This window comes from Bacillus rossius, chromosome 6, assembly GCF_032445375.1.
Source record: "Bacillus rossius redtenbacheri isolate Brsri chromosome 6, Brsri_v3, whole genome shotgun sequence".
Taxonomy (NCBI): domain Eukaryota; kingdom Metazoa; phylum Arthropoda; class Insecta; order Phasmatodea; family Bacillidae; genus Bacillus; species Bacillus rossius.
Genome location: NC_086334.1, coordinates 55,193,301 through 55,316,406, shown reverse-complemented (window position 1 = coordinate 55,316,406; position 123,106 = coordinate 55,193,301). Strand labels below are relative to the sequence as shown.

Sequence of the window (123,106 nt, the reverse complement as noted above, 5' to 3'; positions counted from 1 at the left end):
GACCTACGTCCCACGGAGAGGCAACATCCTTTGTCTACATTGAAAGTAACGTCCGGTAAATATAGTCACTAATTAACAAAACCCCCTTTATTACTTAACCTCTCCGTGAGTACCCGGTCCCTTTTTTCGGTCCAGGACCTAATCCGGCCGCATCAACTTAAGGACACCCCGCACCACACTTGGTCAGCGGGGCTGCTCTTCAGCATACGGCACGGGCCGTCTCCCGTAACGTGCAGAACTTTATTTAAGGTCACGCGCACGGCGCTGACCACAAACCCGCAAGGGAACTTGGACAAACTTAATTGCGGTGCGTGTTTCACCACAGTGGGCACAACACCCGCGCCGAGACATTTGCATACGGGATTGGCCGTCTCCAATCGCCCGCCCCCTTAATTCAGTGTATTTTTGTATCCCGTATTTTGTACTGCTAACTTACGTTACCCGAGTAACGAGTGCCACGTAACTTGTGCGCGCCCCCTTAATCCAGTGTATTTTTGTATCCCGTGTTTAGTATTGCTAACTTGCGTTACCCGAGTAACGAGTGCCACGTAACTTGTGCGCACCCCCTTAATTCAGTGTATTTTTGTATCCCGTATTTTGTATTGCTAACTTACGTTACCCGAGTAACGAGTGCCACGTAACCTGTACGCGCCCCCTTAATTCAGTGTATTTTGTGTCCCGCCTTTGTGTTACGAAATTACGTTACCTGCGTACCCAGTGAGACGTCTGAGACATAACAGCATCCGAGGCCACGTAACGCGGAACACAAACAATACGGCGCCACGGAATAACAAGTAAAAACCCCCCGGGGACCTCTGTAGAGTGTTGTATTGTGTACGACTCACTCCTCTGAATAAAAGGTACGACACCACCACCTCAACTCCACGTCTCTTATTTAAAATCGTCTCACGCAACACCGCCGCCGGCCCTAGTGGGCCACGCAGGGGCACATACATCCACGACCCCAAATTCACGACTAGAAACGAGCTAGTCTGGCGCCCACCCGGACAACACAGATCAAGAACCGCCTTTTCCCACTAGGAGCCACACCGGGACTCGAGCCCGAGACCCCGGACGACGGCATTTGGCGCCCGCTGCGTGGGGCAGAAAATAACGTGAAAAATTTTTTTTTTCCCCCTTCTGGACATTTTCGAGATAAATTCACCAACAGGCGACAGCGGAGACACGAAACAGCCATTTTGGACACAGGAAGGGTCGAAGGCCAGACAGACCGGCGCGACGAGGCAAGCGGACAAAGGACACTCCAACCACCCTCACCCCTGCACGTCATCACGGCGAGGCGAGCAACGGAGCGACGTCACCACCCCCACTCCGCGCGGACCGTTTTCGCCTCCTCTTTGTGCGGCTGTCCGGGCACCTGCCCCCACCTCGCCACCCCTCTTCACGCTCTCCGCTTCGGGCAACCATCCTGATACCCCCACTCCGCGCGGACCGTTTTCGCCTCCGTTTTGTGCGGCTGTCCGGGCACCTGCCCAGCCGGAGAACGCGACCCCGCGCACAGACTTGCACAGCGCGCACAGAGCCGCGAGTGAAAAACACGCATCGACACAGCTGAACACGCACGATAACAGGAGCACCAAGTGCGCAGAGATGGATGCGGACAGATGCATCGGGTGTTACCACCCCTGCCCGAGTGGGTACTTATACGGCAGGACCGCCGCTGGGTACGAGTGCGGCTATTGTGAAGAGTACCGCACATACGGGATGACGATGTGTGGAAGCCGGTCGTGTCCCGGAGGAAGTAGCGGGGGCTACCACTGCGACGAATGTGACAGCCTGTGGCATCGTGACTGCACCAACGAGCGTGACGGGACTTTGAAGCACGAGTCCTTCACGTTCACGTGCACGCGATGTACCGCAGAACGAGCCACCCAGGTGCAGTACAGGGCAGCGACGCTAATAATTCCTCCCCGACGATACGCCGTGACGATCCACGACATTCGGACACCACCCACGCCGACGCACGACGTACCACGAACGCACGTCCCGACGACATCCGCACCGTCACGTACCATGTTCCCACCACCTTCCGTCCCGACGCCGACGCTCGGCTTCCTGACGCCAGCAATCCCGCTCCCACCGCCTCCTGTCCCGGAGCCACCAACCTCGACGTCCCTTGTAGACCTGACGCCTCCCGAACCAAGTCTGGAAACACCGTCACCAGCAGGTCCACGCTTCATCGACCTGACGCCACTCACGCCGACGCACTACGCCTCACCAAGGACGCCTTCCGTCCCGACGCCGACGCTCGTCAACCCCTCGCCGCCAATCCTGCTCCCTCCACCCCCGGGCCCAAAGCCACCAGCCTCAACACCCCTCGCAGACCAGACGCCACTCAACATGACTGTGACGACGCTGGACCCGCCGAAGCCGACCGAACGACGCATGACGCCGACCGTCCCACCGCAGTCTGTCACGACGTCACGAACCCGCCTCGTGTCGGAGACAACTCACGACGCCGGGATGGCCTCGCCACCGCACCTGACCACCGTCACCGTGCCGCGAAGGACCATTCCGACGCAACCCGCATCGTCTCCGACACACGCCTCATCCGGGACGCCACCAGACTCGATAACGACACGTCGCGCCACACCGTCGCCACCGCCTAGCTTCAACGTCATGCAGCCGGCCTCACTGCCACATGAGTACGCGGTCTCAAAACAGCAGCTGGACAAGGCAACGCCCAGGGCCACGACGCCGAGACGCCTGTGCGAGGCCCCGCCGCCTGGATTCGCCCCACGGTGCCCGCCTGGCTTCGAGGCTCAGGCGCCACGACGCCGCCCCTCGGCCGGCCTGCCACAGCAGCCGCCGAGGCGACGCGCACTCTGCGCTCCAGAGGCGCCACGACGCCGCCCCTCGGACAGTCTGCCACAGCAGCCGCCGAGGCGACGTGCGCTCAAGTCGCCAGAGTCGCCACGACGCCACACCTCGGCCGGCCTGCCACAGCAGCCGCCTAGGCGACGCGCGCTCAAGCCGCCAGAGGCGCCACGACGCCGCCCCTCGGTCAGCCTGCCACAGCAGCCGCCGAGGCGACGCGCGCTCAAGTCGCCAGAGGCGCCACGACGCCACCCCTCGGCCGGCCTGCCACAGCAGCCGCCGAGGCGACGCGCACTCTGCGCTCCAGAGGCGCCACGACGCCGCCCCTCGGACAGTCTGCCACAGCAGCCGCCGAGGCGACGCGCGCTCAAGTCGCCAGAGTCACCACGACGCCACCCCTCGGCCAGCCTGCCACAGCAGCCGCCGAGGCGACGCGCACTCAAGCCGCCACAGGCGCCACGACGCCGCCCCTCGGACAGCCTGCCACAGCAGCCGCCGAGGCGACGCGCGCTCAAGTCGCCAGAGGCGCCACGACGCCACCCCTCGGCCGGCCTGCCACAGCAGCCGCCGAAGCGACCCGCACTCAAGCCGCCACAGGCGCCACGACGCCGCCCCTCGGACAGCCTGCCACAGCAGCTGCCGAGGCGACGAGCACTCTGCCCTCAAGAGGCGCCACGACGCCGCCCCTCGGACAGTCTGCCACAGCAGCTGCCGAAGCGACGCGCACTCTGTGCTCCAGAGGCGCCACGACGCCGCCCCTCGGACAGTCTGCCACAGCAGCCGCCGAGGCGACGCGCGCTCAAGCCGCCAGAGGCGCCACGACGCCGCCCCTCGGTCAGCCTGCCACAGCAGCCGCCGAGACGACGCGCGCTCAAGCCGCCAGAGGCGCCACGACGCCGCCCCTCGGTCAGCCTGCCACAGCAGCCGCCGAGGCGACGCGCGCTCAAGCCGCCAGAGGCGCCACGACGCCGCCCCTCGGACAGCCTGCCACAGCAGCTGCCGAGGCGACGAGCACTCTGCCCTCAAGAGGCGCCACGACGCCGCCCCTCGACGTCACCGCGGCTACCGGGTCGCCTGAGCTCCCTGCATCTGCCTGACGCAATGCAGGTTGACGCCACGGCACCTGGACGCCCGACCGCCCCCCCACCGCACGTGACCGCCACTCGGCCGATGACACCTGTCATCTGTCTCGCACGACGGGCCGCGAAACGCCCGCATGTCGGCAAGGCTGAGCCGGGTCGTGCCGAGCGCCGCCCGCGCTTGCTGCCCGCCTACCGAGAGCCACCTGACCTTGGTCGCCGCCGCCCCTGCCGGCCGGCACCCTGGCCACCACCGCACCACTGCACGCTGCGAGACACCGCAGCCACACTCGAAACCACTGTCACCCCCCGAGAACGAGTCCGGGGAGGTGCTTAGGGCACAACCGCACAACGACCACGCCGACACCACCCTCATGATGATGGAACTGGACGACGGGGACGAGGAGACCTCTACTCCAAACCCGCCCGGTACACCGGAACGGGAGAGGAGGCTGTACCCATCCACGCCGTACCAGACGCTGAGGGCCAACGTCAACAGGCCAGCACCCGGATGTTCGGCGTGGGACGACCCGGGACAGGTGCTCGGTCCCTACCAACTGCGGCCACCACGAGCACCACCCGGGTGGAGCTGTTGCCGGAGCTAAGAGGCGCCGCGACGCCGCCCCCGGCACGCCTGCCATGACGGCAACCGGGGCGGCGCGCACGCTGGCCCAGTCGGCCACGATCACCAGGTCCAGTGCGCTGACCCTATCAGCCGCTGACCCCCCACAGGCGCCACGACGCCGCCCCCGGCACGCCTGCTTTGACGGCAACCGGGGCCGCGCGCGCGCTGGCCCTACCAGCCGCTGACCCCGCACCGGCACCAAGAAGCCGTCCCCGGCACGCCTGCGACGACGGCAACCGGGGCGGCGCGCACGTTGGCCCAGTCGGCCACGATCACCAGGTCCAGTGCGCTGACCCTATCAGCCGCTGACCCCGCACCGGCACCACGAAGCCGCCCCCGGCACGCCTGCCACGACGGCAACCGGGGCGGCGCGCACGCTGGCCCAGTCGGCCACGATAACCAGGTCCAGTGCGCTGACCCTATCAGCCGCTGACCCCGCCCAGGCGCCGCGACGCCGCCCCCGGCACGCCTGCCACGACGGCAACCGGGGCGGCGCGCACGCTAGCCCAGTCGGCCACAATCACCAGGTCCAGTGCGCTGACCCTATCAGCCGCTGACCCCGCCCAGGCGCCGCGACGCCGCCCCCGGCACGCCTGCCACGACGGCAACCGGGGCGGCGCGCACGCTAGCCCAGTCGGCCACAATCACCAGGTCCAGTGCACTGACCCTATCAGCCGCTGACCCCGCCCAGGCGCTACGCCGCCGCCCCCGGCACGCCTGCCACGACGGCAATCGGGGCGGCGCGCACGTTGGCCCAGTCGGCCACGTTCACCAGGTCCAGTGCGCTGACCCTATCAGCCGCTGACCCCGCCCAGGCGCCGCGACGCCGCCCCCGGCACACCTGCCACGACGGCAACCGGGGCGGCGCGCGCGCTGGCCCAGTCGGCCACGATCACCAGGTCCAGTGCGCTGACCCTATCAGCCGCTGACCCCGCCCAGGCGCCACGACGCCGCCCCCGGCACGTCTGCCACGACGGCAACCGGGGCGGCACGCACGTTGGCCCAGTCGGCCACCATCACCAGGTCCAGTGCGCTGACCCTATCAGCCGCAGACCCCACACAGGCGCTGCGACGCCGCACCCGGCACGCCTGCCACGACGGCAACCGGGGCGGCGCGCACGCTGACCCAGTCGGCCACGATCACCAGGTCCAGTGCGCTGACCCTATCAGCCGCTGAACCCGCCCAGGCGCCACGACGCCACCCCCAGCACGTCTGCCACGACGGCAACCGGGGCGGCGCGCACGCTGGCCCAGTCGGCCACCATCACCAGGTCCAGTGCGCTGACCCTATCAGCCGCTGACCCCGCACAGGCGCCACGACGGCAACCGGGGCGGCGCGCACGTTGGCCCAGTCGGCCTTGATCACCAGGTCCAGTACGCGGAGCCAACCAGCTGCTGAGCCGCGAACCACGCCGGGATGGAGCGGCCGGAGCTAGGGGTGGCCCCATGTTAGCGGGACCATAAGCGGCGCAAGGTCGGGCTTCACAGGGGGGGGGGGGCGTTTGACGTCGTCTGGCCGACGACCACCCCACAGCCCGACCTGCACCCGCCAGTATACGCTCCCGCTAACGGAACACACCCCTGGCCATGGCCCACCCGAGTCAGGCGAGCCGAACAGCAATTAAAGGCAAAACCGCGGAAACCTGAGTAGACAAGAGAAGAACCGTACCCATTCCTCCTGAAACATTAAATTAGGATTTTAGCGACAATAAAATCTCTTCCAGACACACCCGTTTGGAGTCTAGCGTAATGAGGTCACGCCTGGCGCGAGAGAGGCCGAGCCTCCCTCGGACGCCATGCCAGTTCGGCAGTTCAGCGCAGCTCATGGACCGGGGCGGACCTACGTCCCACGGAGAGGCAACATCCTTTGTCTACATTGAAAGTAACGTCCGGTAAATATAGTCACTAATTAACAAAACCCCCTTTATTACTTAACCTCTCCGTGAGTACCCGGTCCCTTTTTTCGGTCCAGGACCTAATCCGGCCGCATCAACTTAAGGACACCCCGCACCACACTTGGTCAGCGGGGCTGCTCTTCAGCATACGGCACGGGCCGTCTCCCGCAACGTGCAGAACTTTATTTAAGGTCACGCGCACGGCGCTGACCACAAACCCGCAAGGGAACTTGGACAAACTTAATTGCGGTGCGTGTTTCACCACAGTGGGCACAACACCCGCGCCGAGACATTTGCATACGGGATTGGCCGTCTCCAATCGCCCGCCCCCTTAATTCAGTGTATTTTTGTATCCCGTATTTTGTACTGCTAACTTACGTTACCCGAGTAACGAGTGCCACGTAACTTGTGCGCGCCCCCTTAATCCAGTGTATTTTTGTATCCCGTGTTTAGTATTGCTAACTTGCGTTACCCGAGTAACGAGTGCCACGTAACTTGTGCGCACCCCCTTAATTCAGTGTATTTTTGTATCCCGTATTTTGTATTGCTAACTTACGTTACCCGAGTAACGAGTGCCACGTAACCTGTACGCGCCCCCTTAATTCAGTGTATTTTGTGTCCCGCCTTTGTGTTACGAAATTACGTTACCTGCGTACCCAGTGAGACGTCTGAGACATAACAGCATCCGAGGCCACGTAACGCGGAACACAAACAATACGGCGCCACGGAATAACAAGTAAAAACCCCCCGGGGACCTCTGTAGAGTGTTGTATTGTGTACGACTCACTCCTCTGAATAAAAGGTACGACACCACCACCTCAACTCCACGTCTCTTATTTAAAATCGTCTCACGCAACACCGCCGCCGGCCCTAGTGGGCCACGCAGGGGCACATACATCCACGACCCCAAATTCACGACTAGAAACGCGCTAGTCTGGCGCCCACCCGGAGACGACGGCATTTTGCTTCCCCTCATGTAAACCAAAAGCCTTGTCACTGCTATTTCGCTTTTTTTTTAATTCTAGCTATTTGTTGGTTGCAGTGATATATGTATGTATGTATATATATATATGTAATTATAAGGATTTTAAAGGTGATGATGGATTATAAACAAATACATCCCCCCCCCCCCCAACCAAATTAAAAACACAATTCCACAGTTGCGCAAAGCTCTGTTTATTAGTAGTTAGCATTGTATTAAAGGCTCTTTCTCAACATTTTTTGCCAAACTGCATTTATATTCAACCTGCTACATATTTATGACTTTATGTTAGCCAAATAAAAATACTGAGTTCTATTTAGTGCGTAAGCAATTTCATGCTCTTGTTCATTTGAAACCCAATGGAAACTGGCAGATGGATATAGGAAAAAAGATTGATCTGAACGAAATAACTGAACTAATTATAGATAGGGATCAAGTGTTTATCCTACTTTAATTCATGGAAACTAAGACCGTGTCCGAAATTGCCTGAGGTACACACATTCGTATTCCCGGAAGTAACGTCAGAAATGTCACAGCTGGAAGTTTGTTTGTTTCACTCACATTCGTTTTCTGAGAAGCCTAAGAAAAACATCCAAGTTCTGTCCCTGCCCGAACACGCCCGAATATTCACCTTCGGCCAACATCGGGATTTGTGTTATTTTTGCGCAGGAAGAATGAATTCAAATATTAAAGGTGATCGGTTAGGTTAGCTACATTAAAAAACTCTAAAACACTATGGATGGTTAGGTTAGTATAGCTACATTAAAATAAACATAGACATATAAATATATATATAAATAAACCCGAGGTTGGCCGAAGGTGAATGTTCGGGCAGGGTCAGAACTTGATGTACATCTTTGGCTTCCCTTCTTTTTCTCATTTCTTGACCTATTAACTAGAAGCGTACGTACTTGCGTGTTTTACTTGCTGGAAACAGTTTGACGGATGGCCGTTTTACTCGTAGGAGTTCTCAGGTCAGTCAAGTCATGCTCTCGATGCTCCTCTTGAGGAACAGCTGTGAGAACAAGTCATCTGCCTTTGTTTTGGCGAGATCATTTACTTCTGTATTGTTCGTTATGTTCAGTGTATGGTGATTTTCAGGACAATGATGATCGCATATTAATATGATGACATTTTGAATACAATTTTTTTATTTTTAACACGTATTTCTTTAATTACTACAGGTTATGCGGGGAACATCATTATTGAAACATCATTATTGACAATCATGGAAACAACAGTGCAGCCAGCTGGCACATGCACATCGCCTACCCAGTGGGCCTATCACCATCTGGAGTTAGCAGGACTTCCCTACGAGGACCTCTCAGTGGCGAGGCGTGAGGTTTACATGAGGGGAAGCAAGAACTCCGTTTACCCCAAAACATGCCCGGGAAGGGGGGGGGGGGTCCGGGGGCCCTCCTCCAGAAAAATACGGATTTCAAGGTACAAAAGGGTGCTATTTAAGTAGTTTTCTTAACTGGACATTGACTATTCCACAGGTAGAAAAATTGAAATTTTTTTTATAAAATTATAAATTATTTTTGAAAAATAATAATGTTTGACTTACATTATTCTGATAATAAAATACCTACTCTACATTATTTATATACTAAATGGGAGTGTAGTATCATCGATATCTGGTAAGTTACATAATATATAAACAGACAACACATGGCAAAGTAAGTAGGTAGGTACTGACGTCGTACCGACCATGGCCTTTAAGCCCGTGCTCCGCACCGCCAGTACCGTATCCCGTTTTCGGAGCGCGCCCCTTGCCCAGCCGGATTGAGTCAGGCGAGCGTCCCAGGTGTGACCCCAATAGACAACAAACCTTATTAAAAGTCACCGCGGCCACTGGCCTTAATTAAAATGTCCGTGACTAGGATAGTGTCAGATTAGAAGAAATCCAACTATTACAGCTTACAGTGAGACAATATGTTGATAAATACAGTCGCCAACTTGATGTCACATTTTAAATAATTAAATACATTAAAACTATTGTTAAGCCTTAAGCACCCAATTACCAGGTGCTACATTTTAATTGGGCACCTGGAACATGTTTTAACTGGTAATATAGTAAATTAAATTAATATATGTTTTTTGACGCCGACTCACAAAGAAGAGAAAGTTTCTCTTCCTTGCGAGGCGGCCATGTCCGGCAGTCTCGAACCACTCCGCGCCGGGAACAGACGTGTGTCCGTGGGCAGCATCCAAGTTTCTTTCATTTTATTAATTTTTATTCTATACTAAATCTTTACATTTAAACCTCATTAATTCATAGCTGCCCACGTCGACTCGGCGCGTATTTTACGGAACCGGGCCTATCCCGACCGTCTTCATCGTGATACCGTGCGGCAGATCGTATCACTCACGTAAGTGTTTCGCCTAATTTAGGAGCCCGCTCATAGAGCCCCCCCTGCACCCGTTAATGTTCGGCGCTGGCCGTCTCCAGCGAGCATCGACCCGCGTCCCGCGAGACTGCCGCGGTAACCATCAGTGTCGCGTAGTGTTATGTTTTTTCTATGTTAATTGTGTAACGGCTAGACGTCGCCAAGTGTTGGTGAGAGTGTTTTGTAGCGGGACTAGATTAAAGGTAGTTCTCACCAACTCGTGTATACTAATTTTCCGGAGTCTCCCGTCCTCCACACGGCCGAGCGGCCTTCACAGTCAAGGAAGAGCCACTCAGGGTAGATTCAAGCCGTGTACCTGGCGGGGCACGCGGGAGCAGAGTACCCACGACCCAACACCAACGGCCTAGCAGCCCGCTAGCCTGGCGCCCCTCCGGACAACAAGCACACCGCGACGCCCGTAGCGCCCGTCAGGTACCCCCCGGGCCTTTCACATAGGTCGGGTGACGGCAGTACTTAAAGTAAAGAGCAGAACCTCATAAAAATGTACTGTAACAGTAAAAATTAAATCTTGGTATTTTTCGTACCAACACAAAAGAAATTATCTTCATACATGATCAAAAACTCTGTTAACTGGTACGTGTACCAATAAACTGGCATGTCAATCATTCCATTCCTGAAACGCCACCTCACCACCTGCCGTGCCGAACTGTAGCGGACATAGCCGAAGCAGTCGGTGGAAGAATTCCACTGTCTGCTTCGGCCATGTTCGCTTCAGTTCGGCAAGAAAGCGTTACCTTCGTAGCTTCTACCACATATTTTTACAGCCAATCCCCCCCTCGCACCTTTGTACCATGCCACCCCTCTTCCGAAGGGAAACTACTGCGACAGCCTTCCTGCTGAAAGCAGTCCTACCAGCGCTTCTAAACCTAGCAACGCTTCTAAAACAGCATGTTTTGTGTGTCAACGAGTTCTTTTCTTAAAGCGCACAGCGCACAGTATTGGGTCCCAAGAAGATAGTGTAAAAAATACATACACCTAACTGCACGAGCCAAATTAAAATACTATTCTGAATAAAATATTTATTTAACATGTACAATGTCTGGAAACTGCCTGGGCAAGCACTGCTTGCCTTGCTTGCCCTGACGAGACGTCACTGGGACCTATGTTTGTTCCGGCGAGTGTGCGAGGACAGGCTGACGCGACATAGCGTAGCACCCAAGGGATGAGCAGATCGAGTTGGTGTAAAGTTGCTAGGGGGGATGCGTACATGGTGGTCCCCGACAGAAGAGTACGACGCGAACAATGAGAGCTTTGTCCACTAGTTAGAGGTCCAACGACAGGCTTCAACGACGCGTGCGCCTAGATGCGATGTCAGGGAGAACCGTTCAGGTATTCACAAACGATTTGCGAGAGTGTTGAAGCATTGCATGGCAAACTTCAGGTCTACCACCGGCTTACACCCAGTGGCCGCACCGACGACGTACTTCCGTGCATCAATGAGCAGATGTTAAACGAGATGCATAAGAATTAAGTCATCGTGGTTGATGTTGGAAGAGTTTATAAAGATTTAAAAACACCCAAAATATAGTTCTTTAAGTTTTTTTTTTTTTTTAGAAAACAAAACATACAAAATTGTTTATTTCAGCCAACAAAATTAGCATAATATATCAGCCCAACGGTAAGGTGCCTTGTCTCTATAGTGTTCTAAGATTTTGGCAGTGAATGTAGGTTAGAGACAAAAACACATATTCTTAATATTACGTGCACAGTTATGTAATTGTATGCATGCTAACCAAACTAGTATTTCACTTGTTTTAAGTACTAAAAATATTTAAGTTTCATAGTATTGGTTACATTTACATGATAATATGTATATGTGTCTATAAAAATAAGTACCTATATGAAATTCTCTTTAATGAATAACTGGAATGATAATTCAAATACACCAGTAATACTGCATGCATGATTTCCTAAAACTTGAATAACAAAGCTACTTTTATTTTAACGGGTTTACAGTAACTACAGTTAAATTTGATGCTATGAATTTTAAAACATCAGAAAAAAATTACACATAAATGACAAAATGGAAACAAAACACAATAGCTGTTTTTCTTAATTTTACAATGAAACCTTAAAAAATCAGTTTTAGCATGAAAAGAGGCGGAAAAACTTAAATGTTCCTGTAATTTACAAATGATGAGAGCTGACATTATGTTTTTTTTTCTAGTAACGTGTGAGTCGTCCATTTGAATTGAACACATGTTGTCTTGCAACAGCCGTGGCCACAGCGCTCGGAACGACGCAACAGCGCAGGCGACTCTCATCATGAGTAGCACACAGGACCGAGCTCCAGCCAGAACTTCTGGCTCTCATGCCCCACGTCGCGCAGGGCCACGTCCACGATCGGTAGGCGTGAGGTCTTATCCGTGCTGTAGGAGACCACAGTTTTGGCCCATTGGTTGCTCTTGTACTGCAAGGAAATAAATACAGTCTCGTTAAAAACTTGCAATGCCCCTCGTTCCCTAAAATTATATTATTTTAATTTAATAAAAAAAAACCTTGGAAACTGCTGGGCAAAATATTAAGAAAATTAAAATTATTTACCAGAGGGGGCACGAGGCGGTGAACAGGACAAATTTCATACTCCCTGCACACTAGCAACTTGGGAGTTCGTGGATCGTTAAATAGAATAAGGTATGTGATAAATAAATACACTACATAAGTAGTTTGGTCTATAGGTTTCCCTGGTTTATTATGAAGATGTTTTGTTTTCGCATTATTCTGATATCACAATCAAGATCTAAGCAAGTAACAAAAAATATGGGGGCGCCCCGAAATTATTTAAAACAACACATATTCAACTTAAACAAAGGAACGATTACATAAACAAAAATTTGAAGTATCACACCAAAATTTGATTCGTCCAATGATTACATAGATAGTAAGATTCCCTGATTCTACGTGCTCTTGAGGATTAAGTTCTTAAGTTACTGCTCGCTGGTAGGCTATTCATTTGGCTAATGTAGCTCGTAGAGAGAAAGGGGGAGATGTTTATTTTACATTATCATCCGGGTCTTCAAGGTAAGACGTCGGGCCGGGAAGGATCTCTTCTTAAAGGGACTCGGAGGTCGAGGTCCCGAAGAATAAGCGGGTAGCAATTTGTCTCCCCAGCACATGGACCCTGTCAAACAGGGTGTAGATTCAGTGCTCACGAGATGTCTCGCGCCGACATCAGGATGGCGTGCACCGAGAATTCGCGGATGACGCGAAAGAAACCAAATTTTTAGGAAAATAAAAAATTAATAAACTTTACATAAAACCATGACTTGTACTAATTACTACTACTGACTGGCTACTGTACAAATGGGATCACATCCCTTAAGGCAACTGATTACATCTCTTATGCACACGAATTCGCCGTTCCCGCGAAAAGCCTCTTAGCGCAGAGGATGCCGAGAAGACGTGGTCAGTAGCCGAGGTCAGAGTACTGAGTGCCGGCGATGGCGGACAAAGCTTATAATTAAATCGGGTGGTCGGCCCTAGGGAAAAAGAGGGGGAAGGTTCGGCTCAGGGCCGAAAACATGCGGAGGTGCCTGAGTGGTCGTAACCACGACTTCGTTTGCGCCAAAGGGCAACTGCTGCGGTCTCTACCGGCAGGTACAGAAGGCAACAAACAATCGACTTCTACAGGCCGCGAGAAAGAAGCATAGGGCCTTATGGCGCCGCGGCGCTGCTTTCTAGCAGCGTAAAGGGGAACTAACTGAGGCGGTGAACTGAACCGCCGCCAGGTGTCACTGGCGTAGTCTCTGCTCGCTGGCCACCGGGGCCGAAGTTGCTTTTTCTGCCACTAGATGTCGTGGAGGTCTCTGTAGGACCAGGGAGAATGTCCTTGGAGTAGGCCATCATCTTGGCGAAGTTCACGTCAGGTCACTGCTCCTGGCTTGATATCTCAGAACTAAGGAGGGCGGAGAGAGAGGGGAGGGTGGACAGAAAACGCCACTAAGCTAGTAACGGAGGTCCACTGGAGACTGCTTCGTGTCGAGACTCGCTAGTCTCAGCAGGCCTCTAAGAAGTAGCAGCTTGCAGGCCAGAAGCTGCCCTATGCGATTTTGGTCAGGCAGCGAATTAATATTACAAACCCGGGACGTGACTGCAGGCGAGAGAAATTTCAACCGGGCTGCCCACGTCCACATTAGCCTAGCAAAATATCAGATAGGCCCCTGAGAAAAGTGCTTCAGTCCACTGGCACAAAGTTTAACTATGTGGCGTACACCGGCCTAACGAAGAGTAAATCGCTCCTTTAGTAACCAGATTATAAGAAAAATAAAATTTCCCAAAATAATTTAAAATTATAATAAAAATTTAAAAAAAGTGTCGAAATGCCTAATTTTCGGCACAAACTTTACATTTTGAGAAAACATGTTGTTTGGGTGAGGGAGGAGTTGACTCAAGCACAGAACTAAAAAGAAAAAGTATACCAAATTTATTTTTAAAGTTATGCGAAGTTTCCTTAGCTTGTAGTTAGGGATTTTGCCACCAGGGAGCGAAAAATCTCGACTCGCTCTTTGCGCTACGTACTACCCTTACCAACCTACAAGCTCGGTACGCAATCTGCCTGCCCTTTCCTGACTATACTATATTCGAGGCTCCTAGTTCCTCACTCACTCTGCCATGCAGTGCCACTTTCCTAGCTGTGCTCACTTCTAACCTGGTCTTCATGTTCAAATGTCCAACATAAGTAAATTCAACCACTGTAAAGAAACATATTTGGAAGAAAAATTTGTAACATAGCGAAGGAATCAGCTTGCAACTTGACATCTCCGAAACACATAGCAAATACAAGAACTAAGACGAAGTCATCTCATAAGAAGATTACTGAGGCTAGTAACCATGATTAACCAGAAAGGAAAATATTCAATATTAATGATAAAAAAAATCTGGAATAAAAAAAGTTTAAACCAATATGGCGTCTTTCGGTCCCTTAAGTTTTGGTCTCACAGGCCATATTGATTTTTACTTTTTTTTTTTGTCAGAAGTTTTACTTAAGGGCAATTCATATTATTTTAATTCGATAACTCCTTTGCATTTGTTGTTTTGGAAATTTTTTTCAAACATATGTTTACTAAATGTAATATCACATGTGTACGAAGTCGTGCAATTGACAATAAATACGAATATTTGCGCGAAGTTTTACACACATTATATTAATATCACCAATTTAATATATGATGGAAATATTTACGACAGAGCAACAGATGTAAGGAAGGTATCATATTAAAATTTTATAAATAACCCTTAAATAAAAACATAAAAATAATCACACTTCGTTTGAAACCGAGCTATAACGGGATTGGCAAGGTCGCATCGTGCACGAGTGACGATAGTATAAAATCAAGAATGGAATCTGAACGACTTGACAGAATTCGATGGGGTTAGTGTTGTCGACGAGATATTTTCATTACGGGGACCTGGATGTTTAGAAATAGTCAATACAGTTTATAGTTATAAAAAAAAAAAACTAATGGTTTATTTTCATAAAATAAAGGCTTGAAACAAAAAAAGAAAATATATATATATATAAATTGTTTTAAATTATTAAAATCACACAAGAAAAGCCTCTATAGTAACCAAATCTTAGAATATATTTAAATTAGAAGCTAGTTTTAACTTATACAAACATTTTATCATGCAACTGTAAAAGAAAAAAGTTTGTTCTACGATTAGGTTAAATAAAATAAAAATTTCTTACGTGATTTTGATAAATTTAGATCCATTTTTTTTTCATTTTAGTTTTTTTGGTTTCAAATCCTTATTTTATAAAAAAAAAATTTTTTTTTAAACTGAAATGGAAATATTTTGCCGACAAAACCAATCTTTTCTAGTTCTGTCAAGTCGTTCAGATTCTATTATTGGTTATTTTTGCACTCGTAATTCGTGCAGGACGAATATCCTCCGAAAGTGACAGACTATAACCAGTGGCGCCCCTGGATTGAAAGAGAGGGAGGGAGGGAGGGTTCATGCGTCGTGGCGGCGGCGCCCCCCCCCCCCCCCGCTCGCTACGCCACTGACTGAACCAGCCTCACCCTGCAGCCGTCGTCCTTGACCTCGTAGCGCAGCCGGTGGTTGCCGCGCGGGGTGATCTCGGCGTCGTTCCACGTGAGCAGCTTCATGCCGCGCCGGTACGTGTGCTTGGCCTCGTCGTAGTAGGCCACGGAGTTGCGGCAGTGGTAGGTGAGGTTCTGCGCCGCGCCGCTGGACAGCAGCTGCAGGAAGCCCAGCTGGTTGCTGTCGGCCTTGTAGGTCAGCTGCGGGACACGACACGACACACGTCAGGCCATGCGCGGCTCTCCAGTCTTGCTGTTGTGTCAGACTTAACAAGTGACTATTATCCCGTGACATCTGGCCAGCAATTTGTGAGCACAGTTTTCCAACATTTTTAATAAATAACGGTTATATAACATTTCAAGCTAACCACTAACCATTCCAACCACGCCACATTTTTTTTTTTAACTTAAAATTTTTTCGCAGGTTACTCATAAGTAGAGACCTGCAAAATTCGCAGTTTCGATGGTCTTCAGGATAGTTTGCACATACCCCTGTACACTCGGGCAAATAACGCAAGTTCATTGGCTGCCGACTTGTAAGACGTCTCAGCTGGTTTGTCTGTGATTCGATCCTTCTTTGGTTGAGGGTTTATAACTGGTTGAGATTCGTCCAGATGAACAGTAAGCCAATAGCAAAATGATATGTGTTTGAATTCTAGCCTATCACCGAATGAATCCGCTAATTTTGCAGGTCTCTACAAGTAATAGCATTAATTAATTTTTAAAACAGGTATTACGCCTGGGCATTGCTGTATCTCGTTAATTTCTTGCCACAACATGATTGATAAATACTCACAAACAGTTCTCTAGTCTCGCTAAAATGGCTTACTACTACTCTACTCTAATTGGTTGTTTGCACCATGCATACGTAACAAAAATAAAATATTTATTCATTTCCCTCTTTTGCGCACGCACGTCATATGCGCTGTTGTGAATCAGAAAGTTCGAAAAACATGGCGGTGAAATCCTGTGCGCACGACCTACAGCTACTGTTATTGTATATTTTTTTTTTCTAATTTGGCACCCAACTTCAGACCCGCTCCTCAATGACACGTAAACGGAGCCGGATCTCACGGAACAGAGTTTATACAATGGCACCCAGAAGGAGACGGATCCGTACGGATCAGCTCGGCGATGCTGAGCTCTTCCGTTTACGTTGCTCCGTGCGACCAGCAGAAGCCGAGTACTTGAATGCGGCGGTAACAACGTTTGTTTATGTTCTAAATACGTTAAAAAAATTATTTCATGTACAAGACTATCTAGTGTTCTGTTATTACTTTGTAGTTTATTTTTATTATTTACGTTAATTCTGCCCGTGCTATGGTTTTGAAGCATATATATATATATTTTTTTAAATAAATTTATATTTCGTAGCCTTGAAATGCAATCTCATTGGTTGCCATTTGTTACGTCTCCGTGCAGTGTGGAAGCAGCAGACGCGACAGTGGAATGTTCCGGGAGATACGTCTCCGCTTCTGTGCCACTGTAGAACTAGCCTCACTGCTTCCAGGCCGGCTTGCGTGGCCTGACGTCCAAGAGGACGTTTTTAAGTGCAGTAATAAGTTCCCTGGTCTTCAGTCAACACTGTGCGAGCTACCGAAAAGGGCAAATTGTATTATAATGAATTGTTTCCCGACTCAATACTTATACATATTTATTTTTACATCCTAATCCGAAATCTAAAAAAAAAAAAAAAAAACTTTCCCACAAAAAAAAAGAAGAAAAAATTTGAAAGCAAACAGCGGGTAAAGAGGTTCTATCCCACACCAACCTATAATTAATTTCTGCGTGCACTCCACTCATACTCATAATAAAATCATAAATGGAAGAGCGAGAATTATATAAGAATTAAATATTTTTTTTCCACATGTCAAAATCAAAAATTTATAAAAAGAAATGGTGCAGTTATAAAAATAGATTTAGTTAGTAACCTTTATTTAATATCCCATAGAAAAAATAGTAGTTTTGAAATTCCTGTACTCTAGTTTCAATATTTGGCTATGAAAAACATTATAATACACTCTAAAGGAAAGTTACGTTATAATTGAAGAACATTTAAAAGGTGACTTGGTTTCAACGGGGAAAAAATAAAATGCTGGAAAGAAAATGTCCCGTACCTAGAGTTAGGTCTAGACTCGCTTACCTTCATCCCACCGCTTATTTCCCCGACCCACACTTCAGGCTCTTGGCCGATGTAGTTCATCTCAGGCGTCCTCGCAGGGCTCGGGAGAATGCACGTTTTCCTTTCAGCTATCTCACACTGAACCAAGATGGCATCTCTGTCGTCTCCTTCGTTGGGATCGATCCAGTATTCACCTGCAGACAAGTCATTTAATAGAGATTACGATTGTCCACCATGGAATTACATAAAATTGTGGTTAAGATCCCTGGTAATTTCACTTAGACAAAATCAGTTCACAAAAACAGCATTTTATAAAGCCAGAACTTGAAGGTTAGCGATAAACATGCCATCGTAATAAAGTATCACCATAAGGTCATAGCGTATGCAGTGTCTCCACAATACATATCATTGATAGAGTCCTAATACGGTCAAGATGATTCCAAGGTCCTACGAGACATTTGCTGTTTTTGAATACCTGCTTGAACTGCTGTCACCCTAGGTCTCGGGTTCGGGACCCGGATGAGCCCAGTGATTGTTGTCGGGATTATTAGGGTATTACGTCATGAGATGGCGCCAGGCTAGCCATTGTGGTTGCGTGGGTCGTCTGCCCCAGCGTGGATCACTGGACTTGCGGCGATCATTAATTTATCAACTTCGGGCAGCAAAACAATTTTACAGGTTTACCAGAGTTTTAAAATAAAGACCTTTCACGTGCACTATTCATACCCGATAAGCATAATCCTTCTCCCGGAGGATTATCTGTTGTTATTTAGGTAATTATACATTGTACCTACGTATGTGTAAAATTATATTTGCTAGTGTAAAAAAACACCTTTATTATATGTGTAGTATCACACTGCTGTATTAAGTGTTTATCATTGATCAAGCAAAATTATAAATATACTACCAAGGGCGCCCATGCACGGGGGCAAGGGGGGACGCGACCCCCCCGTATTAGCTCTCAGGGAAAGGAAAAATGTATAGTGTAGTCAGGTGTTTTTGATTCAAGAAAATTATTTAAAAGTTGGTAATAACCTATAAGTGGTTCAACACTTATTCCAAGACATTAAAAATACTCCGTACCCCAAGTCTGGACCTCCCCACCCTTATAAACTACTGTACCAGCTATGCAATTTTGCACTTTTTGACGACGTAATGGTATATCATTACGGCGCAGGTGTAAATCCACTCATGACACACAGGTCGTTCAGCTGGTGGCCTCACTGTCACCGACAAATAATAATAATAATAATAATAAACAAGATAACCTGAGCAGAAAAGGACCAGCTGCTCAGCTAAATATTAAATAACCCTCCCCACCTCCCCCAAAACCAAAGGAGGGCTGGAGAACACACGAGTTGAACGTAAAAAAATAAAATTCAAAATTAAATTTAACTCAGGCCATTCGAAGTCACCAAGCTTCGCAGCGAATTTTTTTTTCAAAGCAAGTTATTTCGCAATCCCCGTCAGGACACAAAACCAGGAGGTCAGCGGGCCTCGGGGCAGGGGCGCAACAACAGGAGGGGGGGGGGGCAAGGGTATTTTGCCCCCCCCCCCTTTCAGAAACCTTGAAGTGGGGGCAAACGGGGGCAAAGAAAGTGCTCTGTAAACAATTTTTAGATAGTAAAACTGCTTAAATAGCACCATTTTCCACCTTGAAATACAAATTTTACCCCGGGGGAGGACCCCCGGACCCCCCCGAATCAATAGGTGGGGATCGATGATTCTTTATAGAAAGGTATATCGCCCCCCTGCCTCGGGCGCAGGGACGACGGGCAGCGATGGCCGCCACTGACCGCTCGGCAGCTCCGGGTGCGCCACGGCCAGGTCGCGGCACGTCTTGGCGGGCGACGAGCGCTGGCCGTCGGGCCGCTTGAAGCGCTCGAAGGACGTCTTGAGGTGTTGGTAGGCCTGCGTGACGAGCTGGCGCCGCTCCTCTTCTGTGATCTCCTTGCCGAACACCCGCACCGGCTCGTCTCCGCTCAGCGGGTCCGGGCCCTGCGAACCAGCGCGCCCTTCCCAGTGAGCTTGCGTGCGGTCAACTCAGCTCAAATAAATAAATAAATAAATATATATGCACACACCCGTGCATGTATACCACAGAGATGTGGCAAAAGTACTTGAGAGTATAGTTCACACGAAATAAATAACGCTTTCCAGAAGTTGAATTTCCGTTATTTCAATGTGAGACTTCACTCAACAAAACTGGCTCCACAATTAATTATTACCGTCGCGCACACAAACCCAACAATCAGTAACACAATATAGCTGCCCTCGCTTCTTCAGCGGCAGCCGGCGAGCTTGCGTGCGGTCAACTTAGTTAAGGGGGTGCCTCCCATTTCAGGTCATGGATTTTATATTTATATTAATCACTGATCAACTTGTAAACTTTTTCAATTGTTTTACTTTCACGAATTGAAAAAAATATATATACAGAGCATACTTTTTGCATAATTAGCTGCCAAAGTTACATTTTTAACATTTTTGGGTTGTACAAATAAGGAGAATTTAATTTCTTGTAAAACTGAAACTTTTTAGGGTTAACTGCAATGCCACTGGCTACTTCATTATATGGTTTGCATTTCTATCACAAAAGCCCATTTCATGTTTCTTGGCTGTCAAAATCGTAACAAATTTGATAATTTTGAAATGCCAAATAAAATAAATTAATATTTTCTGAAAGAAATTCAAATCATTTCTTGAAGTAGCCAGTGGCATTGCAGTTAAACTTAAAAAGTTTCAGTTCTGCAATAAATTAAATTCTCCTTTTTTGTACAACCCAAAACTGTTAAAAAATGTAACTTTGGCAGCTAATTATGCAAAACGTATGCGCTGTATATATTTTTCATCTCGTGAAAGTTAAACAATTGAAAAAGTCTACAAGTTTATCTGTAATTACTGTAAATATGAAATCTTGACCTGAAATGGGAGGCACCCCCTTAAAATAAATATATACTTATACAGTAAACTCTCTATTATCCGCGCATGCTACGAAAAAAATACAGCACATAAGTAAATCTGTATTTTATTACAATTGAGCAAAATTTGAACTCTACTGACGAGTGTATTGTGTGCAGTATACAGTAAAACGCCACAGGCCTTCTCGGAACTCACTCAGTGTGTAGGCTGGCATGCGTTGCTATTTTTGTTTCTGTCGCGCTTTGTTTCTAGTCGTGTGGTTGCTTTTTCAGGCCTCTGCCAGACGAGCTACCCGGGTGGCTCCACCCAGCTCGCTCGTCTGACAGAGGCCTTGTCTAATGAAGTCTCTGAGTACGTGCAGTAAGTACTGTATCCTTGTTACGAAGTAAGTACCGAGCACTTTTATGTTTACATTACTGAAGTGTATTGTACGTTAATTATTCAGTAAGATACTCAAATTGTAGCATCATTAATTTTTTTTACTATTCATTGTAATTTTTACTGTACATAAATTTTTAGATTTTTAAAATTAATATTAATGTTTCCTTTTTTGTTTCCCATTTTCGGCTCTTTTGCGGATTATCCGCGATTTTCACTATCCGAGGTGGCCCTGCCACGTAATTTAGCGGATAATCGGTAGTGTACTGTATATATATTTTAATTTATTATAATTATTTGAGTGCCCACCAACAGTCAGAGCCTTTAACAGGTGGGCACTTAACAAATATTACAAAAAATAACAATAACATACACAAAACACGATTATATATATATATATATATATATATATATATATTTACCGTCTACTGCGTTAAAAAAGGCTATGTTTTTTTAAACAAAATTAGCAGCATTTATGTTCTATATTGTTTGCAAGTAATCAAAAAATTATAAAAAAATAACTTTTTCACATAATTTATAAAAAAAATTCAATTCGTCAACTTTCTACTGATACAAATATATGTGGAATTTTAATGAAGCTTGGTCAGGTACGTTATCACGTGCTAACCGCACATTGATGTAGAATACAATCGTTATTTTCATGTAAACATTAAATAGAACGTCTGCGTCTACGTCTAAAATTCTAATCCGGATTATCCGGAGATCCAGATCAACGAGGGCTGGATAGACGAGGTTTGACTGTACTTGAAACAATATTATTAACGTGTTTAGAACATAAACAAACATGGCTACCACCGCAGACCAGTGCTCGGCTTCTATTGGTAGCACGGAGCAATGTAAGCGGAAGAGCTCAGCCTTGCCGAGCTGATCCGTGTGGGGCCGTCTCCGTGCCATTGTAGAAACTCTGTTCCGGGAGACCCGTTTCTGTGTCGTTGTAGAACGGGTCTTAGCGTGCAGTGCGGATCGTTATGAACAGCTCTGCGGGCTTAACAGCTCACGAAGTCACTCTGCAAACTCTTGGCTGCACTCTCCACGTTAGGCTATTAGCTATTACTAGGGGCAGGTATTTTTCGCGAAATAATCTGATGGCTCATTAGACTGCAATAAGTAGAGACCTGTAAAATTCGCGGATTCATTTCGCGATAGAATAGAGTCCAAATACTTTTGACATTATTTTGCTTCAGTGATTGGGCCACAGTTTATCTGAAGGACTCAGATGTAATTTGCACGAGTGCATAGAGGATCATGGAGTCTATCCTTTAGGGATTTGAATTTGCGAAATTAACAGGTCTCTAGCAATAAGATTTGCCAGAGCTTGCGATTTCTTCCTTGTGATTGACGGCCGTCCGCAAGAGAAGCCAATGCCCCGACCATTCAGCACGCGTGTGCTTAGCGCACTGGATGGCTGTGATTGGTGCACTGGCAGTGGACACATACTTGCAATCAACCCAGCCCACTTAGAAACACAGAGTTACAAAGTACTAACACACAGCGTGTCTGGAAATATTATCGTGAAAAGTACATGGTCCTAGTCATGGGCGTAGATCCCCGATCCCCCCGGGGGGGAGGGGGGTGGAGCAGGGAACCACCCCCACCAGCAATTAAGAAACCCCTCACCAAGGGGGCCCACTTGTGCTTGCAAAAGCGTGTCTGCTGAACAGGTTTTATGTATAAATAATTAGAGACCTGCAAAATTCGCGGATTCATTTCGTGATATGCTACAATTCAAATAATTATACCTTAGCGCTGCTTCTGCAATTGGTTCACTGTTAATCTGGAGGACTGAGGGCCAGTTAGAGACCCTCGCTCAAAGAAGTGTCGAATCACAGACACTCGGTCGAGACGACTCACAAGTCAGCAGCCAATGAACAGGTGGCATTTGCCCGAGTGTGTAGAGTGTAGTAGAGTCTATCCTGGAGGTCATTGAATCCGCGAATTTTGCAGGTCTCTATAAATAATGTATAGAGACCTGTAAAATTCGCGATTTCAAATCCCTAAAGGATAGACTCCATGATCCTCTATGCACTCGTGCAAATTACATCTGCTGATTGGTTACAGACTCGTAACACTTGTTGACTAGAATGATCGTGATTTGCTAATTCTTCTGTTAAAGATTTTTCATTGGCCCAGAGTCCTTCAGATAAAATGTGGCCCAATCACTGAAGCAAAATAATGTCAAAAGTATTTGGACTCTATCCTATCGCGAAATGAATCCGCGAATTTTACAGGTATCTAACAATGTATTACGGAAAACCTTCTGCATATTTTAAAGTTTCCGTCTTATTGAATGCATATGGCCCAAATATGAGCAGTATACAACATAACAAGAACCCTATCCAGAGATGACTTGTGTCGGTTAAAACCCACGCGCTAAACTCTCGGGTCACGCGGCCCCTTCCTGGAAATTTTCGCCCCCCCCCCCCCTTCACAGGCGAATAATACAGATTTGCGCCCCTGGACCCAGATATTACTTTTTCACGGCACTGTACTGAGCGAGTCTAAGCTGGACCTAAAAACCCCGAGCGAAGTTTCATCGCGAAAAAAAAAATTAAGTTGATATCATAACACTACTTATAGTCTAAAAGAGCTTTGCAAGACTGGTGTACGTCTTTGAAGTTGGAGCCGAAGAACTAGTTTATTGCAAGTAATAGGGAATGTATTGAAACGGAACACTACATGTCTGAATTATGTTTAATCAAAAAAAGGTTCTGTAAACTAAGGCGAAACTTTTCGCTGTTATAAACTGATCGCATTGAAGTACTTGGTGGGTAGCAAAACATCACAAATGTTTTAGAAAAACAAGGGTGTCACATCTAAATGAAATAATTTTTTTAACAGAAACGAGTTTTGAGGTGGTTGCAGATATATTTTTATCAACTTAACAGTATCCAAATGATTGGATTTAAGTTCTAATTACTGCCTCTTATAACTTGCATACACAAAAGTCGCGCATCTTCAAATTGAAAGACGTATACCACAACCTAGAGAAGCACTTCAGATGATAAGTAGGTATTACGTAAACTTTCATCAGTGAAAATAAATCTAGGCATGATTTGAAAAAGGCCAGTTCTCCGAGCAGGAACGTATGCAGAATTTCATTATCAGGTTGGAGGAGGAGGGGAGGGGGTGATAGAATAACCTTTCCTGCCGTTTGCTTTCAAATTCTTTCCATTTGTTGAGGAGAACGACATAATGGTTTGGGAAAAAGGTGGGGGGGGGGGGGGTGATAGAACAACCTTTCCTGCCGTTTGCTTTCAAATTCTTTCCTGCCTGTTGAGGTGAACGATATAATGGTTTTGGGAAGGGGGGGGGGGGGTGATAGAACGTCCTTTCCTGCCGTTTGCTTCCAAATTCTTTCCATTTGTCGAGGGGGAACGACATGATGGTTGGGTGGGGGGTGATAGAACAGGCGGCACTGACCTTGCTCTGTCCCTGGTTGAGCAGCGCCGACAGCGCGGCGTAGTCGTAGCCGAGCCCCATGGCGTCTCCCGGCGGCCCCGGGGGCCCCGGGGGCCCGGAGCCGCCCGGCGGGCCGGGGCGCCCCTCCTCGCCCTGCGGGCCCCTGGGTCCCGGCGGCCCGTTCAGGCCGGGCTGGCCCGGGCTGCCGTCGCGACCCGACATGCCTGCCGACAACCAGCCTCTCTGCACCTCTCTGCTTCCACCTCTTCTCGCATGTCACCACGCACAGAGAAAAATGTTTGTTTTAAGCAAACAAACATTTGTTTATATATGGCGAAACAAATATTTACTTGGTGGCACAAAAATATTTTGTTAGCTTAACCAAACTCGGTAAGTAATAAAAATGATTTGTTACACCGAACAAAATCACTTTGTTGGGTCAACAGAATCTTTCCGACTACAAAATATTTGTTTTAATTAACAAAATATATTTATTTGGCCATATTATAAACTAATATTTCGTTGAGGCAAACAAACCTTTCTCTCAGTGTACTCTTCCGGTGAACATACTTTATTATTAGAGACCGGAAAAAAATCGCGGGTTCAATGACCTCCAGGATGGACCCCAAAATCCTCTACACACTCGGGCAAATGCTAAACTGTTAATTGGCTGCTGACTTGTGAGTCGTCTCGACTGGGTGGCCTGTGATTCGACACTTCTATGAGTGAGGGTCTCTAATTGGCCCTCAGTCCTCCAGATTAACAGTGGACCAATGACAGAAGCAGCACTAAGGTATAATTATTTGAATTTTAGCATAACACGAAATGAACCCGCGTATTTTTCGGGTCTCTAGTTATTGGTAGGGACTGGAAAAATTCGCGGTTTCAATGACATATAGGATAGACTCCACGTTCCTCCATGTACTTATGCAAATTGCACTTGCTGATTGGCTACTAATCCGTGACACCTGTCAACTGGCATGCTCGTGATTCGCTGTTTTTTTTTCCGTTGAGTATTCTTCATTGGCTTAGGGTCATTAAGGTAAACTGTGGTCCAATCACTGAAGCAGCATGAAGTTGAACTAGTTTGGATTCTAGCCTATCGCGAAATGAATCCGCGAATTTTTCCGGTCTCTAGTTATTGGGTTACTGGATTCGGGAAGTAATTTCTTCAGAGTCCTACAGTGTTTAATTCTCTCAAGTAGTTTGGCTTCTGGGTTGTATAGCCGCGTCCTCGGCGAATAATTCACCCGACGCGGCTACAACCCAGAAGCCAAGCTACTTCAGACGATGACCGTGATTATTCTGCGAACATTATTTAATTCTATCACCGGACAAATTTAGTAAATGTCATTTTAGAGTCACCGATCATGATTACGGACACTCGCATGCCTTCTTACATCTAATACGTAATATTTCGTGTATTACTACTGCAGAAGCCACGCAGTGTTTATGCGCGTTACCGGAGTGGATCATGTGAAGTGGCTGAGCCGCTGAAATCATTGACCTGCAGGCCGACTACGGCTGTCCTAGGGATCGGCCATTAATCACGTGAGGCTCGAAAAGGGGGGGGGGGGGAGGGGGTTGTGAAAAATCACGAAATATCACATGGGTGGTAGAGAGATATCACGTGTATTTATTTTTTCGCCCGATTTATACTAAATCGAAAAGCGACACGTGACCTTGACTCGCCGTAGCCAGGCAACAATATCCCCGCCCGCCGCAACATGAACCACCCGGCTCGGCTTGCCAGTCGCCAGTAAGACTGTGATTTTGGCGCCGAATACACGCGTAAATCACATATAAGCCTTTCCTTTATTATTTTTATGCCGGAGAGAATAAACCTGCAACCTTAATGTGTGTCTGCACATTTTTATCATTGTGCTTATTTTCCAAAAATACAGTTAGATTATACCTATATTTAAAGATAGTATTCTGAAATTTTTAAAAATATTTTGTACCAAAAAAATACAAAGTGATTTAGTCTAAAACCTCACCACAAATCACTAGGAGGAAGGGGGGGGGGGTTAAAAATTTGCTAAAAAAAACATTACGTGATTAATGGACGACCCCCTAACATGCGAAAGCTTGGTGCAAATTACAGCAAGCGATTTTGCCGGAATAACGAACCTCAATATAATTTGAACGGGAAACACCGAATGTGAGAATGTGAATGAAAACCGACAGTAACGATAAACTCTGGGCGAACTAAACACGCGCCTTAGCGCAGTAATGAGACCTGGCGGTCAAGGTCAACAACCTTAATTAATCTAAACGCGAGGAGCTCCATTGGTGCCGGATTACAGAATATGCCTAACCATAGAATGCCGGAATAGAGACATTTCACCATACAAGGCTTACTCTTTCATGTTTCACCCTCACTTTACTTTTTTAAGTATTCACACAAACATTAAAAATAAACACCACTAAAATGACTACAAACCAACAATTAGTTCAGATGTTCACATATATTGGTAAGGATAAACGTTTAGACAAATTTATCAAGTGAAAGAGACAGATTTGTAGTGTTCTATGTGGAACTATTGGAGTAGCTTTTAAGAATCAGTTTATGAAAATAATATGTAGTTATATACTTGAGTGAGTATTTAAAATGGCTAAAACAGGAATTTTCAAATTATGTGTAGATATATATATTTTTTACGTTTAAATTTCGAAATTGTTGCAGATTCACAGAACAAACCTTTGCAAAATTATTGTTGTTTTTTTTTTGTTTAAACTTAAGCTTACATTTAAAGAAACAAAGCACAACCACATTGCTTTTAGTGTACTGTAATTAAAAAAAAAATTAAAATCTTTCTGAGTACTCAACTATAATTTGTAATGTGAAGATTCTACCTTTAAAACTGGCCCGCAAGCGGATCGGCAAGGGAACACGCGGAAGAGAACAGAGCGCTGCACGTACCTTTGGGTCCAGGCTCGCCGTCTTTGCCAGGCGGTCCGGCCGGACCGGGGAAGCCCCTGTCTCCCGGCATGCCCTGCAAGCAAGTCACTCTCCTGCACATGTACAGTACAGATTCCCCTCAGGCTCTCTTGGCCTTTGGGACTTTCCGTTCCGAGGCGCCCACGGGCGGGGATACGGGAATACGCCGTGCACGCAGTCGGGGAAAGCCATCAGAGCTCTGGCCATGAACAGAGGCTCGCCACCATCTCGGTCCCCTGGATCACTCAGCTCACCAGTTCCTCAGCCCTTTGACCTTCCTTGGTCCACCGCAGTCACCCAGCCCGAAGGCGCGACCTGAGAGTTGGCAGGCTTCGTGCCTGGAGACAGTCCCCAGTCTTGGTGTGAGCTGGGACCACACTACACATTGGCGGGCTCTAGGCCATTTATCCAATATTTTGGAGCGGGACCTCACGTGGGGTCTGGTGGGAGGGGTGGTTGAACAACACCCAGAGAAAAAGGGGGTCTCAAGGCCAGACCTGTATTAAGAAGGGGCAGGGGGCCAAACACAAAAAGTGGGCCTCCCACCAATATGGGGGTAAATATCACGAAACAGGAAAAATGCAAGTCACTTTGCTGTGAAATGTTTATAATGATAGGGAACATTTAACAAAAAATCTTCATACATTCTATCTTACTTCTCTAGCTTGATAAGAAATGTAATAATAAAAATTTATAGTTTAAATTAGTTTAAATTATTTAACAATATAAAACATTAGGGCCTATTCTACTGGCCTGTTCATCCAACAACGTAGTAAATGCACATTAAATTTAGTTACAATGGCTGATAATTTATTAATTTACACCAGTTATAATTATTCACAATTAAATGTTTGGTATGTTGTAACTTGAAAAACACAAATTGTATTATGCTAAAAAAATAATAAAAGATTTATTATTTCTGAACCAGGATAATGATCATTGTCCTAGCATATAGGTTTCATTTTCTAACTTGCTCGTAGGTGGCAGTACAATCACAATCAGAACACAACTAGTCTTCTAAAGAGTAGTTATGTTATAAGTTATTATGACAAGTACAATCTCAGCTATGTGTAGTTTACTTGTTTGAAAGTCAATTCTGGTTTTCCAGTTTAATGTTTATCAAGACTCATTTTCCTGGAATTTGTAATATGATATATCTTGGTAAGTGAAAAACTGTTTTATTATTCTAATTGGATTGAATGCATGCTAGCAGTGATGTCTTCTCAGTGTAAACATAACCTCAAAAGATTTGGAGGGAACTCTCAGTATTTATATAATGCAGTTTCATCATTTCCCTACCTATAGTTGGCCAGGACAATTAGATAAACAGTTAAATAAGTTTTTTCTTGTAATTGTATTTTAATAATTTTTTGTAGACGTAAGTTAATATTGATAGTAGTAAATAATATTTCCTCCAGAAACTGGCTTCATGACTGTGGAGCCTGTGGAGCCTACCGCCATATTGAATTGGGATGTCAAAGAAGCCATCATATATGACCTTGACCTTTGAGCTTGACCCTAGCGGCCATATTGGATCCACCATTTTGGATTCTGCCATTGTTTTCCTGCCATCTTGGATTCTAGAGTACTCCGCCATTTTGAATTCTACAACTTTCTACCATATAACACCCCACTCCCCTGTGTTGCACTTTATGTTACGCCTACCATTATGAAAATTTATAATTGCCATCAGAAAAATCGCGAAAAAAATTTAACATTTATAAAATTTAATTAATAAAATTTGGATAAAAACTTACAGCATATTGAATTATTATATAACTGTTGCAATTTTCATTAGGGTCACCATTTTGAAAATCTGTAGTTATTATCCGATTTTAATGGGAAACATTAAAAAATGTCTTAAAACTTTAAATAAATTATATTCTAATTAAAAATCGTTATGAAGTCTTCGGATCTAACCTGGCGAGGGCAACATAAAAACGACGACGAATATTTCTTCCACAGAAGACACCGGCTGAGTGACCTCACCCCACTAATGCAAGGCAGGTATTACATCAGACAGTATGACGTCATGGCGGGCATCTTGATTTTGTCTGCTGGAGGTCGCTGCCGACATTATGTTTTCGTCTGCTAGAATGTGCTGCTGCCATATTAGTTTAATTTTTTCCCACTAGATTGCAATATTAATGTATTGTCATGGTCTCCACCATCTTGAAATTTGGCCACCATATTGAAAATCCATAAATTTTAAGCCAGAAATTCGGAAAACATTCCAAAAATATTAAAACATTTCAGCAATTTATTTACTGGCTGATTAAATCCCCTCGGTTCAATCATTGACTGATGCAAAAAAATAGGAAAATAATAATTATTTAATTAAAATTACTGAAAAATTGACATATTCGAGAAAAAACTAAGTTACAAATAAAAAATGTATTATGAAATTTCTACAAGTACAAAAACAAACCAACCACTAGCCTTTCTCGATTTTCTGCAGTCGGCTTAGAAGGCGAAGCGATTCTTTTACATGCTTTGACATGTATTTCCAGGGCAGTTCTACATGCAAGTCGATTAACCAGGCACATCCCGTTGGTAGCCAGGCGCATTCAGTAGGTTGTCAAACACATCCAGTCAGTAGTCAAGAAGTATTGATCTCCGATACTCAGCGAGCATTTTAAACAGTTCATGTACAAAATCATGCGCCCAAGTTAAGCGTCTCCAACCAAGATTTATTTTTCGACGATACTGTACGAACATTTAAACAGGTCATGTTCAATGTCAGGCGTTTAGACCAGGCATCTAGGTAATTTTATTTTCCCCAAAAGGGAGCAATCATTGTGTTATGTAGAGCAAGAGCATTGTAACAAATTCAACCATTCTAGGAAAAAACAGTTATTCTTTATAAATTATCGTTATACATTTATTACTTATTTTTAAAGCTCTACACCCGTAAATAATTTATGTAAATTAGATAGTAAGTAATTTATTTTCTGGTCGTTCATAGTCCTTCCTACAGGACAATACAATTTATTCCATGGACGATGGACATATAAAACTAAAATTTTGGTATTATCTTCATTTTCTTTTTTGCGTGTTGAAGGTTTTTTTTTTTTTTATAAAATCATCCTTCCAACTACTAGCTACAAAATTTCCTTCATTCAGCATTTTATTCATGGAAAAAGTATTTCAGTTTTATAAGTAAGCGATGAACACATTTCTGAACTGACAACTCACTGACTAGAAACGACATCTTTTAAAATACTGACGGACTCACTTTAAAAAAAAACTGCTTGTTTGTGTGCCACAACGTTGCCATTACCCATTATGACATTTGGCTTGAAACCAGCTTTGTTGGTTACGCCATTGTAGCTTAAAAAATAAAGCTTAGCTCTTAGTCTTAGTCTCTAAGTTTTGTTGTAGAGCGCACTGAATAGGAAGTTTCTGTCTGTTTTGAGATAAGCAAAGCCTTTGTCTGGAATAGGTAACTGGGTTAATTATGTTGGTGAAGGTGCTCATTTAAGAGTAGAGTTTATGCCTGAAGATAATTGGGGACACCTCAAACTAAAAACACCTTCCTTTATTAGAAATCACACGTTTCATTTGCTTGTCCATGAGACATGACTGCGTCCCGCAAACCCCGTGGCACGAAGACATTATCACTGTGGCCTCGGTGGAGGGGGTAGGTGCAGGCACAGTACACAAAACAATTTTTGTTTTGTATCTTTATAAAAAATTCTTTTGGAAACCAGTTTCCAAGAAATAGTTTGTAATACTACAAAAAAAACATTATTGTGAATTTGTACAGCACATTGATAGAATTATTTTTGCATGTATGAAGTACGTTTTTGTAAACAACGTATAATATTTCTTGTCGCACTATAATGAAAATTGGCACATGATTGAAAAAAAAAAAACGGGGAAGATAAAAATATAATAATCGATACTCGGGACTTGATTTGGTTTTATTATGCTTACAAACGTGCGCTGTTAATGCTGCAAAGTTCTTCAGGGAACGGTGGTTTGCAAATAACTTTAACTGATGCAGGAACCGGCACGAACACAAATCATGAATGCCCTGGCAAGATTCCGAAACCAGTGTAACGGCAAACAATTTTTTTTTTTTAGTAGCGGTACAGTTGGTTTTGTGTTGATGTGCGAATCGACATGGTGACGTCAATTCCATGGACAGCGGGATACTCACTATAGCTCCGGGGAGACCTTGCAGGCCCATGAGGCCTCTGTGTCCCTTCGCGCCGCCTGGTCCCGGCTCGCCTCGCTCTCCCTTCAGCCCTTCTGGCCCTGAAGGTCCCGGCTTGCCTCTCGCGCCCTGTGGACGTCACACAGCGCCCTCAGAACACGCGCCAGCACTTGTCTTACGAGAAACCAACTAAGAAGTATTGTGTGCTTGATCAAGCATTTCGTGGGATTATAAAATACAGAATTTATTCTAACTATGCAATTTTAAAAACCTTCTTACATAGGTATACAAGTTATCAAATTGTAAATCAACATAATTTTGGTACTTAAAAACAAAAATCTTTTTTTAACCGATTATTTTTCTTTAATATATAATACTCGAATGAAATATGAATTATGAGTGTGTACTACAGGTAAAAAAATTGCATTTTTGGATAAAATACTTTACAGTTAAACAAAGGTAAATCAAATCTAGGTTTCTTTGATTTGTAAAATTTAGCTGTCCTTTTTTAATTTCTCACGTTCAATACACATGAACAAACACAAGTTCATTCAAATCAAAAACTCGCAAGTACAAGCAATGTGAGCAGACACCAGGACCTGAAAAAGAACAAATATTGGCGAGAATATATTTTCCAGCTGTTTAAAAAAAAATATCGCACTTAAAGATATATAACGAGAGAAAGCTGTAGTCTGGATAGAACAAGAGGTAATAATTACGTTTCAGGTTATATTTTGAAATAAAATATAAAAATAAAGAAAGGAATTGTTTGTGCTTGTGAAACAAAATTTGAAAATATGTGTAAATAATTGAGGAACATTGCTTCAGGGAGCAGTCGCTCCGTGCAACATATCCAATTGTATTTAAATGTAAAAAAATTAAAATAAATTTAGCAGCTAATTGTGTTTGTGATGTGAAACTGTGCCATATCCAAAATACATTTGATTTTTAAAATATGAATAGTGAAACTTGATATGAACTGCATGCTCACTGAGGAACAATGACCGAATGTGCTCAGCTTGTAGCTGCGTGCAGCGACTGTACCTGCAGTCCGTCGACGCCCTGGGGCCCGGACTCGCCCTTCTGCCCCCGCTCCCCTGGGGAGCCCGAGGGTCCGCTGGCACCAGGAGGGCCCTGGAACACCACCACAACCGCTGTCTTCCTCCTCAACCAACCATCAACTCCGTGTATGTACTGCGTGGATACATTATATCTAATCTCCGTGAATGCACTGCATGGATAAATGATATCTCATCTATGAGGATGTACTGTATGGATAAATTATCCCTAATCTACGTGAATGTTCTGCATGGGTACATAATATCTAATCTGTGTGGGTGTATTCCATGGATAGATTATCTCTAATCTACGTGAATGTACTGCATGGATAAATGATCTCTAATTTACATGAATGTACTGCATGGATAAATGATCTCTAATCTCCGTGAATGTACTGCATGGATAAATGATATCTCATCTATGAGGATGTACTGCATGGACAAATTATCCCTATAATAAGTGAATGTACTGCATGGATACATAATATCTAATCTATGTGGATGTATTCCATGGATATATTATCTCTAATCTACTTGAATGTACTGCATGGATAAATGATCTCTAATCTATGAGGATGTACTGCATGGATAAATGATCTCTAATCTCCGTGAATGTACTGCATGAATAAATGATCTCTAATCTCCGTGAATGTACTGCATGGATAAATGATATCTCATCTATGAGGATGTACTGCATGGATAACTTATCCCTAATCTACGTGAATGTACTGCATGGATACATAATATCTAATCTATGTGATGTATTCCATGGATAGATTATCTCTAATCTACGTGAATGTACTGCATGGATAAATGATCTCTAATCTACATGAATGTATAACATGGGTGCATTATCTCTAATCTACGTGAATGTACTGCATGGATGAATTGTATCTAATCTTCATGAATGTACTGCATGGATAAATGATATCTAATCTATGAGGATGTACTGCATGGACAAATTATCCCTATAATAAGTGAATGTACTGCATGGATACATAATATCTAATCTATGTGGATGTATTCCATGGATATATTATCTCTAATCTACTTGAATGTACTGCATGGATAAATGATCTCTAATCTATGAGGATGTACTGCATGGATAAATGATCTCTAATCTCCGTGAATGTACTGCATGAATAAATGATCTCTAATCTCCGTGAATGTACTGCATGGATAAATGATATCTCATCTATGAGGATGTACTGCATGGATAACTTATCCCTAATCTACGTGAATGTATTGCATGGATACATAATATCTAATCTATGTGATGTATTCCATGGATAGATTATCTCTAATCTACGTGAATGTACTGCATGGATAAATGATCTCTAATCTACATGAATGTATAACATGGGTGCATTATCTCTAATCTACGTGAATGTACTGCATGGATAAATGATCTCTAATCTATGAGGATGTACTGCATGGATAAATGATCTCTAATCTCCGTGAATGTACTGCATGAATAAATGATCTCTAATCTCCGTGAATGTACTGCATGGATAAATGATATCTCATCTATGAGGATGTACTGCATGGATAACTTATCCCTAATCTACGTGAATGTACTGCATGGATACATAATATCTAATCTATGTGATGTATTCCATGGATAGATTATCTCTAATCTATGTGAATGTACTGCATGGATAAATGATCTCTAATCTACATGAATGTATAACATGGGTGCATTATCTCTAATCTACGTGAATGTACTGCATGGATGAATTGTATCTAATCTACATGAATGTACTGCATGGATAAATGATCTCTAATCTACATGAATGTACTGCATGGATAAATGATCTCTAATCTACATGAATGTATAACATGGGTAAATTATCTCTAATCTACGTGAATGTACTGAATGGTTAATGATCTCTAATCTACATGAATGTATAACATGGGTAAATGATCTCTAATCTACGTGAATGTACTGAATGGATAAATGATCTCTAATCTCCGTGAATGTACTGCATGGATAAATGCTATCTAGTCTGCACGGATGAAGGACGGGTCTGGAGTCGAGGAACTCACGGGCATGCCGGGCTGTCCCTGCTGGCCCGGCGCGCCGGACGGGCCGATGGGCCCCTTGTCCCCGGGCCGCCCCGCTATCCCCGGGGGACCCGACTTGCCCGACGGTCCCTCGGGGCCCTGCTCGCCCGGCTGGCCCGGCTGACCCGGCGGTCCCGACACTCCAGGCGGGCCCGGGGGGCCCTCGCTGCCGGCCTTCCCCGGCGGCCCAGTCTCTCCCTGGAACACGCGCTCCGCCGTCACACACTCCACACCTCACCTCGTGGCTCTGCCGAGGACACGGCCAGCTGTCTGGTCAGCTGAAGCTCTGTAGGTGGTCTGGGGGTTCACGGCGGAGCTGGGGGCGGGTCGGTGGGGCCGAAGTTGGGATGGGTCTCCTCAACCTCTCGTTATAGACGTGCACTCACCAGTAACATGCCGCGATTGGAAATGGAAAATCTATTTCCCGGTTCTCGGAACCCATGTTGGGCACTGGCAACAGTGTCTGGCATGTAAAAGATCCATCTTTCTCCTAACCAGGACCACACCCTTACGGGATTATATGCCTGGGGGAGTATTGATGAATTCTATGAGGTGTCTGGTTAGCTGAGCGAGGTACGGGGCTGAGGCGGCGACTACGCTGGGTTGGTGGCCCCAGCCGCTGGTCAGTGCCGAAGCTCTGATACCCTCCCGATCTAACGACAGGGAGCGATCCCTACCAGTTCTGTTTAATATATAGCTCTGGAATGTTTAAAAGAGAACTGGAAGATACTCCCACACTACCCTTCAAGGGCGCAAATTGGGAGGGGAATGTCGAGAAATGCCGGCCGCAAAGTCGGAATATATGTCTGGTTAGCTGAGTGATGACAAAGCTGTCTAGTCTGGTCTTGCTGAGGCTGTAACACCTTCCTGATCAAAAGGGGGGAAGTAATCACTTGACAGCTCTGTCTTAATATTACTTGCTCTGGAATGTAAAAATCGATCTGTAAGCCGACTCCCAATATACCCTTAAAGTGGCGTACATATGGGAGGACAAGTGGAGGATGCCTACCACAGGTGCATATTCGAATCTCACAAGAAAATACCACAAAACGGAGCGAATTGAAACTGTCTGCTCTAAAAAACCTCAATAGATACAAAATTCTTTAATCAAAAACACTAAATAAAGTTCTCTAATAACTGACAGTATATAAACATGTACATAAAATTTTTCATACACAATGTTTCTCTCTAAACATTTTTCTGTTCTTAATTCATTTACTTCTAAACCTTGGATGTCAAAGGTCGCAATTATTTTGTTGTCTAGTCTTATGTATAGTATACTCAAGTTTATACTTTTGAAATTAATAATTTATTACAGAACTAATTTGCGAACATTAAAATGCTTAAGACAAAAATATTTAGGAACTTCAAAGTCACTATTATTTTTACACATGGAACATAATTGTATGGCATTGAAAATTATCATTCGGAAATACTTTGAAACATTTTTTCCAGCAAACCTTTTCACATGAAAACAGCTAATCTGTTACTTAAGCAACTTGACGAGGAAAATATGAACATACAATGGATACAACAATTTTATAAAAATTAGTATCATATCAAATTTAAAATAAAAAAAAAATTCATTTTTTTTTAAGCAGTTTTGAACAACCATTATTACATGCGGTACAAATGTGGCATTCCACAATAAAAACTGCAATTAATTTACTGTCAACTTAAACAAAATAATATTTACCCTAGTAAATTATGTTGCTGAGAAGAACTTCAGTAACATTTCACATTCACCTCTGCATCTACACACGTAAAAAAAAAACTGTTTCAAAATACATTCGGGTACGATTCAAATCCTGATGGAGGGTAATTTAAAAAAAAAATCTGCAAATATAACACTGTCAAATTGAAGTGTATATGGGCGTAAGAGAGAGAGAGAGAGAGAGAGAGAGAGAGAGAGGGGGGGGGGAAGACAAGAAACAAACCAGGAATGGAGAAAACAATAAATTGAGGAACGAAGAGAAAGAAAAGACTGATGAAGAAACACAGGCGAGGAAAAGAGAGAGAGAGAGAGGGAAGGCAAGAAACAAACCAGGAATGGAGAAAACAATAAATTGAGGAACGAAGAGAAAGAAAAGACGGATGAAGAAACACAGGGGAGGGAGAGAGTGTTGAGAGAGAGGGAAGGCAAGAAACAAACCAGGAATGGAGAAAACAATTGAGGAACGAAGAGAAAGAAAAGACGGATGAAGAAACACAGGGGAGGGAGAGAGTGTTGAGAGAGAGGGAAGGCAAGAAACAAACCAGGAATGGAGAAAACAATTGAGGAACGAAGAGAAAGAGGGAGGGAGAGAGAGAGAGTACTTGCCGTCGCTCCGCGCACGCCTCGCGACCCGGCCGGACCGGCGGACCCGGGCAGGCCCGGGAGGCCCCTGTCTCCCGCGGGGCCCTGAGGTCCCGGCTGACCCGCCGGGCCCGTGGGTCCCTCGGACCCGGAGTCTCCCTTGGGGCCCTCGGGTCCCGGGGCGCCCGCCTGACCGGGCGGGCCCTGGTTGCCGGGCCGCCCCGCGTCGCCCGCCGAGCCCTTGATGCCGGGACTACCCATGGGTCCAGGGGCGCCGATACTGCCGGGCAGGCCCTGCGCCATCCACACACGCTAGTCAGCGCTTCATTCTACATTATAAACATATCACAATTAAAATACACTCATTTAATTATTCTACTAATTAAAATGTCATAACTAGGGGCAGGCATTGTTTCGCGAAGAAGTCAGACCGCCTGTTAGACTGCAACAAGGTGTACCCGCACAAACGGTTTCTTCCTTGCGATTGGCCGGCCGTCGGCGAGAGAAGTCGTTGCCTCATTTGGCTGAGCCACTCAGGACGCGTTTGATTATTGCTTCCGCACTGAATAGCTTTGATTGGCGGTTTAACAATCGACATGTACCTGAAAGAAACTCTTCCAATCATGACACACAAGCGATGATACATTGTTTTAACTTTCAGCTAGTCTCAGAATCTTTTCGCGAAATATGCATGGCCCTAGTCATAACTAATAAAAACTTTTGATAATGGTATCAACTTTAGTAATATATCTGTGGTGTGTCTCTTACTATTTTGGACTCATATCTGCAATATATATTTTTTGTTTGGAAGACCTGTCAGCAGGTCTGTACCGCTACTGTGCTAAGCTGAAACTCTGTTGGAGCAGACCACAAGAATCATCTCATCTATTGGTGAAAGGTAAAATTTTTTGGTCTTGGTCAATGGTGGAAAGGTAAAAAAATAAACGACGAAGATCTTCTGACATAAACACAATATACCGACTAAAATCGGTGCACAGATTATTTAACAGATATAATTTTTAGGCTTTTATGCCTAAAAGGTTTAAAGGAACCCTGATGTTGTCACTACTTTGTCTTTCTGTCAAGCAGACGCTATAGCTCGTGCTCTGTTAAAATTTTTCATCTCAAATATAAGAAAATTAATGCTTACAAATCATCGAGGGATTTTCATTAAGCTACAGTTATTTACTTACTTTAAACATTAAAACACAGGTATCATCTCGAAGTATTAAAAAATCCCTCAAAAACCATTTTTGAGTCCAAAGCAAAAACACTCTTATTAATTTTATGAGTCTGTTTATTCTGTTTACAAAAGTTGTAATCTGATATAGTTTTTACAAAGATCCAGCCCTCTGGAACTGCGAAAAACTCTTAGTTTATTTAAGGTGCATCCTTAAATGGAAAAAAAAAAAAACAGAACTTTTTACTGTGATTTCTAACAGTGAAGGAAAAATAAGATCGTAAGCTTAAAATTACACACGTCATGGTCTGTTTAAACAATGCAAATATAATGTATTATTTTAAAGGATGAAACACTGATTGAAAGGGTGACAGAAGCTCCCGGAGACGTCCCGTGTGGTTACGGGCGGGGTCGGGCGGGATCGGGCGGGGTCGGGCGGGACACTCACCGCCAGGCCGGGCTCCCCAGGTCTGCCAGGGGCTCCCATGATGCCACTCTCCCCGCGTGCTCCCGGCTCCCCTCTGGCGCCCTTCGCTCCGGTCAGCCCCACGCGGCCCGGCGACCCCTGCTCGCCCGGAGTGCCTGCCACCATCGAGGTATTAGTGTCGTCTCTCAAGTTACAGTCACTCTGGTTCATCGAGGTATTAGTCTATGGAGCGGGTGTCTTCCCTCAAGTTACAGTCACTCTGGTTCATGGAGGTATTAGTCTATAGAGCGGTGTTTTTTTTAGGGACGCCTTCTTTTCACAGACGAGAGAGCCAAAACCCGAAGTTCCCCGAAGTTCATGTTTTTTTCCGAATCTTTTATGTAGCTATCCTAACCAAATCAACCGTCCACAATGTTTTTAAGTATTTTTAATGTAGCTAACCTAACCGACCATTAGTATCCTTTTATCAACACCGCCATATTTATTTACAATGAACAAAAAAAAAAAAACCGAAGATGCACGATCGGAAGTTGGGCTCTCTTGTCTGTGAAAAGAATGCTTCCCCCCTCAAGTTACAGTCACTCTGGTTCATGGAGGTATTAGTCAATGAGTACATGATTTTAAAAATTATATTTATAAGGAACAATTCACCAGGTAATTTTTATTTTTATTGCAATATTATAATTTGTGTTCAATACTCGTTACTAATTTTAAATACTACAGAATTTTTTATTTTATTGTTTTGGATTCTCAACGCACGATTGAGCAACCTATTTAAAGCTTAATTTAGATAAACCTGGTGAGTTGGTCACAAAATAATGTCCATTTGATCAGCTAGTAGCCTACAGAAGTCAATCAAGCACATTTCTTTTATTCGTCAATGTCAACTAAGGCGTGAGTAACAAGGCACCTGAAATATTTTTTCAGCAATAAGAGATTCGATTTACTTCCTTGAGAGAAACATACCAGTTGAACATCAGTTTCATTTATAAAGTGTGTTTATATCAAAGGAACAGCTGAGTCTTCAAAGTTTTGTGTTATTTTTTTAAAATTCGTCCTAACTATAGCCCGTTTCACGCTTAGTTTGCAGTACAAAGTAATTTGTGACTATTGTTGCAATGTTGCATTATATGATACTTTACATTAAAATTTTATTTTGCAAACAATATTTATTTACAATAAGTTTAAAATTTTGTTTATTTTTAAAGACTATAATTTATTCTGACAAAGTAAAATAATTCGTAGCTAAACAAAAATTATTATTTCACATGAAAAACTATTTGTAGCAGTCCGTCACAATAAATAACAATGAATTCCAAAACAAAAATTATGAGTTGTGCTTAAAAGAAAGAATATATTTTTAATTTTAAATGGTAAAAAGAAAAAGTGAAAACAAGACTGCGTAATTCAATTCTTACTCCTCATAAATAATTATTGAATATTATAAACTCATGCTCGTGATGAATTACAATGGAAAATGTTTTTTTGTCCAAAAATCTTCATTCCAAATTTTCCACTGTTTCAGATACATTTGCATGAGAAAGAAGTGTCCAGAGATGAGACGAAGGACAGCGGTAACAGCAGACAGGGAGACTGGTGAAGCAGGGGCGCAACAACTAAATTTCCAAAAGGGGGAGGGGGGCAATATACCTTTTTATAAAGAATCATCGATCTCCCCTATTGAAGCGGGGGGTCCGGGGGTCCTCCCCCGGGAAAATTTGTATTTCAAGGTGGAAAATGGTGCTATTTAAGCAGTTTTATTATCTAAAAATTGATTACACAGCACTTTCTTTGCCCCCGTTTGCCCCCACTTCAAGGTTTCAGAGGGGGTGGGGGAAATACCCTTGCCCCCCCTGTTGTTGCGCCCCTGTGGTGAAGGGTAGTTAGTACCTTGCAGGCCCGGGCTGCCCTGCTCGCCCTTGTTGCCGTTGAAGCCGCGCTCGCCCTTGGGCCCGGCCTGGCCGGCGGGACCCTGCGGCCCGGGGAAGCCCAGCAGGCCCTGCGGCCCGATGGGGCCCCGCTCGCCGGGACCGCCGGGGGCGCCGGCCTCTCCCGGGGGCCCGGGCGGGCCGGGGTCGCCCCGGTCTGCCGGCTCGCCCGGCGGGCCCGCCGGCCCCATCTCGCCCTGCGCGCCGCGGTCGCCCTGCCGCCCTGCGCGGACAACACCCGCCCTTTACCACTCTTGACCAACAACATACACGTACATACACCCTTGTCTACAGCCTCGTAGCCATTCACTTACACAGTGCTGTCTAACAAATGTTCCTGAAAGTGTAATGGTATTCCGTAGGACATTTACCATGTCTTAATGGATCTCTTCTAAATCCATATAAGAAATGTACAATATTTTAATGATGCATTTCCCCATGCATCTGTTTAGGTTAATAACTTCCGTCACATAATTTTGGAAAGTTACCAACAATTCCTTAGAGTAGGCACGTTGCTTGCGTTGTGAAGTACCACAGCACGTCATATATGCCCGAGTTTTTCAAGCACATGCTGATGTGAATAACCCATCATTAGAGACCTGCAAAATTCGCGGTTTCGATGGCCTTCAGGATAGACTGCACATACCCCTGTACACTCGGGCAAATAACGCAAGTTAATTGGCTGCCAACTTGTAAGTCGTCTCAGCTGGTTTGTCTGTGATTCGATCCTTCTTTGGTTGAGGGTTTATAACTGGTTGAGATTCGTCCAAATGAACAGTAAGCCAATAGCAAAATTATTTAAGAGGTATATATGTTTGAATTCTAGCCTATCACCGAATGAATCCGCGAATTTTGCAGGTCTCTACCCATAATCTTAAAAGCTAGCACTTAAACCAACAAGGCAAGTTGGCAGGGTTGTAGAAATTTGGTGTTGATATTGTGAGGACCCGGTCTCGAACCCAGTAGAACGATCGTGAATTGGTTTTCAGTGGGTTTCCGAAATCGCCCAAGGTCAACCACGCTGAGACGAGGTGCGAAGCCCAAATTATAAAAGAATAGGAACTCAATAATAAGGATTGTGCTGACTCTTGAGATAAATGTTATATATATAGCCTAATTTAGCCTATTAAAATTATGAGCGAGTTTTTCAGTGCTCGCCAGTGATGTGTAACATCTAACCTCGGAAACGAGCAGATTCATGTGTTCTCATGTTGCAAATAAACTTATAATGAGAAACTCGGACAAAAAATTTAACGAAAAAATCCTTAAAAATAAAACAGAGTGTGATAAATATATGCAAATTGTGCTTCTCTAACTACATTTTTTCTGAATGCAAATCACACTTAGTTTCAAGCGCAGCTAGAATTAGCTACCGGGGCATATACGACGACTATTGAATAGTTTGATTAGCAGACTAAATTTTAAACTGTATAATGAAACAGTTTCGATAAAAGAGAAAAAAAAGACTTGAAAAACTACTGAACCCTGGTTCTGTATCTATATATTGACAAAGAACAAGCAACAGCTTGTTAAAATTCATTAAACAGGTAATACTATAAAGTTGCCATTTGGATGTGCAATATTGGTTCGCGCTACCCGCCACAGGCAGCACACATTTCATGAATGCGACGGAATAACTTCCGTCACATACACGAAATTACACTCACTAAATGCTGTATACTGAGAGATAAGATGTTACACATACAAAAACATATTGAACTTATAAAGATAGGTAACTATAACTGTTTCGATGATAAAGTTATACAATTCTCAAGACGACTAGTGGATAACTATTTAAAATGTTTGATATTTTATAAGCTTACCTTACAATATGTAATTTCTATCAAGATATATGTTGGCATCAACTTAAAAAATAATTTGTGTATCCAAAATACCTGATTGCGTGTTTATACCGAGATCATGTGCAATGACAAATATACTTTCAGAAATGTTTTAATTTATTTTCGGTCTAGTATTAAAGCAATTAATTTTTGTTATTAAAAATGAAAATAAAATAAATGATTGTAATTGCATTTTTATAGGTTAAACAATGCATGCTTTAAAATGAAGAAATTAATTACGGCATAAATATAGTCAAACGTATCCTCGGAGTACCTACTTTAAAAATAGAGAAATTACGATGAAAGTTTTGAGTACCTTAAGCTTACCCCACAGATCATGTCTTGATATTTATATACATTTTTATTGTTAAAAAACTTCAGTACTCACATAAAAGTTTATAAAAAATGAAGTTCAAAGTAGTTGTAATCAAATACTCCTTCACGTCTTGATGTAAGCTTTTGGACATACGCCATTGCTAATCACATGTATGTCAGACATACATGTGCTTAGCAATGGCGTATGTCCAAAAGCTTACATCAAGTCATGCACTCCCATTGCACAAATCTTTCTAGGATAATATTCTTTCACGTCTCTCGAATATTTGACGCTTGTGTCTCCGGCCGCTTTTTCCGTGACACAACTCAGTAACAGACTGTGTAGAAAGTCAGGAAGTGGTTGGACGTACCAGGTGGGCCTTCGGGACCCGCGGGTCCGGTGGTGCCTCTTTCGCCCTTCTCTCCCGGCAGTCCGGCTTCCCCGCGCAGTCCTTGCAGACCCTGGGGAGCAACAGCGCACACACGTCTCATCTCTGCCTGAATCCTCCACTATCTGCCGGGCGCGGAACTCATTCCTGTCTCTGAGCGACCCGCGCACGCTGTTCAAGCATTCTCAACTTACCAATTATGTGTGCAACCAAAATTAACAAACACTATGTACGGCTAAAATGTCTTTAAGATTATTTTAATAAAAACTACTATTAATGGAGTTAACTATTTTTTAGTGTGTTTATATTTGAGGCATTTAAGTCAATTATTTTTGTTAAAATAATGGATACGAAATTTTAACTCTGAAACAATATAAAACTATTTACAAATATTAAAATTTAACTTATACGGAGTATTTGTGGGAGTATGAAACAAGTAACTGATCAATGTATCCTATTGAAACCAACAAAATCACTAATTACAAAATTATGAAGGGACCAATATTGGAACATAGCCTTAGTAAATTTATAATTGCAAGTGACTGAAATAAAGTTTAGTAACATTCGTGGTAAATTTAAGTGATCACGTTGATGCATATGGGGAAAAAATGTATAAACTTGGCAATGTTTGAAAGTAATGAAATATTAATTATTTTAGCCAATTTAACCAAACATTTACTCATACTTAAGTTATATTAATTGTAATCGAAGCTTTGGAAAGATAAAACTACAACAATAATACGTGACATTTGCACCAGTTAATTATGTGGAGAGAAAAATGCTAACATCATCATAAAGAATTATCAAACACACAAATTATTTCAAACTATATCCTCACCTGGCTTCTGTTGCGTTGATTTTATAACAATGTTAATTTAAAAAAAAAACCGTAACATCGTTTACAAAACACCAGTTATTTAAGAGCTGTGCTTGTAAGTGCACGTCATTTTAAGTAATTTTCTTAGCAACTTAACAGTTTGGTTTTTTACTTGATTTGTATTTTAGTTTTGTAATCCTCTCATGCGAGATGAGCCTTGCTAAACGTCAACTAAGAACTTCACAGGAGATACTCACCACTAAACCCGAAGGTCCTGCATGTCCTTTGTCGCCTTTGAATCCTGGTGGACCCTGAAAAAAAAGGACACGTGTTTTAATAATCTTTTTTAAAATTATACCTTAACAGATGATTAAATATGATAAATAAACTGGCTGTGTAATTATACTCTGTGAAGTGAAATGTAAGTAATAGGCATGTATTTTCCCACATGGCGTTGATTTTATATTTTTATCGATACTACGAGACCGAGATCGACTGTAGTTCTTCAGCCGATCTGATGTTTATGATTAACACACTCTGACCTCATAAAAGTTTCCTATTGGGCTATGCTTTAGTCTCGTAGAGAACACCGGCATTATTCGTAAGGTAAAACAGCCGGAGTCTGACGCCCAGTACTCAACCTTCTTGATTGGAATGAGGTGGTACCTTACGCTGCGTAACTGGAGTAGATGTATTTGCCAGAAGAACTTAGCTCGGAAAACACGGAGTACGGACAAATGTTTATAACTTAGATGTATATTGGCTAAATCATTAATTAAAATTTCATAATTACCTACTGGCTACGGTCTCTAGGAATCGAAGAAGTTGAAGAAAGAAGACATTAATTTAAAACATAAACTTTTAGTTTAAAATATAGTTTTAAAACTAATGACCAAAATAATATTTTTTTTCTAAAATATATTTCTAACTTTATTGTTTAGTGGAAATTGTAGTAGATATCTACACTCACAATGAATACTTTGTCACTGAAGTAACCTTTTACCAACATTATGAATTTTATATTGCATAGCTCTTACAACTTGTTGATCTACATTGAGATCCAAAATATCGTGGTGGATCTAAGTATTCAGAATTTTGGAAAAAATAAAAAATCTAGTTCTTTAGAATGGGATCATAAAAGTAGTATTTTGACAAAAACTACGAACAGACGGTAAAATTATTTTAAACTTTAGTGTGTAAAATATGAATAATTATTTTTAGTTTTTTCAAAACCACTACGGAAACACTTATTTAAATCATAAAACATTTCGTAAACAATAAACTAGTGTCATTTTTAGAAATTAAATTAAAAACACTACAACTAAAAACAGCACAATAATTTAGGAAACCAGCCATTCGCTCGGTGGATATAGCCTCTGGTCGGTGGACACAAGGCCCCGGATTCGATTCCCAGCCAGGAGGGAGATTTTTTTTCACTTGCGGGAAATTCTCTTGCCTGGTTGGGGACTGCGTGTCCCATTGTCGCTTCCAAGCGCGGCTCCAGAAGGGGGGAGGTGAGGGCGATAGCCCCTCCCAAGACCAATTTTATTGATTAGTGTATATTTATGTTTACTTAAATATTTAATTACATATGTTAAACTTTTATCTCATCAAAAGTCGCATGGAGCTACTAAGGTTCTGTATTTGAAACCTGTAATTTGTAAATAATATTCCAAGGCCAATATCTGACCACTTTAATTTTTTGCAACTACGACCTTTCTTTGTGCGATAGCCCCTCCCGAAAAGTCATCCTGAAGCCGCCATTGGTCGCTTCACCTCCATATCTCGTAAAGGCAGCACAGAAACCCCGCAGTCACCACCCTGGGGCTAGGAATCGCCAGGAAATGACATGCTGCGATGGTCAAGTGGACGACCCAGTCAAGGGCGTGTGTGTGTTCCTGACGCTCGCTGGTGCTTCTAGCGCGGTATCGCATCTGAACTGGCGCGCAGTCTTCTCGTCGTGCACGGGACAGTAATGACACATGAGCGGAGGAAATGAAGATGACGTGTAATGCAAGTCCCTTGAGTACTTTCAGGAATCCCTACCGGACGTTTCATGTCTAAAATTTACTCTGAAAACGCCCGTTTTTATCCCTTTTCACTCTTCTAACAATACAGTTTAAAAATAAAATACAGAAACAGAACAAACTACTCACTCACCCTAAGCGTATTCTTAATTTTTTTGTAAACAGACACAACTATATCTTAAGCAATTATTTATAACTAGGAAGGTCGCAAGGTCCCTAAGGTGCCCGTTGAAAAATTATGAATACAACAAACACTTAAATTTAATACACACGATTTTTTTATAAAAAAAAACTCAGTTTCTTTTAATATTGTGCAAATTAAAATTATTCCTGACATATATATGAAAATATATAAAATATATATATACACATATAAAGTGCATCTGCGCTGCAGCAGAAAGAAAAGAAGCGATCACAACAGAAGAATATAATATAAAAATTCAAATAGGGGTAACTACAAAAAAAATCTGACAAAAAACAATCGGGCATACGTTTATATAACAAAAAACAAAAATACAAACCATTTTAAATAAAATTATAATTTTTAAATGATACAAGCACATTAAAAAAAATAAAAAAAATCCAAGTTTTTTTGAAAGTGGCATAGTTACAAAAATTCAAAAAATATCACAAAAAAAATTCCCATTGACAGAAACCATTTTTTTCTAAACATGGAAACATTTTCACTGTTTTTAGTTTAAAGCTAACATTTTTTTAGATATAAGCATATAGATATGGTCATTACAAGCGTAGTTGCTCGTAAGGCAGCCATCGAGAAGTGAATGAACGGAGGCACTCACCGGCGGGCCGTCCTGGCCCTGCGACCCCGGCTCGCCCCTGGGCCCCGTCGCCCCCGGCGACCCCACGGGCCCGCGCTCGCCCGGGAACCCCCGCTCGCCCCTGGGCCCGCTGGAGCCCGGCACGCCGGCCGCTCCCTGCACCCCCGGCTCGCCGTCCTTGCCGGCGCTGCCCGGGTTCCCCGGCGCGCCGGGCAGGCCCTGCGCAGCGCGACCCCCGGCGTACACACGCGTTCCTCGCTCATCAGCACAGCTGCTTCTTGTATCCACAGTAACATGTAGCATTTACTATAGGTAGAGACCTGCAAAACTCGAATAATTATACCTTAGCGCTGCTTCTACCACTGGTTCACTGTTAATCTGGAGTAATGAGGGCCAATTAGAGACCCTCGCTCAAAGAAGTGTCGAATTACAGGCCACCCAGTCAAGACGACTCACATGAACAGGTGATATTTGCCCGAGTGTGTAGAGCGTAGTAGAGTCTATCCTGGAGGTCATTGAACCCCGCGAATTTTGCAGGTCTCTACCTATAGAGTTGTATTTTCACTAGAAGATACAAACAGATTTTATCAATTTTTTTAAAAAACACAAACAGAACAAAACAAAACATACATTTTGAATAATTCAATTATTTATATTCCACCTAATGGCTCACTTGACATATTTGAGAGTTGGGTAGGGACCCGTGCTTCCATTTTCTACCAGCTAATAGGGAAAAAAATTTTGTTATTTGAACAATATGCAGAAAATTAATTGTTAAATAATGTATGTCAAAAATATTAAATTATGTAATGAAAAAACAAACACTCTACCTTTGAGTGAATTTTCACGTAAAGTTGTAAAACATGTTCATTTAATTGTACCGCTTAACAAATATTAACATTTTATTTTAAATAAAGTTTAAACACAAAATAAATATATAACATCTAGGATAAAAATTTCAGTTTATAATTCATGTTTGCAAGGACGATAACAGCCTATTTGATACACATGTCGAATATCCAACAACCAGTTGAACGACTAAATATCTCAAACCAGCACTTAACTTTAAAAAGGTTTAAAAAAACAGGACTGCAAAAACTTCTTTTTGACTGAATTCACAGAGAAAAAAAGACACAAGCACAAGTGAAGGACCAATACAACGCAGTATACATTTGTCTTCAAAGTCATTTTGTTACTGAGAGTAATGTTGAAAGAAATATTTAATCTCCAAACGTTTAAATGCAAAGTTTTCAATGGTATGGTCGTGTCCAGAAGCGTACGCATAAAATTCATGTCCTCGGGTATATGGGGCGGGGGGGGGGGGGGGGGTGGCAGAACCACTTTGCCCGTTGTTGTTTGTTAACTGTTGCCATACCAATTTACTTTGCTCTCCGCTTATCGAATCATTTCCGGGCAGTGAACCTATTCAAGAACTGTTGTCTCCATATATCTCCTCCAACATATTAATTTGGAAACCTGAAAAAAACTATTACGCAGAGCCACTATATTTTCTTCTGTCTCAAAGTCTAAAATGACAAAGCTTAGATTTGCAACTTCAACAGCCAACTCACAACCACCTGGGAAGATATAACAATTATCAAAACAAATAAAAAAGCTACATGACTTTTAAGCTGAATCCTAACCGACGTGGATCCACCATCTTCCCGTGAAAATGTCGTCACATGGTGCGCGCGCAGCTTCAACCTGTTAATTTTGTGTTACAGTGATGCGCGCGCATCTTAAAAATGCACTCTCATCATCTTGTCATAACGCGCCTAAAGAAGTATAACTTCAAAAAAGATTGAGCACAAACGGACACGAGAAAGTAGCTGGAAGAACTACAAATTAAGGACAGACAACACAGCGACAGACAGAGGAACGCGAGGATGGTGCGGAACATGTATTCTGGACGCCACAACGTCCCAAGACGACAGTTGCAACGTGGCGGGGAGCGGTGTTGCCAAATCAACTGTAGACCAACACCGGACAGCTCCGAGATTTATGTGTGGAAACCTGGCGTTGTTGTCACGTCCGTCCGATAGATGGCAGACGGTACGGTTTAACACACATGGTACCGCAACATCACGACAACGAAAAGGGATTTCTTCTTTTCACAGACGAGAAGGTCAAACGCCCAATCGTGCATCTTCGGTTTTTTTTTTGTTAATTGTAAATAAATATCGTGATGTTGATAAAAGGATACTAATGGTCAATTAGGTTATGTTAGCTACATTATAAATAATTTAAAACATTGTGCACGGTTGATTTTGTTAGGATAGCCACATAAAAGATACGGGGAAAAAAAGCATGAACTTCGGGGTACTTCGGATTTTGGCTCTCTCGTCTGTGAAAAGAAGGCTTCCCCAAACGAAAACAACTTATTTAAAAGTGACACAGTCCCGTGCGAGGAATCAGTCTCGCCGCCGGGCAAGCGCGTGCTGCGCTGTGAAGGTCTCGGTGTTACCTGGAAGCCTCGCGGGCCCACGGGACCCGGAGCCCCCCGCTCGCCGTCGGAGCCCGGCGGGCCCGGGCTGCCCTGCGACCCCGGCGAGCCGTCCTTGCCCGAGTCCCCTCTGGGCCCGGCTGGTCCCGTCGGTCCCGGCTCCCCGTCGCGCCCTTGCTCGCCCTGCGCACACGGGCCGACACTCACTCGGGATCACCCGCTTACAACTGCTCTCGGATCATGAATACAGCAACACTCTAAAAAAATTTGTTCTTTTACACGGGAAATTCTTGGAAACCCTGTTGCCAAGTTTATTTCTTGCAAAACTACAAGGTAGAGCCTTGCAAAATCGCACGTGGTACAAAGCTCTGCCTTGTAGTTTTACAAGTAATATCCTTGGCAACAGGGTTTCCAAGGATTTTCCTTGTAAAATATACAAAAATTTCTTTCAGTGAAGGATTGGCAATTTGCTTATTACTAGAGACCGGAAAAAATCTCGGATTCATTTCGCGATAGGCTAATAATGCAAATCGTTATACCTCAGTGCTGCCTCTGATATTGGTTCACAACTCACCTGGATGACTCCGGGCCAATGAGAAACACCCAACCAAAGCTTTGTCGAATCACAGGCTGCTACGCTGGAACGTCTCACAAGACAGCAGCCAATGAGTGGGTGGCATTTGACCGAGTGTACGTAGAACTATGGAGTTCATACTAGAGGTCATTGAACCCCGCGAATTTTTCCGGTCCCTACTTATTACCAAATAGTCACAATCAAAAACAGTTTTTTTTATTACTCGTGAAAAGTATTTGGTTGTGTAACATCTTAGCTCTCGATAAACGGCATTTGGTAGATGTAATTTCATGAATGGAACGGAAGTCGCGTGGAATGGAAATGTGTAACCTCGGTTCTGCCATCTTTTTTTACCGAATGTTAAGAAGATGGGCAGAATTTTAATAAAGATTACTTGTCGAAAATCATTTCCAAAGCTGGTGTTTAGTATTATTTTTTCTAGTATTTTTTTTAGCTTTTATTGGAACAGTTTCGTCATTTAGATTAAATTCGATAGTCGACGTAGCTGCTCCGGCAGAGAATTCTAGCGGCATGCGAGGAAGCTAGGTGTGATTCGCGTCCAAAAATTTTGTTGAAAACCAAATTTGAGTATATTTATCATGTTAGGCATTATTTCAAATAATTCTTAGTTAAATTTCGTGTTCGAGTTTCGTATAATAAGTATATTTGCAACATAAGAACACACGAATTGGCACGTTTCCGAAGTTAGATGTTACACACTTCTGGCGAGTACTGAACGAAATGCTGACTTTTTTCTTTTTAAATAATGGAAATGGTTGTTATATTTTTGAGGTGGTGTATTAGCCTTATATTTTAATATAAATATAAGGAACAAAGCAGAGGGCGAGGGACATACTTTGCCCCTATACGGGGGCAGTCATCATTGTGTTGGGCTCGGCCCTGCTCGTAGGGTTCCCGTCAACAGGGAAGATATGGAAAACAGGGAAAACTCTGATAATGGAAATCCTGTAATGGAAAACCTTCTAAAGGCAGGGAAACTGACAGTATCTTAGACACAAAACAGTACCAGTAATTTTCCATGTCTTACTGTCTTAAACTGGTTTGTATTTTAATGAATCCGTATATGGTTTGTACTAACATTAAGTAAACGTAAGGGAAACCAACAAGTGCGTATTAATTGAACCACAGTCAAATACAAGTTAGTATTTAGCCTGATATCAGTCAAAACTGTATTGTTTCAAAGTTTGATAAAACAAATATACTAGCTTTCTTTTGTAGACTAAAATAGTTGGTAACTTAGTCTTAATGAAGATAACAGTGCAAACTTTTATAGTAAACTCTGCATTTCATTTATGTTTGTTGAAATGTATTCTAATAATAATTTGTATTGTACTCTCTGTGTTATCGTTCCAGATAATCCTCTCAGACGGGGAAAAATACTAGTTGAGACAGGAAAAATCGTGGTAAACTCAGAGTAAGTGGCTGAAGTAAGTGTTGTTACTTATTTACTCATTTTCTAGTTAGCCACGCGTATTTAAATAATTGTATTCTAAAAATTTATATCTTAAAGTAAGTCTGTGGCATGGTAATTATTTTCTCATTCTTTTTTTACATCTCCTTTCACTTAGTCATCTCGTAAACATAGTCCATTACAAGAACTCTTTCTTTTGTCCGTACACTAGCATACAATTCAGCTTAACTGTAACAACCATTTAAAGCAAAGCTGGTGAAAATTCAAACTATATTGATTTTACTTGTGACACTTTAAAAAACCGCAAAATGTAAATTTTGCAGGCGGTAGTTACCGTACGCCATGTAGAATTCTTGTCAAATCCAGAAGTTGTAAAATGTGCCAGAGAAACTTCTTTTGAGCATGCTGTCTGTGTAGCGCTATAATACGTCATAGTAATCCATTAATTGAGTTTGATTGTTTAAATAGACCTAGACATGCACACCGATGTTGAGTTAGTTCTTTTCCCAGAAGGAATCACGTGAAAATAGACATTTATCAGCTGCATCAGATCAGAATTGTCTCAAGAGAGATAGCCACTTATACAGTAAGCATGATCTTGTTACTTTCCTCTGAATGCTTACCGACGTTCGTGAAAAAAATAACCAGATAACGTATACACTATAGTTTTTGTTTTGTAAATGGAACATGAATATTCACGTAAAATACAGATATTGGTAAATTTGTACATTTACTGTATCACTACAAAACAGTGTTCGCGTTAAGACTGGGTTAGGATTCTTAACCATGAATTTATGCTTTCTGCCTGTCCCTGAACCTCCAATAGCTCAAGTTACTTGTAAACCATTTTCTTAATGGATATCCAAAATCAACTACACACATTAATAAGCAAAAATAAAACAAAAATGAATTCCCGTTATTGAATATTCAATAAAATTTTTTTCCATGGTTTAAAATATCATGCTTGAATTAAACATTAAAAAAAAAAATATAAAATCATGCGCCAGTATTTCCCAGAAAAAACTTAGATATTTCATACACGCAAAAAAAAAAAAAAAAAAAAACATACCCATGTGTTGGAATAGTTTTTCTCGTAGTGTTACGAACTATTCATTGGCAACAGGTTTCCAAACGAATGTTTAGTAAACGCGCAGTGTAAGAACAGGCTCCAGCCAACTGCCAACACGCGGGCCCACGCGGCTACTCCGAGAAGGAAAAGCCCCGAAGGAGGCGGAGCCGTGGCCGCAGCAAGCGCGGCTCCAGAGGAAGGGCGCAGGGGGGCTACAGCCCCTTCCGAGCCCAAATTTTACTTCTTATTTCTTTGTAGGTAATATTAATGTTAACTTAAATGCTTTCGTTAATGTGCTAAACTCTTTTTTCAATCAAAAATTTGTACGAAAATACTAAATTTCAGTATTTGAGACCATGCATTTTGTGAACATCCCAATGGGCAATGTCGTGATTATCAACTGCATCCTCCTGTGTGTGAGAGCCCTGCCATCGGGCCGCAGGAGCCGTGGCTGTACTTGCCGGCAGTCCCTTGTCTCCCGACATGCCGATGGGCCCGGGCAGTCCCTGGAGGCCCTGCGGTCCTTGCTCGCCCGGCTTGCCGTCGGCGCCCTGGATGCCCCTCTCCCCCGGCAGCCCTGGCTTGCCCGGCGAGCCCGTGCGGCCCTGCACGCCCCTCAGGCCCTGCGGACAACAACACGACACCACTTGTTGGTGGGCGTCAGGGCCACCCGGAGCTGATGGATGGCGCAAGTCGCCACTGGGAAAGGGAGACTTTAAAAACCAAATTTGGGGGAAATAAGAAAAGAAACACAAAAACCTAAAAAGCTTTGACATGAGTTAATTTCTTCTAAATGTGAAATATTTCCCTTTAGTATTTTAGTGTTAGATTTGCGTTTAAAACAGGAGTTTGATAAACTAATTAAAAAAAAAAACAACCATCTCGTTGGACAATATCAAATTCAAAGTCTTTTGTAAGTAGCGGTTGGGTTCAAGATTATGGGTGGAAAAGGTGGAGGGGAATGCGTCATTCGCTATCATCATTTAAGTGAGAAGAGAATGATAGATATTTTTTTTTTAGGATTCTGGGGGTAGGGGGATATATATCACCCCCATATTCCCCCCTCATTCCTACACCATATTTTGTAATGGCACCACGAGTTTCTGCAGGTAGCCAAAGGAATGTAGGAACAAATTTCAGTTACTCATTTCATCTGAAGACAGTGGTTTTCAAAATAGGTAAATTATCCTAAGTGGGCTTCCCACTACGTTCATTGAAATACTGCTAGGTGAATTTCTGACAATGATAGTATAATTTAAGTATGTCATGATTTTAACCTACTGTATGGTTAACTGTATGACCATTTAAGTAATTTCAGTCATATTTACCATATAAAAAAAATATCTACTTCTCTTTTGCAAGTTGTTTGTTGAAGGATCTGTGGTGATAATGGGTGGATAATACATGGTTATATTAGTAAACTACAAAAAAATCATCCAAGCAATTCTCTAATAGTAAAATTTAATTATCAAGGAAAATATATTTCAGTTTTAGAGTGTGATTGTAAACTCGAGGATGTTTTGTAAACAAAGTGACTGGTGGTCGAGACATGCCGGTGAGCCGGCAGCAGGTACCTGGAGTCCTGGTGATCCTGGTCGTCCTGGTTCTCCTTGCGAGCCCTTGTTGCCCTGGGGTCCCAAAGGACCTCGGTCGCCAGTTTGTCCTGCGGGACACAGCGCAGTGTTCCACCAGCAGGCAAACAACCTTCCTCTCAACTAGGCAGTTCGAGGTCACTCAAATATACACAGGAATTTGGTTCATTCGACTGAAGCCGCCACCGCCGATTCATCATATTGCCATCCGGGGCAGTAAGCGTGGGCGAGGCCAGAAACCGAAGTTTCTATAACTCGCTAAGTGCATAGTAAATCAGGTGCACCCCACACTGGTGAAGAATCATTTGAATCGACCGCGGGGGTGCGTATCTTGTTGGATAGGTTTGGCACACTGGCCTGTGTGTGCGCTGGTAGGTTGTGCAATGCTATAAAAGTTACGTGTACCTCATTCGGCGGGGGAGAGAAGCTCCCCACCAGCTAGATCGGCTAACTGGCGTGATGTAGTGTCGTGTTGGTGTGCATTAGAGGCTTGTCGGTGTGACCTAGTTAAACTCGGGTGTGGCGTGTAGTGTAAAGCTGTGCGAGCCGCTCCTGCGAACCCCTAGGAACACAGAACATACATGGGTAGTTAGCCCATATGTGCATGTAATAGGTAGTCCTGACCGACACTCGCACAGGCATATCATCGTGTGGTCGTGTTTGTGAACGAAAGAAAGCAATGATGTGGGCGGCCCAGCTCGTGGCGGGAGAGAGGGGAGACAGGGTAGCATGTCCGCCATGTCTGTGTCGCCGTGACAGCACTGGCGTCAGATGCGCGACGCGCTATTATTAGTTATCTCATCAACGTAGGTATGAAATAGAGTGAGATTGTGAAGAGACCCCAAGCACAATTCATTGACGCTACTCTGAGCAAAACCCATGTGTTCGATTGGCCCCAGAAGTTTCGAAACGGTGTGATAAAGTGGAATATCAAAGCCATAAACGACATCTGGCAACCTATTGAACACCCACCTACCATAAAGTTCAGACTTGTCCAAATGTGACCATATGATTGATCCACTGATTGAGGCATTAGGGGGTGAACGATTTGAAGACAACAATGCTGTTGAACAGTATGTGCGCAATTGGCTGCTGGTGCAAACATATATATTTTTTCATAAAGGGATAAAAAGCTTCCTATTCGTTAGAGGAAATGTATTTATATTGAAGGAAACTATGTAGAAAAATAAGGCATTTCATTTGTATTTTCGTAAATCACCAATACATCGGAATAAAAATATTCCGGGTTATATTTGAATGACCCTCGTAACTTGAGCAAGCTCTGTCTTCTATCCTTATACTAGATATATAAGAGGCAAAATGGCAGACAATGTTTACAAATCAATAACATATATATAAAATTATTTTTATTTGGCATGAACGGCATCAAAATACCAAGGTAACACAAGTAGGAAAATATCAGACATCTAAAATTCAGATCCAGAATTCAGCACTGTCTGCGCACACCACGTTGAGACCAGCTGAAAAAGACTGATATCACGTATTTATGTTTCACAATAAATTTTAAGCATAAGGCTCTAACTCACACGCCATATTGGTTACATCATGTTCTTGTTATTACAATATTTCAAGGGCTTTTACTGTGACTTTATCACAATAGCTTCCTTGTTTTCTATGTTTGGTCCCAAAATTTCGCCAACAAACATCTACATACTTAAATATGATCTAATAGCGGTAAAATGTCACACAATACATCATAATAATACTAATTGCGTGAACTTTAACACTTGGAAATTATTAAGAATCAGTTCAATATCAGGTGAGAAATATTGCGACCACAAAAAAACAAACAAAAAAAACATGCAACTGTAAAAAGAAGAGAAAAAAATTGTTGTGGTCGTTTAAAATTTAACTGACAGATGGAACGGAAGGATATTTATTAGGTACTCGATTATTTAAATCATGTGTAATGATGCATTATAAATGGAACTTGTAATGTTTCCAGCTAAGGCAGCATGCAGCTTCAGTAAACCCTGGCGTGTGGTCTCGGAGGAGGGCGAGCACCTACCTTTGGCCCCGGGCGGTCCGTCTGGGCCCGGCAGGCCCCTGGCGCCCGACACGCCCCTCTCGCCCGGCGGGCCACTGGGGCCCGTGGAGCCCCTGATGCCCCGCTTGCCCCGCTTCCCCTCGGCCCCCGGCGTGCCGGGGAGGCCCCTGGGACCCGGCGTGCCCGCCTCGCCGCGCGCGCCGGCCTCGCCCTTGTAGCCACGCTCGCCGGGCGTGCCCTGCCGCAGTCACCCTCACCCTTCAGACTGTTGCAATGGTCATCCCAACAGCACGAGATGTGATCAAAACAGCCGTGGCTCTGCAGGGCTTCATACCTTCATGGAGGTGCTCCGCTGGATAGTTACCACAACTGACTCTTTCAAACCACTTTTCAAGCCAACCACCAAAATTTTAATTTCGACTTTGGTCCTGCTAATTTATCTTAAGAAACTTTGAATTTTTTTCCTGATAAAATATCTTCGTGTCAGTTTCATAAATGCTTACGATCGAATTCCTGTGGCATCGCGTAATTATAAGTGGCAGTAAAATATTTGAAAGTTTTTTTCTAATATGATCATCATAAATTGATATTTGGTATTGACCAGTAATTTAATTTGCATGCTGATAAAATTTTAATGTTACTTTTCTCGTGAATGATCATATTTAAAAAAAATACACCAGATAAACAAGTAAAATAATATGAAAAACCTCGGTGCGGGGCTACGGGCGGTTTCCCGGCTTGCTCTGCTCTGAAGCTACCCCTGGATCAAAGACACGGTGAATAATTGTATTACGGACACGGTAATAAGCTTACATCGAATCAGAACGAATCTTCTTCAAAACACTCTCCTTGGCTAGCAATGCGCGCGTATCCCAATGTTGGGTCCATGATTGGAAGCATTTCTGGTTGTGGACAGACTGGAACCTATTGTTCGGGCCAAAATCTCGCGGATCAGAAGCGAGGTATTGCATGGCGCGTTGACGTGATGAAAGAGGAATCCACTAACCCAATTTTTTTCTGGTCTCCGCTTTATCAAATCGTCACGTTGTTCGAAATACGTTATTAGAGATACAGAAATTTCGCGCATTCATTTTCACCGCAAATTATAATGTAAAACGTTCACACTCTCGCACTGTGTTCAGGATTGGACAGCAAGTAATTTGGACACGCCCCTCTACGATCGTGAGCCAACGGTGCTGAACTAGGAGAGAAGTAAACGATTAAAGTAGTTCTGATTAACAAGGATAAAAATCTTCTTTGTATAAAGAAATCAACCAATGGGAAAGCGAACATGGATCGGGCACACTTATGACTTTGAACACTACCAAGAGGCCAGAGTAATCTGCGAACTTTCCGGGTCCGTATCAATGACGCACTACAGACACGGTAAACACGACTTCTATATTCCGGCTCTGGAAGCCGACTGACGAGGCACAACTCTCTCAGACTTGACCCTGATTATCTCAACGGACCAGGCTATCAGGCTTATTACTTTAAATTGATGTAGCTACAGCATTTGCTGCTATAAGAGTTCATTTACCGCATTTCTTTGATCACACCTCCTATATTACTATTCCTAACAAATGCTTGGTCCAAACCAAAAAATTTGAAACAGACGTGGGAAAAAAAATTGGGTTTCTTCTCCCAAACGTTTCTGAAACCTGGGTATCAAGTTAGAACTACCCAAGGGGGGGGGGATGATGTAGCCTCAAGAGGTCCTGGTTCACACATGCAAGTTCGTACAATGAAAGAGGGTGGAGTAGGAACAGCATGTTTAGTAGACACAGTCAGCTCAAAATAAGATATAAACAGGGTTGCTAGGGTAGATTTGGAGGTGAAACTAAAAAAAATACTTTTATATTACTTGCAATAATTTAAAATAGGTACACTAAAATGTTTCTTTTAAATTCGGTGAGAGCTTAACCAGGAAAAAAAATATTCAAACATATCACTGTAAAAATAAAAATTACAGTACAAAAACTTACAAGGACTAAATATTAAAATTAAAAGAATGTCATGTATGAAGGCCGGCCAAGTCCTCTGAGCTATTGGCGCAGGAAGGCCGACAGTGGCGACACGCATGACTCACGGGACTGCCCTTGACGCCGGGCTGGCCCGGGCTGCCGGATACCCCCGGCGGGCCCCTGGACCCGGGGAATCCCGGGCCGCCGCTCAGGCCCTGCGCCCCTGGACTGCCCTTCTCGCCGGGGGAGCCGTCCCTGCCGGGCGGGCCCTGCGCCCCCGAGTCGCCCGGCTGCCCCGGGCGGCCCGACTCGCCTGCATACACACACACACACGCCTCAGCATCCTCAACCACAGCACAAACACTCGACACTTCTGGGCTGTGGCCGTGTCCTTGGCGACACTGCAGTCGCCATCATCAGGGAGCAGTTACCTAGCAGTAGTTAACTGCTACCCTGCAGTGTCGACCGAAATGTCGGCTAAGTTACAACCCAGAAGCCAAGCTACTTCAGAAAAAGGCCGTGAAAGCCTGCGAACATTATTAGTTGACATAAGTGCCCCTAAAGTGCATTATTTCACTTGATATCTTGGTGTTGTAATTGCACCGAAACACGATTTCGATAAACTAATTTTAAAAAAACTTTCCTGGGTCAGGATCTCTGAACCACCTCGTTGGACACTATGAAATTAAAAAATCCTAGGTAATTTTCTGTCTTTTTTTTGAGGAGGGGGTGGGGGAATAGCCATCCATCATCATTTTACAATGGCGACTATGTCGTGGTCTGCTACATGTTGGTCATACGCCCAAAACACTGGCTCAAGTCAGGAGCTAACAATGTCGCTCTCGGAAGCAAGTTCTTATCTATACTCCGTATAGTCGAACCAAACATTTCCTCATATTGACCTTTACTTACACTCCAAGAAAAAATATCGATAACGTTCCCAAACATTTAATGCCAGTTATTTACGTAATTATTGCACGAGAAATTTGCCATGAAACCATGGTATCACTCCTACTTTTGTTTAGGAAAATGTCAAATGCATAGGAAATGCACCATATTTATATAGTAAATTTTTAATTCATTTGTATACATTAATAACTTCCATCACATGTTTAAAAACTTCTGCAAATTATTCCAGTTTAATGAATTATAAAAGCAAGTAAAAACACGTTTATTTCATGCTTTAAGACTTTACATATTTATGTAAAATTTTGTTACCAAAAAAGGGTTCCTTAAAGGACAGAATTTTTTATAATACTGAATTAATCTTACACACTGAATATAACTACGTGTATGGTAAAACTGGCTTCCATAAATAACGGGGAGATTTGATGTACTTGGCACTAGATTTATAGTAAAAATCATATCAAAAATTTATCAAAATTTAAATTACATAAAAAAGATAGAGTTGAAAAATTATTGTAAGACATTACTATTAAATTATTTTTTTATACTTAACGAGCTTGGAAAAAAATGTTCTTTAGGTGTCACAGCATATAAAAGAATTTGAATTCATCTGAAACTCTAAGATCATTAGTACAAGAAATCATTTTCAGTTATTATAAAAACTACCTCATAAATCACTTTGGAGCTGATTTAAAATCAAGCACACGTTAAGTGTGGCGCAATGCATTACAATTTTTCCTTATGAAGCTTGGCGATGAATTGTTTACCTCGTGGTCCTTGCAGACCCTGACTCCCTTTGGGACCGATCGCTCCTTGGTCTCCTTTTATTCCAGGATTTCCAGGAAATCCCGGAGGTCCTGGCTTGCCGATAGAACCCTTCACAAAACACACACGACATTTTCAATGACGTTCGTCCTCCCATAAGTGCATGCCACGTGTAGTATATTATCATGTTTTTACAAAACTAACCAAGAATTTTCTTGGAAAAAAAGATCAAGCATTACAAAGTTTTTAACAACTGCACAAAAACCTTTGTTATAATGTAATAAGTATTTTTACTAACCTTTTAATTTATCTTCCACCTACATGAATAGTCCATGCCATATTTTTTTAAAATTATTCTTTGCATGTTTCACTGGCTTAGACATAACGTTTTAAAAAGTATTATATGCGTGTAGTTGTGGAAATTGGATTTATTTACACAGCATAGTTTTATTTATAAAAATGTCTGAAGACTTAAGCTTCGAAAGTCAATAAAACATCAATAATCAACATTTAAAAAATATCCAGACACGACAAGTAACTTTTTTTGTTACTTTTACCAAGACACGCACTGTGGCACAACCATGCACTTATCTGTGCAAGAAACAGTCGTACACAGTTCATGAATAACCCTTTCGGCCATACTTTGATGTTTCCTGAGATATCATCGAAATTTATTTTATTTTAACTTATCAATTTTTTATATTTTATGTGGAATAATCTTTAGCTCTAATTATAAAACATATTAGTATATAACTGATATATTATAAACTAAAACATTAAATTTTTTATAGCCGTAAGAAAAGAATGATGACTACTACATCATGACCCACAGGTTAAAAGTTGAATTAATCCTTGTGTCGTTAAGACATGAACTGTCCACTTGAGTCGACGAGAAGACCTGAAGGTCCCGAGGGGACTGCAAGAGGGAGACTCACCGGGGCTCCCGGAGGTCCCGAGATGCCGTCGATGCCTCTGAGCCCTGGAGGTCCCGGCGGGCCCTCACGGCCCCTCTCGCCGCGCGGTCCAGCGGAGCCCTGCAAGTCCACGGGCTCTCAGCGCGCACTCTGCGAGTCCACAAGCACTCAGCGCAACACTGTGCGTGTCCACAAGCACTCAGAGCACATTCTGCGAGTCCACCAGCACTCAGCGCGCACTCTGTAAGTCCACAAGCACTCATCCCAACACTCTGCGAGTCCACAATCACTCAGCGCAACACTCTGCGAGTCCACAAGCACTCAGCGCACACTCTGCGAGTCCACAAGCACTCAGCGCGCACTCTGCGAGTCCACAAGCACTCAGCGCAACACTGTGCGTGTCCACAAGCACTCAGAGCACACTCTGCGAGTCCACCAGCACTCAGCGCGCACTCTGTAAGTCCACAAGCACTCATCCCAACACTCTGCGAGTCCACAATCACTCAGCGCACACTCTGCGAGTCCACAAGCACTCAGCGCACACTCTGCGAGTCCACAAGCACTCAGCGCAACACTCTGCGAGTCCACAAGCACTCAGCGCACACTCTGCGAGTCCACAAGCACTCAGCGCACACTCTGCGAGTCCACAAGCACTCAGCGCGCACTCTGCGAGTCCACAAGCTCTCAGCGCACACTCTGCGAGTCCACAAGCACTCAGCGCGCACTCTGCGAGTCCACAAGCACTCAGCGCGCACTCTGCGAGTCCACAAGCACTCAGCGCGCACTCTGCGAGTCCACAAGCACTCAGCGCACACTCTGCGAGTCCACCAGCACTCAGCGCACACTCTGCGAGTCCACCAGCACTCAGCGCGCACTCTGCGAGTCCACAATCACTCAGCGCGCACTCTGCGAGTCCACAAGCACTCAGCGCGCACTCTGCGAGTCCACAATCACTCAGCGCGCACTCTGCGAGTCCACAATCACTCAGCGCGCACTCTGCGAGTCCACAAGAACTCAGCGCGCACTCTGCGAGTCCACAAGAACTCAGCGCACACTCTGCGAGTCCACAATCACTCAGCGCGCACTCTGCGAGTCCACAAGCACTCAGCGCGCACTCTGCGAGTCCACAAGCACTCAGCGTCACTCTGCGAGTCCACAATCACTCAGCGCGCACTCAGCGTGTCCACAAGCACTCAGCGCGCACTCTGCGAGTCCACAAGCACTCAGCGCGCACTCTGCGAGTCCACAAGCACTCAGCGCGCACTCTGCGAGTCCACAAGCACTCAGCGCACACTCTGCGAGTCCACAAGCACTCAGCGCGCACTCTGCGAGTCCACAAGCACTCAGCGCGCACTCTGCGAGTCCACAATCACTCAGCGCGCACTCTGCGAGTCCACAAGCACTCAGCGCTCACTCTGCGAGTCCACAAGCACTCAGCGCGCACTCTGCGAGTCCACAAGCACTCAGCGCGCACTCTGCGAGTCCACAAGCACTCAGCGCGCACTCTGCGAGTCCACAAGCACTCAGCGTGCACTCTGCGAGTCCACAAGCACTCAGCGCGCACTCTGCGAGTCCACAAGCACTCAGCGCGCACTCTGCGAGTCCACATGCACTCAGCGCGCACTCTGCGAGTCCACAAGCACTCAGCGCGCACTCTGCGAGTCCACAAGCACTCAGCGCGCACTCTGCGAGTCCACAAGCACTCAGCGCACACTCTGCGAGTCCACAATCACTCAGCGCGCACTCTGCGAGACCACAATCACTCAGCGCACACTCTGCGAGTCCACAAGCACTCAGCGCGCACTCTGCGAGTCCACAATCACTCAGCGCACACTCTGCGAGTCCACAAGCACTCAGCGCGCACTCTGCGAGTCCACAAGCACTCAGCGCACACTCTGCGAGTCCACAAGCACTCAGCGCGCACTATGCGAGTCCACAAGCACTCAGCGCACACTCTGCGAGTCCACAAGCACTCAGCGCACACTCTGCGAGTCCACAAGCACTCAGCGCGCACTTTGCGAGTCCACAAGCACTCAGCGCAACATTCTGCGAGTCCACAAGCACTCAGCGCGCACTCTGCGAGTCCACAAGCACTCAGCGCAACATTCTGCGAGTCCACAAGCACTCAGCGCGCACTCTGCGAGTCCACAAGCACTCAGCGCAACATTCTGCGAGTCCACAAGCACTCAGCGCAACACTCTGCGAGTCCACGGTAACTCAGGCGCACTCTGCAAGTCCACAAGCACTCAGCGCAACACTCTACAAGTCCACTGGCCACTCGCCCATTCGCTGTGGGGCGGAACTACACTCTCCACTCTCCGCATGACCCCACACCCGCTCACTACAAAGGAACTGAGGTTATTGGGATTTTTCGTTCTTAAAAAAAAACATTTTACCATTCTACCCTCTTGGTCAGATGTTCCCAATTAAAGAATTCGACCGAGATTTCCCTCTCTATTTTTTTTTTCAGTCGGTAAATATTTTTTATCAAATGACGGCAGTTATCAAGTGCATTTGAATGTGACACACATATACATAGTTTACAGTGATGTTGGCTTAGGGGGTTTTGGGGTTATGGAACGAACACCTAGGTACAATTTTACCAGATGTCGCACTATGGTAACGACTGGAAAAAGAGGTCTTTCTTGGAATTTTTCCTAAAAAAAGGGGCAAATTATTGACTCAATAGGAGATTTTACAATAAAACGCTTCCAAGATTTTTTCCCCGGAATTATGATTGTTTGCATATAATTCAAAATAAATATTGCCTAATGTTAAATTGTAGACTTTAATAATATAATTGGAGGCATTATTAACGCGTTCATTAAAACTGGTAAGAGTATCGGATTGATAGGTGTTATAATCACTAAGAAATGTTTGACTTGTAGATATCGTTTATGTAATAACGAGCTGAAGTACCTGGCGTTGCCCACGCTAAACCACCCTTGGGATCTGATTTTTAAAAGTAACATAACAAAGTCAATGTTAATAATAAATATTATCCAATCGACGAATCCAACCTGAACTGCAATCAAAGGGATGGAATGGCCGTGGCCATAGAAACTTAGCATGAAGAGGTAGTTACAGAATTATCATCTAGAACCATCCCACAGGAGACGTGCATTTTTCCGGGATAAATGTCACTCTACGGCCTATAAACTATCTATATGCAAAAAAAAATGGCAAGTGACTGTGTCATGGACACGGCCGTGTGTTGTACGTTAATACGTGTACGTAACAGGTAATATTTTCTATACAAAATATAAAATACGCTATTTTATGTATATACATAATATATTCACTGTAACAACTTCACACTAATGTTTTACACACGCAATCGATAGATTTTGACGAGAGCTGAAGATTGAAACTCAAACGAACGTCGTAGCTTCTCCGAGTCAAACGTTATACTGAATGGAAATCTCGAAACGCAGCAAAATGAACCTCAAAATGGCGGCGCGCGATGCGTCACAGTCCTCACTTAGCGTGATGAATTTTTTTCATCCTTTAGCTATCCAGTGGTGTTGATTAAATTTTGGATGGAGATGATAGATATGTAGCTGCAACATCGAACTGTATCCCCTGAGTTTGTTATCATTCGTTTTTGACGTGACGTCTAATAAATCGATGAACGCCGGCTGCACGCACAAAAAAGTATCCCGTTACGCACATTGTTCCGTTACGCCGTGTCCCGTTACGCTAATTGTACGCTTGCGCTACATCTATCTCTCTTCCGCTCGATTGGAACAACCATCGATTTGACTTTTTCGAGGCACATTAAACTTGAAACACTCCCATTCGTTTCCTACTTTTCCTATCACCGTCCTATCCTTAACAGAATAACACAGATTGGAAGAAGTTAAATAGCAAACATGTATAAAAAGTTATAGTTAAAATAATCTCTTCGTTAAAGTAATAAACATATTTGAATTAATGAGTGCAAATAAAAGTAAATTTAACAATTAAATTGTAGATTTCATTTCGCTCATTCTTTGTATCCATACAAAATAGTGACAATTCAATAAAAATGATTCAATTTTATTCATAAAAGTATGCAATCATTTCATCAATGTTTTGTTATGACGTTGTCACGTTAAACTATCGTCCGTAAACCCACTTTACAGACAACCAATATTTGTTTTGGATTGCCTGCCGCTATGGAAGCGACGCCCGTCCTTAGCTGCGTGGAAGGAGGAAGACGGCGCACTCACCATCGGGCCGACGGGTCCCATGGGGCCGGAGGCGCCGCTGGAGCCCTTCTCGCCCGACGCGCCCTGCTCGCCCTTGGCGCCGTCCAGGCCGGGGAACCCCCGGTGGCCCTTGATGCCCGGGATGCCCGGCATGCCCGGCAGGCCCCTGGGGCCCGGCGGGCCCGCCGCCCCGGGCATGCCCGCCTCGCCGTCCTCGCCCGAGTCGCCCTGCACAACACCACCTCGCAGCTCTCCACACATTCCTCCCTCATCAACACACCAACGAATACAGACCCGATAAAATTTCGCGGATTCATTTCGCGGTAGGCTAGACTCCAAACTCGTACACCTTCATGCTGAGTCAGTGATTGGACCACCGTTTATCTGAAGGACTCTTAAGCCAATGAAAAAACCTTCAACGAAAGAAGTAGGTATCAAATCACAAGCATCCCAAGTAACGCGTGTCACGAGTCAGTATCCAATGAGCAGGTGCAATTTGTCCCACTACATAGAGGATCGTGGAGTCTATCCTTAGAGGTCATTGAAACCGCGAATTTTTTTCCAGTCTCTACCAACGAATATAGCCAACCGGGTACAAAAGCTGCCAACTGGCTACAAATGTCACCTTGGACCTGCGAGAAATTTAATTCAAATGGCTACAAACATAGTCTTTAAAACCTGACAAAAATGTTATTTGTGACCAATCAGTTACAAATGTAGCCTTAAACCAGCTGGAAACATAGCCGTAAAACTGATTCAAACGTAGACTATACCATACATAACGGTTACAATAGTGTAGCCAATCTTTTTGAAAATGTAGTCTTAAACCAGCTGCAAATGTAAAACAATCGGCTACAAACATAGCCCTAAACTTGATTCAAACGTAGACTAGACTATACATAACGGCTTCAATTGTAGCCAATCAGTTAAAAATGTAGTATTAAACCAGCTACAAATGTAAACAAATCGGCTGAAAACATAGTCTTAAACATGATAAAAATGTAGTTTCGGCTACAGATCCGCTACAGATGTAGCCAACGGGCTGCCAATGTAACAATCCGCAGTGGATAACGTGTCTTTCACACACGTGAGCTTAGTTCGACGCGTCACTTACGTGTTCCTGTAGTCTGTGGCGTGGACATGGTGTGGACAGGCCTGTTCATGTCAGGTCTTCCTCCCAGGAATGTTTTTTAAAAAATATGGTGCTTTATAAATGCTTTTTTAGGCTAACTGAACACCCTTAAGACTTTGCTTCACATACTGTATTGACTTTGATTTCAATTTTCTCGTCGTAACCAATTTTTTTTTACTTTTTAACATTTTTTCCCTTGCATTTGTTGTTTAGTCACGAATATTTTAAACAGATATTACTAAGTGTAATAATAGTTTTGTATAAAGTCGCTCATGTGAAAGTACATACAACACATACGCGACTTTTTACATCCATTATTCTTATTACATTTAGTGAATTGCTTTCTGTTGTGAATATTTGTAACAAAAAAACTAATAATGCGAGGAAGGTATCGGGCTATAATTAACAAAATGGCTCTTAACTAATACTTTGGTGTGCAAATGAAATTTAAAAAAAACAATATGACGTGTAAGACTGAGCGTTAAAAGTTTTATTTTAAATCTAAAAATTCTGAGTTAAAATATGCTAGTCATGAAATATAGTTCCATACACTTATGAATTTATGATTAAGTCCAAATACGCGTTTGAAGATGAGGCTACTCTAATTTTGCATGGTCGTTGGTCATAAATTTAGTTGTACCTACTTAAGCAATTTTATGATTGTTAATGAATTTCATTAATGTGAAAAAAATATATCTGTCGCTAGGAATGCGCTATGGCCTACTTTCTGACCACAGTGCTTGTTAACATACTCATGCACATTATTAGATGCTTCGCAAGCGACAGTTGAGAAATGTGCACCAACTGTAGTACTTAAAGCAAGTTACGTATCACAGACTAGGTATAGCTTTATTATAAAAACACAATGACTTAAAACTTCCCTACGTCTGTTAGTCACTGATCTCAAGTAATTTGTGCATGACCATAACTTTCTGAGTGCCGCAGTCCAACTCCAATAGCATTTATAACATAAACAAGGGCGCGCATGTGGTTCCACATATCGTCGACAGCAAGGTAGTTAGAGATCATGGCGCACTGCACAGACCAGAGACGTTGTACGGAACAATCCCAGAGTTTGCCTGGAGTGACTTTTGGGATTCGAGCTTACGCCCTCTGGAATGAGATTACACTGTGTTACTAATGCGTTACCTCGCTCTATTATACAATTATTTAGGTGCAAAATATTTATAATATAGTTTACACGTTTCTCTATAACCCAGAAAGGTAAAAATAAAAAAAGTTAATTAATGGGGAATCAAACAAAATAATTAGAAGAAATTTAAAAGTAAAAACTTTAATTTAAATTGTTTCACAACATTTTCAACAAGTTTGTGTGAGAACAATTAAAAACATTACGCCCGCATCTGTTGAATAGTTGTTCAGGCTATGTCTCACACTTCATTGTGAATTTTTTCTGTTTCTGCGTAATAACTTTTAGTTAAGGGCTGTTTATTAAATTCTAACCCAAAGCTTCCCTTGCATTTGTTGTTCTGCTACAAGTATTTTCAACAGATATTTACTTGGGTTAGTATCACGGATATAAAAAGTCGCACAAGAAATGATAATTACGAAGCATTGCACGCATGACATTACACTTAGTGAATATCAATTGAACATATTTGTGTCGGGAAAAGAAATACAGGGGAGATGTGGAGTAAAAATTAAAGAAATAGCCGTTAAATAATATTAATGAGGAAAAACAAATGTCAGTAATTCTTTCAAGAGTCGCCAGAGATGTGTAACATATAACCTCGTTCACATGTTGCAAATAGACTTTATAAATACGGAACTCGGACGCAAAATTTAACGAAGAATTCTTTAAAAGAAGGTCTAGCGAGATGAATTTAAGCAAATTGTGTTTTAAATCATATTTCTGGACGCGAAACACACGCAGTTACCGCAATCACCGCTAGAATTCGCTGCCGGAGCAGATACGTCAACCATTGGATCATTTGATCAGCAGCCCGACATTTTAAACAATGCAATGAAACGTCTTCGATAAAAGCGAAAAAAAAAAAAAATACTAAACCACACCATTGGGCAAAATTTCAGAAAATAATTTTATTAAAATACTGCCCATAAACAGTTAATACTTGAAAGTTTCACTGTGGCTTTGTGAACATGGCCACAGATGGCAGCACCGCGGCACTGCACGGAAGGACTCCCGGCGAGCCGGGGGGTGGGGGAGGGAGAGGGGAGGGCAGGCGACTCACGTCCTTGCCCGACGGTCCCGGCAGCCCGCGCGGCCCGATGGGGCCCGGGGCTCCTTGCGGGCCCGAGTCCCCGGGCTCGCCCCTGGTCCCCTGGAAGCCCTGCGGTCCCGGCGGGCCCGGCGGACCTGCGACCACACGCCCGCACTCTGCAACCAGCTCGCGCGAACAACACACTCCCGCGCCAAGCGGGGAGCCCATACGAGACGAGGCGACCAGTGGAGAGGGCGGGTGTCAGGAGGGCAGCGATGCAGCACCCCTTCACTCGCCCGCTCACCAGTAGACACACCACTCCACTCGGCATTATCCCGTCACACCAGTCGCCTAGTCGAGTCCACCTAGACCCCACCTGTCGGTTCCAATGTAGCAGTCCACTGATATATGAGGTGTGAGGAACACAGCGATAAAATCAAAAAGAATAAAGTGACACGAAAATGCTATGCCAATCCTTTTTGGCTCCTCTTCTTGCTGCAGAGCAAGCACAATGAGTGATCCTGCTTCTTCGGGTTCTAAAATCGTACTGACCTCCCGTTGGGAAGGAGAAATTGATTCCACAAGTTGTGTCTGGTGTGAAACCAGCTCAGAAAGAGTCTCTACAAGGCAGTGAACTCTTTGAGAGTCAACCAGGCAACTTGGTTGAATCAAACCAAACAATCTCGTCTGAAAGGGACCTAAGGCTCCTTGAACGTGCCGTCAGTGGATTCTGCTGTCAGCCATCCGAAATAACGGGACTTATAGTGGCGTCTGTTGAGTCAATGTCGAAGCAATGAAACAGTGCTTTTTTTGGCTTGGTTCCTACGGCTATGTAAAACCACAATGGGCATGATGGTAATTAGCGGATTGGTTTTGAGGTGTAAAACAAATTACAGTGGATTAATTTCATTGGAGAATAAAAAAAACTCTTAACTGGGGGGGGGAGGAGGGGGGAGAGTTCGTGTTTAAAAAAATGTTGATATTATTATAGACGATGGAAGGTGATGATATGTTAGTGGAGCATTGGCTAAGGGATTAGCTCACCTGCACACGGAAATGTCCGCCACGTTTCCAGCTTTTAAACAATCAAGGTATGACCCCCACCGGGAATCGATCCCGGAACACATTAGTGCGAGGCGAGTGAGCTGACTACTCAAACCCCATGACGCCAGCTTGTTTGTAGGAACAATGCCGCGTTTCTCGCAATTTCTCCTATAAGATGTAATTATATTTAGTTTCTTAGATCTGCCACTGCTTGATTGTATTTAGTATTTCTCACTTACCACCCCCCCCCCTGGCAATAACTTTGGCCGTGTGCATCGTCAGCGAATCCGAAATCCTAAATACTTAGAAACTACCAACAAATGATAGTCGTAACATAGTATTTTAAAAAAATTTAAAAAAATTGAGTATTGCATACATAAGTTAAAACGTATATATCTTAGAAAAACATAATTTTTAACATATAACTTGAAAAATTACATTTTAGAAACATCGTTTACTTAGATATAGTCATATCTTAAAACAACACAGAAACTCGCAAACACATAAGCACTGTCATTACTTTAAAACAAACAATTTATAACAATCAGTTAGGATATCATAATTTAGTATAGACAATTATAACTTAATACTGCCCCCAGTGGCGTAGCCAGGATTTGTGTATGGGGGGTGTTAAGAAGCATGCCGCACCCCCCCCCCCCCCGTATTAAATCGGGGGGTGGGGGGGTCCTCCCCCGGGAAAATTTGCATTTTAAGGTGTAAAATAGTGCTATTTTAGCAGTTTTAGGTACTTAAATTTAAATATTGTAATGGTAAAAATGTTATTAATTTTAATATGAAATTAGTTTGAGTGATGAATAAGAAATTAATTAAAGATTTGGTGCTAAGGGGGGGGGTTGAACCCCTAAACTTCCCCCCCCCCTGGCTACGCCCCTGACTGCGACAAGTTGGACAACGCCAGACCACGTGAATTGCGAATGTAATGAACTCTGTTGAGAGTGTGGTGCAAGCTGTAGCGCGCACCTGGAGGTCCGCGGGGCCCGACGGGGCCCACCTGCGCCTGCAGGTAGCCGTACGACTCGGGCGGGTAGAGTCCCGCCGCCAGCCCAGTGGGGCCCTTGTCGCCCGACGACTGCGACAGCGCCAGCTGCTGGTAGTAGGACGACACCTGCGGCAGACAGGTCACACTCTGTCGTCACGAGCCCGCTCAGGCCGGGTCGTGCCGCACCCGCGTTCCTGCTGCACGACGGGACACCGGCCAGTCGCTCGTTTATTAACGTGACAGCGTCTAACACATCGATGAACGCCGGCTGCACGCACGAAAAAGTGTCCCGTTACGCACATTGTCCCGTTACGCTGTGTCCCGTTACTATCATTGTACGCTTGAGCCGCATCTATATCTCTTCCACTCGATTGCAACAACCATCGATTTGACTTTTATAGGCACATTAAACTTGAAACACTCCCATTCGTTTCCTACTTTTCCTATCATCGTCCTATCCTTAACAGAATAACACAGATTGGAAGAAGTTAAATAGCAAACATATATAAAAGTTATAGTTAAAATAATTTCTTCGTTAAAGTAATAAACACATTTGAATTAATGAGTGCAAATAAAAGTAAATTTATCAATTAAATTGTAGATTTCATTTCACTCCTTATTTGTGTCCATACAAAATAGTGATAATTCAATAAAAGTGATTCAATTTTATTCATAAAAGTATGCAATCATTTCATCAATGTTTTGTTATGACGTTGTCACGTTAAACTATCGTCCGCAAACCGACTTTACAGACAACCAATTTTATTTTAGAATGGATTTTGGTGTCCTATCCGTCGCCGATCTGTTGCCCAAACTTCGCGCACGCGCAGAGCTCACTTCGTCCAGATGGCGCACCCGCGTATCGTGTGTAACTCGCGTACATTCACTCTTGTGATCATCGGGGGACGTACCAAATGAATCTGTATGATAGCAAAACTATCCTGGAATACATTTTTGTACGCTTGAATGGTCATAACAAGAAATAATCACATCTTAAAAAATACTTGAGAAATTAACAACTTTATCGATGGTTGTGGAACGGCCGATAGAATTTATTCTTTGACACCAGTTTCTAGCCTCGCGCAGATCACCTTTCATTAAAACTGCGCGCCGATATGTTTCGTTACTGGGATACGGACCACGAGTTAGGTTACGGTTGTGTCCCAACAACTCGCTACTGCACCCGAATGTCTTGGAATACCGCCCTAGTGTTGTGTCGCGGGCAGGGTTTATAAACTATGCAACAGCGCAAAGCAACTTTCTTGCATTTTGGCTTATGTTTTCGACGGACATATTTCAAGAGAAGTGTTCCAAAAACCTTTAAAGACGAAGACGTTTTGTACATCGACACCCACGATGTTCTTTTATGATGTACACCATTTTACACTGAAATTTTTACACAGTGATAGAAAATAACTTTTTTTAAAAATCAAATGAATTAATTTTGTTTTCGTGATAAATATCAATTATCAAAAGAAGCTCGGGGAAGAAATATGTTTTCTACGGTTTTCAAATTTAAGTTACATGGTTAGTGACGTCTTACGACTTACGTGATTTATGAACCGACTGTGACTTTCTTGCGTTGATTGTGTGTTGTGTTGCTGCGTCATTGTGTTCCTTGCATAGTTTATAAACGCAGCCTAAGAAGGTTTGATGGTTAAGGGGCCCATCTGGTCAAGGGTGTAGCTGTGTTGGTGAGGTGGGACGATAAGTGCGACGCTCGCTGTGCTTCAAGCGCGGAATCGCCCCTAAGGTAAGGTGCGTAGTCTTCTTGTCTAGCTAAGCTAAATATCTCAGCGGTAGCCATGACATAACCTATTTGGCGTAGAAATGAAGATAAATGTGTAATGCAAGTCCCATTTAATGCTTTTGAGAATCTCCAATAATGTTTCACACCTGAAAAAATTGTTTTGAAAACACGCGTATTAGGCATTTACACTCATTTAAAAATACGGAATCTTAACTACTCATTCGCCCTCATTGTATTACTAAACGCTTTTCGTAAACTGACGCCACTCTGATATCTACAGCAGTTTTGAAATCGCATGGCATCCTCTGAATCTCTGCACACTACTTGTGTACCCGGGTAGACGTGGCCCTTAGATAAGGGGAAACATAACCTGTCTTTTTTATTCCGCAATACTCAGTTATAACTTCTTTGAAATGTTTATTCTAATTATTAGTAAAACAAGGAATAAAAATAACATTTGTAATCTTTTTTTGACGTGACAACGTCTAATAAATCGATGAACGCCTGCTGCACGCACGAAAAAGTGTCCCGTAACGCATAGTGTCCCACTACGATGTGTCCCGTTACGCTCATTGTACGCTTGCGCCGCATCTCTCATCCACTAGATTGGAACAACCATCGATTTGACTTTTCAATCATGTTTTCGTCGTTTGAATTATTAATATCTTGTAATTTAACGATCGTCCACCGATTCAACACAATCGGTACGGTTATTTAAAAGTAATGTTGAATTTTCAAATAAGTTTTTGTACGAACAATGGTGTTTTACAGTTACACATAATAATTCAAATTACACCCGGGATCTTTTGCACAATGTATCCATACAAAATAGTGATAATTCGATAAAAGTGATTCAATTTTATTCATAAAAGTATGCAATCAATTCATCAATGTTTCGTTATGAAGTTGTCACGTTAAACTATCGTCCGTAAGCCGACTTTACAGACAACAAATTTTTTTTAAGATGTCATCTTTTGGTTTACACAAGAGGTTCCCTCGTGGGAACCGCTGAGTTGTAATAACTAATTATTTCACGTGAGTGGTTTCAGTTAAAGTAATAGTTAAACGTGGCACGAATGTACATAATATACGAATCACAAATCACTCAATACTATCTTTTCTCATAGTGAATTTGGATTTGTCATTAAATTTGGTTAGCTTGTGATTCAGGTTATAATTAATTTATTAATTTCAATGCCCACACCGTAAGCTACAGTGATGATGCTCTCATGTATCGCAGAAAAAAAGTTAGTAAGAAATAAATTTTGAAAAGTAAAAATAATAAAAGAACAAAACATTATATGATAATAACTTAAAAGTCACCATACAGGTTCAAGAGTTTACTCTTTTTACTAATGTTGCGTTTTCGTTTTAAAATTTAATATACAGCACAAACATATTAAAGTAGTTTCATTTTCCACACAAAACGTCATATAAAATTTATTGGGTGTATTTTTATTAATGATTACCTCAACATCACTTTACAGCTTAGAAGACGGGAATTAAAAATCATTTTTAAAGAGTGCTACGTGAACTGTTAAGCGCTATCGCCTTTAATGTTTGTTTGTAACCCATATAAAATTATGTTTGAAATATGTTTTTTTTTACATATTCACTGATATTAAGTGTATTTAAACAATTGTATAAACAAAAATGTGAAAATTTTGACGAAAACTTAAATATTAGTTCTACCTCAAATACGTATTAAAAAAAATTTTCGATTTGATTTTAAATTTATTCAGATATGTATCTGGCGTGGAGCTGAAAAAATAAATCTTATTTGCAAATAATAATTTAAAAGTAAAGAGGTTATTTGGCTCACTTAAAAACAATTTTGAGTAATAATTATAAAATGTTTTGCACTTCATTTGTGCATGCCAAGTGTTTTTACGTATTTAATTATTTTCAAAAATTAACGAATATCATAAACTAGCAATTTATAAATTGTGTTACGTATATTATTAGCGATTTATTACTTCCAGAAAAATGATCTAGTCTTTTTTTTAATGTTACATCAGAGTTACAAAATTTATTTGTCAATATTTCTGAGTGTTTTAAAGCAGAATGTACTTCACGGAGATATTCCCGTCTTTCAGAAGCTATGTTCAGTCGAGATGCACTCCGGCAATAATATGGTGTTTTTCGGACCAGCAGATGTCTTACGTCGGGAGCTATCCCTGGCGGGCCTGGACTGCCTGGAATTCCAGGCGTGCCCGGTTGTCCTGGAATTCCTGACTCCCCTGGTCGGCCCGGCTCGCCTGGTATTCCTGAGTCACCCTGGAAAACCAATAACCACACTGAGGACTTCATGCGCATCTCATTGTACAGTGCTGAAACAAGAAGGTGTCATCTGAAACATCACAAGGACGATAGTATTACTACGGCACTCATCTTCAATTTTGAATTTTTGAAATTAGTTTACCATTTTTACTTCTGAAACTATGACTTTTTGGCTATCGTTTAACTATTATTTCCCATGTGAATACAAATTTTATGTACACAAATTGAAGGTGTATTAAAAAATAAATTATTAAATAAATATTTTATGTTTGTAAAATAATAACATTTTTATAAATTCAAGAAGATAAGTTTTTACTTTTAAAAAAATCGAATCATAGACCTACCATGATATGCAATAAAATATGTAGTAACGGTAGAAAAGTGGGTGAAAATACCATGTCATCTTCATGGGGAAGGAAAAGAAGGGTTGAGTTAAACTTTATTTCGCTCCTTCTGCTAATTCACTTCAGATTATGATGTCAAAGTAAATATTTCATTACCTATTTTGTGCGGTCTAAACTGGAAGCAAAAAATCTAAGTTTTCTGCGAGAACTCAACATGTGTATTGACAACATATTGTTTTTTTAAAAAAATGACTTGTGCCTAAATGTCTCAATGAATGAATATATTTTCTTATTATAATGGAAGTCATATTATTCACTTTACGTAGGTGTTCGAACGTTCCTAAGAACAATAATAATATAAGGGTTCTGGAAATTTCTTAAACAAAATACTTTGAGAATTTCACTTAAGCTGATACTTAATAGATCTGGAAATGGAATGGGAAGCATGGATATGCGAGAAGTCTCGCTTCCCAGTTTTTAAATGCAAAGAAAGTAGCAAATGCTTCAGACTGTTAAATACATAGGATTGGCGTTCAAAAACGGATTAAGTTTTTAGGAATATCACTGTACGTTTAAACAGCCTGTTTGTAAAGTGTATAAGTTGTTTAAAACGCACTTTGCCTTTTTATAATGACCATAATCCCAATTTCCATGTCATTCCATGATCTGGTTACAGAGGTAGACAATGCCTGTGCTACTAAAGTCAACAAACAAGTATTTGCATGTGGCTGTCAAAATTCTAGCTGCATAGCGATGATCATTAAAATTCATTGGTCGGGAAAATATCGAGTTTAAATAATTTGGCTATTACTTTCGTGGCGTGGAAACTGGACAGAAGTTAATTTTTTCACATTGAAATTATGTACATCGAAGTTGGGGGTCTATGTGAACCTAACTCTGGATGATTAAATTAAAAAATAAAACAGGGCCTCTCCCGCTGTGTCGCCGCAGGAGTTCTAACACTGGAACGTTGACCGGCCAGGAATTAGGATAGTGATCGGTAAAATCATAATTTTCTCCAATCCCAATCTCGATTTTACTGACAAAGTGTGCTTGAATTTACCCCCTGAACTCAAATAAATGTCTCGAGTGTCAAAAAAAAAAATTATGGACAAAAATAAAGAAGTATAAACTATATTAATAACACATTAATCCATGAAATGTTTTTTTTAATGAACTAAGATTCCTTAATAAATATATCGAATTATTTCATTTCAATAATGACATATTTAAAAATAAAATATATTGGGGGATTGGCATTGGGATAGGTATGAAGGGTGAAAAAACACGAAAAGACCTAATAAAGTTCAGATTTTTCAGTTTTGGATTTTTGAATTCATTATACTTCCTTAAATAGTTCCTTTGATATTTCAATTACTAGATCGATTGTATTCGAGAAATCGAGTATTCGACCAGCCCATCCTATATATTATTTGTATATCTGTATTTGTATATTTTCATTTATTGAAAAGTTACGAGTTACGTGCTAGTGATTGAATTTCTGAATTTACCTTCATAAAAAAAACATTTTTAATTTTTTCACCCGTTTATCAAATATTTTGAATCCTATAAAATTTGGTGGTATTTGAGAATTTGAAGATTGGTTTGTCAAACTCATACTGAAGACACCTGCGATGTCTTAACGTAGGCCCGCTAGGAGATTGCGTCAGGCTATTAATGCAACAAGCAAAGCTGGAGTCTCAATGCCAAGAGAGACACGTCACGACAAATCCGATCAGACAACGACGAACTACAGTATTGCTGTCGGCAAATCTTTCTATGCCAAATGTGTCCTTAAAACACAGTATCGAATGTGTATGTCCTGAAGAAAGCTTTTATTTCCTGTTGACAGTTGAAGCGAATAAAAAAACATAACATTTTGTCGTCTCTGGCACGACTTGAAATTAAGTAAGGGACAAAAAAAAATTCTGCTGTTAGGTATACAAATAATTAAATTTAATCTTGGCTAAATGTAGTATAATAACGTTGACCATACACAAGATGATATATTTTTTACACAAACAGTTGAAGGCACACAAAAAATATGTAAGAGTACAAGCTAAAAAGTTAAAGATTTACGAAGTAGGTAAATATTTTTGAAGTTTAGTTTTGAATGGTTTCTTCCCGTCGTGTGTGGCTCGACACGACAAGTGTACTTGTCGTGGGCCGTCGGGGTGCGTGTCTGTCGTGTTGACGTCACGGCGACCTTACCCGAGGTCCTGGCAAGCCGATGGCGTCCACTCCGCTGGCGGCGATAGGTCCTTCTCCTGCGTTGGGGTTGGGGTTCGTCTGTAACAAGTGGCATAGTCACTGCTCGCTGGCTGCGCACACACTTCTGTCCTCCGTGTGGTCGAGAAGGAGGAGCAAGGTGGAAGCTTGAGTTTCCAGCTTTTTTTTTCTGACAGGACGAAAATTACAAGTGAATTGATAAAATAATTCACTGGAAACATCACAAGTCATGCGATACACGTATACCACATCTAGTCATGGCCCGTACCGTTTACTGGATTTTTTAATTTCAATCACGGGGTTCGAAAAGTTGTGATTTAGGTTATGACGAGAGGTCCCGAAAAAAAATATTTTGCCCTTGGAGCCCTTTGATTATCTCAACGTCCATGATCGTCCTGACTACAACTAACACTATAGCAAGCTGTACGAAATGTGTCATAAACTATATGCATTTAGAGAACGTGTTTTGCAGTTGACGACATTCGTAAGAACAAATTTTGCACTGTAAGTAATGTTTGATAACGATTCTAAACACGTAAAGAAAGTTGTAAATCTGTAAGTTTGTGTACGAAATTCACCATAAAATCTTGGTACATTTCTTATGCATCTGACGTTTTCTCAAACAAAGTTACGAAGGATACCTTATTTGTAAGGTATTACTTAGGTAAATTTACTTCCATAGCATGTTTAGAAACTTAACCAAATATGCTTTAAAGAGTAGGATATACAATGTAAATTTCATGCACCTACCCGAGAGTTGATATCCTGCACTTAATGAAAATAGAGTCAACCACGCATAGCTATGTCCCTGGAACTAGAAGAGATGAAGGTAGCTTCCCGTTTCTCGTGTAATAAGCGATGATATGTGAATCTCTGTATGTGTGGTTCTATATAAAAAATAAATATCTCTAAGGTGTACCTTGTAATAGGCAATGCTATGTGAGTCTCTGTATGAGTGATATGATATAAAAATAAATATCTCTAAGGTGTACCTTGTAATATGGTCACTGTTGTTGCAGTTTCCCAGATTGCTCATTATTTGAAATGAGAGCTCTATCAGTTTTAGGCTGAACTGCCAGAGTATTTAACTCGTCATCAGCATACAAACACGTGAGTCATATAGTTGAAAACATGATTTTTAGTTACGTTGCTGTTTCCATTAATGTCCGATAATATGTGCTATTCAGTCCGTACGTTAAAGACAACCCTTGCATAGCTCCCCACTTGAAAAAAAAAAGATTTTCCTACATTAATTTATTTTTACCATGGATATAGAAATAATGTAAGCGTTTTACTTCTCTATATCCTCAATTTCGGTTTACCTAAATTTATTTTGTACTCCATGATAATCATTAATTAAATGTTGAAATAATAATTTTAAAAAAATGTGTTAACCTTTGCTTTAATTATTACGTACACAAGTTATGAAGAAATGATGTGACAATGAAAAGCTCTTTTTATGTCAGGTCTAATGATAACCGTTCCACATGTTTAAGCCCATACAGTGCCACAGAATAACTCAGGTGACGGTCATTTATTAATTTATCGCTGTTGGAAGATACGCCTAATTTTGGCAGTTCCAGAAGCAAACCCATGATAAACAAAATTAAACTTAGAGAGCTACCAAAATTTCCCGTTTATCGAAATTTCGTTTATCACGAAAAATTGCAGATAACCAAATAGGAGTGGAACTGATGAAAGCTTCTTACAGGCAGCACTGTATGCTCAGGAGGAGGCTCTGTCTCTTCTTCGGTCTCTGCAACAGAACAGCACACAACAACATTTACTAGTTACCACTAGTTAACATTGACTTATTTTTCTTCAAAACATTAGTGACAGACAATGTCGAGAAACTTACAACTTGCTTAAAAATTTATACTAAATTACAGAACAGGCTTAATTCACCATTTTAGGAGCAGAGTTTTGTCCAAACCATACAAAAACCTGCTAATTTTTATACATAGTGGAGGCCAGTTTAAAACATTTATTTAAATAGATGAATTTTACGCAGTTTATGATTATAATTGTTTTAATGTTTGGTTTATCTTTAATACTATGTTCCCATGTTATTAATTTAATAGTGACCTGTGGAGCTTCTTTCTAGCATTAAGCATGAGCACAAAAAAAGCTTCGTTGCTCATATAAAAATTATGGAAACAAAACATTTAATATTAATTATTTTTTAATACATAAGTTTTCAGACAGTAAAAACCTTTATTCATTAAGCACTTATTCACTTCCCATCAAGAATACGAAAGAAATTTGATTTAACGTAATAAATACCATGGATAACAATGTTAAATAACTATTGTTATAAATTCAGTAGAAGACAATAATTGTTTTCCCAGTAAACTTCATTGCTTGGAATATAGGAAAATTTATGTAAATATGTCAATGGAAAAATTGATAAATTAATATTTTTCTAGTAAATGATTGGCTCTCCCCCTGATATAAGAAAACTAACTGTTTCTAGAGACCTGATTTAGTATATTCCTTGTGTTAATACTTTTGATAAATTTAAGTCTGGTTTATATGATACAAGCAAATTATAATATAGGATTTAATATAAAGAAATTTAAGTATTTTCAGTTCTACCAATAACAGGGTTTATGATATGTAGGTTTATGATAAAGTTTTATTTAGAAAACACAAGCGTAATTTACCAGTACTTTACACAAAATTAAGTTACCGTGGCGTATTAAAGTAATACAAATTACAGTTATTTGAGTTTTGAGTCTGGAAATTTTTGCTGAGGTGATATATGTTTAAAGAAGGAAAGAATTTTGGTGAAATATTTTTTTAAGATGTCTCCTGATTTAACTTGTTTCAATTTTTTATATTGGAAAATGCACGTTTTGTCAATTTCTTTTTTTGTGGGGCTTATTTTAAAGATAGAACCATGAAACAATAAATAACAGGTGATGAACGATATCGTTGTACAATATTTATTTAATAATATGATCTTAATGGCTATAAAGATAGTTCCCATATAGTTTTAAGCAAAAAAAAGTGACTGAAAAATATTTTTCTGCTTAAAAAAAAAAGTGAGTATTGGTATACATAATATTTTCCAGAACTTGCAAGGAAAGCAATACCTTTTACATGTTATTTCATGTATGGAACGTTATGGGACGCCAAAACAAGTTGACAGCCTTAAACTTAAGGCCATCATACCAACAGCCATAAACAAGCACATTTAAAAGTGAAAAGTTCAGATAAAATTCTGACGTCTTTTCCACCCGGGGAGTTTTCAATGCCAATAGAAGATATGTAAAATGTAATTTAAATACAAATGGTGGTCCTGCGCCAGAAGTACTGGTGTCCGCCATTTTGTAGTTTCTGCATCCGCCGCTAGAATTCGCTGCCGGAGCAGCTACGGCGACTATGTATTGAATAATTTGATTAGCAGGCCGAAAATTTATACTACACAATGAAATGGCTCCGTTAAATCCGTAAAAGACTTGAAAAAAATACTAAACCTCGGATATGGACCTGATTATCTACAAGGGATTTTATTAAAATACTTTCCATATTTTTGAAATTAAGCAAACAATTAATACTTTAAAGTTTCCCTTTGTGTGAACTGTGATGGGCACAATCCGCCACGGATGGCAGAACTGTGGTTACAGATTTCCGTTCCACGCGACTTCCGTTCCATTTACGAAATTACTCCTACCAAATGCCGTATGCAGAGAGTTAAGATGCTACACTTCAATAAATTTTCTAATTGCTCCGAAAACCTCTACACTAAGTAGCTAAAATTTTACGCAGAAAAAATCATACTTCCTTAATTTTAGCAGTCGCAATAGCACGTATATCCACGGAATGTTAAAAAGGCCTCGATCTAACAAAGCGGCTCTGTTTTGCGATCTTGGCTGGCCCTACGCTTATTGCGGTCCTGTAACGCGATTCACCATGTATGGCTGGCAGTTCAGTTCCCCTGAGAGTCACGCCACCCCTCATGCAAACATGCTAGCTCGCTTGCTTACTTACGGGCGCACAAGCTATGCTGTTTGACTTGTTGGCGAAATGATACGCATTCGCTTAAACATTACTTAGTACCTGTCATTCTCCTTGTGATATTTATAAACCGTCAAATTTAGTCTATGCAATCGAGCGTTTAACTATATTGGCCATCGCTTTCTAGAGCTCAGGACTGTAAAATATACAATATTCGTAATCAACTCTTTACAAAATTCTATTAACATTGTATTTCATGATGGGATGTTTCATCAAAAAACAATCACGTTATATTTTTTAACTGATTTTGACAAGAAATTCGTTTCTAAATTACCTAAGTCATGGCTTTTGCGTAAAAAAAATTGTATCTGATGACTATAAAGTGAACTCAGTTTGAAAAAAAATTACATTCAGATTTCAAACAACAATTCTTCTTAACGTATCGAAACGCAAGCATGACATGAACCACCACAAATAAAAATGGAGAAAATTTTTTCAAATGACTGGAGGAATATTTGAGCACTGGAAACGTCGTAATTGAACATCCCGTTATTATTATTTTTTTTTTCACTTTCCACTGTTTTTTCTTGATATATTTTTTTATTTTTGTGTTAGTATGTTTAGATGTCTTTGGCTCCTCACCAATTGCATTGGATTATTATCATTCAATTTTTTTATTACTGCTACTTGTTTGTAGTTCATTATTGTGATGTAGGTTTACACCTTTGTGTATGTTAGTTCTTGTTTTATTGTTAAGTAAGATAGCTTTGAGTTGTACATAGAAAATCTGTATGAATGAATGCTTCTTGTTCAAATTTTGTTTAGTCTCTTTTTTTATCTTTACAACAATACCTTGGTTTACTCCTATAACTATAGCAGTTATTCCGAATTCCATAAACAAAAGGATTTTGTTGTTTTGTTAATATCTTTGAAATGTAAAATTTTCAGCGAGATATATTTTTTGTTCTTTTGCAGTCTACCCACGATATTAATGCAAACATTCTTATTAAACATAATCAGTATTATCACTTTAACCTTCATTAACCTTAATAAAATTAACCTACTTCCACCTTAGTTATGAAAGATTTTAGAATTTTTTTCTAAGCCGGTATCATATCCATTCTACAACATTAGGCGGGGACTGTTAACATCATAGAAAATATATAAACTATTTTGGTCACATAACCAAATGAAAATATCATGTTGGAATAACTGTCTGTGTTTAGTTGCCACTTTTAAAACCAATAACTGCCAATGTTATCTTTAAAAGATTTGTGCAATGGGAGTGCATGACTTGATGTAAGTTTTTGGACATACGCCATTGCTAAGAACTTTTTCTGTTTGAAGAAAAACTAATAAATAAAATAAATAAATAAAAATACTCAAAAAAAGACAAAAAACACACAAAATTAAGCAAACAATTGCTGTTGTCAACAAGGATATGAACACCACAAAATATTCCGAAACAGGAATATGGTCAGCAAACAAACAAAGAAAAACAAAGAAAAATGTACTAAGAGAACGAAAAAATCCCCACAAATGATGACAACACAAAAATATTGAAACCCAAAATAATTCAGCACAACAGTTGAAGCGAGACAAAAAACATGACAAAACGAAAAGACAAACAAATACAATAGTTTTACCTAAACAGAAACAAGCGACGTTTCGGGAACTGCTATCTGCTCCCGTCCTCAGGCAGAGACGCACATGGTACGGAAACACAGGTGCAACTCAGTCGACTCAGTCGCACCTGTGTTTCCGTACCATGTGCGTCTCTGCCTGAGGACGGGAGCAGATAGCAGTTCCCGAAACGTCGCTTGTTTCTGTTTAGGTAAAACTATTGTATTTGTTTGTCTTTTCGTTTTGTCATGTTTTTTGTCTCGCTTCAACTGTTGTGCTGAATTATTTTGGGTTTCAATATTTTTGTGTTGTCATCATTTGTGGGGATTTTTTCGTTCTCTTAGTACATTTTTCTTTGTTTTTCTTTGTTTGTTTGCTGACCATATTCCTGTTTCGGAATATTTTGTGGTGTTCATATCCTTGTTGACAACAGCAATTGTTTGCTTAATTTTGTGTGTTTTTTGTCTTTTTTTGAGTATTTTTATTTATTTATTTTATTTATTAGTTTTTCTTCAAACAGAAAAAGTTCTTAGCAATGGCGTATGTCCAAAAACTTACATCAAGTCAATAACTGCCAAGCCAACCAATTGCTGTAATTACACCATGCACAGGCTAGTTAAAGGTGCATTATTTTTATTAGTTTCTTTTCTTTCAAGATAAAGGCTATAGAAAGATTGGCATTTATATTTTAATAGTGTTTATTATAACATCACCGTCTTTTTTTCTTTTAGGCTAATTTTGGGGCAGCATACAAACTAAGGTTTTCTGACACAGAACCCCAGGTACCGAAGTTGTCTCCCAGACGAACTGCACCATTGAGGTCAGCTACCACCGCTGAGTGATAATGTTCGCGCTGCACGTGGTGTCAGCGTGATACGAGCTAACAAGCCGGCGGCAGTGTGCTCGAACACTAGGCACTGATAACAGACCGCTCCAAGATTGTCGCGAGGGAAACCGATGTTGTTTTCGCCCCAGTCTGACAGACGAGCAAGTGGAAACTAAACCTCCGGTACAACCATGTTTGTGGTTAGAACCGAGTATAACTGTTATTCCTGACTGATGTGTTGTTATCGCGTTTGTTTAACAACTCACTTCAAGGTGAAAAATTTAAGATTATTATTAACGAGTTAGGTACATTCAGGCATTTAAACAAACTTCTTGCATTAGACTTTTTACAGCTACGTTATGAGAGCTAACGAGAGAGACCTCAATTTGTTATGTCATAGACACACTCCATGGACTAGTTGGCAAAGTTTATCACCGGATGAAAACAAAACTTAATATGACCATATATGTGTTTATACAATAAAAGGTCTGTAATTCGCCAGTATGTGGTTTAGTACAATCTGTAATCCGGCATCAATCGAGCAGGTTGCGTTCAGACGTTTTTGGGTAGATTCCAGCTGTTGACCTTGTCGGCGTTTTCAGTTCTCCCTGAGTTTATCATTGCTGTCGGTTTTCATCTCAGTACAGTTTTCCCTGTTTTCTAGCAGGCCACATCCACGGAGCTACGAGCATTAGTGCATGGAGTGGTGGACTGTTTTGTATTTGGAGTCAACTGGCTAGCAAGTGGATAGAAAGACAAATCGTTTTTGTTTAGAGACTAATTTGTTATCAATTTTTTTAACATCTAGAAAAGTACTCGCTAGGATGACTCGTCATAATGCAATAATGTGGTAAGTATTGCTAAACAATCACGATAATAACACATCTACAAGGAATTAACGTCAAACTTCATTATAACCAAAAGTTGTTTTGCTGAGTAGATAAGAATTAGGGGGGGGGGGTGTGAGGAGTCGTTCTCGTATTGACTTGAAGTATTAACACGACTAAGATAGCACACACCAACTCCCTTAACTTCTTACCTCCATTGTTACATCTCACATTTCACGCTTGGCACTACCGTCGAAGCTGCATTGAACTGCGACAGTTGTCGCGGCATCGTGTGCCATTGCCGCGCGGCGCGGCGACTCACCCAAGCACACAGGACAGCACTGGCCCAGCGGCACGATCTGGTTGGAGGCGCAGTCCAGCTCCTGGCACACGATGCCTTCGCAGCCTCCCCCTGCACACACGCACACAGCAGCTGTCAGCTTGCCCCACCACCAGCTGGGCAGCCGATGCCGAACATTGCAGCAGGGAACAATGTGGGGAACTGGCGAGGAATACGCGAGACAAGTGATGCCAGCGAACCAGGTGGCGTGGAGTGTGCCTACGTTTTTAAGTGAGTGGGACTGGTTACAGTAGTGGCATCTGGCGGCGTGGAGTTGGAAAATAGCTGGAAAACAAGGCAGTACAGTGTCTCGGGCTTCACCGATGTTGATTGGCTAGAGTTTCCCATATCGTCCTATTACGATATTTGCTAGTGCCCTAGCACCCAGCGGTCTCGCCGGAGACGGCGGAGAATTGAGTGGAGCAGCGAGCACAGAGAAACGTCCGCCCCGTTTTCCACCAGCAAGAAATACCGGGTTGTGTTCGCTCCTTCAGCCATTGTGTCCCCCCCACCACACACACACACCCAGCCAAATTACCACATACACATGAAACAGTTACTACGTTGAATGCAAGATTCCAAACTAAAGTGAACGCCGACGTAAAGCGACTCTGGACTTCACCACTCGTTTAAAGATTGTTAAAAGACGCCATATTGGCTTCGATAATTTTTTTAGCCTATTACTTGTTTCTATAATTTTGTTTACAAAATATGTCTTCTTTAAATTATAGTATATAATTTTATGTAAAAAAAACTGAAGTTTAAAGTGACTGGCTGTGAAGTTACTGGATTTTATTATTGAATTTTTTTTCGGAATGATTACAAGTGAAACAATAACGTGCAGTCTGTGGCTTAGTAAAATAATGTTTTTCAATATTTAATTAATAATAGTTTTGGTAAAAAAACTGTAGAAGCCAATTTTGAGTCTTATGATTCCTGTGCCTTTCCCTTTAATTGAACTATTCAAGCAACAAAACTGTATTAAATAAAAGAAAATTCTGAATGATGGTTGTAGAGAAATCTATTAGTTTATTAGCGTAAAAAATACAAGACTATTGAGTTTCACAGAAATATGTGGCAGGAAATAAAAGTCAACAAGAATTCTACTTTCTAAACAGACTAAACGTTTCCCGGTCCTTTTTTTTTTTTTTTAATACTTCGTCAATGTTCACCATGAGCTTCTACAATACGAACAACAAACACCATATGTCAATTAATTGCGAACTGTGTTTTCCTTTCGATTCCAACCCATATCGTTAACCTCCAATTGTCACTTAAGTCTACTCTAGTCCAACTTTAGAACTGGACAGGTTTATCTATCTCCAATCATGGTTCATTACAGTCCAAACGATTTTGTGACTAAGTTCCAATCACATTCCTCACTTCACTTAGGGTTGAAATATTAGGTAGCCTACTCTAAACCAAGGGATATGGAACCTAAAACGAAAGTGGGGAATTTTTCAGAATCCAAACTCTTTGATGAGGGAGGATTGTGCCTTACAATAATAAACAATAACAAACAGAATAACATTATTTATTAACATTTTTCTAACACATGTTTGTGGGGATTGGTTACAACATTTCCTAATTATATCTCCTTTCGTTATTAGTTTATTTTAAAACGTTTAAATACAAAAAACCAACCTCTAAATAAAAATTTCAGTGATTTTGTTATTTATATATTTCTCACTTTAAAAAAGAGGATGGGTGCTAGCTACCCATCACACCCTCCCCCCTGGATACGCCCTGGCCCTAAACCCAACATGGTGACGTCACCACAAACTCCCGCAAGGCAGGCAGAAGCGATCTCGTGACAGGAAGTCAGTCACCTTAACCACACATCGCGAGTGTCACATGCTGCTTCCCGCGGTAACATCCCACATGTAATATGTGTTTTTGGACATACAACATTGCTGATTGCTGATTGCTGATTGCATTGCATGACAAGGACCAAAAAAATAATTTTTAATGGCTTTTTGTGTTTGCATATTCATCTTTTTTTATCCGTTATTAAGGTTTTTTTTAATGACATACGTCGTCACCAGCAATGGCGTATGTCCAAAAAAAAAGACATCTTAAATCAATCTTGCCGCTCGCTGGAACCATTCAAAGAACGAAACTTCCCAATGTTCACAAACTGCCATGCTTCCGCTGGCTCAAACCAAACTTTCGAATCCTGACAGTGGCTAGTAAGGAATAGTTCTTTCAGGTTACTAATCAACACAGCTCTTTGCAAAATGAGATTTCGAAGTACCATGTTTTGTGCATGCTATATTTAATTGTATTCCAAACCAATACTTATATGATATTGATACATTTTGTAAAGATCTGAATGCGCATTTATAGAAATTACAGTAAATGTACGGACTTTCTAAGGATTGACCTAAAATAAATGAAGAGTTCTTCGCAGTTAAAGGTAACAAGATTTTCTTAGAAACTATGTTAGATACAGACTTCCGAGTTCTATTCTAAGTTTTAATCATGACTATCGTGCACTTAGAAGTAAGAACAGCGTTTTGCTGTGCATTTAGCATAATTTTAAAGATTTAATTTTCGTCCCAAGATGAGTTTTGTGAAATCGTGTTCAAATTTAAGTACACTGAGCATCGGCAAATATACGAAGATATCAGTAGATTCACGAACATATCTGAATATATTCTAACCAGTTTTCTTCGTAAAATTAAGGTGAGAATTTTAGCAGTGGGACTTTTTCCTAGTGAAACAGAAGGGAACAGTTATGTAGAATGATTTTCTTACATATATGTACTAAGTAAGATATTTTGTGAGCTACAATAAAATGTATTTCATAAAGATGTGTACAAAATTGTAAAACGATTACCTGTGAATTGAAAATGGGATTGTAGAGTTAAGACACGTAATGTGGAAGTTATTATGGGTGGGACGTGACAAGAAGGCCTACATTATCTCGGATGTTACTACATGTACCTGAAATAGAGAAAAACACGTTCGAACATAATTTAATAAAACAAGATCTTAAATGGAATGGAGACAAACATAGCTTTTGACTAATTTATCCAACCTTAGTATGTAAAATAAAGCCTATACTTATTTTTAAACCCCGACGCCAACAGAAGGGTGTTATAAGTTTAATCAGTTAATTAAGTGTTCCTGAAGGTGTCCTGTTTGATTTGGATCCTGTGTATCTTATTTCTGTCTTTTTTTTGACGAAAATTTGTACACAACTTTCTGAAATCTGAAGTGTATTGATTCTTTTAAATGAGTATACACTACATCAAATCTCCTGTGCTAAAATAAATAATGTAATTCAGTCAACGTATTCTAGAACTTTCATACTCTTACATCTTATTGAGACTTTGTGTGTTTGCCGTCAGCAAAATAGTCAGTCACGCAAGCAAACAACACCCAAAGAACCACCGCGGCTATCGGCACGCAACAGAAGCAACAGGAAATGGGAATAGAGATGATCGGGCGGGGATGCGAACCCAGGCTTGTCTCGAAATGCAGGTACTTGATCTCAACACATAGCGGGTTTCTGGAATGTTGTTCCTGATGTTGTTCGCAACTACTCTTTGACCGCGATCGGCGGGGAGGGTTATTTTTAAGAGCACGCGATAACATGGGAAATGGCAACTGTGTTAATCTTATCGCGGCTCGTCGTCGCGAGTAGCAGCCCTCGGGAGGCGAGAGTGCACAATCAGAGAGCGGGCCGCGCGACCTCCGACCCGGCTCGCAGCGGGCAGCGGGCAGTCGGCGCGCGCGGGTATATTTAGCGACTGCGGTGACGCAACAGCGCGCTCTGGAGGCGAGAGTTCAAGTGCGAGTCGCGAGGCGAGCGGACAGCCGCCGTCTTTGATAGCCGGGGGTCGACGACTGCTCGCCGAGGCCTTGGCGCGCCGCGCTGCACGGACCGCTGGCGCCCCGCCTCGGCCGCGCTGCGGACTTGAGGCGCTTTTTTGTTAATATTAATACTCCACTGCGCGATACTTGTGCCTGCGATCCCGTTGGAAAAAAAAGTATCAATTTTAAGTTCATTCCATCGTCACGCACTTTCGATCACGTTACTTCGTTTGCAGACACATAGCTGGTGGTGCTGTCGGTGATTGTATGCGGCTGCAGGAGAAAAACAACGCTGAGTTCCCAGTGTTTGAGGTCGCGAGTGACGATGGCCGACCAGCAGCCCTGACACGAGCGGACGGACAACTGCCACGAGCGCAGACTGACGACGCCCGACAGCAGAAGCAAGACTCGCGTCGCTACCGTCTTCGGTCCCAGCGCAGCCCGCGGGACTGTGACCGTTAGCGGCTTACCGCGGCACGCACGCAGCTGACGAGGTTTCGAAATGGTCACAGCACTTTGTGCTTCTGGGTGAAATCTCACGAAGAGAGGGTTATGATAGGTCGTTCTTCGCCAAAATGCACGAGAGTTAGTCACTACCGACTCGCAGTTCAGCTTCCGTATCACATTTCTGTAGCCCGACCAGGCTCAGATCCCTCATTCAACTCAACGTTCAGGGACTGGAGAAATCATTTTGTTGTTACATACTAGAGAGTCATAGTAAATATAAAGCTGTGATTAAGTACAGAAGCTAGGGAAGATGTTATTATGTTCTGTCATCCCGGAAATTGAAACTAAAGAGAAATATGACACAAGATGGTGGGGCCTGTAGGAGCAGGGGGTTGCCATACGTGCATTAGGCCTACCACATAGACACTGCTGGAAGCCTCTTTTTTGTCCAGCTGGAAGTCTTCAACGTGTTTGTCGGACACCCAAGTGTGGCACTTGCGTTGCAGAAACGCAGTTACAGAGGCCTATATTGACTGGGTTTGACGATGGAAATTCTGAGTACGGCGGTGATCGGCGACGGTGAGGTAGAAAATGATTGGACTGCGTCGCTTCACGCCATCTGCCAACTCCGAGCTGGAAGCGCGACTGTCTGCGCGGCGCGACCACGAGGGTCCCAGAGGCAACTACACTGTCAAAAAATTTCCCATATTCAAGTTACGAAGAAAGCTGTCGACAAATTATCCAGGTATATTCGAAAACATTTTTCGGCTATCTTCGTAAATTCTACGGACACCGATGTTACCTTACTTTGAACGAGAATCTAGCAAAACATTGAAATAAAAAAAATACTGGTTAGGTCCACAGTAAGAACACCCTTCTTGTGTCCAGTTTTGTTTAGAACGAAACGCGCGTCTCGATAGTCAAGATACGTCGTAGCTGCTACGAGGATCCAGTTATTTGATATTATGAAGACGTGTTCGTCTACTCGTGGGAAATTCCAGGGGGGAGGAAGGGGGGAAGAAGGGGGGAAGAAGGGGGGAGGAAGGGGGGAAGAAGGGGGAGGATGGTCGCGGACCTGAGGCGCACGGCTGCCGGTGGGAGCACTCGACGCGGCCTCGCAGGCACTGGCAGCTGGTGCAGTCGTCGGGGCTCCACTCCTCCTGGTCGCCGTAGCGCCGGCCCTCGAAGGTGCACGCGCGCGCCTCTGCAAGACCAACACCACCGCCCCGTCACGCCTGGGCTCCACGTGCCGCCGTGCAAGACACCGCCGCGTCGTTGCCCCCCGTCAGACTCCGGCCTCTGGTGACGTTCCGTCGGTGCGTGCCGACGGAACGTAATCAGAGGTCGCCCCCTCCCCTCCCCCACACCACTGTTGCAAATTACAGTAGATTTACGGACTTTCCCACGAGTAGACGAACACGACTGCGTAATTTAAAATAACTGAATCTTCGTAGCAGCTACGACGTATCTTGACTATCGAGATGCTTGATTCGTTCTAAAAAAAAAAAAACTAGACAAAATAAGAGTGTTGTCACTGTAGACCTATCCAGTTTTTTTTTTTTTTTATGTTTTGTTGATACACCTTCGACTATGATCACACATTTAGGAGGCTGTTTTATCGCACCGGTGGTACCGTTATGTACCACGTGTGTTATCAGTTGGTGGTGTGAAAAGAATGAAATGTTAGCGATGTAATTCAACTGCAACAAGTATTAAATAATGTAAAATTCTTAGTGGCACGATTTTCTTTTTATCATAGCTGGGACTGTTAAGGAGCCAAACCTATTTACAATTAAGTTTAACGTAAACCATTTTTGAGGTTAGGAACTCTTACGTTAGTTTTTTTATATATGGTTTTTATGTTTGCTATGACAATACACAGATATTGCAACATTGACGACACAAGTTTATTGTTCTCGAACTTTAAATTAAATAAATATCAAACAAATCACCGATACTTTAAATGTACCAATTGAAACCAACATCTAAAAAAAATATATTTAATTCATAATTTAAACAATTTTTTCATATTTGATTGACACAATAGTTTATTTAACGCACACGTTAATTATTCAAGGGTTGCTGGCCCTGTATGCCGTGGTTCACGAGTATCGCGGGTCGTAACCAAACCGCATGCTGGTTCGTAATCACCGAATGCGGTACGTGTTACGGCGGAGTGCCGAGTATGCCGCGAGTCCCCGCGACTGTTAGTAATCAGCCCGCAGGCTAACGATCTCATGGTCTCTATCAGCACACCAAGGTCAACTGCCTTCTCCCACGCACCTGGTTCGTATCGTGTGTGGCCGTCTCTGCTAACCTCGCTGCCGACGGAGGCAGAACCCCATCAATCAAATAAACAAACCATCTCCAGCACAGGCTAAGGCTGGGGTTCACAATTAAATAAAAAAATCATAAGCGAGTGCATAGCAGGCCATGCACACGACTGTGCGAAATCGGTTCACAATTTAATCCTTACGGTTGATTTCAGCAATGCCGCGATGTATTTGTGCAATTTGTGAACACAATTTTTTAAATATATAAATTGATTTGGGCATTGCAAAATTTTTATTTAACAATTATTACTATAAAATATTTTTATTAACATAAATACCTAGTGACTTTTCATAAGTAGTAACAGTAATTAATTTTGAAAGCAGAAATTACCCCTGAACATTGCTATATCTTGACAATTTCTTGCCACAGTATGATTGATAAATACAAACAGTTCTCTAGTCCCGCCAAAATGGCTTCCTACTCTACTCTCATTGCTTGTTGGGCCATGGGTCCGAACAAAAATAAAATATATTCATTTCCCTCGTGTGCGTTTTACCTCTCCCTATGCACACGACTGCCCAGTGTGTTGTGAAACAGTAGGTTGGAAAACTTGGCGGTCAAATCTTGTGCACAGGACCTACTGTTATTGTTATTTTGTCAAATGTGGACCTGGCTTAACGACGGTGGCTAAGCAGTCCTACCAACCAGGGCTGTCCGTGTCCGTTACCCAGCGGGGTAAACACCGATCTTCCACGAGTGGGGAATGTGGCGGACGTTTCCTTGAGCCGGAGGTTTTTTTTCTTCGGGGTACACTTTCGTTTCCCTCCACTCATTTATTCCGTTCATGCTCTGATCTTATAACATCGCCTCTCGTCGTCTCTAGTGCGTTCGATGTCGAAGTGACGTTAGGCCCTTGTACGCTCATTTATTCATTCATTCTTTTCTTCTGCGCGTGGGGATGTGCATAAGCGGCGTCAGATTCGCCAAAATAAGCAGATGGAAACAGTGAAAAATTTCGTTCGTTTGCAAATGACGCTCGAACAGATTCATACTTTGGTTTAAAAGTAGCAAATTTCATGTGGTTTTTAACAAAAAGGCGTAGTTTAATGTGCTAGTTACGTATTTATGGTTACTAGCTAGAAAGCTAGCTTGGCCAAAATAATGAAGTCTTCAGCATGTGCTTTCTTGTGCATCACTATCTCTAGCGTTTCTATGATCTGAATACCTGAACTCATAAACGCCATGTATACTTCGGTAGGAAACTACTATTATGACCCATTAATTATTTGGTAAACAGGAAACCTCACTGCGATTTATTGCTTCAGAATACATCATGCGTATCCATCTGCACTGTATTTGTTTAACATTTACCTTGAGTTCGTTGGAGAACCCTGAGCGAATTTCAGGAAGTGCGCTCAGTAGGCAGGAGCGGATGTAAAACATGTGAATAACCCTGCATAAATATACATTAAATCATATGAGGATAGACTAGCGTGATGTTCAAGAAATATTTTGGTTTGTTTAAATTTTTAGATTTTAAAATAGTGCTTTCAGAATTTTTAACATTAAAAACAATTTTCTCCATAATTTTTGCAAAATAAAGACAGCTGGATTCAAGTGAAATGCAAGACAATTTTTTTGTTGAAAGTTTTGAAGATTGTTATTGATTTTTTTATCAATATTCAGGATATTAGCTCATCGTGTCAACCCACAGCCACTGAACGGTAATACCTGCTGCCGTATGTAGAGAAGTGTGAAACATAGGTATAACTACAAGAAAAATCAATAGTATTATGTATGGGAATAGAATCAAAACCATGAAATTTAAAAAAGGTTTAATATTGTAATAAAAAATTGTATTTACACATTTTTAAAACTGACTTAAACATAAAAAAAATATCGTAGTTCTATAAAGATGATTGATGCATGAATAGTTCACCTAAGTCACTAATAGTTTTATTGCACTGCAAATTATATGAGCTGTTGTGCGAGTTTTCTCAACAACTACTACTCCCTACACTCCTTACTATTATCAGTTGCATGCGCCCCACGATTTTCGTTTCAAATCTTACAAGAATGTTCATAGACATTTAAAATTAAAAATCACAATTTTTCAGAATAAAATGTAGTCTATGGGGTTAGGAATCTGTATGGGGTTATAAATCTTTGTGGGGATAGGAGAAATTATTTTATACTTTTATGTCCATTTTTAAAACGTGGAATGGGTAAAAAAATATTTTTTATTTAAATAATTATTTTCTGCTTTTTAGTCTTGCGGTGCATTGTTATCCAGATCTGAGCTATGTATAAAGTATCAAGTCTATATTTCATCGAGAAGTTAGTTTATAATCGATTGCAAAATTTGAACCGAACAGACAAGAAAGCGAGTTAATAAAAATGTGGTAATAAAAAAGAACGCGAGTCCTCCATGTGCATTAGAAGTGAAACTTCACAGTTGAAGGTACAAGAATATATAAGAAAGTTAGCAGGTATGTTTGGGAGCAAGTACGCAACAGTGATAAAATACAAACTTGTCATCGATCATTGTTGTTGTGATCTGTAATTTCGACAAGACATTTTATAGCTAATAAATTACAGAATGAAGATTCACATTGGATGTTCACCATAATTTGAAACAAAGGAGCTGACAATAACCTGCAAAGAACCTTACAGTTGTCTAACTCTACTTTATTCACTCTCAGCGTTACCCTTTATTTTCGTTACACCTTTTAATTTTACTCTGATGACGTCATTTCCTCGATTCCCCCTAATGGCTTTAAATAAGTTTCGTCAAAAAGTATGCCCAAACCGATCACATCAGAGGAGCAGATTAAAATAAGAAGCGAAATAAATAAGTTTTTGTATGTTAACTTCTGACTAGAAAGTTTTAAGTTAAAAAAACTCAGTAGAAGAATAATGATAAAACATAATTAATTCCCAAGATTTTGTCTAGCCAATCGAAGAATAGTTCCCGCCCACTTAGGGGTGTGATGCCGTACTCGTGCTGTTACGTTCACAAACGCCTGAACTCCTGCCACTCGCTCATCTGTTGTGTCGGTCACGTGGCCTACCTTCCAGGCGTCACAGGTTAAATGTGAAATTACTATTGCCAATCGCGATCTTCCTGAAGATCGACGTTGGCAGTGCTGCTGGAAACGTCGCGAGATATACCCAATGTGCAAGTGTTGTCGATCTTATGGCTGGCTCGAACCTCGTAGGTTTCTCTGGGATTTATCGTTTAGTTCAGTGCCCAAAGCTTTCGGCATTCTGTTATTTACCTGTTATAGGTACGTTGTCAGAAATATAGTCGTTTACGGACCATAGTTGAAGGTCTGCACGCATTTATTTAAAAGCTAAGCTGACATTTGTATTTTTTTTTTTTGGAAATGACAAACTCTTAACTCCACGCAACCCCACTTTCCAACAAGCACTAATGGCGAAGATTTTTTATATTATTTTTTTTGACGTGAAAGCGTCTATTTTCTCGTTACAATGCTAGTCGGTCGAACTTTTGGGTGTTAAAAATACCGTCAGAATTGAATCGCTAATAACTACGGGACTGATATGCTCCAACAATGGTTGAGCCCACGACGTATAGAACAAGTCTGTACGTGTTTGTCGCGCAGGATTTAGTTTTACCTGTGACGTGATCGTACCAGTGTAGACGCATGCGCGTGGTTGCTACGCATTGGCTTGGTGTAATAGTTATGAATTGGCGTAGCCTGGAAACGCCGACAGCTAGGAGATTGAGATGGATGGCATTGGGAAGAGTTTGCGAAGCACTACTAGGAGCCAAAGTGAGACAGTAAAAACATTCGCCAGAAGATGAGTGAAACTCGGTATTATATTGAAAGTTACAAAATAATTAAATATTTCGTCTCATATGACAAGTGAATTTGTTCGGAATCATAGAAAACGCGAGTCAGAGGAAAGCTCGCATCGAAAGGAATCCAAAAAGCCTAAAAAGTCCAGTGCCAAACGAATGCAAGAGCTACGGCAGCGTCGGAAAGGAAATGAAGAAAATAAGACCTCATTGTGTTAAACAGATTGATAATTAAATTACAAATTATTACGAAACTCTTGTAATGAATTTTTCCCGAATTTTTAGCGAAAAAATTACGGCACTTACCCGAACTGCGCCTTTCTCTGGTTTTATAACATTTTGCTTTAAGTAGTGATTCATCAAGTAGCGTGTGGGCTAAGCCAAAGTACTGACCGTTTGTTGCGTTGAAACGTCAAGTAAGGGCCACGACGCACGTGTACGAAGTGAGGTGACGCCATGTAAGCCAATGGACTCGACTTAACTAAACCCGGCTCCAGGCAAGTGCTGGTGAGGTTCCTTGCCACGGACCGAGGTCGATTACTTTCCCAGCATTCCCGCTCTGTGTCGCGTGTTGTCATCCGCGCCGTCGCTGTCGTGTTTGCGCGAGCGAACAGCTGAGTGGCAGTGATGAGTCCCACATTGTGAGTTGGAGCGTGGATTGGTAACTTGCAAAAACATTTTCTGATTTAACTCATTTCTGAATTTTAGTGTTTCAGGATCTATAAGATAGACATATAGCTATAAATTATATATTTATATAATAGTTCTTTTTGTGATAAAGATATACAATTTAAAATCAACCACGCATTGTAGCAGAGATTAATGACCTTTGCGATAAAGAAATTTAATAAAAATATATTCAAGTAATTGAAGATACAGCTGTTATGTGTTAAACAAGCAGAATTATTGTAAGAGATGAGGATGAAATTTTCTGTCTCAGCCCCATCAGTACTTATGTTGGCTCCAGCCAGTGTCGGATCTTTCCTCTGGATCTGCGTCGATTTTTTGGAAATGCAGAATCGTTCAGATTCGAGTCGATCTTCCACACTGAGGGCTCCATGTTATTCATAATGATTTGTTTCTAAGTTTTAATTTTTTTTAAGTGCATGATAATTTCATCATTGAAAGTGAACTACGAGGGCTGTTTTTTTTCAATCTCCGATTAACTATTAAAAAAGACAAATTTACAATAACATTATGTATTTTTATCACCAAAAGTACAGCTGGGTCTTACTTATTTTGCGACATAATAGCCAAAACGGTTGAGGCATTGTTCATATCGTGACACAAGCATCTGGATGCCTTCTTCTAAGAAGTTAGCCGCCAGTGAATAGAGATACAGGGCCAGCGCCTGGGTCTCCCTCTCCCTCACGACGCCGCTGTGAGGCGGGTGGACTAATAGTGCAGTGCATTCTGCCACACTACTCGCAATTCTTGCGATAAATCTTGACGCGGGAGCCCGTGTTATGTTAATTGTTATGTAAATTTGTATTTTATATAGCAGATCAGAGGTTTAAAAAAAATTCCTCGTATATATGACTAACTGTAGTCTCTTTTTCTTTTTAAGGCCGTAATATTTATCGTCTAAAATTAAGAACTAGGATGACCCCTCACGTATTTATGAAAAAAATCTTAATATTAAACAATTTATATATTTGTTTCTTTACAAGATCTCAATTACTATGCATCACAAGCCTTGGTATAAAAATAAATTTCATACTAAAATCCATTATTCTTTAAGAAAACCAGAAAATTAAAATTTCACTCTTAGTTATTTTATGGTCGAAGCAAACACATTATGCGCCCGAATTACCCGACAACACTCGTCAGGTAATGCCTTTTCAGAAAATAAAAGAAAAGTATACTTACAAATTTTACCCTGAAAGTGATTGCCAAGGGAGTTACATGCGAAAATAATCATTTTTAGAACATATTTTAAAAATTGATCGTTAAGGGGCCCGCCTACCTGAGCACACATACGGTGTGCAGAGCTTCAGGAAAAACAACGCGATTTCAAAACTACTCAAGATATCCGAGTGGGGCCTATTTACGAATAGCATTTAAGAGTTCGCCGAGGACCGAAAAGTACTTTTAATTTCGGATTAAGTTTTTAAACTGTATTTTTAGAAGCGTTAAAATGCCTAAAACGCGTGTTTTCAGAGTAATTTTTAGGCATAAAACAATCAGTACAGATTCTTGAAAGAACTTAAGGGGCTTGCATAACACCTTTATCTTCATTTCTCCGCCATATAATGTTACGGTCACCGCTCAAATTTCACAGTTATCCTGTGACGACGAGACGAATGCGCGCCAGTTCAGAGCCTTGCGCTTAGAGGCTATACCGCGCTGGAAGCACCAGCGAGCGTCGCGCTTATCACCCCGCCTCACTAACACACACACACCCCTGACGAGGCGGGCCCCTTAACAACTATTGGCAGCTAAGCAACAAATCTGTGAATAACGCTTCTTAAAACAAACATTTTACACCTGGGAAAAACTATTTTGAGCAATCATTCTCATTATTTGAAACCAATTTATGTTAGCCAACCTCTTTTAACGTGTACTTATATAGCACTAAGCAACCTCCATAATTTCAACCATTTTTCAAACATGTAAAATGTATAATGCAATAAATATTTTTCGCGAATATTTGCTTAAGTGACAGCAGTGTTTCATATTAAGTTTGATAATAAGTGTTCTACAATTTAATTTTTATTTTAAAATTTTTGGTTCTTAAAACAATTTTTGAAGGCAAACATCTCCTTACATTCTGCAGACACAGATAATCCTAAACGTATGTAAGCTGTTAACACAGTAAAGTTTGAGTTTTACCACCTCCCGTATAAAATCTAACTAGCTATCAGTTAAGCTAACCTCTGTTAAAAAAGGTGGGTAGGTTAGTACTTATCACTTTTAGGGATGATACCTATTTTTTTTTCTTCTCAGGAGTGACCAGCTTGGCGTTGTCACTTTTGTTTGGAAATATGGTGTATAATCCAAGAGTGTTTGTACTCGGCAGACGGATAAAACTACTGTATATATATATATATATATATATATATATGTGTGTGTGTGTGTGTGTGTATATAATATACACACGAGCGAATTTTTAGTATTCGCTAGCGATGTGTAACATCTAACGTCGGTAACAAGCAAATTCATTTTTTTCTCATGTTGCAAATACACCCATTACACTAAACTCGGACACGAAGTTTAAATGTAGAATTTCATGACATAACGCCGAGTGTGAAAAATATAAGCAAATTTTTTTCCAACTTCATTTCTGGACGCGAATCACACGTAGTTTCAAGCATCCGCCGCTAGAATTCGCTGCCGGAGCAGCTACGTCGACCATCGAATTATTCGATTTGTAGACCGAAATGTTAAACTATATAATGTAACGGGTCTTATATAAGAAAAAAAAACTTGTAAAAAACATACTAAACCCCGGAATTAAAATGCTGCCCATCTCGTTAAAATTCATTGAACAGTCAATACTAAAAAGTTTTCCCTTTGGCTTTGTGAACTTTGGTTCGCGCTATTCGCCACAGATGGCAGAACCGTGGTTCCATGCTCGAACCGACCCCTACCAAGCGCCGTACACCGGGAGCTGAGATGTCTACACGGTAATAAGGTCCACATTGCTGCTCGGCTGGCGTGCGTCCTCACCTTTCCTCTCGGGCGGCACCACGCGGGAGGCGGGCTCCGGGGGCGGCGCCGGCGGCACGGTGGGCGGCGGCACGAAGGGCTGCGGCGGCTTCGGCCTCTGCGGCGCCGGCCTGGGGGCGGGCGGCGGCGCCGCCTCCCCTGCAACACACGTCACGGGCTCACCTCGCCGCTCGGATCCCCTCTTCTTGCTATAATTACAATACTGAACTATTTAACACAACAATTTGGCATGTCAAGGAAAAAAATATCATCTCCCAGACCTTCTATACCTTTTTTCAACCGCATATTAGTGGTCTTTAAGCGACGCGAGTAAATAACTTATTTCACGATGGCGACCTCAACTATCGTGATAATCACAAACACAGTGCACAAATTTTGAATTCAATAAGTAGCCAAATACATTTAAAGCACGGCATGGAAGTAGAAGGAAATAAGGGCTTTTGGTGCAATGTTATTCTTACGGGACTATGATTTTTTTGGTGGCTTCTCAGGTTGGCATGCCATTTTCTCGTGTGTGGGCGAGGAGTTGGTGACATGTTTTCTGAGAGAAAACATGTGAGAGTGGCGAGGTGCAGGTTTTAGAGAACTAAGCATGGAGCTTTGAGGAAGTGTTCGTCTGGCTGCTTTTTACATTGGATTCTGCCGTGGCGTATAGAGTTCATAATGCAGGCGCCGAGGAAATTACGTTGATGTTCATGAACGCCGGTTGCGGGTCTTTCATAGCGGTTTCACCTATGGACGCTAGCTGTGTGCTCATGAAAGTGTAGTATGCTTCGTGTTGCTGCAGTATATGCAGCCGAGTGTGCAGGATTGCTGTCGTAATGTTTTCCTCGCACCTCATGATTTTCACACTGATTCGGGAGGTGTTGGAAAGAGATGACGATTTACTTCAGGCGCAAGTACTGAAAATAAAGATGTCTGCCTTCAGCAGACGTAAACAATATAGCGACTATAATGTCATAATCCAAGATGGTGGACTCCAGTAGACGAAAATAAGATGGCTGCTGTGATTTTATAACTCAAGATGGTGGCCTCCAGCAGACTAAAACAAGATGGCAACAAGGATGTCATAATCTAAGATTGCGGCCTCCAGCAGACGAAAACAATATGACAACTATGATGTCAATCCAAGATGGTGTTCATATCCTCTTCCTAGCTGCGGTAATATCTACATTGTTATTAGTGGTGGGAGGCCAGTCTGTCGGTGGCCTCCATAGAGGAAGGAATACTTTGCCTTTCTTATTTTGTCCTAATGGATTTCGAACATAGAATCTCGAGATCCATTATTTAAGTGCCATTTCATAGTTAAAATTTTATAATACCGTATTAAAATAATTAAATTAAATTAAAATCTTTTTCCGATTTCTTTGATAATAATAACGGATTTTCAAGATGGCGGAAATGACGTCATATTTTAAAATGGCAAATGTTTTATTAGAATTTTATTAATATTGTATCATATATTTTTCATAAATTTTAAAAATTTCTCTGATATATGGATGATTAAGAATTTTCAAAATGGCGGCCATGACATCATAATCCGATATGGTGGCCTCCAGCAGACGAAAATAAGATGCCAGTAGGAGTCAAATGTCCTCCGCAGCGTTTTGGAGGAATGAGGAATTTAAGCTTCTTTGATGAATTTTTGTTCTTTTAAAGGTAAATTTTTTTTTCATGCAGTTTTAGTCCAAAACTTTTGAATTTTTTTAGGGTTTTCCCTCAAAAATAGAAATTTTGAATTTTCATTTTTTTTTGACGGTAAATCTGGAAAATTTAGTGATTCGTGGCGAATTGTTGGCCAATTTTGAGTAATTTATAGAAATTTTCGGTAAAGTTAGTTGGTCAAGTTCAAATGTCAGAATCAAGGTCATCCATGATGGCCACCTGACGTAACCGGAGATGTAGGTTCCAAGGCAACAGACACAGCCACTACCACCACACAGCAGCACCAGTACTCGGAAATAAATTTATAAACTACTATAATCATATCATACAGTTCATTAAATCACAACAATACAAGCAGGACTAATATTTGACAACATGAACAGCACTTATTTTTTTCCGAACATTGATCGATTGTAAACTGTAAAATATGTAACTCGAAGAACCAGGTATTCTAATGTTTCATACACTCCATGCTCTCTTTAGGCACCAAAAACTTTAATGTATTCATGTGACAACGCTATTAAAAATAATTTTTATCCTAAATATTTTATTGAGTTTTTCAAAAAATATACGTCAGATAAAAATCATTGAATTTTTTTTTCTATAAACCCCACTTCTCTAATCATTTCAAATATAGAGGATATCTCATCAGTGACAGAATAGTCTCCTCCACATAGAGCAGCAATCAAATGTCTCTGGCTGTCAACTAATCCATTTGGATCTTCCCTCCATATGTAATATATCTCTTCTGGTGTTGCTTCTAATCTTATTTACAAATTTACTCCATTAAACTATGTTAATGTATATTTTTAAAATAAATATGTATGCTTGGCATAAGTACGAATGTTAATTCACACTACACGATTTTGCAAGCCTTTTGTTGCTTTTCTCCGTCTGCTCTTCGTTTTTTTCTTGCAAGAATTCTTTTGGTTTTCTGTGTAGGCTTCTATTTATTATTGAGACACTAATTCTCCTTGGAATTATTGTATTATATTTTTGACATTTATTCAGCCGGGGCAGTTGTCTTGTATAAAGTTCTTGTTAGTGGGAGGATGATTAGTTTTTATAAATATTTTTTGAAACAAGATTTATTTTTTGAATCTACCAATGAATTAACCAAGGACATTTACCAGTTGAATCAATAATTATATTAATATGATTTTTGGAATTTTTTTTCCAAATTTGTTTTGTTGTTATTTACGGATTTTAAATATGATAGCCAAGAAGTTAGACAAGATGATGGAAGCGGCAATAGTTGACTGACTGGTGAGATTCATAGTACTGTAGGTACTCTAGCGGATAAAAAAATAAACCAAGATGGGTGATGCTTACTCTAGGGGTAAAAAAAAATTAAATAAGTTGTCGGGTGGACACTCTAGCAGACATAAACATTGCAGATCCAAGATGTCTGCCATTACGTCAGTTTATGGAAGTAATATATGCCTTGGTAGTACTGGTGGAAGGGTCAGTCTGATTGAGTAAATCAATTAGGAAGGACCTGTCGTCATGGCTTTTACAAGTGCATACACCGGGAATCAAACAGATATCCTAAATAGATTAATTAATTAAATATTATAAATAAATAATTTATACATATTATTTGTATGTTTAGGAATTTTAAATAAATTTTTTTAAGATGCCGAGGGGTTAAGTTTGAGTTGTCTTTTGAGGATACTGACCCCTCCCTGAGGAAAATCAAGCCTCTCTAAGTATAGACACTCTTTAAGGAAAATTGGCTCCTTCGGATATTTTGAGGATACAAAATGGGAATTATTCTATGAAATGGGGAATTTTTTTATTCATTTTGAGGTATTTTGAGTAATTTTTGAGGATTTAGGTAATTTCCACCGTGACATCATAATCCAAGATGGAGGCTGGCACCACGACATCGCACCCTGAACCATCATGCCGGACATACTAAATTATACTGCTAAATGTCATATGTTTTCATTAAGGCGTGGATTTTGAACTCTACATTATGATTAATTGAAAACATTCAGAGGGAATATAGAGTGGTGGCTTAGAGACAATATTTGGCAGAATCGTGACCTGCTGGATTAAAGCGTCAGATTTTGTACAGCTAATATATACACTTGGTACTACCAAACTATGAGGTGGTGTCTGATTTTTGGGTCCGCCATCTTGAAATACGACGCCATTTCGGTTTTCTCCCAAATTTTTCGTCACTCGTTAAAAAACTGCTGAATATCGCCCTAACTGTCGGGTTTATGGCAAAACGTGTAAGCATGTGTTTTATTAACAATTAAATTTTCTGCATATGTGAGGCCACTACCATCTTTGTAAGTTGAATAGTTTGTGAGAAACAAATTTTCAAACTTTTATTTCATTGTCAATTTTTTTACTTGCACCAACACCAACACGAACAGTTCATGGTACTAACAACTTTTTAATTTTGATTAAATATTCAAAATTGATGTGTTTAATTGCTTAAAATATTTAAAATTTTCAATCCTTTCTTGAAATTTTGCGCTAAACATTTTGCAAGATACAATTTTCTAATAAAAATGTCTAATATTTAATCTTTTTGGAAAGGTCTTTTAAGAAACTTTATTTGCTTGTTTCAGATTTCTGATGAATGGAGAAAATGAGAAACATAATGGATTGGAATAAGTGTATTATTTGCCATAATGAAGGTGGAGATTTGCGGTCTCCATGCCATATATCGCCTGAAGAAGCAAGGAAAAGGTATGACGACTTTTTACAACTTGTAGCGGATTTTGAAGAACTCAAGTGTTCGCCATATGAGTTTATTGAATGTGGTAATACCAATACTTTATTGGAAAACAGTGCCAAGTGGCACAAACAGTGCAGACTAATGTTTTCTCAGTCAAAACTCGACCGAACAAAAATGCGACTGAAAATAAAAAAACGTAAACATGAGTCGAATGATCATGGCCGAAAGTTCACACGTCAGTCAACGATGCTGCCATCGTCACAAAGAAAAAATAACGAAACGTGCATATTCTGTATGAAAGAAGGTGTTCTTCATAATTGTTCAACATTAACTCTTGACAGAGGAGTGTGAGAAACATGGCTTACGAATTACAAGATACAGAACTATTATCACGAATCACTGGTCGAGATTTGATAGCCATAGAGGCAAGGTATCACAATAAATGTTTAACATCTTTCAAAAATCGCCACAGAAGTATGGAGAGAAGAAGAAACTCTGTGTCGTCTGATAACAGTTATATTGACACAATGGCAGAATCCCGGGTGTTTGTGGAGCTTGTCCTTCATTTAGAATCATCTGTGGAAGAAGGCAATTACATTTTCAAACTCTCTGATTTACATATTTTATATGAAAATCGGCTAAGAGTTATGGGCTTTCCGAAGAAAGTCAACAAATCAAGACTCAAAAAAAGCTACTTGAACACTTTCTTGGTGACTGTCAAGAGCAATATGATGGTAAAAACGTACTTCTGGTTTTCAATGAAGGTCTCAAAAAACTACTGAAAGATGCTATGCTATCACACGATTTTTACCAAGAAGCCCTATCAATGGCTCGGGTTTCCAAATTACTGCGAACAGAAATTTCTAATGCAGTCGTTCCTAAATTCGCAGGTTCTTTTGTGCCAAACTGTCAAGAGCACTCACTACCAGCAAACTTAAATTTTTTTGTATCGATGCTTCTATGTGAGCCAAATATAAAAGAATAGAGTATTAAAGTTAGCAATGCATGTCATACCATATGTCAGTTGATAGTGTTCAATAGCAAGGTTAGGACACCAGCATCTACACAACATATGCGACACACAAAGTCTAAAGAATCTCCTCTGCCATTATATTTAGGCCTTTGTGTCCATGTTCACACAAGAAGCAAGGCACTGGTAACACAACTTTATGAATTTGGGATTAGTGTCAGCTACGACCGGGTGCTAGAAGTTCAGGACTTGCTCACAACAGCTGCCTGCCAACGTTACATGGATGATGATTTAGTGTGTCCCACTCAACTCCGTAAGGAACTATTTACAGTAGGTGCTCTGGACAATATTGACCATAACCCTTCTTCAACAACTTCTATAGGGTCTTTTCATGGAACCAGCATAAGTATGTTTCAGTTTCCAAGTGTTATGAACCCTGGCATACCAAGACCTAAGATTATTGTTCCAGTTGCTGAATGCCACACGAAGCCAACACTACCCGATAGCTACCATATTGTTCCAGCTGTGGTTTGCCATACAGGAAGCCTAAAAGTACCAGAATGCCCATGTGGAATATAGAAGGCCAGTGTGAAAAGGCTATGAAAAAGGAACTACAGTGGATCAAAAATAGTATTCCCATCCTCCAGAAAGTAAAGATAGAAACTGATGATGTAGTGGCCTGGGGTGCTTATCATGCATCTCGTCAAACTGAGGCTAATGTTATACATGGTATAACATCCCTTTTACCTTTGTTCGAAGAAAAAGCTGCAAGCATAACCATGGTAAAACACGGCATGTATATTGTAAGAGCTATTACCGAAAGCTGCAATCCGAGCCAGGTTCCAGTCATTGCAGTCGATCAACCACTATTCGCCTTAGCTAAGTACGTTCAGTGGCATTGGCCAGAAATGTATGGAGAAGATAAGTATGTTGTAATGATGGGTGGGCTTCATATTGAGATGGCTATGTGGAGTATGGTTGGTGATCTGCTGCAGGATTCTGGATGGATATAATTTATTACTGAAGCCAAATTTGCATCATCCGGAATGGCCAATTCTTTCTTAACAACATCGCATAAAGTAACAGCTCTTTCCTTGGCAGTGCTTCAGGACAAAGCATTCAAATTTTAACCTGGACCACATGATGACGAGGCTTTTGTACAGTGGAAGAAAGACATGATTGGAAGAAACCCTACATTTGAGTTCTGGAATCTGATTTTGGAACTAGAACTCAAAGTTTTGATGTTTGTACTTTCACACCGTCAGAGAAACTTCCCTCTTTATGTTGAAGTTATGGAACAATTAGTCCCTTGGTTTTTCATTTTAGATCACATAAATTATGCCTGTTGGCTTCCCATTCACATTAGAGATATGAAGTATATTCCAGATGTCATCAAAGATCAGTTTCAGAGCTGTTGGTCTTTTCCGATGACCAGCAGGGCATTTTCAAGAATGCCTTTGGACCAGGCACACGAACAAAATAACAAGATGGTCAAAGTTGCAGGTGGTGCAGTTGGTCTGATGGAGAATCACGATGCTTTTAGAAGGGGGATGGTTTCGGGTCCTGAAATGTCACGTATTTTGAATGAATTTGAAGACATCACAGAAGAGTCCAACACCGATGATAAAAATCATGAACAGGGCTTTTCTACACAAAAGACAGTCAAAGATCAAGTCAACAATTTAGTTGAATGTATCTCATCAAAGTTCAACCCCTTCCTTGAATGTGACGAACTAATCAACATTTACAATCACGACTGTGTTGGAAAGGAAATGGTAAGCGAGCTACGCACAATGCTGGATACTGCAACAAACCAATATTCAGCATATATAAAAGATGTTATCATCGATAGGACAGTTTCAATAAACAGACCACTTAAAAAGAATCATGTAACACTCTTTCAGCAACCTGGACGTAGTGCACAACGAAATAAATGTGATCTGAGCACTGACTTGAAAAGTGAATATGGACATTTCGCTCAACTGTTTGTAGCATGCTAAGTGCGTCAAAGTGATCTTTCCGAGTTATTTTCTCACGAAAACCACCCATGGCCTCCATCTATAAGTAAACATGGAAATTTGAGACTTACAAGCGATAAGTCAGATTTGCTGTCTTGCCTTCCTCCTAGCAAAAATCTTGAACCACCTAAGTTTGATGTCAAAATATTTGATGGACCTTGCATTGTACATGCACTTCATAGATATGAGGCAAATACTTTTGGAGACTATTGTGATATCGTATTCTTACCATGGATCGATAATCAACTTAATGACTGTTCCAGAATAGATGTTGTACGAAACACTTACAAAAAAGACAGTCTGAAAGGAGCTACTCGTGCTAAGAGAGGGAAGGGAGAAAGGAGAAAAGTAAAAAGAGAAACTAAACTTCCTAAAAACTTTGTTACATTCCTTCAAAATTCAGAAAACAAAACCGAGCTCTTTGTCCTACTAAGTGATACAATCTCTATGCACAATGTACAAGAAGATATGCATTTGTTCATCACACATTGTAAATGTGTCAATTCTAAAACCAGTGGTACGCCCATGCCCGAAACTGATCACGAAGAGGCTGATACCAGAATGTGCCTTCATATACTGGATGCATTACAAAAAGGTGCAACTAACATCATTATAAGCACTGTGGATACAGATGTGGTTGTAATACTAGTAAGCATATTTTTCAAGCTACTTAATTACAAACCTCATTTTCAACTGTGGGTTGCATTCGGTAATGGTACAAATTTACGATATTATCATATCAATGACATTTGCCAAGAGCTTGGAGAAAACAGGTCACAAGCATTATCATTTTTCCTTACATTTACGGGCTCAGATAACACATCTCAATTTGCTGGTAAAGGGAAAAAAACCGCATGGAAAACATGGAAGGCATACCCATCAGTTACTGAAGGATTTCTTTTTCCTGCAAAACATCCTTATAAGCCAGTTGATAATAAACCAAAGGAGTTATAACACATCGAGAGATTAACATGTATCATGTACGATGGCACCACAGAACTCACCTGTATTAACGGGTCAGACAGGATCTGTTTACACAAGGAAGACAAGTTAAGATGATGCATAATATACCGCCCACACAGGATACTCTCTTTCAACACACAAATCGATGCCTCTATCAATCTAGCATCTGGCTAAATAGTTTGAAATCGTTTCAGGATACACCTAATCCAGCTAATTTTGGATGGAAATATAACGAAGAAACTTGGCAACCGATCTGGATGTCCATACCCAAAGCGAGTAACAATTGTAGAGAATTGATAAAGTGTGGTTGTAAGGTTGAACCCCTCTGTTCTAACAGTTGTTTTTGTAAAAAGGCTGCACTTGCCTGCACTGCTCTTTGTCACTGCAAAGGCCATTGTGGATAGTGGAATTGTGAATGAACTGTAAGCATCTTTATGTTAAAACATAAACATTTCAAATATTATCAATGTAACATTACAGCTCAGATATTTGTCATATTGCAGGTGCCCAAATGCATGATCTAGCTATGTTTTTTATGATTGTACACTTATTTATAATTCTTTCAACCACATTGAGGTCTATGTATATTTCCGAACATTGAAAGTTATTGGAGAAATGTTTAATTTGAACACTAACTGCATTTTATATTATCAGAAAAAATCTCAATTTTGTGGTTCACTGCAATGACGTATACACAATTAAAATCTAATAACTGGTAATTATATAGAAAAACATTGAAACTATTACATCTGTTTTGTGGATTTCTTCATTGTTAACCCTGTAGTTGGGGTTACAGTTGGTGTTATTTTTCGGTGCAAGTAAAAAAAAAGACAATGAAATAAAAGTTTGAAAATTTGTTTCTCACAAACTATTCAACCAACAAAGATGGTAGTGGGCTCATATTGCAGCAAATTTAATTGTTAATAAAACACATGCTTACACGTTTTGCCATAAACCCGACAGTTAGGGCGATATTCAGCAGTTTTTTTAACGAGTGACGAAAAATTTGGGAGAAAACCAAAATATCGTCGTATTTCAAGATGGCGGACCCAAAAATCGGGCACCACCCCATAGTTTGGTAGTACCAAGTGTATATATGAGCTGTAGAAAATCTGACGCTTTAATCCAGCAGGTCACGATTATTCCGCTAAGCCACCACACTAATATAAGAGATTGCAGTAGGTCCATGCTCCACGGGACAGTGAGCGGCGGACAGCGGTCACCTCGGTCCGGCGGCGGCGGCGGGGGCGGGGTGCGCCTCGGGGTGGGCCGAGGCCGCTCCGTGGTGGTGCTGGTGCTGGTGGTGCTGGTGGTGGTGGTGGGCACAGCGAGAGTGGTGGACTTCTCTGGAACAAACCACAGCACCCGTGACCACCATCTCCCAGCGCGACCTCGACTCAGCGCAGCGCTACTGAGGCGCGTCATGCGGACATCTTTCACGTTGACCTTACCACGCGCCACAGATACAAGTCCAGTATGTGTTAGCTAATAAAGTACGCAACGAAGATTCTCAGTTTAGGTTCAAATTTAATTGCAACAAACACGACGATGAAAACCTGCAAAGAATCTGACTCTGCCTATTCGCTCTCAGTTTTACGCTTTATTTTCGTTACGCTTTTTCGTTTTGCTCTGACGACAACATTGCTTCGTCTTACCCTAACGGCTATAAATAGGTTTCACTCAAAAATATGCCCAAACCGGTCACATCAGACGAGCAGATTAAAATGAAAAGCGAAAGAGAGAAGACGTTTTGGGAAGATAAGAAAAAGAAAACGCTGACTTTAGAAGCTTTAAGTTCTGCGTGGTACAAAGTTGATCAAAACTCAGTAGCGAAATAATGATAAAATATAAGATAACTTCCAAGCCACCGTCCGGCCTTTCACAGAGCAGTTCCCGTGGTAGCCATGTTTGTTTAGTTTTCAAATACGGTAAACAAGTTTCAAAACAAAATACTACACGTGTTCTTTCGTTACCTTCCGGTTTGTGATTATTATGAATATAAATCTCGACCATGTTATGATATCGTCTCTCAAAATATTTTTTGGATAAAATGTTTCGTAATTGTGATATTTAAGATTTTTTTATTAACAAACATTGGCCTTCAAACTTTAAATGTCCGCTAATTTTGTACCGCATTACTATGCAAAAAAAAACTTAAATTTTAAACACACGCAGGTATAATTTTATGATTTTGTTCGTAACAACAACGGTAGGTTACTTGCCAATTTTCCCTAGAAAACACCCTGGTGATTTTCTATAACTTTGTTAAAGATGCGAAAATTTGAAAGTCCTTCAGCGAATGAATTAGGGGACTCCCGCTAACTTTGAAAGTTGAGCTTCTACTGTTGCAGGTAAACATATATGCTGTTAGAAAAAAAACATAAATTATTTCTACAAAATTCTGCACTATTTATAAATGAACTACATTATTCAAGTTTCATATAAAACTAGTAAATTATCGCATTTAGAAAAAAACTTAATTTTTTTAAATATGTAATTTATTAAAGATTACCGTTACTTGTTTCAGAGATTTTTAATAAATACGTAATAAGGATAAATCTGTATTGAGAACGTCTTAGATTAGCTTAGCGACTTAATAAGTTTATTATATCCGTTAGTAATACACTGCAATTTGTTGAGATTTATTTCTAGATAATTCTTAAGTGGCTATTCTCGTAGGGCCTATATATGATAGCTTTATTTAAGTAATTTTAATTTACAATGCACTGTATATGATACTATACAATTTATTTAGTTATTTGATGTTTTCCACTTAAATAATTTTTACCTATTAGTGAAATTAATATTGCTTTATTTATACAACTATACATAAAAAAATACTCATATGAAACCTATGAAATCATAAGAACGCATAACGGCAGGGAATCATTGAAGACTTCTCGGAAAGATAGCGCAGAACTTCACTCCATCCCTGCTACTAGTCTGGATATACTGTTTAACCGCCTGGGCTGTGTTCACTCCGTCATTGTAGGCACTCGCCTGTTTTCCACTGTGCGTAGTCCTGGGTGTTTACCTGTGTGCACCGCAGCAAAACTGCATTTCGACATGGTGTACTGATCTATTTTGAGCGGAATTACTTTTTTTAATTTTTTTTATTTGGCTATTTGTTGATTTTTATAACCCCCTTAAAATAGTGCCTCTTGACAGAATTGTTACAGAGTTGTAGTCATTATGAAAGACAAATAAATAATGAAATACTAAACACCAACTATTATTTAACAGGAGAAACTATTCAGCATTTGGTCACTATAAATATATGGTATTCCATTATGTGTTTTGCTTAGACAGAGATCCATATTTTTTAATATATAAATTATTCGCAATAATTTGTTGACTAAAATGGTTAAAACCAAGATGTCATCTTTCATAAATTTACCCTTAAAATTAAAATTGAAATATTAACAGATGATGTGCTTGATGAAATACAACAATTAAATGTATTTCCGAAATTCTCGTAATAAATTTTCCTTATCAAAGTACAGTGTAATGTATCAGAGGCATTTAAAAACTTTTTCATCACATTATAAAATTGTGCCTGAAACTCTTGAGCTCTATAGCCTACGTCAGGTAACATAGCACAAAGGAAAAAGGCCAGTGGTAATGCACATTGGGAAGAGAGAGTTAATGCACAGTAAAATGCGCACCAAAAACTAAGAATGAGACACGCCGAGGGCGTAAATCTGTTGGATATACAAGAAGGAGAACTGGGGGGGGGGGGGGGGGGGCGGGGATTGTGGCCTGAGACTTGCGCGTGGGTTTTAACCAAGGAGCACGTAAGAAGATCTGGAGTGGACATGTGTAGGGCGAGAGCGAAGCCAGCCGGTTGCGAAGAAGGGTTGAAAAGAAAGAGGAGGAGAGCGTATTTCTACTGCAAACGCAGCCCCAGCCCACTTGTCCTTGAGGTTTGAGTGGTGATGGTGTGCGGCTACAATGGTGATTTCCTGTAGCACATATGGCTGTACAAATCGATGGAATTCCAAGCCGGATGGCGTTGCTTTTCACGGGTAAAAACAATTTTTTTTTCATTTGTTAACTACATTAATTCCCAAAACTTTTGAAGCATCAGAAAAAAGTGGCAAATGTTTTAAACAGAAGTAACTAATCTTCGAACTTATCGACAAACCTAAGAAAACTAAATAACAAAGAGAAGTTGTTTCAGTTGTAAGTACAATTCTTTACTTTTTCATAGATTTCCAAAACGTGACGTCAACGACAGCTCTGGGAAAAAGCGACAAAGCGGAAACATTGGACTGCGTCTCTGAACCATGCATTGTGTACAGTGCATTTTGAAGACAAATGAGTCTTAAGAAGCGAAAATCGAACTCGATTAAAGGATGGTATGGTGTTCGGTATATTAAGGTTTCCCTCAAAGGAACGGTTTCACAATGCTTTTAAGATATTAGTAACATCCCAACATAAGTTAAAAACATTTCTCTTAAGAGTGTGCTTCTTAGCATTAAAAGACGCGCCTTAATTATTTTGCAAATTTATCGTTGTTATGGTGACAATGTCAGGGGTTTTCGTATTTTTTTTTAAGAAATATAGTACAGTATTAGCAACTATGTTAAGAACTGTTATTTTATTCACACAGAGAAAAGAAATACAAAATGCTAAAATTTGGCATCTGTCTTTTTATATCCTATATAGGCTTGTTATTATATGTGTGTTGTAACATGTATCAAATGTTAAATATATTCAACAATATTTGGTAATTATATATATTTAAAAACTTTTATGTACGCTACTTGAAACTACGTGGAAGGTTTTCATTCTATAAAGGCCTATTAAATGATATTTTAAAAAAATATTAATTCTTATGCAAACAATTAATAAAATTGAAGGTTTCTTACATTGTCATTATATGTATAGCATTACAGTTAATCCAAAAATTCTCTACCAGTGTTTAGCTAAGGTTTGCATGTTACGTTGGTTGAGTAAGTAGACTGGAACATGAACATGTTATTGAAAAGACTTCTATCTTCTACTAATACACGTTTATTACAAGAGATTTGTAATAGATTAAATGAGGTAAGTAATAATTCGTTTTTATAAACGTTGTGTATGAAATTATAAATTTTGAGACCTATAATAACATAAAGAAGTGCGTTCCGAAGACATATGTCGGTAGTGTTACCCACTAAAACATTATTACCACTTCAACTCCCTGTAAAAATAAAAGTATGGGGTTGAATGCGTCAAGAGGGGTATATAAATAAAATTTGAGGCTTCTTCCTTATTTCATACGCTGGTGTCTCCCACTTATAATTGCAAACAAAAATTTTTCCACGATGTTGTAATTTACTCTGCGTATTCACAAAATCTTTTGGCAGTAAATAGGTATTTAATTTTTAAAAATGAAAGTATTCATTTTTCGAAAAAAATATTAAAGCGGTGTGGGGGAAAATGTTTACAGGTACTTCAGTAAAATTTTCAGTTTGATTGTTGTGATAGTTTCGGAGTTGTTGCGAGTTTAGTTTGGAGGATTTTTCGGCCACGCGAGGCAAGTTTGGCTCGTTTTCGTTTTCTTCCAGCGTAGGAAGCAGGGAACAAACGCCGATACCCGGCTTCACCTCGCATCCTCTGCTAGCCTTCCCTTGTCCTCTCCAGATGTATTCCTGTATATTAGCTCCATGGTTTTAACAGACACGAGTCATCTCTGGATAGGGATCTTGTTGTTTGTTGTGTACTGCCCATGCATGTAATAAGCAGATGACTTTTAAATATACAGAATGTTTTTAGTAAGACATAGATTTGACGTTTAAGTTCATCAACCCCGTTTCACAGTCACGGTTTCGCAAGCGCAAGCGGATTAGCGGATCCCCTCAAAGAAGAAATTCTTACTTACAGGGGGCAGCTTGCCCCTTGCCCCCCCCCCCCAAGTAATTGATGAGGGGAGTTGTCTCTCTTCGCGCGACTAAGCTCTTGCCGGTCAGCCTGCCACCGCGAGAGTCTGCAACCCGCATGACTCGCCTGGCGCAACCACGCACGCACGCACACACACACACTCGCTAATCGCTCGCGGCGACCTGGGGGTCACACTTCTGACAAGCGTAGAAACATATTCGCCGGAGTTTGTTTTTGCCTTTTTAGGCCGCGGCCAACGACTGCAGCTGATAACAGCGGACTTTGTAGCTCTTCAGTAACGAAGCAGCTATATAACTACACGCGGATTCATTTTGGTGTGTTTCTTTTTTTCTTTTTGAGGTTCGTAACCCGCGATAACCTGCGCGCATTGAAAGAATATTATTTTGGCCGGTCGTACAGAACACGAATCTTGACATTGCAGGGCAATTTGCCATCTCATACAAAGGATTATCTACATATTATACGTAATAACTAGAGACCTGTAAAATTCGCGATTTCAAATCCCTAAAGGATAGACTCCATGATCCTCTATGCACTCGTGCAAATTACATCTTCTGATTGGTTACCGACTCGTAACACCTGTTGACTGGAATGATCGTGATTCGCTAATTCTTCTGTTAAAGATTTTTCATTGGCCCAGAGTCCTTCAGATAAACTGTGGCCCAATCACTGAAGCAAAATAATGTCAAAAGTATTTGGACTCTATCCTATCGCGAAATGAATACGCGAATTTTACAGGTCTCTAGTAATAACATTTAAACCTGCTTAATTGATCGTGTTAATATTACTGTGATTTTTGTAAAGATAAAATTTAAAAAATTGAAGTAATACATGGGTACTTTAAATAATGCCAAAAAAACTACTTAGCCATTACTTTACATAATTAAAATTTGTACTGTCGTAAAAATTGATCTCCATTAATAAGTAAGCAAACAGCCACGACCTTTGTAGTAGCACATCCATAAACATAAACATAATGAAAAAGGTAAGGACTGCTGTTGTACATCTTTCGCATGAATCGCTCTATTACATGCCGAATGTTTTCGAACTGACCTGGCACTAGGCCACTGGAGTCCTACTGAGGCCTACTTGGTCTCCGGTTAGGCACCTCTTTGTGGACATTAACGAACGTGATTCGAAACACTCCAGAGTAGATGAGGGGGGGGGGGGGGGGAGATGGTCGCAAGAGTGATAGCCCCTCCCGAGTTCAAATTTCATTTTTTAAATTATTTGGTAGTGTATATTGATTTAAATAATTTAAATAATTTAACTTTTCTTACATGAAAATTGTTTGAAACTATTAAATAAGAGCACTCGAGACCACAAATGTGTAAATATTCCAAGCTCACCTCTGACTTATTCAGGCTCCTTTCACGCTGTCCACTCAGTCTCAGTCCCAATCGCCCGTGTGAACACGGGCTTGGAGGAAGAAAGAAAATTGTTTGTATTGTTGACACAGTGAAATACATGCCGTAAAAATATAAGATATTGGATTTACACGATACTTTGTAGAGCAATAACGTAAAGTTTTCTAACCAACAATTTATTTTTTTTAAACTCTAAGATTTCGATTCCCTCCTGCACTTCTATAATAAACCTTCCGGTGTGGAAACTTTGATTCCGCCGTCGCTCGAAGGAACAGCTACATGGTACGTGGCAGGAAGGGGATTGGTTGTAAACGCGCCAGTGAGTGCGTGATCCCGGCCTATGCTGGTGTTGAACGCCCCACTCAGTGTGGACACTTCTGCTTGGTTTCATGTCACCACGGTGAGGCGCCTTCCTATTGGCGCGCTCGTAGTGCCCCGGCGTGAAGGCAGCCTTAATGACGTGTTTGGCAACTGCATCCTTTCTTTGCACGATGGTCTCTCCTGAAAAGTGTCCATGGAGCCACCCCCGCCTGTAGCCTCGTCGCTCAGCCTGCATCTATAGAGCATCTCGTCCTGAGTTTGCAGAGTGCGTTCAAACGTGAGTTTAAAAAAATATTATTCTAGCTTTAATTTGAATAATTTTTTTTAATGCTAACGTGAAAACCACACAAAAAGTTTTTATTCTTGTTTTTATTTAATGAAATATATTACTCACGTTTCAAAATAATATTCGTTTAAAAGATTTTCATGGGCGTCTATTGCTGGTTTTAACTGTATGTCACGGAAAAACACTACCATCTGCCTTGGCATTAGTGGTGGTAAGTCATTCTGCCGATGGCTTCTGTGGAGGAAGGAGCCATCGCCATTTTCAATCGAATGCCCTCGCCGTGTTGAATCCAGAAACTTTTTATAAATTTCTTTATCAATTTTTAATTAAGTAATTTTTTATATACGAAATTTTTTTGCCGAGTTTTTAGCTTAAAAATGACGGCTTTTCAAGATGGTGGACATGATGTCAATATTCAAAATGTTGGATTCATTTTTATTAAAATTTTGTAAGATAAATGCTTTATGAATTTTATTTTTTTTTTTACAATTTTATAGCTTAAAATATACGGATTTTCAAGATGGCGACCGTAATGACGACTACTTCTAGAAACCACAAGTTAACAAGAAAAATGAATAGACAAATGCACAGAAAACAATTCGAAATCAGCCGAAGTCAACTATTAAACCCATAGACAGCACAGAGAGAATTAGGTGGAAGGAATTTGTTTTCCAGAATATTTGTTTAGTATCATCGTTAGGTTTGTCTGTTTGTCGCTGTGTTGTCCAAGATTGTTGTTTGTATTTGCTGTAATTGTTATAACTGTCTCATTGTTGCCAACCCTCTGTTCTTCTGTGCTGTGATATACTTTTCCGAATAATTCCTTGCAAGGGATTCTCTCTGTGCTGTCTTTGTGTTAAAAATTTGACATCGACTTAATTCGGCTGCTTTTCTGTGTGTTTGTGTATTTATATTTCTTGTTCATTTTTGTGGTTTGATAATGACATTGAGGTAACACCAGCAATGGAGTATGTTCATAAATACAATACAACATAGCCAGTAATTTTTTTTAACACAAAAAGGCTGAAGAAGAACCAGTTCGACGCACTCTTTTTCTATTGGTTAGTGCAAGAGTTTCCTTATTGATGTATTCAGATATTTTATTTTAGTGCAATGGGATTCTATGAAAAACTCCTATCCGTGCTGGAGCGAGAGAGGTTAAACACATTTTGTTTAAAAACAGATTTAAGTATTTAATTTACTTGAAAGTTTAAACTAAAATGTGGTCTATACTGTATCATGGAGTCAATAGTTTTAATGATAGTGAAACATATAACTTAACCTACTGTCCTCATAGAAATAACATTATTTAGCTGGGTACCACGCGATATTTAACCCGAATACATACATACTCTTATACTTTGAGTGGAGGGTGGGCAGCTAATTCTCGTAGATGAATCAATCAAAATAAATAAAAGTAAGTTATCGTTTGGAAAATAGGTGTACGGAGGCAAATTAGACGTTCTTGTCGCCTAAGACACCGTTAGGGACGGTACTAAGGCAGGGATATTGGCGAATGTAATTCGGGCCGTGGACTGAAGCTGCAAAAGCAGGGGAGAGCGGAAATGAGGAGTGCTGGATGAGTGTTCCGAGCGGGGTGAGCCGGACGTGACGTCGCAGCGGCGCGGGGGCAGAGGGGCGGGTGGAGTCGGGTCCACGCCAAGTAGCCAGGGGCAGGTCCGGGGTCCCTCCCAGGATTCAACAATAAAATAAACACAAGAAAAAGAAAAATTAAAAAATTAAAGCAACTTATGTCCGTGAGTTCACACAGTGATTATTTTAAAGTTTATTAGTAAAACTGCATACGGTACAAATCTCTGCCTTGCAGTCTCACAAGTGATATCATTGGCAAAATGATTTTCCAAGGACTATCCTTGTAAAAGTACAAAAATATGTTTACAGTGTATAGAGATTAAGTGCTTTCCGAACCACCCGGTGCTTTGAGGCAGAGTCACGCCGGGGAACTGAGCTCAATAAAATAGGTGAAAATATTGTGTAGCGGCTGTACTAAAAGAATGAAATGATTGTTAGTGCATCGTACACTTTGATTAGTTCCGTTTGGTAGAGTTTTACGTGCATGGTTACATAATTAGTGTTAGGAAATGACTGAGCATAAATTTAATGGACGGCAGGGAATGCTAAAACATGCATATTTGACAATGACCAAAGTTCAGAAACGAATGACCGCCAAGTTACAAGTGTGAAATTTCATCGCAATTTTGAATCTCGTGCGCATGAGGGCACTACACCATTGTCTGAGAGGAAGCACCAGTGGTGCTCAGACGCTCCTCTGGAAGAAGGCGACAAGCCGGGTGCAGACGTTAAGGGTTAGAAATACGCACCAGCAACCAGCAGGCTGGTGTAAACTATCTTACTTGGTGTGGAACTCGCAGTTCCTGGCAGTCGCTGAGTGAGACGCTTGAAGGTCTTGATTTAAAACAATTTTATGGAAATACACCAATGCGTATGTCATGATACTGTATGTCATAGAAAAACCTCAAGAATGGACATGGCATACAGTATAAGGAAGTAATGGCATAAGTCCCAAAAATTGTTTTAAATCAATCTTCCCCGTTCAAAGGATGATAACCAAAGCTTTTGGGTTCTGGAGGAAGTATGGTTGCAAATCTGCAACTTAAAGGAATTAACGGAAGGGCACCACCAGTAGTGGAGCCTGCGACTAAATCAGACTCAGCACGGGAAACCTCGCCAGGCCCGGACACCGGAAGGATTGACAGTTTGTCGCCGGTAGCACGAAGGGAGACAGGAAGCGACTATTTAGCAGGCCAGAGTCTTTTTCGTCAGCGGGACCAACCCGACAAATCGCTCCCCCAACTAGGAGCGGCCATGCGCCACCACTCACCGGATCAAGATAGATCTCTCAATCTTTCAGTACTTACTCGTGAGTTTTCCCCGAGTTGAGTCGAATTAAGCCGCAGGCTTCATTCCTGGTGTCGCCCTTCCGACAGATCATTGAATTCCTACGTTGGTTTACGCGCACTTCAGTTGTGAAAGCGCTCTTGCTGAATGCGCACTTCTCCTGTTGACACTCCTCTCGCCTCCCGTACACCATGTGCATGACGACCATCTCTGCGAATGTCAAGTCTGACATGCTATGGTGATTGTTAAAAACGCACCGTAATGCACCATACTCACTGAATCGTCAAAACACTCCTCTTAGAAATTATAGTGAAACGGCGCGTAATGCCTGCCGAATTGAAATATGCGCGATTTTATTTGCGCCTGTTACTTTACAGGGTTGTGACTTGGACTTTATTTGTTAAAAAATTATTGCTTGTATTGGCATTGCCTGCTATCCGTTAAAATTTTTCCCAGAATTTTCCTGACATTCTGTATAGACACTTAAAAAGACAGTCAGAGACCCGCGAGACAGCGGTCTCCGTACAACTGAGTACCGACTGAGTGCTGATTGGTTCGAGTCACGCCGGGCTGAAGGGATCAAACCCAAAGGTCATCGCCATCGAGGAGCTAGGTCGAAGGCAGGTATTTGGTGATAGGGCAGTGCCTGAATGCTTTTATGGGGGGGGGGGAGGGGAGAACTCCGAGAAAACACACCACGTCTCAACAACGTCAACGGCGTTTTTCACTTGCGAAAAAAAAAAATCCGGGCTTAATGGAAACGGAACCCGAATTCTCTCGATGGGAGGTGAGGGTTCTGGGGAGGGAAGAATCATTGCTGTGAAGTTGCGAAGTTGCGCAGCCCATCTCCGGGACGAAGTCAGTAGCTGCGCCGTTCTCGCAGCAAAATACTCTCTGTGTTCGGATCCCGGGAAACTCATGGATGTGAGTCGCCTTGTTCACTGCTTCAGTATGAAATTGGTTTGTAAGATATTCCTTTCTCGTATAATTGTTCTCCCTGAATAATAACGGGTGCGATTGTTTGCCTAATAAACTGATGGCAATGTTTATTCAGGTTTAAAGACTACGGATGTGTGACATGGTATCACGCCGATACCGAATTCGACACGTTAAGCATGCCAGTGGGTCGACAATATTTTGTAACTGGGTTAGGCACGTCAAAGGGGAATATGTAAAATTTGATACGCTGGGACTTGTATGCCCGGTAGAAGCCGGCTTTACGAAACCACCTTTGATGTGGTCAAGACCAATAACTGAGCTTCAATCGACACGAGACAGACGTCAACCATCGGCATCAAGTTCCGTATGTCACACAGTTCTATTTGGAAATGACTCCAATGGGCACTTTCGTAAAATATTTTGGCTCTAAAATTTGGTGCTTTTGCTCATGATTTTAAAGAAATAACACTATTATGGTTAATTGTTTATAGAAGGTTTTACCAATTTAACAGGTGTTTATTTAATGATTTTAAGCACACTAAAACCCCTTTTATATTTCAATGAGATTATGTAATCGTGTGGCATACAATTGTGAATTAACAGCTTGGATGTTGCCTTTGTTTTATCATAATTCTAGTAACGCGAGTTTCTTAGTGCTTGGAAAAAGACGGGAAACAATTTTTTATATATATATATATACTTCCGAAATTTATCCTAAAAATAAAGATATTTTCTACAAAGGCAACAACAAGCAGTTAATTCAAAATTGTAAACAACTTTATTCCATGCATTTCATGCAACAGAAAACGTCACTAGGACCACCATGATTTTTTGACAAGTTGGATGACTTGGGTTTCCATCAAATATTTTTCATTTAGAACGGGTTTTAAAATATGTTTGATGTTGGGTGCGGTCAGCCAATCAATATGGTACCTAGCGAGAACGGAAATGACGTTTTTTAACGTCACATCGAATCCTTAAGAAGGCGAAGAATGCTTTGGCTATTAAAAAGGTTATGTGGGTGGAAAAAAGTAAAATAATTTTAGTATGAATGTCGTATGCAAAATAATTTTATACGTAATAAATAACTTAAGTGTATATAACTCTTAAAAATCACTGAACACTTATTTAATTATGTTACGGGTGTTTATGTGAATAAAATTAACAGGGAGTTTCAAAGTTAATTAATGCACAAAGAACATATAAAACTTCAAAAATTCATCCAGCAAAGTGATGCATAAGTTAATTTAAACATGAGATTAAAAAATATATGTTTGGGTCTGAATCAGACCAAAAATAAATCTTGATAACGTGACGCGATTAAAAATATATTTGCGGTTATCTGGGCAAATTTATTTGAAGGCGGAAATTGGAAGCCATTTTCCGACCAACTCTAGTGTCAGGTATGTTTGGAGTCAATTGTTCGACAGCGAGACGGGGTCTCACTTGGCGAGAGATGTGGGACTCATGAGCGCAGAGCCCCGGCCAACAGACCGACAGGCAGAGTGCTCACCAGTCTCGTCGACGCCGTACTCGTACTCGGTGTCGTAGTCGTCGTAGCCCTCCTCGTAGTCGTCGCCGTTGGCGCCGGGCCCGGCCTGCTGGGCCTGCGGGCGCTCGCGGCGGCGGGGGCGGCGCGCGGCCCCCGGGGGCGGCAGCAGCAGCAGTGCCGCCGCCAGCAGCAGCAGCAGCGGTGGTGCCCTCATGCCCGACGTGTCGGGTCGGCGCGAGGACCCTCACTGGGCCGCCGCCCGCCGCCGCGCGCCTAGGAGGCACGGAGGAAGGGAAAAAAACAGATCGCGGCTCCGCCAGCGAGGTCGGTCCTCCTTGCTCCATGGCGTGGAGGGAGGGGTCTCGCCTCATCTTCAGACGTGCCTCTCGCGGCCAGCTCGTAACGATTAGTCGTTTACTACGTGGTACCCAAAAAAAAAAAAAAAATTATTTTCCACACACGAGCGAATTATATGAAGTAAACTTTTCAATGATCTAAAAAAAAATACAACTTTTAAACTTAGTTATTAAACTCTATTCACAAAACGTTTCCTAGGTAAATAATAATACAGTGTGTTTTTAATGGGGTATGTCGCATTACAAGTCATTATTTTGTATTTACGTTTAACACGGTTAAACTTCAAGACTTTTAGAGTGGCCGATCTTCAGTAAAGTGACTCTATAAATATTGCATACATTTTGCACAAATAGCTGGATAAGTTGAATTTTTAACTTTTTTGTGCAGTTTGAATATGGAGAACCAAATATAATAAATAACTGAATTTTTTTTGGTTTTAAAGGCAATGCTAGTGGCTACTGCGTGATAGAGTTTTAATTCCCTAAAAAATAGTTTATTTTAAAGCTTTTTAAAATCATAAAACATTCTGAGGATTTTTTTAAAAAAATAGATAAATTTATTAAATATTTTCTGAAAGAAATTAAACCATATCACATAGTAGCCGGTAAAATTGACTTTAAATCTAAAAAGTTTTAGTTTTATATCCCATTTCATTTTCCTTATCCATACTGCACAACAACGTTAGAAATGCAAATTTACCAGCTAATAATGCAAAAAGTATTCTTATAATTATGTATTCATTTTGTGAAATTACATCTACTTGAAAAATCAGCAAGTTTACCCGTGTTGAACATAAATATAAAATAATGACCTGGGATGGGACATACCCACTTAATTTAATTTAAATATTTTAAATTTTAGTGTTTAAGAAGTACGTTTATCAACTATTATTATTCTACTCCGACTTTTTTCCAAAATTACAATTTAATTATGAATTGAATTATAGTCTCTTGTCAGTGTGGTATGTTATTGATAAGTTTTGGTTCATTTATGTACAAATGAACAACTTTACACAGCAAACGTATAACATACAATAAGGATTGCAGTAGTTAACAGTGAATGAGAAAACGTTGGTAGTAGCATAACCCAAAGCTTATTAAAACATAAAGCTTGGAGTGCATGAAATTGGCACTCAGATATGACTGGACTAATTCCAAACACCACTTTCTACACAAAAAAAGCTAATGTTATGTCAGTTCTACCATGTTTCACACTCAAACTGTACCAAAGTGAATTTTGTACGTAACTTGATTGATGTCAAAATTTTCATACAATTCCGCAAACCACTTTTTACGAAATTGATACTGTTTTGTACGAGGTTTTTTTAAAAATTTTTTCAGAAATTTCTTTGTCCCACCTTCCTGACCAAGCTAGTTACTATGTTTATATTTTAAAGATTTTTCCAAGGAACCTCAAAATCTTCACAAAATCCAAGCAACACATTAATTTATTCATGATCTGTGAATAAGTTTCCTAAAGCTACAATTCGCCTCTGCTGTATTCAATAAATTGACTGGCACAGATATGACAGGTATTGATACTGTTCGTTTGTTCACAAATAGCTACATTGCGCAAAATAAAAATTCCACTCTTGTTGGAAGCTGTGTAAGTGGCTCAGCCAAGCCCCACAAAACATTCAGAAGGGTTCGGTTGTTTTCTCCCATACAGGCCATTCTTACATCCCGCCAGATTGAATTATTGGTAAAATTGAGATAGAACTGAACAAACTTTTTATCGTAGTGCTTCATGGTGAATATTATATCCTTTTCAGTAAAAATTGAACTTTCCTCCACCCTACAGAAAAATTGGAACTTCATAACTGAAAGATATCTGTATCTGATGTGATAAAATCTACACATACGAAGCATTTAAAATTCCCTCAATGTAAGAGATTTATATTGACAAGATCAATTAAGAGCCCTGCATCTATTTTTGTTTGAGGTGAGTGTTTTTACAGAATGCATCTATAAAAACGTAGAAGTGTTTTAAAACGTGGATTTAATTTCAACGATTTAAAAACTATTGTTTGGAAACTGGAGTGCAGCTATAAAGAGAGTAAGCAAAAAGACATACAAAAATCTTTTGTGTAAACATTTCGAGAACAACTGGAAAGAGGATAAAAAAAACCTACTTGTCATCACTACAATCAGTCAATGTCAGCTTGTGTCTTTAAGCAATGAACAGGAAAGTGGTGTAGATTATGAACCAATGGAATCTCAAGAAATAAAAATTTGAAAGTAAGAAGATAAAACTATCAGTGCGAATAAGTTTTTCATGTAATTAATCTGAACAGAGATTTTGTTTAATTTTTTAAACTTTACGTGTCTTGAAAATTTTTGTTTTTGTTCTTTGTTAATTTGTGGGCAATATTTTCACACAAATTAGATTAAAGTAAATTATGATGGGATTTCCTTCCATAGTTCAATCTGTCCGATGTACACTGCACCAAAACCCAATTTGTCCTTTGGATATTTCAAAAACCCACTTTGTGCAATTTTAAAATAATATTTGCACAAAAAATAACTTGTTGATATTTATTTACTCGTAAGCATTAACTATTTATTCAAACCAAAAGGGTTGGTGAAATCTCAATACATTAGAAGTTCTCCAGAGGATAGTAACACGTTTTTTCTCTTCTGTGAAAAATCACGTAGATAGGACAAAGTGGTGTTTGGAACTGGTTGACTCATATAGACTATGGTAGCCCAGAATTGTGTTGTTATTCGGGAAACTTGTCGCTATTGGTGGCTGAAGTAGAGGCAGTGGTTATGTCATCATATTGTTAAGATAATGTGTTCATGCACTATAAGGCCAAAGTACTGCTATTCAGATTTTGTATCAGCTCGAACGAAAGTCATTTTACACTTTAATTTAATTTAATGAACGTCTGCAAATATTGAAAGTAA

The 123,106-nt window shown here is 41.3% G+C and overlaps 1 protein-coding gene across 1 annotated transcript; it reads right to left on the bottom strand.

Annotated features, from left to right (window-relative positions):
- Positions 1 to 11,353: 11,353 nt before the first annotated feature.
- LOC134533445 (fibril-forming collagen alpha chain-like) lies at positions 11,354 to 120,057 on the bottom strand. Its single transcript, XM_063370967.1, has 33 exons — positions 119,865 to 120,057; positions 107,896 to 108,018; positions 98,362 to 98,499; positions 89,671 to 89,799; positions 84,312 to 84,401; positions 78,463 to 78,509; positions 76,736 to 76,813; positions 74,064 to 74,177; positions 70,132 to 70,276; positions 68,137 to 68,261; positions 64,813 to 65,019; positions 60,623 to 60,721; positions 59,690 to 59,798; positions 58,142 to 58,329; positions 56,074 to 56,290; positions 54,027 to 54,115; positions 52,914 to 53,075; positions 49,399 to 49,560; positions 46,956 to 47,153; positions 44,386 to 44,439; positions 43,294 to 43,384; positions 40,729 to 40,989; positions 38,860 to 38,993; positions 37,256 to 37,525; positions 34,918 to 35,133; positions 32,858 to 32,947; positions 31,817 to 31,942; positions 27,637 to 27,709; positions 24,735 to 24,937; positions 19,793 to 19,994; positions 18,018 to 18,190; positions 15,854 to 16,075; positions 11,354 to 12,240 (listed from the first exon to the last, which is right to left on the bottom strand). Exons 1-33 carry the CDS (start codon positions 120,055 to 120,057, stop codon positions 12,094 to 12,096), a joined length of 4,875 nt encoding a protein of 1,624 aa, XP_063227037.1. The 3' UTR covers positions 11,354 to 12,093.
- Between the last annotated feature and the right edge of the window lie 3,049 nt (positions 120,058 to 123,106).

Excerpts from the sequence above, each read along its gene's own strand:
- LOC134533445 (XM_063370967.1), bottom strand. The coding sequence starts at position 120,057 with ATGAGGGCACCACCGCTGCTGCTGCTGCTGGCGGCGGCACTGCTGCTG. Across the intron at positions 76,814-78,462 it reads CTGAGCATACAGTGCTGCCT|ACGAACCCCAACCCCAACGC; the intron begins GTAAGAAGCTTT and ends CACTTGTTACAG. Across the intron at positions 59,799-60,622 it reads CGGGACCTCCGGGAGCCCCG|GGTTCTATCGGCAAGCCAGG; the intron begins GTGAGTCTCCCT and ends TGTTTTGTGAAG.